Raw genomic sequence first — 144179 nt, 5'->3', positions numbered from 1 at the left:
ATTTTACAATTTTTTTCAAAATTTATTTTTTTAATAATTTTTTATTCTAAAAATATATTTTTAATTTTAAAATTATATATTTAATAAAATTAATGATTTTAGTATCATTGTGTAGATCATCCACAGATCTACAACATATATTAAAATCATACAAAAAAATAAAATTTTGACATATTTCCTCTTATTTTTCCATTTTTTATGGATTTTAAAAAATAAGAAGGGAAGAAAAGAAAGGGAGCTAGGAAAGAAAATGTATCTCTAATCCACGTTGTTCCTTCATTTTCTTGTCATTCTTGGAGTAGGAGAGCGAGGGATCTAGTCGGAGAAATGAAGAATACTCTGCCTCCCTCTCTTATTAAATACATCGAATCGAGCGATTTGGTCCGAAACATTGGGTTAATCGATCCAACATGTAGCTGTTAATCAATGTGACCAATCTACAACTATTGGATTGATCTCAAGCACTCTTGACCTAATCCTAATCAACTCTTGATTAGGTTGGATCAACCGCTTATCTCGATTGAGCCCGACCATGTACTAATCGATTATCCAAAAGTAATCCAATTACTAGACATAATTGAACTACCCAAGCCCAAACCTTCATGTTTTACGCTTAAGATTAAGATCTTAAATTCTCAATTTCATATTGTAATTCATAATTTTAGATCTTTAATTCATAATTTCAGATCTTTAATTAAGTGCGTTATGGACATGAGGTAGTTTAGATGTCGAAACTACTTTCTGATCGAAACTAACAACCTATGTGTCTCATACATAAGCATAAAATCTGATCTAAACATGATAAATATATCACAAATATTCATCAAAGATTAGATCTAATAACATACATCTCATGTATGTTCAAATCTACATCTCATGTAATATTTTGATCTAATAAACATGCATTTCATGCAAAATCAAATTTAACAACACACATCTCATGCATGTTAAAACATATTATGTATCTTATACATAATAAATTTCAGATTTTTAACATGCATCTCATGCATCATAAAGCAAATTATTTTCACGGTTCTTCTTCTTGATTCATACAGGCACCCCTTCCACCATAGTCCTCTATGGCAGGACGGCCTTTACAATGAATTTCGAAGAGTACTAGGCTACTAATAATTACACATCTCATGTATAAACTAAATCTAATACATCACATATATTTAAATTAGATCTAATCTAATTATTAAATCTGATTTTCAGATTTTAAAAAATGCATGTGAATGATGACATGTTGGCTCTGGTACCACTTGAAGGATGTCGCACATCCAGAAACATACATGCAAAAATCAGAACGTGCAGATTTCTACCGTTTAAAAATCATGAACATGGCGGAATAAAATTTTGATCTAGATTAAACACTTTAATCTATCTAACATGCATGAAGTAGATCTAATCTACGGCTAACAGGATCGATCACATGCAATTTTTATGATGCTGAAATTAAAAATAGATTTAATTGAAATCAAAAGTCTGGAGATCCGATCTCCATACATTTGCGCGGGTCAATGATCTCTGCTGCTGATGATCATGGTAATCTGATGAGGCCTCATCGAGCCGTACACGCATTTGGCCTCTACGGATATCCATATGAAGCCTTCGATCTGATCAGAGGCCTGTGTCTTCACCAAGGTCCTAACTCTCTTATAGAAGACGCCTCTTGATGGTTGATGCTGATTTTTTCCATCATTTTCTCTCAAACCCTCTCAGAAATGATGGAGAACAAGAGGAGGAATAAAAGGAAGGAGAAGCAGAACGAAAAGACTCTCTTTCTTTTTCTTCTCCAAAGCCCATGCCACATAATAGGAATAAACCCTAGATGAAAACCCCCAAAGTTCTAATGAGGAGGAGACGCTCTCCTCTATTTTTCATGCCCCAAGAAAAGTGTGACACCCCTTTAATAATTCCTCATGCCCCATAATAAATTTTTTCATTATAAAAACATCTTCATTTGATGCACAAAATTAGATTTCCTTTTATGGTTTGGTGTCAAGGAAGTTGGATGGGATCAAACTCTTTCTTGATAAGGAAACAAGTTCAAATAAAAAATCAAACCTTCCTTATCTATATCCAATCCATGAGGGGCATTGAGAAGAGGGGGCATATCTACTTTTTGGCATGAAGAAATCTCACACAAAACTTTAAGGCGCATGAAGAAGTGCGCATGGGTATGGGGCGGCGCAAGGGATTAGAGAGAGAGTCCTAATGCAATGGGACTCTCATATATTGCTTCAAATGAACTAAAACCAAATCTGATTTGGTTGCACCCAAAGAGAAGAGGAACCTAATCAAATTAGGAATCCAATCTGCTCAATAAGATCCAAATCCAATTAGAAATTAATTGAACCCAAGTCCTGATCAAATCAGGTTTTGTTCTCCCTTGCAATTGGGTTATCTCATAACTCAATTAGGCTTATCTAATCAAACTCAAATCAATCTAAATTGAATCCAATTCAATTAGACTTAATTTTAGTCCCATTGCTCAATCAAATTGAGCCAATTAGCAATCTAATTGCTAATTAATCCTCCTACAACTCACTAACTCTTAGCAAATCACTTTACTGCAACTCTTAGATTGCTAGATTAATCATCAATCATATTGACGATTAGGCCCAATAGCGATTCATAATCGCTAATCAATCATCTGACCAAACAAAGACCTCTTTTGTATGTGACCCCATAGATTCTATTTTGTCTGGTAGTGATATATACTGTGATCTCCATCACAATATCATTGAAACTCTTTTTGATGAATTGTAATGATTCCAACTCTATCCATCAAGGGTCATCGATCATCAAGATGACTCTCGATGAGTCTCACAGTCCATCAGTGACATCTAACAGTATGTAGTGGCAACCCAGTAGAATGGAATATTGAACCTTTAGCTGCAGTTATCATATGATTTGGTTCTTCTATCGTGAGTCCCAATAAGACAAAGATCATGGATAACTCGTCAAATCCCATCATCTGTCATATGTAAGATTTATTCGACTTAAGTTCATGGATAACTCATCAAATTCTATCGTCTGTCATATGTAAGATTTATTCGACTTGAGTTCATATGTGAAACCTCATGGAAATTTTTTTCATCGTTCACTCTATCTAGGCCTAAGTCTTCTGAACTCAGTCTCATAAATCATATAAGACTACTCCTTATCTATCAAGATCGATAGATCTCTATAGGTGCGCACGCTACTATAGTGAACCTACAGCAGCCAACATCCACTATAAGAATTCATATGGCTAGAGATCATGTTTATGTGTAGTCAAACTACAGTAACCTCACTGTGAGTAGTCGAAGCACCACAGGTCTGAGAACTACTCACACCACTGCAGCATCGAGTATGTCACTGACGAGTGGATAGACATTGATGTGACTATTCTTGTTGGTCACACTCGATACCATTGTTCTCAAACAATCACCTGCACTCTCGCTCTAGTGTCCCCACACTGTAGACTCGGAACTCATCTATCCAGAGAAAACGATCCGTGCACCAATCTAACCGGATCAATCACCATCTTCGTGATGATCCATCGATCGGGAGCATTTAGGAATCAATCACCAATGATACATGTCCTAATTTTTCTACTCTTGAGAATGTGTCATCATCCCATTAATTCCTTTGATGATTCATGGACACATGACTCAATATGAATGAAAATTAACTCGATTTATTTTATTCAATTACAAAATTATAACACTAGAAAAGTTACATGTGTTGGCCAACTTGGCTTCTAGGGCATACCTCTAACATTCCTCCCCTTGTGCCTCTCTGTGACTGAGTTTCCTATGCTTGGGAGGATGGATGTCTTATTGCTGACCGGTCTCATCTAAACATTTCTCGCTCAAACATCTATGAGGATGTCTCAGACATCGAGTCATGTGATGAATGACCCCTCAAGCTGTGGCTGATCAGCTGGAACCTTATGTGGAATATTTCTTTCTACCCATTATCCTGGATCCACCCTGATCTCTCTAGCTACCACACTAGCTGGTCGTGGAGGGGATCTAGGCTCATCAAGCTCTGGCACATGCTGCTGCCCTACAAGTCATCCGATCATCGGATCGTCATCTTCATCATCATAATCACCTAATGTCGGATCTGCATACTTTAGGTGCACCTCTTCCTGAATATATTTTAGCCTCAACCTCAAATTATAATGAACATATACAAGATCGTGAGGCACTTCTGTATCAAATAGTTTTTCTGTTTGCTGTGGATAAGGGCGAAAGTCGATCAATTGTGCTCACCGCCACTGTAGGAGACCGTTTAGAAAAGATACAGATCGTTATAGCTTTCAAATTATCTACGGATAGTCCAAAATGAATCCATCATTCAACTGCAAAAATATTATGCAAAATTACATATCAGATTTTATGATATCTCTAGACATGTAACATCAACAAAATATTCTCATTATTGATATGTAATTTATCTGGATTCATCTTTTTTTTTGCTTACGACAGTCGATGCAACTCCAAAGCTATCCGTCTTTTAAGTTGTTTCATCTGTGAAAAATATATTTCTTAAATTAACAAATATGTTATTGATTACAGATCGAATTCAGCTAAATGCTCACACATTAGGTAACCTAACATACCTCTTGTAGGCACATAGATGCGGTTTTCGGATCGGGTACCATCTTATATATCACATTATGGAGAGCAGTGAGAAGCTCGCTATCCATATCTATCCCAGATGTGGTATACTAGAACCTCGGATTCAAATAGTAAGCTACAGATAAATCCACAAATAATTAAGTACACTTACCCAAGTACAAAAGCTGAAAAATTTTTAGTGAAATTTTTCATTCGTGCTTACCGGCTAGATGCAAATCCCTCCCCATCTGGTAGTCCTAGCGGTGCTCAATGATATTGATGTATTCTTAGACATATTTTGGATCTATATCACTGATCTGTTTCTTTGCTCTCTCCATTATATGATATAAAAAGCTCATCTAAGGGTATCTCTCTCTATTCATGGCATGAAGCACCTCATATAATGGCTTGATAACCTTCACTATCTTATCAGTCTGTTACCAGAATAACTGACTTGTCACCAAATTCTCTATTTGACTTCTATCAGTGCCAGCCCTCGCATATCTGCTCTCCTGGCACTCAGCACTGACAAACATCTGATGTAAGGCTGCTTTCTTCTCTAGAAGGCTATCGAGTTCTATATAGTTCGTAGCAAATCTGATAACATCCGATCTCAAGATCTCTCCCCAATATATGTCCGCATCAATGATAGGACCCATGTATGATTGTAGATGAATCTAGTAATAGTTTGGGCCATGTCTACTGTCTGCTGCACTCTACGAAGCTTCGTAACATCTATTAACATGAGATCAATATAATGTACAGCATATGGGGTTCAATAAATATGCAGTCGTCGCTCCATCAGTAACTCTCCGATGGCCTTATATTGCGGTCTATTATCTGTGATGACCTGCACGACATTTTGCTCTCCTACTGAGTCAATCACCTCCTCCATCAGTCCAAGGATGTATGCGGCATCATGCACCTTATTTGAAGCATCAATTGATTTGTGAAAAAATATTTTTCTATCACAATATATCAAGAAATTGATGATGCTCCATCTGGTAGGATCGATCCAACAATCACACATCACCATCAGTCCATATATGGGCCACTTATTCTTGTAAGAAGCAATCCATCTCAGTAGGTCCTCGTTGCTGTTAAGAAGCTGACCATAGATATCCTTAGGTGGTTGGGGATCCACACTCAGGCCGGCAATCTATATAACTGAAATGGCAGATCGATAGTAAGTATTGTCTGCTGCATGCACTAGAATGTAGCTAAAATGAAATCACGATCTAATAGCTTGCCACATATCCTTCTTCTTATCCTTCTTCAATATGTTGTCAATCCTCTGCTGCTTTAAATCCTTGCTGAAAAAAGTCTATGGATCCAAATCATGAATGGTGGCTCCTGCTGGCATGTCTCTAGAAAATCTCCTCCTAATGTCAAAAGCCCTCAACACAGATGAAATACCATACCTACCTCTACTATTGATTTCTCTGACTAAGGTGGTTCTCCTGAACTCTGATTCCCCCTAGTAGTTGCAGAATCGAACTCTGATTCATAGCATGATGGTCAAATTGCTCCATATCTGACTATCTCCTCCAATCGATACTGGTCATCAGACTCGTCTGAATGACAGCCTCAATTTGTACCTCCTCATCATTTAGAGTGGAAGCCTCCTCTAACTCTCTAAAGTGATAGGAAGGTGATTCTGCGGCTCAACGATCCATCTTTGTCCTTTTCTACTTTATCCTTTTCTTTGATGCTTTAAAATCAGTAAAGTGCTTCTTCATCAATTGATGTACCTTCTGTGGATATTTTCGACATATGGACACATCATCGTAACCACCAACCAAATGCTGCTTCAATCTAGTCACCCCTTCCCTTTTAAACTCTGTGTTACACCATTTGCATCTCCAATGGTGCCGAGTCGAGAGCATCTCGTCATGCATTCCGCCAATATCACGTTTTGTATCTTTTTTCTTACTCATCTCTACAAGATTAACAAAGCACAATAATTTAATAATATGATTTTACAATTATTTTTTGAAATTTATTTTTTGAAATTTTTTGAAAATATATTTAAAATTGTTAAAAAAATTAATTAACAAAAATTAATGGTTTTCACATCATCGTGTAGATCTTCTAAAGATCTACAATATATAATCAAATCATACCCAAATCAAAAATTTTGGCATAATTTCTTCTTAATTTTGTACTTGTTACCGTTTTTCAGTCAAACAATTAAAAAAAATTAAGCAAGAGAATGGTAGATTACCTTACTCTCTGTCGATCTTTGTCACCTCAATAGGATTGTGACAAAATTTCTTGCGTCCATGGGCTCCGCAAATTTTTTTTCCTCTCTTTTGTTTCCACGATGAACTGAGCCTTTGGCTCGAAAGCCAGAGGTCTCAGGAGGCAGGAAGGGGAAGCTAAAGCTTCCCTCCCAACATAATGGCCCCACCCCCACACCACCCCCCCACATGCCATGATCAGTACGGCTCAGAATCAAGCCGTACCATCTTGAACCACCCAGTTCGGGCATTTTAGGCAGGAATCGAGCAGTTCCTGCAGCGTACTGGACCGAACCGATCGGTTCGGTCCGGCACCCCTTATTTTTTGAAAAAAAAGCCCGAATCGGACCGGCTAACTGCCGGTCCAGCTCGATTCACCTCGTACCGGCTGGTTTGGGCCGATATGGCAAACCCTGGAGATAATATATATTAACTTTCAAACCAGAGTGCTTTCGGTCTCTCCTTTTGAGAGAGAACCCCTTAAAGTGTCCCCTCGATCCATCTGCCTTGATATCTCTATTGCTTCTTGATCTTCTTGGATTATTAAGTTTGAGCCTTGTAAATGGAGGATCGGAGGATTCAAGGGATAATTATGCTAGATCTAAGGGTTTTGGGGAAGAATTATAGCTAGGTTTTGGAGGAGACAAAAGAAAGGAGGAATGGTTCCATTTTGATAAGGTCCTCTCTCTTTTCTTCATTTCTCTTACGATTTTTTAGGGCTAAGGCTAGAAAATGGAGGGTATAAGAAAAGGAATGGCCGAAGGTCCCAAAATTTCCCATTGAGAGGTATTTATAGATGATGATGGTTTAGGGTTCTGAAGAATTCCACTTGTTGCTTAATATCAGATGATGATTGGGTTCAAGTTTATTTATGACCTTAGCAATTAGTGTATTTTGAGCTGCTGGAAGATGTCTGGAAAGCCTGGATTGAGTTGATATTTTATACATAGGAAGTACTGCATAGGAGGACATATGGTCAAAATTTCGGCCTATTTGGGTTTTGTTTAACTAGGAGTTAGATCTCATCAAGTAGCAGTCAATAAGGCAATCTTAAGTCCAAATTGACAGATTTAACACATAAACCAAGGAAATCTAATCAAGGTTGCATGGTGAATCCTACAAGGTATTGGTGTGTATTGACTAGGGTTTGACTTATGTTGGAATGAAAATCCAAAGTCTTAAACTAATATTCTATGATTTTTTTGAAAGGGACATATCAAGGGGATGGCAGTTGTTTGCACTGATTGCTTAATTCAAGTTTGAAACAAGTCATGAAAATTTGTAAGAACTAGGACCAAGGTAGGCTGAATTAGTTCCAGGACTCATACCAATCAGCTATTGGTGGAGTATGGTACTTGTATGACCAAGCATGCCAATTCCAAATTTGATCATGAGGATAGATAGCTAAAATTGTGTCATTAAGGATAGGCTTTTCAAACTAGATTAGGTTATGGGTCAAAAGGGCCATATCTAATCATGAGTGTTGACCCATGGATGGATTTGGGTCAAAGGGTTTTTACCTGATGTCAAATCAAGTCTATTATGGTCAAGTTTGCTTGTTTTTATCCCAACTTGGTCCAACTCAAACTTGATTAATTACCACCCCTATATGAAGGGTATGTTCATTGTGGTCATTTCACTATTGCATTCACCTTATGTAGAAAAGTGTCTTGATTTATCTACTTCTCTTTGGTTATTAAATGTGTTTTTCTATATATTTAAGGTATTATTTGATTAGTTATCAAAAATCAAGCTTTAAAAAAAATGCATCACCTATCTTAGCGAACAATGTCTAATTATCTGATAAAACTCCTAAATTTTGTTGGAAAAATAATTTTTCAAATATTTTTCATAAATATATAATGTTAAATTTAATTTCAAAAATAAGTGTGGGACAAGTCAACCGACCTCCGACTCCGACTCTACATCGGTCGTGTGAATACATTATGCCGACTTACAATCGGTTGACCGACCTACAATCAGCTACTATCAACAACGACTAACTATTTGATTAACTCTCGATCGAAGACCATCAGCATATCAGAGTTACCGACTAATGCTCATTCAGGTCTACTACCGACTTATCAGTATTACCGACATATAGTCAGCCTATCTGCTCAACATACTCTAACCATTATGAACGGTTATCGACTACGTGTCATGGCCATTAGTGGGAATAAACAGCCCACTAACTCCATAATTATGGTTCGATAATTTAGAATCATAAAAAGTGGGACCACGTGCTCGACGGTTACATCAGAATCATTTATAAAACAGAGATAAACGAGCAACACGGATAAGGCAATTCTGGGCTAAGACTCTGCCACTCTAAATACTTTATCTGTTGTTCACCAACCTCCTCTCTGACTTAAGCATCGAAGGGTCCCCACCGGACAACTCCGATCTGTGAGGACTATCTTGCAAGTGCTCTTCACCGGCGACAGACGACAGAGGATTGACCGCAACAGATTGGCGCATCAAGTAGGGGCATACTACAATCAACCATGTCGAAAATCAGAGTCCAACATTCGACAGGATCAACGAGGCAGTCTTCCCGTCGGGAAGATGTTCCTCCCCCACCTCCAGTGGCAGAGCCCAGTTCCTCATATCCTGTGGTCATCACGAATGTCCAGATTGCTGCACTCATGCAGCAAATGAAAGTTTTGACGGAGGCGGTTCAAAGTCTCCAGCAGTAGCAAATCCAGCAGCAACAGCAGCCGTCAGTAGGGTAATCGGTGGCTCAGTCGATGCCATCTAGACAGCCGCCATCCTCCACGATGCTCACCCTCCTCATCTCCAGAGCGACCGTCTCGACACTCCCATTGAGACAGACAACCGTATTCTTGACACTCTCACCGTGCCGCTCACCATTTACGGCGTTCTCCCTCTCCTTCCCATCTGCACAGTATCAAGAAGGGAAAACGACCACGGACGCCTTCTGCTTCTCCTTCTTCAAGCTCTTCAGGGGGTTCTACCTCTGGAGTTTTTCAGCGGCAGCTTAACGACTATGAACGCAAATTCAGATAAATTGATCATCAGCTTGCCCGACTTCAGGTGGAAGGTCGGAAGTCCTCCAATGACTATGACTTCCACACCGTCCAGCCTCTCTCTCAGCGCATCCTGAATAAGCCGATTCTCTCTCGATTCAAGATGCCACAGATGGAGCCATACGACGGCTCTACCGACCCGATCAACCATCTGGAGACCTATAAGGCTTTCATGATGATCCAGGAGGCAACCGATGTCCTCTTATGCATTGGCTTTCCGACAACTCTTCAGAAGGCTGCTCGAGCTTGGTATTTCGGACATCAGTCAGAGAGCATTAACTTTTTCGAGCAGCTCGAACATTCTTTCGTGGCCCACTTCAGCACTAGTCGAAGGCTGCCACGAACATCTAACAGTCTCTTCTCAATCAAGTAAGGTGAGACAGAGACATTAAGAGATTTTGTAGCTCGCTTTAATGCGGCCACACTTGAGGTCAGGGACTTCAATGAAGACATGACTATATCGGCCATGAAAAGGGGTCTAAGGGGATCTAGATTTACCTACTCTCTAGATAAAACTCTCCTCTGGACCTATGCTGAACTTCTAGAGCACGTGTCCAAATACATTCACGCGGATAAAACTACTTCTAACCGACGCTAGACAGATGGAAAAGGTCAGAAGAAGAAACAAAAGAAAAGTGAAGCTCCGGTCAAATCAAGTCGGTCAATTACCAATAAAAGCGCTTCACCTCGATGACGGAGTCCGAAGCCAAGCGGCTATGGCTGGTATGACTCCTACACTCCTCTCTCTGCTTCCCATGCGCAGATCCTGATGGAGATCGAAGGAGAGGAGTATCTACGACATCCTCCATCGATGAAAGCGCCATCGAGGAGCCGTGACAAGAAGCACTGTCGGTTCCATCATGATCACGATCACGACACCGAACAGTGCATCTAGCTCAGGGATGAGATAGAGGCCCTGATTCGACGAGACTATCTCAAAAAATTTCGACGAGATCGCCCGACTCAACCTCCCACCGACCAACAACCTCAGCCGTAAACTAAGAAAAAACTCAACAATCAACCAACGGCGGGAGTAATCAATATGATCTTCGGACGATCGAAGAACTGGGGGGCAACTTCCTTCATATGTACAGTGTTCAAAATGAAACAAGGAATTTCAGAATCACAAGATTTCGACCAACTACAAAGTGATGTTAGACTGACAAATGGACGGTCAATTACTATCGACTATATTTTGATTTTCTACTGAAAAAACTGACACATTGATTATATTTTGATTTTCCACTATAAAAACTGACACATCGACTATATTTCGATTTTCCACTATAAAAACCGACACATCGACTATATTTCGATTTTTCACTGTAACAATCGATGCATCGACTATATTTCATTTTTTCACTTTAAAAACCGACTGTACAAGTATATATCGATTTTCACTATAAAAGCCGATATACCGACTGTATTTCGATACCGACTATATCTCGGCTTTTCATTATAAAAGCCGGCTCTAGTCGAATGACTATTATGCTGACTTAGTTTTAACTAAGCGGAACATCATGCCAATACGACTCAGGTCGGATTGGAATTATACCGACCTGACTACAGTCGATCGAAGGATATTCGGCTTGCCATCGATTATCAAATAATTAGACGTACTGACCTGACTACGGTCGGTCGAAGGGTATTCGGCTTATTACCATTTATCCTGATACCTAAAAGGTAAAGTATGTCTATAAATATTCGACTAACAGATGAATTCTACAAGTACTACTGAACATTCGGCTTGTCGATCGATATTCGATAGTTAAATAGTAATTCTACGACGCTGCAAACACATGAAAAAGAGAGTTGGTACTTAGAAAAAAAAATTTTCATTCATTCATTGAAAAGAAGATTACAAAATTAGATCGAAGTTTGATTACAAAAGCTTCTGATTACAAAAAGAAGACAAAAAGCACTACACTGATCACCAGTCGTCGCCCCCATCTCCTTGCTTCGGTGCAGCATCGGCGACTGGAACGTCTTCTGGTGCAGTCGGTGCACCATCTTCAGCAGTTGGTGCAATGTCTTCAATCGGTGCAGCTTCTTCTTTGGCAGCTCCATCTTCCGAGACAAAAGGGATGATGCTGCTCAAGTCCAAATCCGGATACAGCTTTCTGACCGTATCTCGACCATCCTTATACCCGATGCAATAAGAAGCGAACCCGCCTTTGAGAATCTCTTCTTTAAACTCCTCAGAGTTCTTGAAGTTCTCGATGGCTTGGTTCAAAGCTTCCCTTGCTGACTCTGCTTTCTCTCTCGCCAACTCTTCATCAGCTCTTGTGGAAGCCGACTCATCATCAGCCAGTGCCAACCTTTCCAAGGTGGCCCGATGTCTTCCATGTTCGGCTTCGAGTTCGTCGATGCAGCCATCCCTTTCTCATCGAAGTCGGTGGATGGAGTGCTTCTTGCTTTTGATCTGTGACTCAAGAGACAAGATGTTCTGGCAAGCCGACTAAAGTTCGGCTCTGGAAGATTGAAGATCGATGATCAGACGGGAGACTTCCTCCTGAAGCTCCGCCTCCCACTCGATCGCCATCTGGAGTTGTTCAAGGGCAGCCATTTTCTCAGCATTGGCGGCCGCCACCTTGTCCATCCAGATCCGATGGAACTCTGCAACCTTCCGATAGCCGACCTCTAGGTCGTGCATATCGTGCGCCCACTGAAAGCAGAAGACGAACCAAGTCAAATCAGATCAAAAAATAAAAAACATGCTGAAGAACTTACCCCAAATATCATCGGGTAAAAAGAGGAAAACATCTCGACAACGGTCTGGTTCTTCCTGTTCTCTTGATCAGCTGGGAGAAGAGCAACTTGGATGAGCTGCTTGGCCAAGGCCGACTCACCCTCAGAAACTCTAATGTTGAACAGAATCGAGTGGCCTGCCGACGATCCGTCATCTGCCGAAGTTGCCGGCACCTTCCCCCAGTCTCCTGCCGACAATCCCATGCTTGAGAATGCGGGAAAGTCGGAGCTCGACTGCGGTCGAGCAGGTTTCGCTGGGGGAACAACCGGCACAGTCATAGATTGTTCCGGCTCGGCCGCGACTTCCGCCATGGTTCAAACTTCAGCTGGTGGAGCTGTCGACGGTACTACTGCAGCTCCGTCTTTTTCCGCCGTCCCAGTTTCAACGGATGGTGCCTCTGGGAGCATTGTCGGGGCCGACAACGCCAAAACCGACTCGGGAACCAACTCCGACGATATGTCGGATTCCCTTACCGATGCAAATGGAGGAATTCTCCGACCCTTCTTGGATGGTCGGGAGGGTCCAGCTTCAGATGCTGCCTTCTTCTTGGCAGCGTGCCAATGAATATCAACAGATGATACTCGTACCCTCAGCTGCATAGCTACAATCAGAACAAGGAAGTCAGTACAGTTCAGAAACAAACAAATAAAAAAAATGAAAGTGATCAACTATGCTATACCTAAGGAGGTGACCGAACTAAGACCGGCATCGTAGAGAGCTTATTTGATCGATCATCAGCTCTCTCTACGGTGGAACTGCCATGTCCTTCAGTCGGTGAAAATCTTCTCGATCATCGACCTCCACCCAACTATTCTCGTTGGGGCCGATCCTTAGATCACCCCAGCGTGAAGGAAAGCCCCAGGGAAAAGGAGAAGAAACAAAAAAGAATTAGTTCTTCCATCCATGAATGGATGATGGAAGATCGGTGATGAAGAAAAGGCTTTTTCTCGAGTTAAAAAACCACCAACCCTTGGCCTTAGGATGGGGACGAAAAATGAAAGCTTAGAAAAGAGAAAGACGAGGTTCGATCGGTATGAGCCGGCACAGCAAAGCAAAACTAATTATCAGCTGGATCGAGTTCGGTGCAAGCTGAGCAGGGCAAAGATCGTAGTAGTCAAGCAAATTCCGGACGAACTCCGGAATAAAAAATCGAAGACCGGTCCGAAGGTCTTCGACATAGAAGGCAACCTAACCCGAAGGAGGGGAGTTCACCCGACCATCAGAGCTAGGAGCGAAGAGCTGATACTGCTCCAGGATATGATATTGCTCCCAGAGCCGTTCAACATTCGGTCCGGATAGGGAAGAAGCTTCTACTTCCAGATCCGACGGAGATTCGTCAGATGGGTTCTCTGACCGACTATCTCGAGAAGAAGAAGCCCTAGCCATAAAGAAGAAAAACAAGAGAGAACTTTAAAACGAAGACCCAAAGGGAGAAAAGCTAAGAAGAAAGACGAAAACACTTGACTTGAAAGCTGAAAAAGGGGCAGAGAAGAGACCCTGGAGCTCTCTGGTACTTGGGCGATCTTCTGGCAGAACTTTCGCAGCAAAAGATGGCAACAAGAATGCAAAGTAAAAGTTTGGCTGAAAGTGACCCTATATATATAGGATCCATCAACGGTCCAGATGAAATCGGCCAAATCTGAATCTCATCAGATGATGACGCGTGGCAACATCCGGACCAACCATTGGTCGGACGGTTCGACGCACCTACTCCTGATCGTGCCACCTTACCATTATCCGCATGAATAGCTCTGACCCAATAATGTTCGGATACGTGGCTAAGATTTACTAGTCAGAATCATATCGTTCAGTGTTGAATTATCTTTCTAAAATGATGTTTGGTGTCGAATTGTCTCGTCGAAATGACAGCCCAATAATGATTTCGCAGCTACCAAAATGACAAAACAGCCAGAGAACTCTCGTACTCCAAAAAATCATAAAGATCGGCAACTAAGTCGGAGCTCGAGGCAACACGTGACGACTCCCTTCGTCTAACGTGACAGACCACATGATAATATACACATCGAACCACCTTGGACTTGGGAGTGGGGGGCAACTGTTGGGACAAGTCAACCGACCCTCGACTCCGACTCTACATCGGCCGTGTGAACACATTACGCCGACTCACAATCGGTTGACCGACTTACAGTCGGCTACTATCAACTAGTGACTAACTACTTGGTTAACTTCCGACTGAAGACCATCAGCATATCAGAGTTATCGATCGATGCTTATTTGGATCTACTACCAACTTATCAATATTACCAACATATAGTCGGCCTATCTGCTCAACACACTCTAACCATTATGAATGGTTATCGACTACGTGTCACGGTCATTAGTGGGAATAAACAGCCTACTAACTCCACAATTATGGTCCGATAATTTAGTGCCATGAAAAGCGGGACCACATGCTCGACGGTTACATCAGAATCATCTATAAAAGAGAGGTAAACAAGCAGCACGAATAAGACAATTTTGGGCTAAGACTCTGCCATTCTAAACATTTTATCTACTGTTCACCAACCCCCTCTCTGATTTAAGCATCGGAGGGTCCCCATCGGATACAACTCCAGTCTGTGAGGACTGTGTCTTGCAAGTGCTTTTCACCGGCGACAAGCGACGGGGGATTGGCCGCAACAATAAGAGTAACATTAGGATGGCTACATCGACATATTGAATAAAAGGATCAACATGAATGTTGGTGTTTTTCAATGATAATTTTAAATGTATGGCAATGTGAATCCAAGAATGACCAAATCTCTCCCAATTAGTATGTGGTTTTATAGCGCATGCATATTAATAGTGCAAATATTCTACCATACTTTTCTGCAAGAACATGATATATTTAATATTTTTAAATTTATTTTTATAGAAACTAAACTTAAAAAGTACATAGACCGAATCCAAAATTATATTACCTTAGGGTTGTAGATGAGCCCCTATTGAACAACATATATGAAAATTAAGATGATAGAAATTACTTACAAGATTATATTTGGATTAAGCTAAAGTGTTGTTTTGATGTTCGACCTAGAATTGCCATTTTCTTCAATTTTAATCTTAGATTGCTATCTTAGGTCATGAATTTCATGTCCTTTCATACAACATGAAATCAATCGAAAACATAATTTCTAGTCATTTGTTTAGACTTTCCCCTTAATTAAGGTTTGGAATTTTGCACAAATTTAAAAAATAGTTTAAGGACGATATGGCCTAGCTAGAAACAAGTTTCTAGCCTTCGAAACTCAATTATCCAGCAATAGAAGCTCTAGATCCATGAATGAAGCTTGAAGAAATTCCCCATTGCCTTTCTGCTCTCATAGCTTAAAATGGTGGTAAGTAAAAAAAAAATGATCTATTTAAGGAGTCCGACTTTATATGGAACAATAATAAGTGGTTAAAGCTCTATCCACCTAATTGAGTGCAATCTGAGTAGTTTGAGCCTGTTGGCCAAAACCCCATAGCATATGGAGCTCGATGTATCAACTCCTAGCCAATATGGGTGGCCCTAAATTCTTGGGTGGGCCATTGTTTATCTGATCTAGCCCTACCAATTTACTAGTCATGACATGACTCAATTATCAAAAATAAAAGAAATCTAGAAAATAATGTTAGCCATGATATCTTCTTCAACATTAAGCTATGTAATTCGCATCTTACTCTTCTATGTTAAAATCACATTAAATGCTCATCCAAAGTTGTGAATATTTTGATATAGTTCTGATGATGTTTGTCAAATTTGAATGTCAATTTACTTTACGGCCTTTTCTTATTGTAAGAAGATTCTTCTTGGCAGGTATGTTTTGAAGTTGGAGAAGGCTGATGTATATCGATTGCCATACCTAGCAAGCAGTGGACCTGGATTTGGTTTGTTTTCTTGTCTGTATTATTTTTTTTAACACCATAAGCATGTCAAATTATTACACAGCTGCTAACATTTGTGAGTGTTCTAGTCGCCCTATCATAATCAAGTAAATCTCATAATGGAAAAGGATATAAGGGGCATTTATCTTCACTGGTTTCCAGCCAGGTCCCCTCTGCCTCCCTTCCCCATCTCCTCACGGTATTCTCTGGACAAGGAGAACCTCCACTGCTTTCTCTGCTTCTCCAATCCCCAGCGGAAGCTCAATGTCTTCCAGCCTCTCAATGCTTGCTAGCATCTGATGAGGTACTTGCTAGAGATGTTCAAGAAGAGGTGCCCTCCGAGCAGGTGTAAGTGGTGGTGCTGTACAAGACAATGCTATGGGTGGTGCTGAAGATTTTTGAGGACTACAATGTGGTGCAGGTGGTAGTTGAGAGGCTCAGGGTGTGAGTTCGAGAGCAAGACATGTCCATAGACCTAGGATTCTAGGAGGAGCTCTAGGAGTTGATGAAGGGGAGGAGAGGTCGGGGATGGGCCATGCCGAGGCTGTTCGTGATGGAGAGGGACATTATCAGGAAGGAGATGGTGCTCAGAATCCCCGAGAAAGGAGGGCTGATGGGTTTACTGAGGGCACCTTGCAGCAACAATGGCAATGTGTGGGAGGGGTGCAGTAGGGTGAGGAGGAGGAGGCGGAGGGTGGCGGCAAGGAGGAGGAAGAGATGGGAGAGCGATCGTCAATGAGCGGAGGCAGTAGAGGGGAGGATGGTGGGGGAAGGGGTAGGGTAGGAATAGGAGGGCATTGAGGAAGAGGGCAGCAAGGTGGTGGACAGGGGAGAGACTATTGGTGAGCGGATGCAACAGAGGCGGGTGAAGAGGAGGTAGGCAAGGAAGAAGAGGAGGTTAGAGGGAGGGGTGGAGGCAGTGGAGAGGAGCTCGTCTCTTCTCTTCTCTTATCTTTTCACTCTTCTCTTCCTCTCTCATGTCTTATAGCTACAATCACCACTGCTATAATAGCTTTAGAAGGGCTCTTTTTTCAGGATTTGCTATAGTGCTTCTTAAAAAATTTGCAAGATAATCTTTTAAATTTCTAGTTGCCATTTATTGTAAAATGAACTGTCTTGATTTCTCTCATGGCAACTAGTTATAGGTGGTGGAAAGCCCAAGATAATTGATAACTTGCCCTGTAATTTTAGCAACATTTAGGGGTCATAATTGCTACTCGCTCCTCCTAACTAGAAATCTTGCAAAGATTTTAAGAAGCACTATAGCAGGTAAGGAAAAAAAAAACAAAGAGCCCTTCTAAAACTATTATTGGCGGTGGTGATTACAGCCATAACACACGAGAGAGGGAGAGAAGAGTGAGAAGATAAGAGGAGAACAAGAGAGATGATAGAGAAGAGAGAGAAGGAAAGAGAAAACTAAATCCTTTCTTCAAGTGTTACAATATCAGTTCCAGATCTTGTCTCGGCATGTGACATGGGCTCAAGATTTGGCGTATGGTCTCACATCTTTTTGCTTGGTACCATTTTTGATCTCTATGCATTTTTCCTTGTGATTGTCCTTAGTGATTTTTGTGTGCGGATGATATCATGTTCGAGTTGTGTCCTTAGTGATTTTGATGGTCTCAAGTTAGGGCATAGCAGCATGAGTGGTGAATATGTAACCCTCTGTTGTTCAATGGATTGTTCTTGTTGCCCTGGGTCTTTCTCTAGGATTCATGTTTGTTCTTCTTTGCTGCCCATGGTTGTTCCTGTTGCCCCATGGATTGTTCTTGTCAACCCCCTTAGGTTTAAAATTTGTGTGCCTTTTTTTTTGCTTACTTTTATCGATTGTCCGTTGCAGTTTGGCATTCTCATTGATACACATACAGAAGAAATTTAATATAGCAGTTTGCACAAGTTTCGGTCCAATTTTGCATATGTCCAGAATGTGTATGAATCTTTGGTTTTGTTGAGGACTGTTCTGCTGCAACTTTGTGATTTCCATTTTCCAACATAGACAAGTGTTTCAGGACCTCACACAAAATGCATGTAGGAGAAAGTACTAAAAGGATCATGGGATAATGGAGGTACTTCCAGATTTGGTAAATTAAGATAAAGAATCTAGATGAGAAGATTAATTATCTAAGCCCTTGAAATAGCGAAAGTGGTATCTAGCATTGTTCTTCAACCTCTTCCAATTGCCCCTCCTACATGAGCAAGCAATAACCACAAAGAAAATATTCATGTGTCAAATAGGTCCTTACAAGGATCGCTAACTTGGAACCAGATCCCGTGCCGGTCGACTAGCAGAATGAGTCAGTATGGTCTCGTATCAAACCGTATCGGGCCCAAACTGGGCCCGAACCAACACAGAAATGGATGATGAATTGGGGAGGAAAAGAGAGAAAAGAAAAGAGGGGGGAGGGGAGGAGGAAAGGAAGGCCAGCAGAGATACCTACGGTTGCTATTGGAGGGCCGTGGAGGCCTCCAAGGCCTCCCGAGCTCCACAGTCCTCTGCAAGAGAAAATGAGAAGAGAGAGACAAATAGATAGAGGGGAAGGGAGGAGAGAGGAGGGTCGTAGGGATGTTTTGGGCCTTTTGATGGCCTCCTTGTCGCCTTCCCCTCCCTCCTCTCCCCTCCCTTCCACTCTCTCTCTTCACATCTCGTAGAGGATCGTCGAGATCCAGAGGCTCGACGGCCCTCCGACGGCCTCAGCGGGCCACAGCTGGCCTTCCCCTCTGTCCCTCCCCTCCTCTCTCTCTGTCCCTCTCTTTCCTTCTCTCTCGCTCCATTTTCGTTGGCATTCCGAATCAAACATCCGAACAACATTGATTAGCCTATTGTCATGGACCATAGTCCAAAAGCTTGAGCTATTGTGAGGAAGACCAGCCTGGGCTAATAAACCCATGTATACCACTTTTTATAGTCAATGTGGGACTATAACAATCTCCCCTGGAATCTTGGTATGTCCTTGTCATGGTTGGCTCCTACTCGAGAGGGGGGCTCACCTATGGCTCAAGTGCTATTCAACCCTAGTATACCATATTAAGGGGCCAACATGACAAATAAAAGTTGTGATGGACAATGGGTCTGGCTTTGATGCCACTTGTCATGGATTTATGGTCCAAAAGCTTAAGTTGTTGGAAGGAGGACCAGCCTAGGCTAATAAACCTATGTCTATTTATTAGTCAATATGGGACTATGGAGTTATGTACCATTTTCATCGTAGTGCAGAACATTATATAATTTTCTTTCAGCTTCAGTCTTGTGCATAAAGAAGTCATATGCTTGCTTCACCCTTGATCATCCAAATTCACATATGCACTTCATAAAACATTTGAGTACAGCATCATTTTGACTCCTTAATTTATATTTGTTTGGACTAAGTAGATTGGTTCAACTATTTCCACTTTCTAAGGGACTTTATTCATCAATTGAAGGACATATCTATGACTTAAATGATCTATTCAACTTGATGTAGACTATGTGCAATTCTTATTTTTGCATAATTTAGTGTTGATCGACATGCAATATCCATTCAACATTGCAACAAATTGTACATATCCTAACACTGTAAAATGGCTATATATCCAAACCAATGGAACTCATATGGTAACCTGAATCAAATTTCTCCCATAGAGATTTAAATCATGCTAAACTAGTATAGAAAAGGATCCTGAGTTCCTGACTTTGTTGGACTCTTAGAAGTCAAAGGGACAATCTTCCTTAAGTTGGGATTGCCATGATTATATGTATAATAAGAGTTGAATGTCCTCTAAAGTTCAAAGTAAATTGACCTGTGTTGGTCATAGCAAAACATAAGTTTATCTAGATAATGTCTTATACCAAATAAACCTGAAACAATTTCATGAGAAATGCATAATAGCACCTGATCCATACTTAAAAAAAAAAAAAAAAAAAAACTATATCCAAAATCTTTGGTAGTGGCCTCAGGCATTTGCACATGCACTATAACTAGTAATAAATAATGATCTTATTATTTTAAGGGCATATATAGCATTCAGTTTGACTATGTCTTGCTGGTACACCATTTAGAAACACAAACTAACTTATGAAGTATGATATCTTGACTTCAAATTGAAAAGCACGGAATTTTTTTGATGCTAGGATGGTATATCCACCCATTCTGCCATATACCCAACCCACCCCCACCTACACTGGAGCTTAGGCGCCTAGGAAGATCGAGCCACTGCTAGCTGAACAAGGGATTTATATATGTATGGGCACTTATATATGTATGGGCACAAAGTGAGGGCCCATGCCCTATGGAATTGAACCCCTTCCTCTTGCCAATTGTACTATACAAAGTACAAACCATAATACAATGTGGTGACATTATCCATTCATGATTTTTTCTAATACACCATAGGCATTCTGAGATATATCAGGAATACCTTAAGAACTCATTTGGTTCATAGGAAGAATTTCCCTTCATTGGAATGTTTTTCCTGGGAAGCTGATGCTTGGGTATATGATGCTTGGGAAAGTGGTTCTCGCATGTTTTGTTGACCATGGAAAAATGGCACATTTCAGAGTGGCTTATGTTTGGTTAAGCATTTATTTTTTTAGAAAAGTTATATAAAATACCTTTTATACCTTTAATAAAGGGAATGACCTTACCCCATTCTATCTAAAAGCTTAAGGGCACTTTTGAAAAGTAATTATCCCAAGTCCTAGCTAGTGGGAACTAGACTTTTCCATGTCCTACATGGGTGTTTCTTTTCTACAAAGTGTGGGAATCTTATTCCCAAGGGAAAGCTACTTTCCCATTTCTCTCCTTTAAAAACTCCAACCAAACATGAGGCATTTCTCCATTTTCGCATTGACCACACTCCCCCCTTCTCTTCATGTGAACCAAACAAGCCCTAAAAAAAATCAAGGTTACTTCCATTTTTAGTATTGTGACATGTAGATATGTTATGGGCATGTATGTAACAAACATCTTAAGTCATATTAACTAAACAATGTTGATATTGATAATAATGGTCCTAATATTTCACTTTCTAAGAAGTTTGACTCGTTGATATACCAAATGAAATGATCAACTTCCAGAACTTACTCCATCGATCGATCAACCCCTATTGAGCTATACAAGACAGTGCTACACATTTGCTATAATATGGGTTGGTACATGCTGTGATGCTAATTTGAGCTAATGCTAGTTAGAGCTAGAAATGGTCTGGGCCACACCTCTACCGAGCCCAGCCCAAAATATTTTTCAGGCTTCGAATCGGGCTTAGGCTCAAATTTTTGGGAAACCCTCGACCTGAATCCAAGCCTGGGCCCGACCCAAACCATTTAGGCTAGCCCAAATTTGTGGAGTCGATTGCGATTCATCGAATGATGAATGGCTTTCTATAATTCATAATTCTAATCATTTTGACATGCCTTGAATCGCATCCAACTATTATGCCTTCAAAAGTTTCTATAGAAGCTTGAAAGCACCAATATTCAATAATTGTGAGACCAAAGATTTAAGAAAAGATGATGAAGGGCTTGAGACTTGTCCGGGCCTGAATTCAGGCTCAATTTCCAAATTTTTGTTCAGGCTCAGGCTCGAGCAGGGCCCAAGTCAGGCTAATGATATATCCAAGCCGGGCCCAAAAAATAAATAGGCTCTATATTTAAGCCCAAATCTGCTGTAAAATCTTTCAGGCTTAGCCCATAGTCTGACCCAAAGTCAGCCTGGCTCGATGGACCTTGGGCCAGCCCGAGCCCATTTCCAGCCCTAGTGCTAGTGTGCCCCCTCTAGCATGCCATGAAACATCTGGTATCATATGTATCATAAACTAACTTGTTTACGTAATGGTGATTCATACACCTAGCATTGTGACATGCTCAGAATATGAGCTCTTTTATGGTTTATACATGTGGTTTTGTTTCTGCATGAGATAAATGCATTTGCACCAACATTAGCTCAAGTTTCATTAGAAGTATGATAGCTTGTCTTTTGTCATTAGGTTGATTAGTCAAGTTGTTAACTATACAATCTATACTCGTTTAAAGTTAAAACTTGCAGATATTATAATAATCAAGATCCCTGACTGTATTTCGTATTCATATTCTAAATCCTTCCCATGGAGGCAAAAAAAACATACTAGCAGAAAATTTCTCAACTTCCATAGTTATCCACTATTTTGTTGTTCTAACTTAATTATGGTCTTCTTGATGCCTTTAGCATTGCTCGAAGCAGCAAGGAAAGCAAAATTTAAAGATATACTAGGTCGAATAGCAGCTGGATTTTCATCTTCAAGGTCAACTTCAGTAGCTTACTGTCCTTGTTTAGTCTGGATTATTATAGCTGAAATTCAGTATGATATCTAAAATGTTTACAGTTACAAATGGTATAATTTATATTCTATTTGTTCAGTGCTTGCTATGCCTTAAAATGCTTAAACCAATACATGTGACAAGCATATTGTTTGTTGTTGAGCATACTTTTTTTTTTCAGAAATTATTGTTGAGTATAAATGTTAAATAGCCAATTTTATACATGTTTTCTATATTGTCATTTTACATATCACATGGTCTATTTTTTCTATATAACTGACTTGTCTATATCAATTTTGACTTCTCCTCTTTGAGATCTTGACCTTGTTGAACTCGCCTTGGGATCATTGTGTTCTTGATTTTTGGAGTGAAAATTTGACTCACCCTCTTTCAGCTCTTGACCTTATCGAACTTGCCTTGAGAACCTCGGATTCTTTTAATTGTTTCCTTTTTAATTTCTTAAAATTTGTTGGGATTTCATTTCTGTCAGTCTTTCATTGACTGCTGGCTCATGTAGAACTATGCCAAGCTCTAGATAGTCGGCATAAGATTCAAAACCTTGATTTGGCTTTAATAAAATCATTTAGTTCAATTAGAAAGTAGTGCAGAAATGTTAATCTATTGAAAACATATTTATTATGCATTTACATGGATTATGAAATTGCGAACAACAGTTGGGATAAACCAATATTGCTTGCATGGGGAGTAGCAGATAAGTATTTGCCTCTGTCTGAAGCTGAAGAGTTTCAGAAGGGAAACCCTGGTGTTGTCAAACTTAAGCCAATAGAAGGAGCTGGTCATATGCCACAAGAGGACTGGTAACCACAGTTCATCACTATTCTATTTGAACATCTTAGGATATAATACATACACAATATGATTCTTTTTAAATTTATTCAGCTTAGTATTTGATTTCTTTTCTTACATGGTCAACAAATAATGTGGATCAGGCCAGAGAAGACAGTTGAAGCTCTAAGAACATTTTTCTAGACGAAATGTTAAAGCACTTAAACTCTGATTTTGTGGCTATCTGGTAAAGTTTTAAACTCAGAAGCATATTTGCAGTTACAAAAACTTTAGTTTACCATGTTGTTATGAAAGAACTTTTTGATAAATCATTGCATTAGTTTGGGCTCCTGTTTTTTCTTATAATTCAAAAATAAGCAGCACCGTATACCTTAAGAAGTTTCACCTTGGAAGGGATTTCTGCAAGGAAGAAATTATGGACGTATTGCAACTGGTTTCCAGATGCCTTGGACTTGTCACAAGCCACGCAGAAAACGAGGGGTCAAACCTAAGTTATCCCCTTCTGATTTCATTTTAAGTATAAATTGTCATCTCCTTGTGATTTCATTGTAAGCAGAAATTATAGCATCCATCAGTTCCATGAAATGATAAGGTGAATACAATTCTAGCATGATAATTAGTGGTGGTGATATTGCTAAAGATGGTTTTGTTTTTTATGGAGCCAAAAACTTTATATTGACTAGCATGCCCTTGTTGTCATGGAGCAATATCCAATATTAGTCTATGATTTATTGTCCTGGAAATTAAAAACAAAAAAAAAAAGAAAATTGGCTTGGGCAATTTCACCACCCCATAGAGGTCATTCTGCTAACCTTTTATGGATATAATATATATATACATACATACATACATATATATATATATATATACACACACACACACACATACACATACATACATATATATATATATATATATATATATATATATACACACACATACATATATATATATATGTGTGTGTGTGTGTGTGTGTGCATAGAGAGAGAGAGAGAGAGATTTGGCTACAGTCGAGCGTAATTAAGGTCTGAATCAAGATTTTAAATACCAATACCAGATTTTATGCCGATTGCCGGTCGGTACGGTACAGTACCGACCCACACCGACAATAAAAAATAAAAAAAAAATCCCATCCAACAGTAAAAAAATCGTACCGCATCATACCATGCGGTTCGGTCCGGTTCAGACCATTTTTCGAAAAATCGATATGAACCGAACCGGTTCTCCACTGGTACGGTACGAGGTGTACCGGCTGGTCCAGGCCGATATGGAATACCATAGTCTGGATGCAGTCGCCTATCCCACCACTGGATCGGTTGACGTCTTAAAATACCAACTGCCATTAACAACTCTTCCACAAGCAGCTGCAGTGAGAGCAAAAAAAAAAAAAAAAAAGCATTAATGGGATGAGAAATGCCTCTCCCTTAGGACATGCCCATGCCCAGAGTTGACACCACCTTGATGCTGCCCACTCTCTCTCTCCTTCCTCTATATTCTTTAGTTCTTGCTCCTTTCTCTAGTTTTCTCTTCTTTTTTCCCCTGCTAGGCTGCTACCACCTCCCTTTCTTCCTTCTTCCACTAGTTCACCTCCCTCTTCTCCTTCCGATGCTCTGTCTTCCTATCTCTCCACTGGATTAATGAGTGTTCCGTTACATTCTATGTAATAAAGAGAGGGCCTGTGCTTCAAAAGACTAACTAAATTGCTTTTAAAATGACCATGAAAGGATTGTAGCTTGGTGGTTGTTTGCACTACTTGGCAAAGCCCTTCAAGATCCCAATCATGTGAGGGATGGGAGAATGCATCTGCTATGGAAAACTGCATAAGCAAACCAAATTATAGTGCCTAAAGCTTGATAAAGAGAAGTAGCATCATTGAGGAGTTAGAAGTATGGAAAAACAAATTGAATATGTCCTGTCACATGCCAGTGCTTGGATAAATGTGTTTGATTGCTTTTCATGGTCCAAGTAATAAACAGTTATCCAACAGTAATAAACATTAACATATCCATGATCAACATTTAGCCTAAAACGATAAACACCTAGTTTGCTGGACTAAACACTAAACTGTAGCTTTTAGGAGAAGAAACATGGACAAAAAAAACTTTCCTAAGAGAAAATAATGTTGTACTAGCAGATTGGAGTAGATTAATTACTATGTGTTTAGCAGCATGTTCCATTTATTCATGATTGATGGATCATTTTCTACATGTTAGCTTTTATAGAGGGAACTTTTCTGCCAAAGTCTCTTATCTGTGTGAATGTGACATTTTTGTTGCTACAGTCTGGTCTTATGGATGGACTGCAGTACAGACAATAGAAATTTTATAATTGAGCTAGCAAGTTTAACTTTACAAACTAAAAAAATTGACCGCATTTAGTGGTAGTGGTTCAGAGTTCACTTAATGTAGTTGAATATAAGTTCCTTTTTTATGGGTTGAATTATGTTGCAATTTGTTATTTGTTTTCATCAGTACTAATTAGATGGAATTACCCTGTAAATGGAAACAAAAAGTGTGCATGATGGTAACATGATAACCATCTTCAGCATGCCAAGCAATATTATAGATAGAGGAAGCAATGTGACTAGTGTATTGCTCGACAAAACTCTTACATCTGGTGATCAGATAGATAGGCCAAGTATTGTGTTATCGAACTTCGCCAAATCTTCAAATTTCATTGTTACACATTTGTGCAGGTTGATGATTTGGATTACCATGTCATTGAGAACTCTTCCAATGAGTAATATGATGATGAGGTTGCCGGATAACCAAAGTACTAGATCAAACTCTTTTAATAATTATATGATGAAATGCGTGTAATTTTGTTGGATGTTATCTACATCAATAATCGACACTCTGTAATTCTAAATTTTGTTGTAATTCTATCTTTTGAGAAAGGGCCAAGTCTTGGGTAGTCAATGCACGGTATTTTTTTTGTTAAGTTGTGAATTCTTTTGTTTGTAACTAAAACTGGAATAAACATTCTGATTTTTAGATAATGTCTTCTCAGTTTTTTACCATAAAGGTAATGTGATAGTACAGTATATAGCTGTAGTTTGACTTCATGATTATCCCTCCTGGGAAAGCACTTAGCATGCAGCGGTGCAAATCAACATTTATCCTACAGAAAAAAAAAAAATACTAACATGTCCAGAGTTAAACTGAAAAGTTAAGGAGAAAGTTTGAATGGAATTAATACTTACTACTCGCAAATAAATACTAACTAGCTGAGAGTAAACACTAACGGTCCAAGGGATAAGCAAAAAATTCGAGAATTCCTCTCGACCTTCCTGCCTACTAAATGACAGATACTTATCTTACAGCAACAAACACTAACACGTTCTTTATAAATATTTAGGGGGTGTTTGATTTACGATCGGAATGGCTTGAAATTAGAATCAAAATGGCCGAATCCGTCGATGTGCTTGGTTCTGGAATTGAAATCGAATTTAGAATGAAAATTTGAATTCATAGAAGAGAGTAGGGATTGAGTTCTATATAGATTGGATCATTCTCATTCTATCTCGAAATCGGAATGAGACTCCTTCCAATCAAATAGTTAGAACGGGAGTCATCTATTCCCATTTCGATTTCAAACCCCCACTCCTCTCAATCAAGCATCCTCTTAATCCGAAATGATAAACATCTAATCTATAATAGTATGCACTAATGCTGCAGAAATAAATAGTAAAAATTGGGTAAGTGATGGTCAAATCAAAGCTGATTTGGAGTAAACAGCAAAGAAAATGATAGAAAGAAAGTTCAGAAGAACAAACACCAACTGTGCAGAAAAAAGTACTAACAACTGAGATAACTACAGCATTCTAAGATCCCTCTCTGCGTTCCTACCTTCCGAAGAACTTCCTTCAGGATTCTTCTTATTGGGTGGTAAATTTGGACGTACCACTGTGGCACCAACCGCTAGTCAAAGAATAAGAGAAGAAAAGCCACTAATCAGTTTTATATTAGTTAGTAGATCAATAAATTATATAGGGATTTCTTACAAAATTTTATTTCCAATATTTCAAAAGATAACTCCTCCATGATTACGTAGTGACGTTATAGATTCACAAATTTACATCTTATTGTAATGAATAAAAAATAATGATCAAATTTTATTTTTTTTATTTTTATCTTATAACTAGAATGATTTTACATCCATTATATGAAAGCACAAAATTTGGTTTAATATACTTAATGAATCAGGGAGCAACTTATCATTTAATCTTATTTTCTATACTTCATACAGTGATCGTAAATTGTTCTACAGTTGCTTTATTAAAGTGTAAAATTTTACCTACACAGCTAGTGGACCAAAGTGACCCGTTTTCAAATTTATATATTGACGATGCGTGTGATTCTACAATCACTATGGAAAAAATATTTCAAACTAAGGTCTTAAGTGCCAACCTCTCTGACTAGCATGGGACGTGCCTTCGGATACAACATGGATACGGTACAAGGACTCAATATACACCCTGAGAATGTACCATAGATCAATAGATAGACCATGCATCTACATGGGGGCGTATTGTAGTGCACCAAACCGCATTACAAAATACCAATATGAAATTAAATACCACGACTTCGATAAAGCATTTCTTTTAATATTATCTAATATAATGTAACCTTTTGAAGAATACTTCTACAGTGAAGCTTTCGCGTATGGACATGTGCGCTGACACGATTGCCCATGATGAGCCACATGAACCGTGGACACCGCCCTGGAACATGAGATCATCGCGTGGTTAAACACGGACTTCTTCCCTTCAGTAATACTGACCATGGTTCCTCAACCAGTAGAACCTGTCGTGCTCGTTGGAAAATTTTCAAGGGGCAGCACTAGACAAAAGGAGCACAGAGAGGCCATACACAGGCAGGAACTGGGAATCCTACAGCTGGATATAATCCACTAGTTGTGCTTTACACCAGCTACGGATACTCAAAAGAAGAGGGAAAAGTGAATAGAAGTATCATCATCAGCGTGTCGGGACAGCAGTTTTCCATACAAATCTCTGAAAAGTTGAAGTTATACACCCGCTTAGCCTTACAGGGCATAAATTATTATCTACATAAAAGATTCTTACAAAGTGAATCTTGTGCGATCAGATCTCTGAGAAACTGGACCTAGTAAACCTCTCAGGACAACCTCTTAACCAACCAAACTCGATGTTTGCAGCTCTTATCAGTAATTTGGGAGATTATCACATCATGTCAAAAGAAAAAGAGAAAAAAGATGACGAGGAATCGCCTGAGAGAACATGAATGACTACATCCGAAGAGTCGTCACCTTCGTGACCATACAAGATCAAAAATTGCACGTGGTTAGCAGTAAGAAAATTTGATCCAAACCAGATTCTAGACAGGAACTGAGTGCAGCATTTTGGCTTATAAGAACATGTCCAGAAAAATGGAAGCCATCCCCGGATATGGAAGCCAGTGTCTGTGAAAAAAAAAAAACACATCATATGGTGTTATTTAGTCTGCCGACCTCCAAGCCGATTAGACAATTGAATATAAATCTAAGTACAAGATGCTATTAGTCAAAAGCAATTAATTAAATAAACCAATAAAAGGTCACAGAAAAATCATAAGATGCGAGCTGAAGTGCTGAGGTGAATAATGTGATATTAACAGACAACGTGCTCAATAAAAGATAACAATTGATTATTATGATGCAAAAATGTCATAACCTAGGAACTAGCATATGACTTGATAATCATCAATATCTTTTTAGTTGAGAAACTCAATAAAAATCAGATCCTGAAAATGATAGATATTAGCTTCTTGAGATAACTGTATCATCCGACATGGTTTGTGTGATTAGCAGTCATAAGTTAAACGTCAACATCAAGTAAAACTAAGGAACCAAGGATACATGATTGCTTCAACAACGGTAACGGTAATCGAGAAACTACTAATGTATAGGAAGGTGCATAAATTCAAAAGACAGCCAATGATCTGGCAAGTTCCATCGCAACACGCAATACCTAAGGTAAGTTCTCTTTGCATCTCTCACACACGGCTTCCATGGGCTGATTCCTTTTGGGCCATCATCATTTGTTGAAACTGCAGGCGCTTGCTATTCCTAATATCAACAATACTGCGTGGCATAGGCTCCAGATGTCCATGTTCCCTAACCAGGTTAAAAAACTCCTGCTTGGTGAGACTTTTCTTATCGACTAGCCGATTGACCACAGAATCCATAAGGACCCGATTACGTCGCAGAATCTGAAAAATATGAATTACAATTGCACATTTTAGGCCATCGAATTAGTCATTTTCCAAAAGAAATTAGATGTTTAACAATTAGAGGTACCTCTTTTGCTCGTTCATAGCAGTCGTTTAGAACATGCAATGCCTCCAGATCAATTTCCTGATGACATAGATATCATCATACACAATAAGCTGAGAGGAATAATTGCTGCATAAAACAAAAGATCATGAAACATACATTGATACGATCTGCAACCCAGAAGTCAGATAGCCCATAATATTTTTCAGAAAGACCACCAAGAACAAAACTCCGCGCAGCTGACCTAGCATTATCTGCTGTTTCTGCCCAAATCGTACTCAGCTGTTACATATCATAAAATTTCCAGTTGTTCATTAGCCCCCAGATAATTAGAACAATAAACCATAAAACACCAGAAGATTAAACCTTTAAAGGCATTGTCTGCTAAGCCATAATAAGCAGGAGACAATTTTGTTAGGTGAACAGAAGCATGCCCAAAACAATGATGGGGGACCACTGTTATTCAAAATTCAGAAAAGCAAGGTCATGATTGTATGAGGCTAAAGATGTGTGGACATCTTTGCAACTAGGAGTTTTTTATCTTGTGGGCAAGTGGAAACATGAAATGGACAATATATGAAGAGAGAAATAGACAAGCTACACTAGTTTCTCATTTCTTGGCTTACATAAACATCATTTGCCTTGAGCGGGACCTATGGTCAGAGTTGCTCGTTTTTTTGTTGTCAGAAAGATAAAGATTCATTCTGCCCAGCAAACCATTGTCCCATGGAACTCTAGTTACAGATATTATATCAAAAATCACCTTCATATTAGAAGTGCTTTCTCAAAGTAGCTTTTCTCACAACTATTGTGTGTACTATCATAAACCAGCTGTGGTTATGCATTCTAATAAGCTTCCATAATAAATGATCGAGTTTCTGACATACATAAGTACTTTCGTGGAAGTGAAACCTTTTCATCTCACACATTTCCTTCTTACAAGATCAAATTAAAGCAACACAAATCATACAACCGGCTTCCCTAAGGACCATTATAAGAACCTAAAAATCCCAAGAAAAGTTCTAACAGAAATTATATCAGACCAAGCAAAAGAGAAGGAAATTTGGTTTGAGACAAATATTACAGCTGTCTACAAGCATCCAATCACTGATCCGATTAATGCTATGTAATCTGGTACCTTAGGACCCAACAAAAACAAAAAACAAGGAAAAAAAAAATCAAGAGTAAACAGAAATTTATACATGGATATAAACAACAAAATACATACACAATATGTGGATCAAAAATCATGCATGTTTGTTTGTCCTCAAAAGAGAAAGTGAAGATGAAAATGCCAGCATAAGATTGAAGACAAACAATTGAACAATTGACATGAGCTCAAGAATCCATGTATTTAGAGAAAAGAATGCTGTTGCAAAAGAGTGGCTAATTGTGCAGTAGTAGTAAGTCTAGTTCTTCTTAGAACTGATCTCCACTGCCAGGCATGCATGTCATTTTAGATGTGGACATCTCACGGACAAACGGTTTTGGCGACCAGTCCTTGGTCTTCATGTTCAATAAAAAATCAATAATAGTCACAAGTCATAACAAACTTTCCCAATTATTGGCAACCATTTGCTCAAACCTCAGAGCATGCTCACAAAAAAAAAAAAAAAAAAAAAAAGGGGGGGGGGGGGTAGTATGCAGAAGTACATATTTATGGTATCATAAAAGATCATGACCACCACGATTTACAATAACCAATGAGGCCTCTTTCAACATTCTCTGTTTGCATGCACGAGCAAGGTTCCTAATTCTTTTTTTTTTTTTTGATACAAGCAGGTGATCACACGACTCTAGTATGAGTGCACCCCATAAGGTCAGAAAGCAAAAAATCCTATAGGACCCGAGGGCACCCAGTATATGTTTCAGTACCCATACCTGTACCTAACTGTTACAGTGTCTGTACAGTCTGATTCTTGGTATCCATAATTCGTATGGAGGGCATCCAGAGTATTGGTTTGCTACTGGTACAAGTTGATATGCCTGGTATGGATATGGCCCAGTACTGCAAACCATGTGCATGTGTCCTTCAGAATACATCCTTATTAAAAGCCATATCATAGGTCAAGTATCTTCAAATCCTTTCTTATAAATTGCAAGACATCCAAATCTGCTCCCTTTTTGGCTGTCATGTCACAAACCAAGATCCATCCCTAGCCCCTATCACTGCTAAAACTCATATCTTTGTTGAATGTCATAGAATTTGAACCATTTCACCATTTTATCCTCAAGGAGTGCATTTCTTGTACTTTTTACAATGTACAGATAAATAACACCAACAACAACTGTACAAACAACAAGCATAAAAGGTCTCACATTGTTGCCGGGTTCTCAGTAGAGAAGAGAAGGGTTCAAACATAAAAACTAATAGAAAGAAAGTAAGAAACCCCAATATTTTATATGTTTCATACCTGATTTTCACCATACCAAATTTCATCAGCAGCACGAGGTGCTATTTGAACAGTGACGTGATCAAGAAGGGACTGCCGGCTGTAAAAATCAAAAGAAAGTCTAACAATCAGAACTTTCTTCAAAAATAATACTATCTAGAGGACACTAACAAGGAGAAGAGCCACCATTATGAATCCTAAATTTGAAGTTACATATCACTACTGGAGAATTGAAGTTAATGCAAAGTGCTTAATTTGGGAAAAATCATAAAATACCTAAGCATTCCTTCTTTAAATTTCATGTGATCCATCTTCACTCGCACATAGCCTAGTTCTCTGCCAGCTCGAGGTGCAATGGTAACCTGGTAGAAGCCAACAAGATACTAGCATACATCAAAACTATTTATGTGCTGACTTATAAACAAGAATCTCGAGAGAAGAAAAATTTTAGTTGACCAAATGATTATACACAAATTCATGAAGACAAAGGAAACGATCGAGCAACTTGTCTTCAAGACAGGTCAAAGGGCAAGCCTTAAATCCTTTTATAGCAAGTAATATTGTCGCTCCAATTGTTATCTGTTGTTCTTTTGAAAATCGCTGAATAAATATTTCTACTCTACAGATGGTGAAAATGTAATAGCAGCAAAATGATATGCCATTTTCTATTCATAAGCCTGAAAGATCTTTAATGATCAAGGAAAAATCTCATTGCATGAGAATGGATGATCCTAGCACAGCAAGAAGAAAATTAATTTGCATGAAAAAAAACTGAGCAAGGAATAAATTAAAATATCAGGCAGATAAATATTATATTATTCAAATCAGGAAAATTCATAGCCCTAAAGAAAAATTGTGATGAATTAATGTAAGCAGAATACGGATTGTGTTTAAAGAAAATTAAGCAAGAAATAGAGACTTTAGGCATTACAAACTCAATATTTTTAATATCAGGAAAGTTCACAGCCACAACAGCCATAGCTGCTTCATTAATAGCCAGTCGTTTCCACATCTCTGGACTCCTATCCTTTTTATCAAGCATTCCTCTTTCTTCTATCTGTGCAGCTTGTAACAAGTCATCAGTTGTTATCTGCACTAATGCAAATAATTCTCATTAGATTGATGCCTAGCAATTACAGTAAAAACTTGAACTCTACAAACATGGGAACACAAAATCGATGCCAAGATATTGCCATTGAATTACATAATGGATATAACATGCAGATTACATCAGTCCATCCCTCGACAAAATAAAGACCAGAGAACAGTCAGCACACCAGCAAGGTATCTAAGCAAGTGAAACTCTCGAAGTATTGCACCCAAGAACCCATTACATGCATGCACACTGTACACCTCCCTCCCCTCCTCCATTTAAGATACACTTACAGAATAGTAATGAAATCTATGTACATATAATATATATGTATGCTGACCCCAGATAGTTGGATAAAACTTGATGGTTATGTTTATGGTATATATACAAGAATTCAAACACTATACTAGTTATACCAATTACCAATACTTCTGAAAAAGCGGATCATAAAGCAAGAGCTATATGTTACATAAGAGTCAGGATCTTCACAAGCTCTTCTAAGAAAATCATGAGAAACGTGTGGAATATGCTTTAGTGTGTCTATTAACACAGGCATGTGATTGGATGTGTATGCATGCATATACCATGCACTAGAACACCAGTAGAATAATATGACTCAATATAACAAATGGTGGTAAAGGGTAATCTGAGATTTATCTAGAAGTAGGCCTTCTGTGATCGTTGTGCCCCCACTGCAACTTCAAAACAAAATGCTTAATGATGATGTTGTATAAATTAAATGCTTGAAAAGAAAAGAGGAACCTAAGACACAGGAAGAACACTGCATGTATGGATTCCATGTGAGATTAACCTAGGATGATTAGGATTAGAAATAAGTTCATAATCAGACATGGAATTTGCGACTAAACAAGTAAAAAAGTTATATAGGCCTCTGTATACAAATACAAAATAAAGATCCAAGAGATCCCTATGAAAAAGGGACCCGATTTGTGTTATAGAATGTAGAAAAAGAAGAAAAAATTGTCCCCATATAGTGGCTATAAGGCTTGTTACTCATGCTGATTTGAAATGACTAAATTGAAAGTAAACTTCAAATGCCAGTGCCTATCATTTTCTGGCGTACACTCCAATCTTGCTACCTACAGAAGAGGTTCATATAAGATGCTGGCTATATGGTTATGATTGTCTGGTCAAATGTTTTATATATATTTGCAAAATCACAGAATAATAAAGCGGATCAGAATAGGATGAAGATAGCAAAAATTTTAAATTTCTGTTACTATATACATTTTTTTTTACCATATTTGATCACATTGAAATTAGACATGCACATCTGAATCTCAGTCAGAAAGCAGGCATAATTGCATGAATAAAAGAAGGATATGCTGTTTATTCATATGACAAGAATCAGAACTCAGCAAAGAAATTCCGAAGTACTGCCAGAAGTTAACAAGAGGTGGCATACCTCAGACCTTCCATCACGCATCATATTAATTGCAGCAAGCTCAACTATGTTGGCCAATTCAGCACCAACCATCCCCTCAGTCATACTAGCTACAGCCACATAATCAACATCATCAGCCATTGGTTTCTTACGAGCATGGACCTGTGGATAGCAACTGGAAAGGATCATCACAAATGTTCACAAACCATCTGGCTATATCAAGTATTAGAAGGAAAGCTAAATGACAGATCTTCTTTCTGGTGTGTACTTGTGTGGTTAATATAACTCAACCTTTTTAACATGCAATGGACACTTTCAAGTACAGAAATTCTTCATGTGAACTTCAAAAAATTTGGCTAGAAGGATATGTAAAAAGATGTCTGCTAGATGCCAAACCCAAGCTTTATGCAATGCGAGTAATTGAACAAACTTTAAAGCATTATGTCTGAGGATGGGACATTTGAGAGTGGTTCGCTGTACCACCCCATAACGGATGATACATGGCGTGCCGTACCATACCGGTATGCCATACCAAAGTTCGCCGTCTCAGTACCGACAGCCGTTTCAGCTGGCCGGTGGTACAGTTCCATATCATACCAAGGAGGGGGTAGGGCCGCCGGATGGCCTCTGGCTGGCCGCCGTGGCCACCGGACGGTGTAATCCACGCGCGCGGCACCGCGAGCGTGAAACAGGGGCAACGCCCCTGTTTCATGATTTTTTTAGAAAAATTGAAACTTAAGTAAAGCCAGCAAATAATTTGTCAGCTTCATTGATTTTAATTTTTTAAAAAAATCTTTTAAACAGTGAAGCCAACAAATGATTTGCCGGCTTCACTGTTGATCTTCATTTTTAAAGAAGGAGGTCGCATGAATAGGGACGACAACCCTTGTTCCACGACCGCGATGCCGCCTGCGTCACTTTCGCCACCCCCCTCCCCCGTTTCGGTGAAGTCCGCATCCGCGACCACAACACCGCCCGCTCCCATCTCCGGTGATCCCCCCTCTCTCTCTTTCTCGCTCGTTTCAAAGCCCTATAGGGTGAACCGACAAGCCACAGACGCTTCCGCATCCCTCCAACAGCTGCAGCGGGCCATCGCCGGCCTCCAACAGCTCCCGCCTCCCTCCCTCTCCTCCTCTCTCTCTCTCTTTCTCACCTTCTCTCTCTTTCCCTCCCTCCTTAGCCGGTATATCGTTTGAACCGGCCGAACCATGCCAGTCCGACTTGGTACAGGGTGTACCAATCGATTCGACATAGTACAGCATTCCATGTGCCATACCATCCCATACCGCACACCAATACTATAGTGGGATTTTATCGGTATGGGGTCTAGTATATAGAGACGGCGAACCTTGTTTGAGACAGGAGACAAGACATATGTAAAAGTTTTGTCCAGTGGTCTTTTCATTTTTTGGCTACAATGAAACCATAATTGGCTATAACCAGTGTAATTGATTCAATGCTCAATTCACCTAAGAGGTAAAACCTTTAAGAGAAAAAGGCCATCAGAAAAATAGAAATGCAACTATGGGTTACTAAAGTTATGGAAGATGGCAAGGATCTGCCCTAAGCCTTACCTAGGGCATCCCTCCAAAGAAGAACTGCATTAACATAATAAACCAATGGAGGAGCAATACCTTCAGAATCTCAACACGACCAATGAGGCTAGGTTTTGGGATGTAAATTTTCCTATCAAACCGCCCAGGTCTCACAAGTGCCGGATCAAGAATGTCTGGTCTATTGGTTGCAGCAATGGTGATTACATCACCTCTTCCTTCAAACCCATCCAAGCACACAAGGAGCTTCAGCAAATCCGAGGGCACACGAATGTTAATATAGTTAGATACTTTCAAGAACAATAAGTATCATGAAATAGTTCATATCTAATTCATATTGATTTTCTTACCTGATTGAGAGTAGCATCTCGTTCTTGTCCACCAGAACCTTTAATTAGACCACGTTCTCTGCCAACAGCATCCAGTTCATCAATGAACACGACGGAAGGAGCCTAGCGTATGACAAGAGTTAATATTCACATAATCTTCTGAATATCAATCTATGAATAAAACGAACATTATGGCTCCACAAATTAATCTGATTGAAAAGGAAATGAATAGCATATTACATGCAAACAGCTCTTTTATTGTTAAAAAAAACCTACTCTACTTGCATAGCTTAAGCAAATTGTTACCATTGAGCTCTTGCTCAGATGGTTATCACCCTTGCCACTTAGGCAAGGGCCTGGGGGTTCAATTCCAGTTGGAGGTCAAGGATGGAGTGGCTATAGGGCAGAAAGGTGGGAATCAGCCTGATCTTTTTTACAAAAAAGTAGTAATAATCAAATTGTTAAATATGAAGATGAAGACAGCAGTAAAGCTTTTAAAATAGAATTATTCATATAACCTCAAGTAGATTATTAATGTACAAAAAAAGGAAAATAAGAATTTCTAAAAAAAACTTGTAAGAAACAAATTAAAAAAGACAGAAAACAGGAGAAACTTGACAGATCTCACATTCTCTTTTGCTTCTTGATAGAGTGCACGGACACGAGATGCTCCAACACCCACATATATTTCTACAAATTGTGATGCAGAAATTGAGAAAAAGTTCACACCAGCCTCACCAGCAACAGCCTTTGCCAATAACGTCTTACCCACTCCAGGAGGCCCACACAGTAGTATGCCACCTGAACAGCAATCATTTAGTGCCAGGTAAATTAACACAATAAGTTGCACAACAAAGGTTCAATAAATACAACTAAAGCATATGAAAACAAAACAGAAGCCTTAAGGATACTTGAGGCAGAATAGAACTAATTAATCATGCTTAGTGAACAACCGAACAAACTCTACACTAGCAACTGCCAACTGGGCATATGCAATGCATGTTTGCGGGAAAAAAGAAGAGAGAACAAGCAATAGAATCCAATTGGTTTAGGAGTTGAAACAAAGAATCTATTTGGGAGTCGAATGAAGAAAGATAAACAGTCCAATATATTTGGGAGTTTCATGACAGAAGTTTGATTCGATTGGAAAAGGAGAGAAAGCACATGTGGTAGTAAACAGCAGCAAGAAAGTTAGTGGGCTAATTAACATATTTTTAAGCTTAAATAGAAGGAATATTCTTGGTATAATGACAGACTGAATCAAGAGAGAATGTTCCATGTTTTCAAGACTACCATATATATATATATATATATATATATATATATATATATATAGTATAGATTAGTAAAACTTCTCTTCAAATAAGGTTTTAAATCCTGTGGGATAAGGCTGTCCCAATTTTCCGATGGAACGGGATGTGCCGCCGCCTCACTCAATCCTAACACTTGAGATAGAAGATGTTCCAAGTCGTCCCAATCGGAATGCTTAGATGCTAGCGGGATAGTCCTATCCCGACATATGGAATGGTACCCCGTCCCGATATCCCGCAAGACATCCCACTGAGACCTGAATCCTTGTCTTCAAGCATTTGACTCTATGGAATTACATGTTGGTAGAACATAGCAAATAGAGTAGCTCTGGAATGTGGTGGTGCAAGTACCATGCACCATCAAACACTAATTACCCCTCTTCTATGCACTTCTCGTTGTTTACCAATATAATGCAAGTTATTATCTAAAAACGAAAGGAGACACCAAGGTCTACCCAAAATCAATGTGGCATAAGAGATACTCGATGAGATTGCAACTATCCATCAAATATACATGCTACCTGAGTCTACCACATGAACCAGACATGATGGGATCACAATTATCGTATAAATACTTTTTGAGACTGCACATGTAGCCTTTTAATTGGTTGATCAGATTAGATCCATCCATCAAATACCCTTTCATGTTGAATCAATCACATGAAAATTCCAAATACATCACATTAATAAAAAACATAATTAGAACTGATGCATTTCATCAGTTTACATACGGGACCGTTGCCATCAATCTAATATTGTCTCTTTAAATCATTCGCATGCATCTAACATGTCAAGGACTACATAAAAAAGAATTGTAGCTCGAAGAAAAGTATCTTGTTTGCGGACAAGAGCCTAATTTTGAGAAGGAGAGGTATGAAAAGAAAATAAAGTTGACTTGAAAATATTATGGACTTACATGTAAGCAGATTGCCGATATGAGAACTGGACTCAGGAACATATTTATAAGCGAGAAGCAGAAAATGATAGAGCAATCCTCATAGCAGAAACGGGAAATAGTCCAGTATGAAAATGCACCAAAATTTTTGTGAGCCTATAAGAAACCAATAGGAAACTAGTTTATTACAGTGCCCCCCTGGACCAGTCTCTGACTCTATCCCTAAACAGCAATTGGCAAATTGACTTTTTACTTTGAAATCCATTCTCTTGCTTGAAATATGTATGTCTATGAATGGGTGTTTATACAAGCCCAACAAAAATAGAAACCTTTGCTTGACTCTTCTTTGTTTCCTCTTTTTCATATAGAATTTGGTCATCGAATGGTTACCTCTAGCAATGATGGGCTCACATAAGCATCTCCCTCCCTCCTTCCCTCCTATATAATGGAAGCCAAATGAAGTCAACCGAGCAAAGATACTAAAGTCAGGTCATCGGCTTCACACTCCATTCCACTCACAAACTAAAGCAATTCTCTAAGCATGTTTCCCAAACTCCAAGTTGACAAGGAAATTTTTTTCACCATACTTATGCTTGAAACTCACATGTATCTAAGTTCACAGGACAATGAAGGGAAGGATATGAGCCTAATCTGGAAAGATCTTACCAAAGATCAACTAGATGAGAAGCTGTGACAAATAATGCCTGATACATAATTAATTGTAAGTTCAACCTAAAACCAAAATCATTTGACCACCTAGTCTGGTAAATCCAGCTCAAACTGATGCATATGGAACTGTATATTCAACTGCAAGCAATGATGCGAACTCAAATACCCATATTCATACAACATATATGAAACTATCTAATAGGACTCTCCCACAAACCAAGTAGGTTTCCATAAATTCCCCAATCTCATAACGACCTATGTTTGATTTGCATCATCAAAAAAGGAGATGAAAGCCAGAAAAAATAACCTTATGGGAACTTTCCAAGACATGATGCAACAAAAGAAAGTAATGTACAAAGAAAGAGATGGTAATCTAAGCTACCTTCACAATGAAGCTGTGAGACTTAATTACATCAACTGTGTCTACGTCTGAACTGGGAAAATGTGGAAGATGACAAATCCACCAGGAAAACAATTATAGGTTTTTACAAAGGAATTTCTGCAATGGAAAAGGAAGTACTCCAAACTTTTGGATTTTGTTCAATAATGCCTTAAGGAAGACCACTTATAACTGTTGATTAAAGTCTATGAAGTTGAGCCTTAGTAGTCCAATCCTTCTACTAAGGATACACAACCCACTGTGGAGTCTTGTTGGAATCTTGCTTTTGCACCTGCTCTCATTTTAAGAGTAACGAAGCATTGAAATGACATTTTCATCTCAAGAATGATAATTTTCTAAGTAGTTCTGTTGAGTTTATACATATGTCAACCTAAGACTTCTCTGTGAAACAAACCAAGATACTGAGGGGTGTCCCAGTCTCCAGAAGCATCAAATCAGGGAAAAATGTGTTTGCTTTACAGTCAAGAATAGATAAGAGGCTCATCAATTCTTCTGAACCTATTAAAGATTAGATATTTAGCCCATTTATTAAAGCATATCTCTCTTCAGCCCCAAGTGGTCCTTAGCATAGTCAAAAGAAACTCAATAGTCTTAAGTCTTGTTAACAGCCAGGTGCATGGACCAATTATTTAGGAAGGATTAATTCAATCAATTCTCTAGCAGTCCCACTCACTAGGATAGTGCAGTATGATCTCTTTTTGGAGCCCAATCCAGTTTGCTGAATTTATAGAAGCTTAAAAGAGAGCGGTCAGGGAATTGTAAGGTGACAACAAAAGTTGGCTTATAAACAAAGAAGAAGAATTCAAGCATATTAGGAGCCAATAACTGATCCACACATATGTAAGCGCAAGTTGAAATATTGTTCTCCTGGTTCAACACAACTTATAGCTAAAGTCAACAACATAAAGTACCATGTTCACAAGTTACTGTTCTAAAGAAAAAGCATGACAAACACATCAAGCTTCATGAATAGGCAATAACTAGTGACAATAGAGTTAAAATCTAGCATATCATGTACATCATATTTATCAAACATCTCGGAGCAGATCATGGAAAAAATATGTTAGCATTGCTGAGATTTTTTTGGGGGGTGGGGGGGGGGGTAGTAGAGAGGCAAATATAACAAAAATCACAACTCCAACAATCAAAAAGCATTTATTTGCTAATTTATTCTTTTTTTTAAACATAGTTTTATTACTCATAGCTACCAAGAAGGTACCATGGTAAAATAAATCCTTTAAGAATATATATCATCAAGTCAGATGACTGCAAAATCCTAACCTGGTATTTTCACTCCTCGCCTCCGGTACATTTCTCCCAGTGTGAAAAACTTAACTATCTCCTCAAGCTCAAGCCGTATGTTCCCAAGACCAGCAACATCACTGAACTTCACATCTACACCCCTTTCCATGTATTGAGGCAGCCGCTTGCTATTTGCACGCCGTACTCGAGCACCGGATTGCATAAACTTCTTTGCCATCTTAAGGTAAGGATTCTGCTCTCCTTTCTCCTCACTCTCATCCTCACCACTACCCTCAAGTCCCACCAATTCCCTTTCCAACTCCCTCATCTTCTTACGCTCCTCTGCCTCGGCCTTCTCAATCTTTAGCCTGTCCTCATAATCTTTCTGCTGCTTCCTGTAGCTAAGCACGACCGTCCTATAAAAGATATAGAACATCAAAGCCCCAATAGCAGTGGCGACATTCTTGTCCCTCGCTATGTCAGCCCACACAAGCGCCATTTGCCTGTAGTTCTTTCTCGCCTGCCGAAGGGATTCCTCGTGCTTGGCCTTCCTCACCTCCAATCTCCTCCTCCTCTCATCAGCCTTCTTCTGAGCCCTGAGAGCCTTCTCCATCTCCTCCCTCTCCTGCCTCACCATCGCCAGCTCCGTCTTCCTCCTCTCCGCCAGCTCCTTCCGGGCCTTCTCAAGCTCTAAAACCCGCTTCGACTTCGGCTTCGGTTTCAAGAATGACATTGGAAACTTCGCCAACCACCCCAAGTAAGGACTAGGAACCTCTGGCTTCCTAATCGGCGGAGTATGCGCATTAATACAAACAGAATTCAACTGCAACCTATCCCACGACTCCCAAAACTTATCATCTCTCTCAATGGTTGGAAGCACCGTCCTCAAAACCCTAGAATCTTCAAGAATGACTAATACCGGATCTGTCCGCTGCTTCAAATTGACAGAAGGCAATTTTACGATGTGCTTGAGCTTCCCCTCTTCCTTCAGATTTAAGATTTCGGTGTACGGGATCCGGTCGCCGACGGTCGGAAGGCCCCGAGACCAAGACTTGAGCTCCTCGGGGGAGAGAGCCTCTGTACTTTTCTTCGCCGGTCGCTTCTTCTCCGCCACCTTAGCTTGCGCCGGGGATTGTGGGAGCGAAGAGGAGATCACGGTTAGGGTTACGGACAGCTGGAGCAATCCAATGCGAGATTTCTTGGTTTCTTTGTCATCGGATTCTTCAGGACCGATCAAGTGGCAAGCAATCAAAGATTTGGGGGAATTTGATCTTTTCTTGGAGCAAAAACGGATTCTTGGTGGGGTTGGGCGAACAGAAAGTTGAGAGAAAAATAGAGAACTCGAAGAAGCGAGCTCCATGGGAGCGGATAGAAGGAGAGGAGGTGGAGGGGGTGGGGAAGCAGGGGTTAGCGCACGTCTGGGGGCGGGGATTGGAGCGGCGAAGGGGTGGGATGGAGCTCTGCTTCAGGGTTCGCCATGGGAGTCGCGAAGGAGGAGTGGATGTGCTCTTGGGAGAGAGATGGATTAGGGTCTAAGAAGTGATGCTCCGAGAGTGAACGGGACGATATATGGGACAGAGCTCTCCCTACGACGGGGGAGAGGGAGGCAGGGACGGGTCGACAAAAGCGATAGATAAAAGCTTATACCAAAATGGCTTGCTCTATCCGTAACATATAAATTCATATGATAAATCAGACCGTTGCACTTAGCTCTACGACCATCATAGTAACCGTCCAAAATGAAGGATATTTCAAATCTCCAAAGATTTTAACTCTCGATTATTTATTAGAGTCACAGACTATTTGACAAGCAAATAGGATACATACGCGAACTTAAAAACACGAGCGCTTTACCTAAATAATTTAAAAAAAAAATTATTTATCAAAATAATCTAATTTTTAATTTATTTATCAAAATAATACAAACTATATAAAATATCATTCAAAATGACATTTTATGATGGCCACGTTACCATCCTTTTCCATCTTTTTTTTCATGTGGACAATGAAAAAAAAAATCACCATTTCAAATGACAAGTTTAATTATTAATTTAAAAAAATAAAAACTATAATTTTTATTTTTTTATTTTTTTATTTTTTATGATATTTTTTATTTTTTTAATTTTTTTAAGATATTTTTTTGAGATATTCTTTTAAAAAAATTAATTTGAAATGAGAAAAATAATTTGAAATAATATTTTTTATTTGAATTAAAATTAAAATTTTTATTTTTTTTAAATTTAAAAATATAATTCTTATTTTTTCTCATTTCTTTCTCATTTTTTCTTTTTTATGATATTTTTTATTTTTTTATTTTTTTAAGATTTTTTGAGATATTTTTTACAAAAATTAATTTTAAATGAGAAAAATAATTTGAAATGATATTTTTTTTATTTTAATTAAAATTAAAATTTTTATTTTTTAAATTTAAAATTATAATTTTTATTTTTTTCATATTTTTTTCTTTTTTTATGGTATTTTTTTAAAAAAATTAATTTGAAAAGGGGATTGTAATTTAAAATGATGATTTTTATTTGAATTAAAATTAAAATTTTTATTTTTTTAAATTTAGAATTATAATTTTTATTTTTTTCAATTCTTTTTTATGATATTTTTTATGTTTTTTTACATCAATTTTTTTTAGATATTTTTTTAAAAAGATAATTTGGAATGGGGATACTAATTTGAAATGATAATTTTTATTTGAATTAAAATTATAATTTTTATTTATTTAAAAATTTAAAATTATAATTCTATTTTTTTATTTTTTTTTGAGAATTAATAATTAAACTCACCACTTGAAATGGCATTTTTGAAAATGCCATTTCAAATGGCGTTTTAAAAAATACCATTTGAAATAGCAATTTTTTTTTCATCGTCCACGTGGAAAAAGGATGGAAAAGAGTGGTGACGTGGCCATCATAAAATATCATTTTAAATGGTATTTTATATGGTTTGCATCATTTTGATAAATAAATTAAACATTAGATTATTTTTATAAATAATTTTTTTTTAAATTATTTAGGTAAAGCACTCTTAAAAACACTGTAACTCCTCGTACGATGGGCCTTCTTGCCGAACACGAGGTGTTTTGTATTTATTATCGGGTCAAACGGTCAAACATCAAGTCGGCTCGTGAATTTACAAAAATTTACGATCATTTTTAACCACTAAACGAAGATCTGGATGAAGCGACGATTCAGAAGCAGTTGGAGATCTCGAAATTGATCGAAATCTTAATCTATCTGAATATTCCTATCACCAATTGATATATCCGGAGGGTCAACTGTAGATCTTTGGAGCAATGATTCAAAATCGACTCAAAGGTTGACAAGCCAACATCCTCTCCATGATGGACAGAACGACTCTTGTGAGATCGATGCTCAGCTCCATCCCGATGTATCTCTTGGCCAACATGATCATTCCGAGTTTCTATCTCAAAAGGCTGAAGCAGCGGCTTAGGAATTTCCTATGGGACTCGGGGAATGATGGGCAGGGTTCCACCTATTGTCCTGAAGGTAGTTTACCAACCTGTGAGCGATGGTTGTCAGAGAATTCAGTCTCTATTATTTCAAGAGGGAGGCTATGATTTTCAGAAATGTTGCCAGATTTCTTATCCAGTCAGACTATTTCTGAAACAGGGTAATGAAGGCCCGGTATAGGGGGTGGAGCCCCCAAATTAAGGCCTCCCCGTGGTTGCTTTCCACTGGAAGGAAATTTGTGCTCACGGGCCTGCTGTTTTGGTTCGATCAGATGGCTGATTAGGTACGAAACTTTGGTAGTTATGAGCCAAGATGCTTGGATCTCCAGTCTTTCATTATCTTGGTGGCCAACCTATATTAGCAGTAAGGTAGATAATCATCTGTATGTCTGCGACCTACTCAATGCCGATAGTAGGGGCTGGAGAGTGCAGGAGATCACCAGATTATTTGGCGGTTCACTTGCTGATTGGATCCTCACCACTCCAATTTTGGTTCATTGTAGCCATGATTTGAGGGTGTGGGGCCGATCTTGCAGCTATAAGATTCTCTTGAGGGATCTATCTGAGATGTGTAAGCCGACGATGGATAGGATGATTGAGACTGCTTGGATTAGGAGAGTACCAACCCATTCCAGAGTGAGACTCTTTTTCTAGAAGCTTGCATGGGACCGACTTTGTTGAAGGGAAAAAAATAGTTTTCCTCCAGAATGTTCAGGTTGCATCTAAAAATTTTTTCTAATGTTTTACTTGTTTAAAGATCAAATCCTTACCTGAATCATAGTGGAACCAGGGATCAAATCTCAAATTATCTGATATAAACCTTCGCGGAGGCCTGGATATGCAGATCCTCTACTTCGCATGCACGTCAAATGCCGTAAAAAAGCAGGATGAACTCCAATCTAATTGGCTTCGCAACTCAATCAATCGAGGGATGAGATGTGATGATGTGACACCTCACACCAGTAGGTAAGATGCCCAAGAAGGATCCACGCCTAAGGAGAGGAGGCGGCAACAAAGGGAGAGATGTAGAAGATGAAGGACCTCTCTCTTCACACGCCTGTCTCTCTCTCTTTTTCTCTTCTCTCAATTTGATTTGTTTGATATTCTATTCTCTTCTTTCATCCATAGGTAGAGACCCTTTCTATTTATAAATGATTCTCATGACCCAATGAGAAGATGACTCTTTATTCAAATCTGATTTGAATTGATCCAATATTCATGAAAGAAGGACTCTTACATGAGATATAATTGCCATCACTTATGACATCCACTTTGCACCCACTCCCACACCCACTTGGGATGCCCCAAATAAGCACCAAACTAATTTTTGGTCATGCTTCATGAGTGAGTATTCTCAGTGCAAGTAGGAATATTCATATCTCATCCAAAACAGATCCGATTCGAGTCCGATTCGAAGCTGGTTCGAAATAATTTTGAAAGGCTATCAATCCTAAACTCTTTAGGACTTTTGTACCAAATCTAACTTAAATTTTTGATCTATTTAAGTCTAATTAATTCAGATCTAATCTAAAATTAATTAGTACTTAAATCTAATCTTTCATATATTCCATGGATCATAAATAGAAATTGTTCATCTCCAAAATTGAACCTGAACCTCATGTGTAGTGCTAGCTAGACATAGCCAACTCTTCAATTCTATTTGACCTATAACTCAATTGTCAATCAAGTTAGCTTATATGTTTAATCAAGTCAAGTACTTCCAGATTAGACATATAAATATAGATCAATTTCTTTCTACTTTGTCTGACTTATGTGCGTGACTCCATTGGTTCAAACACTAAGTCGGTAGCACAGGAACTAATTCCTACACTAATCGAGATACCATCTAGCAATGGTTTTCGATGTTCAGATAGATCGAATTATCGCAAAAAAATATTTCAGACCCATACTTATGGTTACCGTATAATTCATATTTTTGATCCTGGATGCTCTAGGATGGTCTCAAGTTAACTGTCAATCGAGATTGCTTCATCCACATTGTATTTTAACCTTTCAAATCCATCTCATGGATTATCCTGGTCAAGACTTTACTAAATTGAAATACAGTGATACATCAACTCCAATAATTTGGAGGGGTCAATCCCATCTTAATCCACACACAGACTTCGTAAGTACTTGACTGTACCCGGTAGCCTTCCGTCACTGCATTAAAAATTCAGGTAGTTCGACACCAAAGCACAGTGAGTTGCTTGCAAGTCACTATGGTGATCTCAGATCTGAAGGATATTTATATCCATGTATTTCACAAGCAGCTTTTGACAGCAGAATGCTCAGCAGGTGCATTACTTGTTCAGTGATGATGTACCCTTATATCTCACCTGTATGCCATACCAGTGTCACCACACTCCTTGGTTAAGAGGACAATCAATCTATATGGCACACAACGACCTTCACTCGATTAACGTCATCGTCCTGTAATGACGTATTATTTGATCGCGAACTTGTTTAAGAACTATACGATAAATTCTCTCTTTATCGTACACTAGCATAATTCTAAGGACTTCATCACAGTACAAGAGTTCAAGAAAGATGTCACTTTATAATGAAAAATATCAGAATAACTATTATTCAATAATCAATAATTTATATACAAGGATGAACTCAATCGTCACACGATTGATTTTAGGACACAATTCCCAATAACTTCCACTTGGACTAAAGTCAATCGGGGCAGTATCTTATATCCATCTTCCATTTGAAGTCATCGAACTCTTTGATCCCGAGAGCTTTAGTGAAGGCGTCGGCTAGGTTCTTCTTTCCATCGATCTTCTGAAGCTCGACGTCACCTCGGTTCACAATCTCTTGCATTAGGTGATAGCGACGTAGAACATGTTTAGTACGATAGTGCGACTTAGGCTCTTTTACCTGAGCTATGGCACTGGAGCTATCATAATACAGCAGGATAGGACCATCAACGGAAGGTACAACTTCCAGTTCGATAATGAATTTTCGCAACCACACCTCCTCCTTTGCAGCATCCGATGCAGCAATGTATTCCGCTTCGCATACAGAATCGGCCACAGTATGTTGCTTGAAACTTTTCCAGCAAACAGCTCCTCCATTCAAGATAAATACGTAGCCCGACATGCTTCTGATGTCTTCACAATCTGATTGAAAATTGAAATCAATATATCTCACAAGTTTCATATCAGAGTCTCCATAGATAAGCCATTTGTCTTCAGTATTTTTCAAATACTTAAGAATTGCTTTTTCAATCTTCCAATGCTTCTCATCCAGATCTGACCGGTACCTACTCACTACCCCTAATGAATAGGTCACATCCGACCTCGTACATGTCATAGCGTACATGATAGATCCTACTACCGAAGCATATGATATTCTACTCATGTGCTCTCTCTCCTCAAAAGTTATCAGACAATCCTTCTTGAAAAGAGTAATTTCATGGCCTATCGGAAGATAGCCTTTCTTGAAATTATCCATATTGAACCGCTCCAACAAGGTATCAATGTACATGGATTGGGACAATCCAAGCAACCTTCTAGATCTATCTCTATAGATCATCATCCCTAAGATGTAGAATGCTTCTCCCAAGTCCTTCATGGAGAACTGTGATGATAACCATAGCTTCACACTCTGCAAAGCCAGAATGTCATTTTCTAGTAACAGTATGTCATCCACATACAGCACAAGAAAAATGATCACAAAATCGAAAGTCCATTTGTAGATGCAATGCTCTTCTCTGTTCCTAATAAAGTCATACATTTTGATTACTTTATCAAAATGCATGTTCCAACTCCTCGATGCCTGCTTAAGTCCATAAATTGACCTTTTCAGCTTGCACATTTTCGAATCGTTTGTAGATGTGAACCCTTCAGGTTATATCATATACACCTCTTCTTCCAGCTTTTCATTAAAAAAAATGATTTTGACATCCATATGTCAAATCTCATAATTTAAGTGTGCAGCGACAGCAAGCATAATCCGGATAGACTTGAGCATTGCCACAGGAGAGAACGTCTCATCATAGTCAATATTATAACGCTGACGATAATCCTTAGGAACTAGACGAACCTTATAGGTCTCTACCTTCCCGTCCACTCTTTTTTTTCTTTTGAAAATTCATTTACACCCTATAGGTTTTATCCCTTTGGGCGGATCAACTAGTGTCCAAACACTATTGATCTCCATGGACTCCATCTTGGACTTCATGGTCTCAAGCCATTTTTGGAAGTTGAACCTTTGCATGGCCTCCATATAGGTGATCGGATCCTCATCGTTCTCATCAAGTTTAATAGGATCACCGTCCCAGATCAGAAAATCGTAGTATCTATCCAGCTGATGCGATACTCTATCGGATCTCCTTAATGGTGCCTCTACTGGCTTTGGATTTGATTCACTAACCAAACTCAATTCTATATGTGTCGGTCCTTCCACCTCATGAACTTCATCAAGTTCAATTTTACAGGTATTAGCTCCTTCACTAAGAAATTCTTTTTCCAAAAAGACTGTCCGACTGCTGACAAACACCTTTTATTCTGTAGTGAGGTAGAAGTAGTATCATTTAGTTTTCTTTAGGTACCCTACGAACAAGCATCTATCAGACTTCGGTCCAAGCATATCTGTCTTTAAATGCTTGACATAAGAAGGACACCCCCAGACCTTAAGATGTGAGAGCACCGGCTTACATCCAGTCCATATCTCATATGGAGTTTTATCAACAGATTTGCTGGGCACCTTATTCAAAATATAGTAGGCAGTCTCTAGAGCATATCTCCAAAAGGATATTGACAGACTGAAAAAAATCCATCATGGATCGGATCATGTCTAACAAGGTTCGATTCCTTCTCTCGAACACACCATTATGTTATGGTGTTCCAAGAGGGATCCATTATGAGAGAATCTCATTCTCTTCCATATATATCAAAAACTCACTGGTGAGGTATTCACCTCCTCGGTCTAACCGAAGGATCTTAATACTCTTTTCAGTTTGTTTCTCTACTTCAGTACAGAATCGTTTGAACATTTCAAATGATTCTGACTTATGCTTCATAAGATAGACATACCCATACCTCAATAGGTCGTCTATAAACGTAATAAAGTAGTAGTATCCTCCTTTGGTACTTATGTTCATAGACCCACATACATCAGTATGTATTAAATCTAGGACATTATTGGCTCTTTCATCTTTTTCTTTAAAATGTGACTTAGTCATCTTACCAAGGAGACAAAATTCATAGATAGGCAATGATTCACAATCATCAATCTCAAGGACATATTCCTTGATCAACTTGTCAATCCTATTCTTGTTCACATGACCAAGCCTACTATGCCAAAGATAGGATTCGCTGATATTATCCATTTTGGAACGTTTACTAGTTGTGTACATTACACTAACAGACCGTGATATCATGTATATGTCATATTTTAATTGTCCATGCATAATTATAGTATCATTCATAATGATATCACAAAAATCATCCTTTATTATAAATATGTAACCAAGTTTGACCAAAAAGCCTACAGAGATGACATTCATCATAAAAGAGGGACAATAATGATAATCATCTAATATGACACTACTGGATTCGAAGACAAGCTGCAAAATTTTCAAGGCCAGAACTGGAACAAGGCTTCCATCTCCAACATTAAGGAACCGCTCATCCTCTCAAAATTTTCTACTTACCTGCAGTCCCTGCAACGAATTGCATATATTAATAGAATTTTCGGTATTCAATACCCAGGTAGTAGTATCACAAACAGAGAAATTATAAGGTGTTATCATATAAATACCTTGTGAAGCAACCACTTGCCTCTTTCTCTTGTTCTTAGGCCTGTTTGGGTCAAGGGTGGCTATATAAGCAGGATAATTTCTTTTTCAATGATCCAACTTCTTACAGAAGAAGTACTCTGCCTAGCTCTTATCAACTTTTGACGGTTTGCTCTGCTTGGGATCAATGGCACAGAATTTTTGCATCTTTTTTTCTTTCCTCTCCTGGAGAATCGATGCCCTGCAGATGAACCTCCCACTGAATTCACTGGCTCTTTTTGGAGCTGGTGATCCTTCTCAAAAGTCTACAGTAACTCTAGCAAATCATGGTAGTTTACTACAGGCTTCGTCATTCTATAATGATTGAGAAAGGATAGGTAGGATTTTAGTAGTGAATTGAGGATAGCATTCTTACCTAACTGTTTATGCAACGGAAAGCCAAATTTGCTAAGGTGTTCAATCTGCTCAATCATGTATAATAAATGATTGGTGACTGAAGCTCCCTCTCGCATATGGGCATTGAATACTGTGCAGGAGGTTTTATGTCTCTCCGCATTCTCAGGGGTGTCGAAGGATTCAATCAACATTTGAATCATCTTCTCAGGCTGTGCATCTTCGAACTTACGACTAAGTTTATCGTTCATAACTGCCCTCATCATACAACGTATAGTCGTGCGATCATTGAGCCACTTTATGTAAGTGTCTCTCGCAGCTCGAGGAGGCTGCAGGTTCTTCAAGTGCCTGATCCATAAAGACATACAAAATCTTCTCGTGCTCCAACACGATCTTCAACTTTCGATACCAGCTATCGAAGTTAGATCCGGTGAGCTTGTCGCTGTCCAACAGCGAACGGAGGGATAGTGTGTTGGCTATAACTGAAAGGAGAAAATATTAGCCTATTAGTATATGAATTATTTTTTAACTCTGAAGATATGGACTTTAGTCTAAAGATTCTTCTACTATTTTTTACGAATTGGTAGCCTCTACCTCCAACTTGAAGAATTACATTAATTTTTTAGGGATACAAGAATCCACACGGACTACATTCAGGCCCGAGCATGGCTCGATCAATCTTAGTACATCCATGGGTAGGTTCATAACTAATTATTTCTTCAAACAACTTCTAGCATTGGATTTTGCCCCAGACATCCCTTCAGCAGGCGTGTGGCGCCTCCACTGAAAATCCTGGTTAGGTCCAACCATTAACATGACACATCAAGTACATCCAACAAATGGATGTCCAGGCCCGAGTGTGGCTCGACCAACCTGAGCATTAATTTGAAGGCATATCATGATGATCATATGATGAATGATAATTTCAATCGTAATAGACACCAGGCGTGTGGTGCCTCCCATGCCTATTTGAAATATTGAACTCATTATCACATACCTTAATGAGAGGCAATGATCAAGCTATCTCATAACTTTATCACTTTATGGACCTAATAATTTAGAGGATTTGATTTTATTGATTTGAGAATAAGAGAAGAAGTCGACATGCAAGCTGCAAATTCTTCCACTGACTTCACCAAGTCATGTAAAGGATTAAACACAAGCTGGTCTAAAGACACCTAAATCAGTCACATTGATTCACCTTAATAGCATGGGTCTGCACGAATCAACTAGTGACCTAATCAAAATATAATCTACCATGTTGGCTAGGTAAGTGAGATCAGCGGGAGGGATCTATCTTTAACTCATCGTAGACGCATCTAAGTGAATAACTTCCAATTAAAAATCACTTGATCGAATCTGTCAAACTTACTTTAAACACCAACTGGTATATCAATTTGGTATATCAAAAAATTCGGGCTCAACCACGGAGCCATGATCATGATCCATTTATTAGGGTCAAATACATGGACTTGATCAAACTTCAACTATTGAGATTGATTTAAAAAAATACTGATCTAATCTAATTCAATACTTGATTAGATTTAATTAATTTCTCTACTTGATCCATATGTGTTCCTAACCCTAAGTCTAATCGATTAAAAGATCTGATTTATGCTAACCCTTTGCTCATCATATTATGTGGTGTCTTAATGATCTTCAATTCTCAATTTTAGATCATTCAAACTTAATTCAAAATTAAGTGTGTGAAACGTGTGTTTCAGTTTGTAAAACTATTCTACAAGGATTTCAAGTGAAGCATACCATATGTCTCAACATATGAAAATAAATTTTTATAATATATTTAATAATTAAACATACATAAGTATGATCTAAACTTCATTCATACATCTCATGTATCATGACAACTTTTAGATCAATATCAATTACATCATATGTAACATGTAATTTCAATCTAAAATAATTTTATATCTAAATTTTATCCTATTATAATGAATTATAAATTACTTTAGATCTAATCTAAATATATTTATAATCAAAATAATAGATAAAAATCTGTTCATTTTTTTTCTTCATGAAACTGGATTACAACAACACCCCTATATGCCATAAGAGAACCCATCGAATAGGCAAAAGAGAGATTAATCTCTTCAATCTCTTATGATTGGACAGTCTGATGATCTCATCAATCCGAGTACTAGGCTATTAAGATTTAAAATCTAATTTCATATATAATTACATCAATATACAATTATTGACAAAACTATTTTATGTCATGAGCATATCCTTGATCTCATCAATTATGTTCTTCATCTAATCTAATTAAATTTGATGTATCATATACATCATATCAAATCTAAAATTTATCTTATACTGATTATAAAATATCAATTTTAGATTTGATATCAAATAAAAAAATAATTTAATATAAATATGAATGCATAAGAAATTAATTTCTGATAAAATTTATTTTCATGCAGTGCTGAATTATGATAGGATTCAGATCTAAATATCCATCGAAATGGATCCAATTTAAATCTGAAATAATCCTCACTTCATAAAAAAATAATAAAATTAAAATTTTATTAAAATAAATTTAAAATAAATTTTTAATTTATATTATTTTTTATTAAAAATTCAGTAACAGCAGAAGTCTGTTATAATAGATTTATAATAACCTCAATCAATCATTGATTAGGCACCTCTAATCCAATCAAAATCAGATAAAAAATTTTATATAAATATATTTAAATGAGATTTAATATCACATAAAAAATTTTAATTATATCTCATATAAATAATCATAAAAAATTTTATTTTGTATGTATATATTTCAGGCCTGCTCTGATACCAGTTGAAGGGAAGGAAACAGTTTTCCTCCAGAATGCCCAGGTTGCATCTAAAATTTTTTTCTAATGTTCTACTTATTTAAGGATCAAATCTTTACCTGAATCATAGTGGAACCAGAGATCAAATCTCAAATTATCTGATATAAACCTTCGCGGAGGCGTGGATATGCAGATCTTCTACTTCGCATGCACGTCAGATGCCGCAAAAAAATAGGATGAACTCCAATCCAATTAGCTTCACAACTCAATCAATCGAAGGATGAGATGTGATGATGTGTCACCTCACACCAGTAGATAGGATGCCCAAGAAGGATCCACTCCCAAGGAGAGGAGGCGGCAACAAAGGGAGAGATATAGAAGATGAAGGACCTCTCTCTTCACACGCCTGTCTCTCTCTCTTTTTCTCTTCTCTCAATTTGATTTGTTTGCTATTTTATTTTTTTCTTTCATCCATAGATAGAGATCCTCTCTATTTATAGATGATTCTCATGACCCAATGAGAAGATGACTCTTTATTCAAATCTAATTTGAATTGATCCAATACTCATGAAAGAAGGACTCCTACATGAAATATAATTGCCATCACTTATGACATCCACTTTGCACCTACTCCTACACCCACTTGGGATGCCCCAAATAAGCACCAAACTAATTTTTGGTCATGCTTCATGAGTGAGTATTCTCAGTGCAAGTAGGAATACTCATATCTCATCCAAAACAGATCCAATTCGAGTCCGATTCGAAGCTGGTTCGACATAATTTCGAAAGACTGTCAATCCTAAATTCTTTAAGATTTTTGTACCAAGTCTAACTTGGATTTTTGATCTATTTAAGTCTAATTAATTCAGATCTAATCTAAAATTAATTAGTACTTAAATCTAATCTTTCATATGTTCTATGGATCATAGATAGAAATTGTCTATCCCCGAGATTGAACCTGAACCTCATGTGTAGTGCTAGCTAGACATAACCAACTCTTCTATCCCGTTTGACCTATAACTCAATTGTCAATCAAGTTAGCTTATATGTTCAATCAAGTCAAGTACTTCTAGATTAGACATATAAACATAGGTCAATTTCTTTCTACTTTGTCTGACTTGTGTGCATGACTCCATAGGTTCAAACACTAAGCCGGTAGCACAGGAACTAATTTCTATACTAATCGAGATACCATCTAGCAATAATTTTCGATGTCCAAATAGGTTGAATTATTACAAAGGAATATTTCAGACCCATACTCCTAGTTACCGCATAATTCATCCTTTTGATCCTGGATGCTCTAGGATGGTCTTAGGTTAACTGTCAATCGAGATTGCTTCATTCATATTATATTTCAACCTTTCAAATCTATCTCATAGATTATCCTGACTAAGATTTTACTAAATTGAAATACAGTGATACATCAACTCCAATAATTCAGAGGGATCAATCCCATCTTGATCCACATACAGACTTCGTAAGTACTTGACTGTACCCAATAGCCTTCCGTCACTGCATTAAAAATTTAGATAGTTCGGCACCAAAGCACAGTGAGTTGCTTGCAAGTCACTATGGTGATCTCAGGTCTGAAGGATATTTATGCCCATGTATTTTGCGAGCAGCTCTTGACGATAGAACGCTCAGTAGGTGAGTCAATTGTTCAGTGAGGATGTACCCTTATATCTCACCTGTATGCCATATCAGTGTCATCACACTCCTTGGTTAAAAGGACAACCAACTCACATGGCACACAATGACCTTCACTCGATTAACGTCATCATCTCGTAATGATATATTATTTGGTCACGAACTTATTTAAAAACTATATGATAAATCCTCTCTTTATCGTATATTAGCATAGTTTTAGGAACTTCATCACAGTACAAGAGTTCAAGGAAGATGTCACTTTGTGATGAAAAATATCAGAATAACTATTATTCAATAATCAATAATTCATATACAAGGATGAACTTAATCGTCATGCGATTGATTTTAGGACACAATTTTCAACACTTCCTTCGCGCACGCTTCTCAGAGATAGGGATATGGAGTTGCCAGTTTCATGCTCAATCAACGGACTGGAGGATGGTCGATAAAGCATGCCATCCTGCACCATCTGAGGGTCAGGTTAATTTGAAGGAGGGCAGACGGCCAGTCTTGGGAGACAACTGGAGGCCATTGGCTAGTGTCTTTCTCGAGTGCGATCCATCGGAGCACAGCTGACAGTATGACCTCCACTTGGGGGGTAGGATGGTTTACATTGCCCACCAAATTTGGCTTTAATGAAATAGTCCGATCTTTAAGGGCGAGGTGGTTCCTGCAATTGGATATTGGAGAGAGTTATTTGCTTAGCTATGGAGTACGATCATTTTGATGTTGCTAGCCCGTCCCTTGATGGCCCCATTTACTGGGCCTCCCTTGCTACTCCTGTAGTGATCCACAGAGTCATTTTCATTTCTTGGGAGCCCCCTCTTTCGAAATTTGTCAAGGTAAACTTTGATGACAGTGTCAAAGATGAGAGGGCTAGTGCAGGGTTTGTCATCCGAATCCGGATGCCAGGCTGCTGGCTGCTAGGAGCTCCTATCTCTTTGAGCCTTCAGTTTCGGCAACTGAGCTTCATGCCGCCTGGATGGATATTATCTTTGTTAGACAGAAGTTGCGAGTAGAGAAGATTTTTATTGAGAATGACTCCACTACCGTCTTTAGATAAATTCATGATAGCCAGCTAGAAGTTCATCCACTCATCTCTGGCAACTGGACAGCTCTTCGCCTCCCAGTTATAGTGATAGTGCGACATATCTATCAGGAGGTGAATGGCATGGCAGATTGGGTTGCATCATTTATTGCGAAGCACTTCAAAGATTAGGTTTAGCGACAAGAAAAGAGTATCCTGCTAGTCCTATAAAATTTTTGATATTCTAATTTTTTGAAATGCTCTCATATTAGAATGGTGTGATCATCCGCATGTATTAAAAAAATATCGTACCAATATTTAAGAAGTTTCACATTTGCAATAAAGTAAAGGATAAAAACTTACATCCATGATTGATATGAATGGAGAACCAAGACACTCTTTAAGCATCTCCTGTACCTTTCTTTTCATCGGTTTATCCTTCACACTTGAAAGCATTATAAAGACTTGAACAAGTAGTCGACCAAAATGAGGATCCCAAATTCCATGAATAATAGATTTTTTTAATTTATATAAATTTATAAAATTCTTTCATCAGGCCTTAATTAATGAATCGACAAAATTTCTCCAACTGAATCAAACTAAATTCAAGTATTGCAGACATTCCCTTATTTCCATTCCACAGCATTTCAATTTTAAGTTCATGTTCATCAAAAAAAATTCCATTATTAACTCACCAATTATCAAAATATAAGGATAGTTCGAGCACTAGCGGTGATGGAATATATATTCTATTTACTAAATCACATGAAAATTCAATCAATTCAAAATATGTAATGTATTTCATATGGATGAACATAAATGAGATGGATGAAAGAATAGCATTTTCAAATTTGTAATAAGTACAAAAGGAAATGAATCGATATAACATTCTTACAAAAATTCTATCATTTATAATTGCGTAGTCTTTTATAGAATATCAAAATTGATCCAATTTCTATATATTATTATGATATTAGGATCACATTAGGTATCAAAAAAATAAATGGATTCAAAATTAAATATGCTCTTTATGAATGAAGTAAAAATAGAATAATCAAGAGCTATATAGAATTTTTTTTTAAAAAAAATTAATATTCAGAAATGAATTCACAGAATTTTTTGGTGGCAGCATTATAGATAGAATACATTGAATTGCATAATATTAATTGGAGTAAAATTTATTAAAAATATGCTAATATATCTATCCGGATATTACATCTTATAGCATAATTTTACTTATGGCAATAGAAGTTAGATCGCACTATCATATTCTTATTTTTATTCAAAAATTAATGAAAACTTTAAGTAAAATAATTCTCAATAGGGATATATACAAAAGATAAAGATCCAATTCAGTATTTATGTAACAATTTCTATTATGAGGTTTATAGATGCACATATGTTATTGTTATAATTGAAATTAAAAATGATTGATTATTGAAAGTAATTAATGTAGATTAGTCATAAATCAATTTGATTTTGTTATACCATTAAGGCAACACTTTGAGATACAAATTTAAGAACCATTGAGTAATTCAAAATAAAAAATAGTCAACGATTCCAGTCCACCCTGATTTTTTGGTCTACACTAGACATCTATTTTTTTGCTTTCCAATGGGAGAAGAAGATAAGTTTTTAAGTAGTATGTCTTTTGAGTTGCAATCAATTGAAGGGAATAAACTAACGGGATCCAATAAAAATTAGGCATTAATTTTTGAAAGGAGATAAGTAAAATAGAATTCAATATTTCAAAAAATAATAATAGAATATGAATGGATAAAACTGTTATCCATTTTGAATCATATTTGGTAGTATGGTCAGGTGGTAAGATGTGGAATGCAAATCCTGTATCCTTAGTTCATATACGAGCATCCCTTTTGGGAACAATCCAAGCCATGAAAATCTTTTGGCGATATTTTGATTTCTGATCCAATCTAACTTTTGAGTTAAGTTCAATAATGTACTTATATTATAGAATAGGTCATTGTTTGACATAATTATTAGATCCTTTATTGCAGAGAGAGAGAGAGATCCACATTGTAATTCATCCTATGAGCTAGGGCTGAAATCGAGCCTAGATTGGGCTAACTTCGAATTGGACTATGGGTTAGGCCCAAAAAATTTTAGATCAGATTTAAGACTTAAATATTGAGCTTATATATAAGAGAGTCTTTGTGCACCGAGTGTGGTGCAATAAAATTGATGTGGAGTGCACCACCCAATGACATTAGAGCACATAACTATCGCTTTCCAACATGCATTTAATACCCATAGTTCTGCTTTTTAGTTTAAAATTTTGAATGACAAAAATACCCATTATATTCTGAAGAATTATGATATTCTGTGGCCATATTATGACATCTTACAGTCAAATTATAACTTTCTATACATAGGAAGTCATAATTTTTTTTCAAAAATTATAAAAAGAGAATGACATTTTTGTTATTAAAAATTTATAAAATTTTTAAATAATTAAAATACTTCTCCCTTCCTTATGGCATTCTATGGCCAAATTATGAACAGAAATCATAATTTAACTATAGGATGTCATAATATGGCCACCGAATGTCATAATATGGCCACAGGATGCAATAATTTTTTCAGAAGAGGAGGAATATTTTTGTCATTCAAAATTTTAGATAAAAAAGTAAAACTGCAAGTATTAAATGCGCATTAAAAAGCAGTGGCTACATGGCCCAATCAAGTGGGATAGTGCATTTTTTCTATACCGTATGCAGTGTACAAAGAATTACTATATATATATTTTGGATCGGACTTAGATACATCATTAGTCAAGCTTGGGGTCGAGCTTGGATGAGGCCCAAAATATATTCTGAACTCAAGCTCAAACTCAGCTCAAAATAGAGCCTGAACTTAAATACTTATTTATGAATTGCTTAGAAAATAGGAATATTATTTTCAATTGTATTATCTATTTGCTTTTCTGATAAACATATTTCTGATCATCAGATGGTTCCTAATGTGAAGCTGTTTTCATCTAGAAAACATGAAGCTATAGTATGAAAGATGGAAAGATTAAGCTTCAATCAGATTTGAGCCAACTCAATTTTTAGCCCAAATGGAAAATCATTCCAGACTGACCCAATTAGGTTTGGGATGGAAAGACTAAGACTCCATTTAGCTAAGCTTTTGGGGGGCCAGGAAGTACTTTTTAGCTCTCCAGAAACACTTTAGATAGTTAGAGTAATATTTGGTAAAAAAGTATAAAAACTATTCTAGTTTTATCAAAAAGCTAAAAATGTCTATTTGGGAGAAACTTTATTTTGTAGCTTTTTTTCAAAAAAACTTTCTAGGTTACATCGAGATGCTATTTTAATTTTATGAAATTATATTTTGTGACCAAAATACTCATGGAACAATCTCATAATTGCATTTATATCCTTATAAAGTATAACGCATGAAATAAGTTTCAGAAACACTAATGCACAAAATGAACTCCAATCATCAAGATATTTTTTCTACACAAAAGGAATCGTAATCGGTCTCAGCTCCTATTTTCATGCAATCAAGGTATTCAATTGAACTGTATAAAATTATATATGTAATATAGATTTTATCTTGTATCATTTATATTTTGAGTTTGAGAAAACCTGCATCTTGCATTTTTATTGCTACCAAAATCAAGAATGTAAAATAATTTGATGATATTAATAGTTAATGCATATTGTAGAATTTATTATAGATATGGTGGCATTAAATATATACTTGATTTATAAATATTCACTGATATTATTTGATGGTGTATAAGAAAAGCAAGAATAAGGAAAGCATTGGATCGAAAAGAGTCCTAAAATATCATTTTTTACAAATATGATTGCATGTATCTATATTATATCATAAATATTGTAAGAACCCAACCTGTTGATTTTCTTTTTGCATGAATTTTAAAGCAAATAATAAAATCAAAAAAAAATTGTTTGAAATATCACGTGATCAGTGCGTGAGGCAAGGGAGGCAGACTCCCGATAGAGTCTACTTCCTTCTCTATTTTCCACCTGGAGGAGTCTAGGGCTTGTTAAACTCCAATGAAAACCTTTAGACTCGGCCTATGAAAGGTCCCCAAGCCCTTCCCTTAAGCATCGCCTCTCCAGGTTTGATTTTCTACTGGCGAAACTCATAGTTCTCTTAATTTTTCGTGGAGTGCGGTTAGAGAACCATCGTGGATTCATCATCAAAGTCATACTTTCAATGTAGACAGACTTAGGTGATGGACTTAAGCCTTTGATTTTCTCTCTTTTCTACTTCAATGGCCGTCATTCCACTCGGATTTGAGCTGGTGAGTTGCCAGACTCATCTTTGAAATAGGAATGCTCTGTTTCGATCCATTTCTTGTGTTTACCACCATCGACCACTAATTTTTGATTAGACTTTGCTACCTTCCAGAATCCCTTGAGATTGTACATTGGAGTATGGCCGTCGATTTGAGGCTCGACCATGATCTTGGCTATTGATTATGGCCTGTTTCTTTTTTTTGATCTTCTGCTCATTTTCTCTACTTTGGCCAAGCCCACTGCCACCATCGCCATTGCTATCAGGGCCGTTGCCTCTTCACCGTCGAATGCCATTGCAGGTCGCTAGTCTCGGCCATCCATTGTCTTAATGGTTGAGGGAGAAAGGGGAAAGTCCCCTGCTTGAGCAAGAAGATGAGGAAGAGAGAGATTTGTTATTTACTCTTTCTTCTCTTTCCTCTCTCTCTCATTTCTCTTTATCTTTCTTTCTCTCTCTTCTGTCTCCTCTCTCTATCTTCTCTCTCTCCACTTTTTCTCTGTATAAATTTCTCTCTACTTTCTCTCTCTATAATCTTCTTTCTCTTCATGGAGTTCTCTCTCTAAAAATTCTATAGACCAGCGGAAGGTCTAGATGTCTAAGTAAACCTAGATTAATTGGTTGAAATATAGTGAGTTTTGGATTGGTACTATAGACGACCATCTAACTTGTTGATCTTTATCCGGACTTTTGTTGGCTATTCTGGGACTCACCATCAATAATCCCTAACTTGTTGTCCTTATCCTGATTGGACCATCTGTTTATTGGTCTGAAAATTTTGATTACACCATTCTAGTTGATTAGGGTCGCTAGTTGCCATTACCTAGCTCAACTCATCTTCCTTGTATCAAACTTATTCCATGATAAACATTAATGGAGATGTGATTGATTTAATGAGAAAATATTGGACAAAAATATTATATTATTATATTATAATAATATTATATTATATTATATTATAGTTATATTATAATATGCAATATATTTATATAACAACACATATTATATTATATTATATTATGTAATATCTTTTATGATTATTTTATCATATTAAAAATATTTTTATAGTTTAGTTATTAAATATATATTTAAATTTTATAATATTTTAAAAATATAGTTATTAAATAGTAAATAATTTTTTATAAAATTTTTATTATTTTTAAAAACTTCAAAAACCAACAGCAATTTCAAATAGGATTTATGTTTGGCTTAAACTCCGGAGGAAAAAAAAAAAAAAAAAGAAAAAAAGGGCGGGGGGCGCTGAGCTGATTAGCTCGGACCCGCCCGGCCTGTTTTCAGCCCTATAATGAGCTGACAACGTGGAAGGATCCTTCTAGAAGCTGGTACTTTGAGGCCTTCCACTCTGGCAATTTGGTTGGCCCCATCATTTCCAGAAAAAGTGGCCATGTCTTAACTAATGTGCGATGGCCGGCTAGCCCTTCTTTTGCCTTTCTGGTCCTCCTTTCTCCAGCCCAGCCATGAGGACGCCCCCCTCCATTTCCTCTCCCCTTCTGCCACTCCCATCCCCTTCTCTCCTTTCCCTCCCTCTCTTCTTCCATTGAGACATAAGAGAAATATAAGAAGCGAATAGGGCGAGGACCAACGCTCGGAAGGCGAGAGAGAAGGAGCGATGACGATCCTGTACGCTGTGGTGGCCCGGGACTCGGTGGTGCTGGCGGAGTTCAGCGCGACGCCGACGAACGCCAGCGCGATCGCCCGCCAGGTCCTCGAGAAGATCCCCGGCACCAATGACAGCAACGTCTCCTACTCCCAGGATCGGTATGTCTTCCATGTCAAGCGCACCGATGGGATCACCGTGCTCTGCATGGCCGACGACACTGCCGGAAGTGAGTATTCCTTCTCTCTTCCTCTCCTGCCTCTTCGATTCGTTTATTTATTTGATTCTTGAAATGGATTGGATTGGAAGTCGGCGCCTTTCTGGTGGGCGGTCAATTTTATGTGACAGATCCCATCGTTTGTGTTCTCATTTAATTGAAATTTGAGGATTTGGCGTTTCCATTGGTTGGATTTGGCTATGGTTGCAAGAAAGTCGATAACTTGGGGCAGGATTTTATGACTCTTGGGATATCTCAGTTGATGAAGAAGATTTCTTGAAAACCTAGAAAAACATGTATAGTTGCTATGATCTATTGATTATCCTAATCAAGATTAGTGATGTTGTCTTCTGAATCTTGGTTCCTATTCCAATTTTGGGCTGCTCAGCGTTCATGATCTGAAATTGATAAAGTATGAGATTGAGTTGCATTGGAATTTTTTAATAGAAAATTCTTTGTAATTTAGGTGTAAATGATACCAAGGTACCTAAAAAATCTGTTATAATTTTTTTTTCTGTTATTATAATTATTAAGATCATTTAGAGCTTGTTGCTGCCTATGAAATTCTAGTAGCAAGCTTTGCTTCTTCCCGACAACATAGACCTTCTTTACATATTCTACTTTGCTTGTTGTCATTAATCGGTGTATTATGCTTTGCCACATCCTTCAAAGAGAGTTGTCTTCTTCCATCCGGCCGCATCAGGTCTATCCTTGTTTTTGTCACGCAATATAGTGGAATTAATTAAAATAACTAAAAGTCAGAATCTATATTGTATATATTAAAACGGAGGCATCAACCTCCGTCCACCATGTGTTTAATATTTCCTAGCCACCATCTGCCACGTGTCCACGAGGTAGTGTTAACTATGGGGAGGACTACGTCATGGTTCCCAGTTCGCGTAGAGGCTCTACTTCATTCTCATCAGGCGTCTGGCGGCGAAAGAGATGGAGGAAGACCACAGGGATGTGTTGAGGTTGGGGAAGGCAGGGAGGAGAAGAGTCTCCTAGTGGCTGGTGCCTGCCCAACTGGCGGCGATGTGGTGGGGGCAATGGCAACGCTAGCGGAGATGCTTTGGTTGTTCTCATTAGGCGTCTAGTGGTGAAGGAGACGGGCCTAACCATTGGGATGTGGTAGAAGGTAGTGGCGACATTGGCAAAGACGCTCCGATCATTCTTATTAGGCATTTGGTGGTGCAGGAGACAGAGGAGGACTGTGGGGATGCGTCGGCTAAGGAAGGCGGGGATGAGAAGGGTCTTTCGATGGTTGGGCCCCGCCCAGCTGCCGACGACGTGGTGGGAGGTGATGGCGACATTGGTGGAGATGCTCCAATCATTCTCATCAGACATTTGGCGACGAAGGAGACGGGCCCCAGCTACTGGGATGTGGCGGGAGGTGGTGGCAACACTACCAAAGATGCTCCGGTCATTCTTATCAGGCGTCTGGCGACAAAGGAGATGGAGGAGGACCGTGGGGATGTGTCAAGACTGGGGAAGGCTAGGCAACAACGGCGCTACATTGCCTCGCTACGGGAGCGAGAGGAGTTTTTCGACGATGGCAAGAGAAAGAGATAGAGAAAGAGAGAGGAGGAAAAGCGGATGGGAGGATGAGCTTTGGAGAACGGGAAAGGTCCCTCTTCTTTAACAAATAAAATAAAAAATAAAGAAAGAAAGTAGAGGCTACTTATAGTTCAAAAATAAAAATAATTAAAAAATATTAAAATAAAGCGATTATTGTGGGATTTTGTGCAAGTTATGGTAGTGTGACTTGGTCCCTTGAGGTTTTGAGATCTCTCAAATCTCTTTGAGCCTCGCATCCCATGCATCGTATGGGATTATAATCTAGTTTAAATTTATTAACCAATCCAAAGGATACCCAAATTTAAAACTCTAACATCAAATAAATCTCCACTAAAAATTTAAATAACAATAATAAATCTAAGTTCAATGATGTTGATAGTGCCAAATCTCATCTCTAAACTCTCTTCCAAGTAATGCTCGTGTTCGTAATTAAATATTTGAATATGAAAATAACAAAAAAAATAATAAGCTCGATAGTCTAGTAAGTAATGAATATTTCAACTAAATATTTCAGATATTATTATAAGATATAATATTCAAAAAAATTATCACGAATAAACATAAGAATACATTCCATACTAAATTATAGTAATTAAATACTTTCGAATATTTATATGCATAACAAATAACTCAACAGTCTTAACTACGATCATACTTATACCTTGTGGCAGGATCAGAGCTCAATAATCAGAGTATCGATGCATAACCTCTATTCATAGGATCTACTAAATACCAATATATAACCTCCATTGATAGGATCCACTGACTACTAATGTACAACCTCCAATGATAAGATCTATTGAACACCAATGCATAATCTTTATTGGTAGGATCCACTAAACACCAATGCATAACCTTAATTAGCAAGATCCACTGAATATAGTTAGACTGAGAGTTCAAATTCGATGTATAAACGAAAATACCTTTGCAAGATAACACATATCATAATTCCAATCAACATATGCATATTCCATAAAAATAAATAAATTATAAATTTTCTAAAAATCTCAATATTTGTAAGTCACTTTATGTTCAAATATAATTTTCTAAATCACACATAAATCACAAACTAATTATTTACTTTTAAAATAAATTATGAAATATCTTGAAAAGATGGTTCATTACTTATTTTTTGCAGAACATTGAACGGACAAATCAATTAATATTAAGGGATCCTTCAGAACCTATTATTCAACATTATATTCTTGTATTAATTTTAATTCACGACCAATCAAAAACAAAATCCCAAACTAAAATCCACATAGGATCGAACCGAAAATTGGGTGCACCTTACAGATTAAATTCTCTAAGGTGAGATCAGGCTAGGATCAAACTAATCATGGAAGATAGATCTCTAGTTTCACCAATCCCAAGAAAGAAGAGAGACAATAGGCATGATAGAGAGAGGAAAACATTGAAGAGAGAAATAACCTAGAAAGAAAATTCATAGAGAGAGAAAATAGAAGGAAACAGTAGAGAGAGAAAGACTAGAGAGGAAAGAGAGAGGATGGAGAGAAGAAAGAAATCTTTCTTTTCTTTCTTTTTTTTCCTTTCTTTTCTTTTCTTTTCTTTTCCTTTCTCTCTTTTTTCTTCTTTCTTCTTCCTTTCTTCTTTAGCAGAATAGGGGATCTTTTGATCCCCTTATTTCTTGAAGCAAGAGGGGTCCCTCAATCGATGGCGCCCATGGTTGGAAGAGCAGACCATGGCAGCACGACCAGGGGATTCCAGTCTGGTGATCGACGGGGAGGACAGCACCAAAAAAGATCAATAGAATCATGAAAAATAAGAGAATTTCAAAGGCTAGATTTTCCAAGGAAATCCAGCGATGCCGGCCAAAATCGATGGTCTATGGGCTAAGAATGGTAGAGAGAAAGATTAGAAAGGTATCCAAGGATTATTTTCCTTGTTTCTAGCAAGGTTTGGCCCTAATTTTCGGTGACTACAATGACGGTAGGGAAAACAAATCGAAAGGGAATTAGGGTTTGGCGACGTTCGGTGGTGAACAATCGAGAACTAGCGTGAATAGGGAAACACGGGATGGATATAAATAGGCTTAAAATCAGGGTTTTAGAAGGGCTTTTTGCATCAAATCCCTCTCAAACTCAACTTCTTCCGTCGAAGAGGAAGATGAGTCCCGATCGGACACATACCTTTGCCACCGTATTTTCTAGCACGTGCATTGCATGTGCTGGCTTTTTTTTTCTTTTATATATATATATTTACTTTGGGCTGGTAAAAATTTTGGGTATTACAGTTTTCCTTCTTTCTTTGACTTGATAATAATACCCTTTCCTAGTCAATGTAATCACTGCCTGAAATTGCATCCTTATACTATTTTTAGGATTTATTTACTAGTGCACATGTAAAGAGAGAAGAAGATGTATTTAATGAAGCTAAAGCTGCTTGAAAGAAGTGAAAAAGTTGCATTTGGATTGTGTGGCGTGAACATTTACCTTTAAGGTAGTACAACCTTAAATTTTGGGTGATTAAGAGATTCAAGAGAAATTATAGAAAATAAAATAAAATTGTGGAAATAACAAGATTGAGATAGGCACGTTGCAAAATTTAGAAAAACAGAGTGAAAAACATGTATATCATAGGTGTACAACTTCCACTCATCATGATAAAATGATGGTGAATCTTGCTGAGATGTTGTAGGCATGTGTAGTTAAAATCTGAGTTGGCTTTCATAGTGGGAGACGTTCAAATTCATGCAGAAGGGTCTACAAGGTAAAGTAGAAGATGTAAGCTAACATGATGGAAGTTTTGACAAAGGATTTGGAGAACTTTTTAGTAGCACTGAAGGCAACCTTTAATAAGAATGGTTGGTGAATAAGTGTTCATAAAGATACTAAAGGTTGTATCACCATCCATAAGTTTCATACAAAATTCTTATATCTTAAGTACTCACTGTAATCGTACTCGGAGCAGCAACGGGGCAAGCCGAGTCCAGTCAGGTGTGTCCCTTGTACCTTCATATATATGCTTGGTGTGACCTAGACTGACCAATCTGCATGCGAATTGTTTTTGACCTATACCCAAGTGGGTAGGTTCTCTCTGGTCAAACAACATCCTTTTCGCAAAACAGACCAAATAAAAATTATTGGCACAAAAAGTTTAGTTTAAGAGCAACTATTTCCAATGTTCCTAGACAATTGGAAGTTGCAACTATGGCTTTATGTAGAAAAAGTATAGTCTAGTAGGCTATGAATTTATGCCGAGAATCTTATCAATCTATTCTCTTCATTCCCCATTTTAGAGAGATATAAGCACCTAATTCACTTCCTTTACGGTAGGAGGAGCAATAGAAGCATGACCACCCTTTGTACACACACATATGTATGAATTTATGCTGAGAATCTCATTAATCTATTCTCCTTATTCCCCAGTTTAGAGAGACATAAGCACCTACATTCACTTCCTTTATGGTAGGAGGAGCCATAGAAGCATGACCACCCTTTGTATACACACACACACACATTTACATATGTATGTGTATATATATATATATATATGTATTTATGTATGTCATTACTTTGTCCAAGAATTTAAGTCTCGGTAGGATATTCCATAGGATACTAGGATAGGGTTTCATCCCATGTATTAGGACAGGACCATCCCGCCATTGTCCTAGCATCCCAATCGGGATGTCTTGGGACATCTCCTCCCCCAGGTGTTGGGATGAGGTGGGATGGCGGCGCATCCTATTTTGTGGGCAAACTGGGACAGCTTTGTCCCACGGAATATAAAATCTTGACTCTGCCATGCGCTATTACCATCTGTTGGAATTATTTCTTGTTCACAATCCTTAGTCACTTGTTGATGGTAAGCCATGTTGGAGCTCACAAGCACCGAAAGAGTAAAGAGTTTTCTAAGAGCTGCATTTGCTGAACAGTGAACATTACTTAAAGAGAAGAACAGAAAGGAACATAAAGCTAGGATTTTGGGTGATGAAAAGCAAATGCAACACCCACCAGCCATCCGAGGTCCATTCCCTAAGAAAGCCCTCTCTTGGCTTCCAACACCAATAAAGCTCTCCTGCAAGGGTAAGGAAACTCAAACCACAGGTGCACTGAACACCCAAGGGGACAACTCCTTACCTTGAGGGATATTCTGGACCGAAGTGTGCCTAGGATGATCTAATAGTAACATTCATGCCATCAGAACTATCAGGCTAACCCACCATTAGAACCAGGCACCTGACAGTTACTACATGGTTAAGTAACTTAAACTATCAATATCCACCACTATCCATTTATTCATGAATCTGAAAAAAGGCTATTTGGCTATTGCTCACTTATTCACCCCTTTTTGTTGGGATGGTAAAACTGTTGTTTCCTTGAAAGGGCATTTGTTAACGGATTAAGTGGGTGATATGAAGAAAAACAAATCTCTCCCAGGCATAAGTACAAAAGGGGTAAAGAGAGGGATGAAAGGATAGGGTATGTAGAGTTAGAAGGAGGATGGTTGAAGTTATTTCAGATCCCTCCAGAAATAACTTCAACCAGGTTAGTTGGGTGAAGTCCTGTTGCTAGCTAATTTTGACCACCCAAAAAGTGATGGTGTTTGTATGGATAACTAAATAACCATGGCGTAATCATGGGTTATCTAGAATCCAAACACAGCCTTGGTATTAACACTCTCATCATTATCATGGTCATCTTAATCAGACCTGCGTTTTCCTCGCTGCACAACAATATGGTCCATGCAATAAAGATCTGTATCTTATGATTTTGTCTTTAGATTTTTGCGGCTTAAGATGATTGTTGGCACTTCAAGCTGCATCTCCAGTTCCTCCCTTTGTCTCACATATTTCATAATTATTCAAGCTCTTCATATTCATGCTTGCTTTGCTTTCAGAACTTTTGCTCAATTACCTGTGTCAGAAACTATTTTTTGCTGGTTTTCCTTTTTAGTGGATAAATAAGAATAATTTCTACAAGGTTCTAGCTACTTGTCTTATCCTTTCTGCCAATTGATAGCGGCTAAATTTTTCTGTTCATCTGCATTATTTTGAGTTGATTGATGATAATGTAACTTAATATGACACAACTTACACTTCAAAAAAAATTATGCAGCAAAATTTCTTTGCATATAGAAAGATTTGCATATCAGTATTAGACTTTAGTGCCTGCATTTTAGTGGTTCTTGGATTTAGTGGTTCTCAGACTTCTTTTATGATGGTAGTTTGAAATGACTATCCTAATCAACTTCGCCACCAATGTATACTGACCCATAATGGCTGTATGGTATACCATACCATTTTGGAACCAAACCGAGACTCCATATGGGGCGTTCCAGCCTTGGTGTATAAAACTGACTTTTGTGCCAGGTATACCAATATTGTACCAGCATGGTACTAGTATGGACCCCGAGACTGAGATGGCGAATTTTTGCTCTTAGTTATCATGGCCGTAAATGTGGGTTAAAAATATTATAATCATTGATTTGTGCAGGAAAGATGTGAGCCAGGATAAAAAGGTTAACTTTATGCTATATGTGTGTGTGTGTAGAGAGAGAGACAGAGAGAGATAACTGAGTCTTAAGTTTTCATAGTATATTAGTTTTCTTTATGGAGAGAGGCATGCATGTGCAATAGTTAACACCAGCCACCTACTGATGTCCTTCCAGTTGAGCAAAGTATCCCTTTTGTTCAGAAAGATACCTTTTAGACTGTCCAAGAGAGGTAATATGAAACAAACACAAGGCGCTTTTCAGCTAACACATGAAATCTTGTCTCTAGTATAGATAGTGCATTAAGCTATCTTTAACAAGTTATGTAAGTTTAAATTTCATTCAAGGAAATGAAAGAGTATAGTGATGGAGTTGTTGCCCATGCACTGCAATGAGAAATGCAACCATATATAGCCAAGTTTTTTTTTTAATGAAAAAAATTGCAATATAAATTATTATTGTCACCCTGTTTCAGAAATTTTCGAGTATGAGTTGCAGAAATGTCATGAATTTTTGAGGTGTGAGTAGCTCTTTGCTCATAAAGGTCATCAAAGGATTGTGTGTAACATGTCAAGGTGATGCCACCCTAGCAATGGCATGTTAAGCAATTGTACTGTGCCAGTGCCTGAGCAGGCACTAGCACTTCTGCTTGCCTAGCACTGGGGTGCAGCTGTACCATGCCAATGCTGAGTGCTAGTAGGGGCGATGGCAGTTTGTACAGTGTCACAGGGACCGTGCAGACTCAGAATGTGGTGATCCTAATGATTTTTAAAAATTAGGAGAAAACAAAAGTTCCTTCCTGTTGATGGCTCTAGTGGCTATTGTTTAATTCTTTCATTTAGTTTTCATTTGGAACGTTGCTGACCGAAGACTCGTAGCAATTTATTTTGCATTCATTTATTTGTGCTTCTATGTACTCATTTTTCTAATTAATATTTGCTGTGAGATTATACTCACACACACACACTCCTTATTTTGTTCTTTTTTAGACATTTTAAATTTGAGAACTTCGGTGAACTTCCTTCAGGTAATTATGGTTTTTATTCCACCGGTTCCTTCCATAAATCACTTTTAATAATATGCTTGAGACCACTATGATTACCCTTAATAGAATGTGCATGCAGTATACCAGGCACATTAGACTTTAGAAGATTCCTTTATGTCATTATCTTTCAAAGTTGCTACTTCTCTAGGATGACAAATAGAAAGTGCTGTATTTTAAGTTTATCATGTAAACAGTGAGTTTTTCTCTTCAGAAGTCCACGGCATTAATATTGTAAAGTTCTGTATCTCACTTGTGTCAATAATGCTAAGGTGATCATATGTATGCTCTTATGCTTTTCATATACACGTCATTTACATATTGATTTGGAGAAGAAAAAAGTTAGCATTCTGCAATGGAATTTCATATCTTAAGTTCCTGTTCACAGACCTTTTATGTTCTAATCTTTTTTTGTCAAGACAGACAAAATTTTAAATTCATTGAATTACTTGTGCAGGAAGAATTCCTTTTGCATTTCTTGAGGATATTCATGGAAGATTTGTGAAGACATATAGTCGGGCTTGTCACACAGCTCTTGCTTATGCAATGAATGATGAATTTTCAAGGATCTTGAGTCAACAGATGGACTATTATTCAAATGACCCTAATGCAGATAGGATAAACCGCATCAAAGGTGAAATGAGTCAGGTAGAATGCAAATGCTTTGGCATTTTAATCATTATTATTACTAATAAACAGGCATGTGCATTGCATGTAGAAGAAAAAAAATTAATTTGCTTAAATATCTCTATTTTTAAGGAAAATGTATGTTAAATATATTATTTTTGGGATTTGGAAGATATAAAAAATGCCTCATATTTAAACTTAACAAAATTGAAGCAAAAAATCAGATCAGTGATATATCCTGAATTGAACCAACGAATTAATACCATAACAAAATGATTTGCATGATCCTTTAAATAACTTTACTAAATAAAGAATTAAAGGAAGTTTTTAAATGTCAAAAATATAAATGTTTAAACAAAAGGAAATAAATAAATATATACATGAAATTGTACATCGAATAGGGAAAAGTAAACAAAAGGAATTGCACAAACTTATTCGTGCCTAGGACAATGTTTCTTTAGAATTTTCCACTTCTTCTAGGTCTCTGCAAAAGGATTTTCATCCTTTAGAGAAATGTAAAAAGTAAAATAGAAATATCTAGATATGATATGTTTAATTAAGTTCAAGGAAAAGATACTTAATAGGTTTGGTTGTGTCGCTCGATCTATTGTTTCTGTTAGTATAGACTTTTTTATACCGTTTGCTGCAAAAACAAAATAACATGTAAATCAGTAGGGTAAGAAAAAATAAATAACAAATTGTCTGAAGAGGATGAAAGACGACTATAGTGGAGAAGTGTTGATAGAAAGGGAAACTCTTGTCAGAGATAGAGATGGAAAAGCCATGTGTGGGGCATTTTGGTATTGGAACAAATAGAGAGAGAGAGAGAGAGATAGAGAGGGTGGGGGGTGTAGGATATTAGTTAGAGAGGCAGAAAAAGGCCAGATAAGATTAATACTTGGGTTTTAAGAGAATAAGGAGGCAACTGGCATACTTAGAGAGGGGGACATTGGGGAAGTTTTGAATAGAAAAAATGAGGACGATGCAAAGAGATTGGAGATCCAAAATGCCGTTACTTATGAATTTTATTCATAAGATTTTATTTCCAAAACTATCCATATCGTTGTCATATAATATAGGTTTAAATATCTTGCTATTATTCAATCTAAGGGTAAATTGGATAGAACTAGGGACCCCTCTCACTCTTTCTAATTTTAGTATAATTTGTCTTTTTATGTTTGTGACAAGAGATATGCATGAGCTGAAATGTGTTGTCTAAGCTGGTAGATGTCTTGGTTCGGTCATTGCTTAAAAAAATCATTATATGTGTCAGAAACATTAATTTAATGCACTAAATGTGCACAAACCTGTAAGTACATATATACACATGCAATCATGCATGCGTACAAACAGACAGACAACACGCGTGCATGCGCGCACGCATACAGAGAGAGAGAGAGATGTCCATCAAGATTAATAGTGTGGAATCAGTGGCCAAAAAAGTTGATTCATGGCATTGCTCTGTCAAAAACCTGTCTTTATGTTTTTCCCTTTTGGTTGTTTGAAGCTTCAGTTGTAAAGTTGTTTAGGATTTTAGCATTCTACAATAGATCAGGTAATATCTATGCATATGAAAGCGAATTGAAAGAAAGATCAGATTGGGTAGTTGATATCAATTTGTAGCCTTTGTGTGATGGTAGGACAGCACTTGATGTCACAAGGTACATAGTGGTAAAGAATAGAAATGTTGCAACATTTTTTCTTTCTTTCTTTTTTTTTTTTTTTTCTCTGAATAGAGTGTTGCAATATGTTCATGCATATTTTGCAATAATGTTATCCATACATATGTTGCAATATTTTCATCTGAAAAACTATTACACTTTATAATGCCATTATTAGAAGGGACTATGCCCCACTGGCTCGATTCTGTGTGATAGCTGTCTGTTAGCATAGAATTTGTTATGCACTAGAATCCTAGATGTCAGCCCTACTCTATAGTCTATATTTTCGATTGTTGACCTGGCCAACTATGCCGAGTGTTAATGGCTGTGGACACAAAATTTCTGTGGTGCTAAAGAGCTCAAATTTATAAAAACTGGGGACTTCAGGTGTGCAAAATATCTAAATATCTACTCCAAGTTTGGTTTCCCTTTTTTCCAAATTTCTTTGCAAGCCCAAGAAAAGTGAATGTTAGTAACTATTTTGCACACAAATGGAAAATAAGGAAGATGATACACAAATGGTAAGTACAGGAGTAGTAGCGGCAGCTTTTCTATTTAAAGGAATCTAGTGTCATTTTTTGTATCATGGACATCATGACATCTTAGCATTAAGGATCTTTTTTTTAGTGTCTCACCAATCAGAAATTTTAGAAATTTTCTGAAGTTTTACCAAGTGTCTGCAATTTCTGTAGGTGAGCTTAACACGTAGTCTTTCATTTGACTACCATATCACATTTAGTCCTTTTCATCATTAGCATTCATAGTTAGGCCTGATTTTTACACACTTTGTACCCGCCTTGGTGCATATTTATGCACAGGCCAGGGATTCAATATACAATGGCCATCGAAAACAAGGACTGGAAGTAGAAATTTTCATTCAACAGGGGTTAGACATAAAATGCCAGTTAATCCAGGAGCAGACGTCAATTTCCCATTTCCATGTAATTTTATGTAGTATAGTTTGTTTACAACCTTTGTTCTGTAGTGCGACCTGCAATAAACCCTCATGTGATACTTTCCTAGTCTGTTAGGACTAAGACGCTCAAATACAGACTCTAAAACCAATGTTTCTACCATGAATACATAGGATAATAAAAGAATACTGCTCAAATGATGGGAACCCACCAATGAAGTGTTCTACCCTTCCAAACAGGTTTTACAGTGTAGGTGCCTTTTGAACAAGCTTTACCTGTTAGATGTAATCTGTACACAGAAACAAAGAATTAAGAAAAGCAAAGATGAACAGTATCATCACAAGAAAGTTGCTGAATTGGCTTATCCACATTCAAAAGCTCAGAGCCTCAGAGGCTTCATCTTCCTGTTCTCTTAGTTCCTCATGAAAACCAAGGGTTTTACATCAGTTTAGAACTGTGTGTTTAGACTGATGTTCTCCCTGTTTCACGAGCATTTTGGATGGGGCATTTCTTCCATCTGTTTGTTTTTTTAAGCCATATTCTATTATTCAACTTTTTCTGATGTAAAATCTGAGCATCATATCTCAATACTTTGCATATTGTACGCATTTGACAACTTAGATGGCTTTTGTTGAAAATTCTCATTTTTGATGACCATCCCAGGTGCGCAATGTCATGATAGAGAATATCGACAAAGTACTTGAAAGAGGAGATCGGTTGGAATTGCTGGTTGATAAAACTACGAATATGCAAGGAAACACAATTCGCTTCCGAAAACAATCTCGCCGTTTCAGGAACACTGTGTGGTGGCGGAATGTTAAGCTCACGTATGCAGTTTCTCAACCTACATTATTAATTCGGACCTCTATAGTTTTGATGCACTTAATATACTGTACATTTCTTTAGTTTTTTTTCTTTACGTGGAAAGAGATATGATAGTTTTGATGATCAAAAGTAGAGATGTCATGTATGTAAGAGAGTCAGCATCTTGACAGAAAAGGGGAATTGCTCATGATACTTTTTCTAACTAGTGTAAGGAAACTAGAAGCATAGACGTGAATTTGAGGATCAAAATATTATTTTTTGCATAAATACGACTTGGACCAGCATGATACATGTATTGTAGAATATTATGAGCACAGTCAGTGTTGATTGACAATATAAGATTCAGAAAACCATGTAAAGATGTTCAAATGGGTTTTGGTGGTGGTTTGTTGGGGGGGTGGGGGGGGTTGGGGTGTGTTGTGTGTTGTTGTGGTGGGGTGTTGTGGAGGTTGCAGGGGGAGTAGGCTTTTCTTCAACTGCTGGCTAGTCGGAAGCCAATATTTTGAACAATCATGTGATCTGGAACCAAAAAAATCCGTAACCATACTAAAAATCAAGTATTCCTACTCTTCTACCAATTTATCAATACAAATTAAAATGAATCTAATGTCACATTAATTGATGTAAACAATCCTTATTTACAATTGACGTCTTCTGTAGCCTTGCTTGAGCAAATACATTTCTATGGAAACATAAAATATCTTATAATAGTCTGCTGTAATAATTTCAAAGGACCCCAGTTAGATTGCTGATAAAGAATGTTGATACAAAGGCTCATGAACGACAAATTTTGTCTTTTGCTCCTATGTTCTTGTTTTCTTTGTTTCAGTCCTATTACATTTATTAATGTTGTAACCAACAGCAATTGGTGGTTCTGCTTCCTTGCTTTTATTAAATTTGTGGTTGTTATCCACAAAATCTTACTTCTTTGATCGTTTACATTTTTCATCATGCTCGTTTGTGCCTTTTCGAAGCACTTATTGTTTCTTTTTTATGCTCTTTCTGAAATCTTAGTTTTTGGCTTGGAGTAAGAGTACATACTAATTTGATAATATATATCTTGCAGGTTTGCATTGATTCTCCTCCTTTTAGTCATAATTTATGTTGTACTTGCATTTGTGTGCCATGGTATCACTCTGCCATCTTGTATCCGGTGATGATGGGTATTGGTAGTTATTATGTTTCGTCTGTGTTTGGCTGCCATTTATTTCCTATTGTGAATAAGCTTACACATTATTGGTCTTGGGCCTCTGGGCTCTTTGACTGTGTTAGGAGTGTCAATTACATGTTTATTGTGCCTCTGATGTGGAGACTTGTGATCAAGATGTAATCTTGTAGTATAAAATCTCATATCTAATTTTATAGCATTGTTGGATAAAAGGAACTCTTGTTGAAGCATTTCCTGCATGCCTTAGATCATCAAAGTGCAAGAATATGAGAATTCAGATGCTGAAATGCGAAGGCAACTCAGATGATTGACTGCAGGGGAAATAATCAGAGCAGTTCTATTATATTTCCAGTACTTGCTGGTATTCTAGCCAGAGATCAGGAATGAGTTTGATTTAGCTCAGCATAGAGCCGAAACAAGAACTTCCACTGTGAGTGTGACGCAATTTATGATAGATTTTGAGAAGTAAAGTTGTTGGCAGGTCCATGTCAAAGTTATCGTATACCACAAGTTGGAAACATGGCAAAACTAGACTTGCCAGCCAAGGCCAGTTTATTTTCCTCACCTATAATTAGCATTTAATCATCCTTACATCAGGTAGGGACATTACATGCTTCTTGAGGCCACGTTTCCTGCTCGTCAACTGAAAGACATGAAATAATATAGATTCCAAAAATGTTACACAAACATCGGTGGAAAAGAACTAATCATTCCTGCATCATGTAAATTCTATATCTGGAGAAGAAAAAAATATCTACTGTGTTCACAACAATCTTAAGAAGTCTGGTCATTTTTGGCTCTTGAACGAAAGGTTGAAACAGTGCATGTGCATGACTGCAGCAGATGGAACAGGACAACAGGCTAAAGATGAAACAACTACAGGAAAGAGAACTGGCATGTAGCCACCCTGACCCTACATAACCCAATCATCCTCTTATCAGTGCCTGTCAAGGACACTCCATTATCACAAAAGCACAAATCCAGGACACTTCATTTCCCTCCTCTTTTCTCCAACCTTGAGTTACCCTTTTACCCAACTAAGGGAGATGGGATTCACCACACTTGACTGCACCTTATTAAGGGCCATACAACCAGGCCACGCATGTAGCCGTTGAAGGAAATCCATGGCTAGCAAGGCAATTGCAGCCCTCTGCCTCCTCCTCTTCTCCAACCTATGCAGTGCTTCCATCCCATGGCCTGTGGAACCAAAGCCCAGCATCTACCACAATTTCCCCCGGAAGACGCCTCCGGCAAACCCGTTTTGCCCGCGAGACACCGTCAAGCTCGGCGTCTGCTGGGGTTTGCTTGGAAAAACAGAAAGGTTGGTCATAGGTCAGCCACTTGGGAGCAAGTGTTGTGCTCTTGTTGAAGGCCTTACTGATGTTGAAGCTGCTGCTTGCCTCTGCACTATAATTAAGGAGAACTTGCTGGGTGTCAATATTAAGTGGTCTGTGGCTTTCAGCTTGTTGGTTAGCCCCTGTAAGAAGGAGATCCCAGATGGTTTCAAGTGTGTTTAGGGAGTAATGATTTGGACCACCAATCTCTCAGTCCTTACATTGCTCCTTTTTTATCATCTCGACTGTGACTAGATTGCTTTTCATATGCTAAGCTTAATGTTGTCTCTGTAATAGTTGTCATCACTGGTTTTGCCAGCCTAAGGATTAAAGTCCAAGAAAATTCACTTGGTTCAGTCGTTATTTTATGTTTCAGACAAATCAGGTATTGTTATCTGTGTCTAGATGCTCACTGTTATTGCATGCATTGCCTTCTCATGCAGTTGCGCAGAGAGAGAGAGAGAGAGAGAGAGAGATTAATTCACCTCAAAAACACCTTCTTTGATCATCTTTCGAAGTTGTATACCCAGAAAACAAGGACAGTGATTGAGACATGTCTTTTGGCGAGCCAAAATATTTCTCTTGGGGATAAAATAAAGTTGATTAATTGAAATCATGAACTTAAAAATATAGATGAAACTGGTGGGGTTTTCCCCTCCCTTTTCCTCGGAAAAGAATAGTAATAAAACTATTAAGGAAATTGATATCCCTATCAAGCTTTTTCGAGTGACAGAGGAATCTAGGCTTCTGATACCAGGCGACAAATGTTATGTTGATTGAGCCATTAGCGGTTGATAGTTCAAACTTATGTACATTAATCAACACCTACTGAGTAAAGCATGCATGGTCAATATTATAGTAATGGTGGAGAATCCTGCTACAATTGTGGCATATATAGTATTTAGGACCCTCAAGTGTGTGTTTATTCGTCCAAGCTGTTAATTTTCCTCCCATATCCTTGTCATTTTCTTAGACACACTCAGAATTGGGTCTTCAATAAAACTGGTTAATCTTAATCTTGGTGCAGGGAGAGCATTTGATAAGACCGAACATCCCGTTTAGCCCCATTCCGATATTTAATGAAACTACGTAGACGAGAAAGTTCCATGGTTCATAGGATGTCAAGATGGCCCAAGCATCCATCATGTTTTTCCATGTAGGAATTGAATTGCTTTCCACAAAGTAACTGTTTGTTGGGGTGGGGATATTGAATTAGTTTCTTAGTGAATATGAAATGCAGATTCTTTATTTAAACCTAGTTGGTATTCTATTGGAGAATATAATGGACTGAATTTGAGTAATCAATCAACATTTAAATCCATATTTTCCAAGGAAAACAAGATCAACCAACACTCAATAAACTCTCCACGAACATTCCATATGTTTCCTCTCACGAATCACTACTTAGGACATGTTTGGCTCATGACCAGAATCAGAATCGAAATAGATTGGAATGAAAATTAAAATAGTCATATCTTTTAACGTATTTGATTCGTGATGGAAATCAGAACCGCCGTTGGCATGAAATTTGAATATTATATGAGAGTGGGAATGGAATTTTGGGAGATTGGAATGTTTCTGGTCTTCACTGAAATTAAAATAAAATATACTCTAACTGCCTTTATACATAATATACACATGCATGCATATATACATACATACATGCATACATTATATATATATATATGCATGCACATACATCATATTCGTGTGTAGTAAGAGAGAGAGAGCTGGTCCATTAACTGCTTATAGTTATCATCCCAAAATCTCTTCTAAAAAATATCTTCTTTTAGGAAAAAGCAGCCGCCGAAGCGCCTAAGGGATTTTTCATTGAGGCAATAAAAAAAGAGGAGGATGCAACTAAACACTCTCCAATCAAGCTCACATAACTATAACACAGAAGCCGGTCATTCCTTATCTACCTTGCAATCCATGTTTCTAACATCCAGTTTCGCTTTACAAAGAAGACGTCCATCTCCTGTTGTTTGTCATTCATAATGAATTTTTATTTCGAAACATAGTTTTTTTTTTTTTTTTGGCCAAATAAGCTACATGTTTCTGAATCCCTTTCAAGCCTGGTAGGAGGGCCGTCGATTCAGATAACTTAAAGTAGTTATAATGTTCAGTCCTAAAGTTTACAATTGAAAACATCCTATGATATAGCCCTTTTCTGAATCATATGATATCACAGTTCAAAAGAGCCATTCTCTGAAAGACATCTGATTAAAAGAATGATGTTCTCATCGCAGTTTAAATTCCCTCTGGCTTCTTTATAGTCAGCACTTGCATGGTAGTATCTTCGTGCATGGCCGTTATGTTCATCTTTTTCTCATCCTCACTTTTCTTTCAGATCATTCAACTGTAGTTGGTTTCAAGATAAATCACTAAGAAAACAAAAGAAAGCTACATGAGCTGTTTATTTATTGGGACACAGAAATACACCATAAAAGAAGATTGGAGAAGGGAAAAGTTCCATTCCAATAATTAAAGACATCATCATGAACAATTGAAGACACCACCATGAACAATTGAACAAAAACAATACAAAATATACAACGAAGAAAAACAAAAGAAGAGATCGTTGGCTCGGACATCCTCTCATGTCTCATCACCCATCCACCAGTTTGAACCCCTTTTGGTTCTCATTAAGATGACTCCAGGCGGCTGCAGGTGCAAAAAATATACAGTGATCAGTTTCTAGTCTAATCTTAAGCATTACATTTACCAAGCACTAGACTGAAAACTACTTGCTGCAGTGTCGAGGTCAGGAAAATTCTCAGACCTCAAAAACTTCAGTTCCATGGAAAAAAGACAGTAATGTCCTTTCTATCTCAAAAATTCATTGGAAGGACATATCTAACTCAAAGAGAGTAATGTCCTGAAACTGATCCATAAATGGAAGCCTTGAGGCTTTTTTTTTTTTTTTTTGTTTAAGCTCCAAAATTAGCTGTTCTTCTTGTCAAAGTATATATTAAGGCTAGGAAAAAGCTTAGAATTAGATCTTAAAAGCTGTAGTACGTGGTCTGGGACTTAACTGTGTTTAATATTTTGGGCAAGTGTAACCTGCAGGAGGGGCGGAGTTTCCGCAGGTGACAAGGAGTTCGAGTGCGATAGGAAGGTAGATGTTCATGTCCAGCAGCTTAGCTTTTATTGTGGTGCACAGACATGCTGCAGCTTGAACTCCTGGAAGGCCTCCAAGCTGTGAGCAGCACTCCACTGCAGAGTCACCAATGTGCACCGTTGAGCCAAGAATGTCTGCACACGCACCGAACTTCAGCGCATCGATCGGGCAGGTCGTCGCTGCAGGTGGCGGCGGCACACAGCCTGGCTTGTTGGCCGGCGGTGGCGTACCGACGGTCGGGGGCGCCATACCGATGATCGGGGGGATGAGCGGAGGGAGAGTTATAGGCGGTTTGCCAATGATCGGAGGGAGAGTTATAGGTGGTTTGCCGATGATCGGAGGGAGAGTTATAGGTGGTTTGCCGATGATCGGAGGAATGGTGATGGGTCCTTTGGGAGTCTCGGGAGTTTTGGGAGTAGGGGGAGTAGGGCAATTGCGACATGCCAATGCTATGGGGGTGGAAGAGATGAACAGCATGAGAAGGAGAAGAGCTGAGAGCTTGGAGGAGTCCATGGCCATGATAACACTAGCTAGTATTGTTTAACTAGTAGTAGTGAATTGAAGGTGCTTAAGCTGTGGAAGGTATGGGATGCTTTATAGAGTGAAGTGTGGGTGGAGGAGAGGGGAGCCCTAGGTAGGACAGGTCATGTGGAGATGCAGCTCCTGCCAGTCTTGCTGGTTGGCTCTTTCCCCTACCTCTGAAGCCATGCCCGTCGCCTTGTACCACAAAAAACTATGCTCATCACCTCTCTTTTCTGTTGTCTTTGTCCTACAGCCATACTACGCTAGCTGTTTTTGGCTCCATGACAGCTTTTCCTCCCAAGTCTTGAGCTATCTTGATTGCTACGTGAATACAAACTATGGTCCATTACAAAAAGGAAAGATTAACGTTTGTAAATCATGACTCGGATATATTCTTACACTACTTAAAGCATATGGTGACGTTTCACGATGTTTTAAGTATGCATCTACGGATTTTTTTTTTTTTTAATGTTTCCAAAAGTTATTAGCTATGCATGAAATAATCAATAAAGGAATGATTTCTTAACAAAACTATATATAGAACTTTGGTCTGCATATGTTTTAAGACGTAGGAGACAAGTGTCATAATTCTTCGACTTAAATGACCCACCATACATGAAAACTAAAAAAATATATGTATGATGGAAGTGTGAGTACGTGCTTCCATTTTTCATCACAACAGCATGACCTTTCAACATTTTTTTTTTTTATAACGGAAGACCTCTTTGAGTTTGCTAATATACATGTTATATTAGTTTGGTGCACTTACAAAGACCCTACGCCAAGGGTTATTAGGCTAAACATGTCATCACATTTTATATATATGGAGTCATTTATATATGCATAGCACGATGCTGGGAAACTTAACACCACGTCCTGTGGTTGAAAAGGGAATGGTGAGGATCAATATTATGGGATTCTATGACACAAATCTTTCTATTCCCACGGGTGTACTTATAATACGTGTTTCGTTTAGTTTATCCGATTTACGAAAAAAAAGGGAACCTGTGTAACTTTGAATCCGGTAGACAAAGCTGTATGAGATATCTCCACTTCAGGGAAGTAAATCTCTTTATTCCTTCGATGATACTTGGAGATACAACCTTGTGAAAATATTTAAGTACTCACATGGTTGAAACTTTTCCCTTGGCTTTTTTTGGTTGTTTGGAAGTCAACTCTTCCAATCTTAATGTTCTTGTCTTCTTAGCTGATTTGAGAGGAGTGAGAGCAGCCTATCAATCTAATCCGTTAGGCTATTGTTGGAACGACGCCGAGAAGAGTCCAAACATGCCATTCTTTTCTCCACGCCAAATCCTTTGAAGCAAAAGAAGAATTTCATGAATTTGTGGTCAGTGTGGTAAATATCAACTTGATTAGCTTTATAGAAATTTGCACTATATATACTGCAGCCATGTCAACTTATAATGTCCATGTGGTATAAATATACTTAATTACATTCATGGGAGGATAGAATTATACTTTTATTAATATTGTACTGCAGGCTGATAAATTTCTTATAACGTTGGAAGTGTTTGATATTAAACTCTAACCATAGCCAGTTGAAAAGTATATAAATTTTTTTTTTTCTTGGTGGCTGTATAGAGATAGGAAACAACATTTCTAATTCAACTTGAACTGGAGAGGATCCAGACTTGGAAGGAAAAGGTCCAGATTTTGTCAAGTTCACAGATGAATTAGAGAGGTCAAGTCTCTCAATCAGCATGGTCTATGTATTGCACAATTAATGCCAATGGTTGAGAGAGCCTAACACAAAAAATAGGACAGTAGGATGGATGATCCATGGAGCTCTTTCAAAGCTCATTAATTATAGCATAAGAAGCAGTAATATAACTCATGTCAGTATTCTTCTAATCTTTTGGGGAGGATATGTATATATATGACTTCGTATTAGAATTGAAAATTAGGTATTTCTTGCAACTGTCTGCAGTTTTTTTCTTTTGTTCCCTCCTGAGCAATATAATGGTAATGCACCATCACCATGGTTTGAAATTGTATCCCTCACAAGAGCAAACTCTTAAGAGGGGTGCAAACCAGCTGAGATTGGTTCATTGGCTTCCACCGAAGGACTTTGCTAAATTTTGAACAGCAAATATCATGTTAATTTTCTGAGCATAAGAGGAAACTTATTTGTTAAATTTTTATAATTAGCATATGCCACATTCAAAGAAATAGTTGTTCTTTTTAAGAAAACAAAATACCATAACGCTAACCAAAAGGAATCTCCATGTAATCTGGGATTTTTTTTTTTTCTTTTTTTGCTTCGACCAAATGATCTAGCTTATAACTCATGATTTGATCAAAAATTAGATATAATTATGGAGTGCAAACAAATGATCTTATATATCACTTGTCATAATAGTGTGTTAGATTTCAATATTCTTGCCTCTTGTAAGCTTGTTTTTAATTGAGCACATGTACATTTTTCATTACCTACCTTATTTTTGCCAAGTTTTATATGTTTTTTAAAATTTCTTCCGAATGTTATACCTTTAGCTGATTTGTTCCAAACGCCAAACCTGTGATTATCCGAACCACTGGTGTATTTTGCATGCAATGGAAGCATAAATGGAGAGAGGACTCGTAATCACAAGTGTGTGTGTGTGTGTGTTTGAAAGAGAGAGAGCGCTAACGATAAACGAGTCCAGCTGGGAATCCACGTGCCGTTGCTCTAAATCGTAGGAATGGTCACTTCAAAACCGGGGGAAGTTTGGAGAGTTGGGGAACCATTCCAGCCCGTGAGCTACTTTTGTTCTTATTTTACGTCCTCAGCTTGGATTCACATGAATCCCTGATCTCGCCGTGATGTGATGGGAAATGAGCACCTCTCTCCTCCTTTACTGGTGAGTGTTGACCAATTTCAGATACATTAAAAGAACAATTAATTTATCAAGGTTCCAAGCATTATGTTAGCAATTATTTTATCCTGATTCTTGTGAAATTTATATAAGATGGTTTCGTGGAGAGCACCAACAAGCTTGGGTTAGAGTGACGAAGAATTTATACAAGTGACTTGGCCTGAATCCTGCTTTCATCCAATTTCGGCCACGGCTTTGTCCCGTCCTAGTTTTCTAAATCAAAAAATAAGAGTGGAAGATGACATCTATAAGCTATATGTCGTACTTAAAATGGGATACGTGCTAGCCTTTATAATGACATGCAATCGTGTGACATTTTGACGGAGTTCACTTACCCCTTATATTGCATAGGATACCTAAAGAAACAGTTGGGAAGTACACATCAAGAATTATCTTGACACGTAAGAGTATTATTATTACTCATTTTTTGTGGATGCAAGAGGGGTAGGACCAAGATACTTGGCCTATCCCTTGTATCTTGGCGTATCGATCTATTTCAAGTACTATGGGTGAGCCTTTCTTCTATTATTGCTCGGCTTATGATACCACCGCATGACCGTTACATCATTGGCTTGTGAACTTCCTTGAGGATGTGATTAAATCATTATTTTTCTCCAAGAAAAAAAAAAATTTTATAGAAGGTGAAGCCAATAAAAACTAGTTTACTGGTAATTATTTAGTTATGTTGTGGCCAATCGTCCGATCGCCGGGGTCGGCACCTGCAAGAAAAGTTCTCACTGACCGGAGATGCCTTCGGCGGGGACCCTCCGACGGTCAAGTCAAAGAGGAGACTAGACAACAGTGAAACTCAACGAGAGGAAGAGAGAACTAGAGAGCTCAAGAGCTTAGAGGCGCTTACCCACGCTTGAGAAAGCTTACCAAGACTGTTGCCTTACCCCGTTTTATAGTAGAAAGCGGTATGGTCCCGCCATTAATAGTGCAGACAACTAAAGAGTTGTCAAATCACCGGGAGCTGTCAAATCAACGTGGGTTGTCAGGTCATTAATCCATGTCCTTAGCAGGACAACACCCCACGGCGGTCGTACGGCATGTCCTTGGCAGGAGAACAGCCCATAACGGTTGTACGGCATTTGGACGGGCTGGCCGACTGTATGTCGGTATTCGGGTGGTGACTCAGAGACACCGTCGGCTGATCTGGTGCCTTGTGGAAGTCGGACGTCGGCTGCCACCTCCGACAGTGAGTCGGTGATGTAAATTCGGCCGCTCGGCCGGTCGGGAACAATAGGGGTTTGTTCGGCCGGCATACCTTCGGTCGAATATTATCGACAGTCATTGTCGGAGTCGTCCATCGAAGTCGTTGTGGGAGTCGTCTGTCTGTCCGGTGAGTAAAGTTGGGCGTCGGTCGGACTAGTTCGAGGATAAGTCGGCGTACAGGGGTCAGTCAGTATATCCCAACAGTCAGCGTACGGGGGTCAGTCGGATCGGCGTACGGAGGTCCGAGGATAAGTCGGCGTACGAGGATAAGTCGGCGATCGAGCCGTAGATTCGGCGATCGACGATCGAGCCATGTTGGTCGAGGCCCTTTGCCTTCAGAGGCCGAGGCCGTCGGTTCGACGATCGACGATCGAGCCGTAGATTCGACGATCGACGATCAAGCCGTCGGTTCGGCGATCGACGATCGAGCTGTAGATTCGGTGATCGGCGATCGAGTCGTAGACTCGACGTAGATTCGGCGATCGAGCCGTTGGCTCGGCGATTGAGCCATTGGTTCGGCGATCGGGCCGTATTGGTCGAGGCCTTTTGCCTTCAGAGGCCGAGACCGTCATAGATATTCCGCTCCTTCGATCTCCATCAGGATCTGCGCACGAGGAGCGAAGAGAGAGATGTAGGATTCATACCTGCGATGCGTCGGTCTCAGACTCCGTCGTCGGGGCGAGACCCGTCTATCGGTGGGGGCCTGCTGGGTTCAGCAGGAGCCCGATTTTTCTTCCACTTCTCCTTCTGGCCCGTGCCCTCGGTCAGGCACCGGTCAGAAGCTGCTTCGTCCGCGCGCATGTATTTATACGCACGCTCCAGCAATTCGGCATACGTCCGGGGGAGGGTTTTGTCCAAGGAATATGTGAATCGAGACTCCCTTAGCCCCCTCTTCATGGCCGAGATAGCCATGTCTTCGTTGAGGTTCCGGACCTCAAGTGCGGCCGCGTTGAATCGGGCCACAAAGTGTCGGAGTGTCTCATTTTCTCCCTGCTTGAGGGAGAAAAAACTGTCCGAGGTTCGTGGCGGCTTCCGACTGGTGCTGAAGCGGGCCACGAAAGAATGCTCGAGCTGCCCGAAGGAGTGGATACATTCTGAGCGAAGGCCGGAGTACCAGGCCCTGGCAGCTTTACGAAGCGCGGTGGGGAAGCCGATGCAGAGGAGGGCATCGGTTGCCCTTTGAATTGTCATGAGAGCCTTGTAGCTCTCCAGATGGTCAACTGGGTCGGTGGAGCTGTCGTAAGGCTCAACGTGAGGCATCTTGAACCGACTAGGGATTGGTTCGTCGAGGACAAATCAGGAGAGAGGTTGGGTGGTCCGGAAGTCAACGTCGTTCGAAGACTTCTGACCATCCGTCTGGAGTTGGGCAAGGCGACGGTCGATTTTTTCGAACTTACGTTCGTAGTCATCCAACCGTCGGTGTTGTGAAACCCCAGGGGTCGAACCTCCCAACGAACTTGAGAGTGAGGCGGACGGTGTCCGCGGCCGCTTCTCCTTCCTCGCCCGCTCCAGCTGGGAAGGAGAAGGACGCCGAGACTGGTGGGTGTCGTGCTGTGGCCGCCTCGCCCCTTCTCGATGGGAGTGCTGAGACGGCCGCTCTTGAGGAGGAGACGGAAGTTGACGCGGATGTCGACGGCTGCTTCTGGACGGCATAGGATGCACCGTCGGTTGTTCCGTCGGCAGTTGCGGCAACTGAGTCGGTTGCTGTTGGAGATTTTTGACCGCGTCCGTCAGAACGGTCATTTGCCGCATGATTGCCGTGATCTGCACCTCCGTGGTCACCACTGGGTGCGGAGAGCTGGGTTCTGCTATGGAGGGCAAAGGAGGGGCCTCTTCCTGACGGGAAGAGTACCTCACCGATCCGGTAGCTCTCGATCGCTGAGCCCTGGTTTTCGTCATCTCGAGAGGTTTTTCAAACTCTATGGAGCTCGCTGTCTTACCTCTGTCGAGCCCCTTTCTGGTGCGCCAAATCTGTTGCGGCCAATCCCCCCGTCGTCCGATCGTCGAGGTCGTGCACCTGCAAGAAAAGTCCTCACTGACCGGAGATGTCTCCGACGGAGATCCTCCGACGGTCAAGTCAGAGAGGAGACTAGGCAACAGTGGAACTCAGCGAGAGGGAGAGAGCTAGAGTTTGAGAGCTCAAGAGCTTAAAGGCGCTTACCCATACTTGAGAAAGCTTACCAAGACTGTTGCCTTATCCCGTTTTATAGTAGAAAGCGATATGGTCCTGCCATTAATGGTGCAGACAACTGAGAAGTTGTCAAATCGTCAGGGACTGTCAAATCGGCGTGGGTTGTCAGGTCATTAACTCATGTCCTTAGCAGGACAACGCCCACCGGTGTTCGTACGGCATGTCATTGGCAGGAGAATAGTCCATAGCGGTTGTACGGCATTTGAACGGGCTGGCCGACTGTATATCGGTATTCGGCTGTCGGATCGTCGGGTGGTGACTCGGAGATACCATCGGCTAATCTGGTACCTTGTGGAAGTCGGACATCGGCTGCCAACCCCGACAGTGAGTCGGTAATGTGGATTCGGCCGTTCAACCGGTCGGAAACAGTAGGGATCTGTTCAATCGGTATATCTTCGGTCGGATATTGTCAGCAGCCATTGTCGGAGTCGTCCATCGGAGTCGTTGTTGGAGTCGTCTGTCATCTGATGGGTAGAGTTGGACATCGATCGGATCGATCTGAGGATAAATCGACGTACGGGATCAGTCGGTATATCCCAACAAGTTACATTCTTCCAAGAGCTGATCCTTGATCTTAATATGGTTGAAGCGCTACCAAGGAACTAGCTGTGTGAATTGCTACAGCTAAGAGAGAGAAACATTGATATGTCTTTTAGCACTTACTGTCACTCGTAGAATCTTTTAGTGGGGACTTTTTGGAAAATATAAATGTTCCCATCCTCTGCCCATATACTGATGAAATGTGATCTGTTTTGAGGACCAGAGACACTTTAATTGAGTATTCTCCTTTCTGAGATTGCCAAGAAAAAAACGCCAAACTAATTCTGAGATTGCCAAGAATAAAACGCCAAACTAATTCTGAAATTGCCAATAATGAAACGCCAAACTAATTCAACCTATTTTGCTGCATATTTTTACGGCTCCAAAACTACGGACAAAACAGCGCATGCATTCCCTCCTTCTTGTCCCCCAGTGGTCCCAACCACCAGGGGTCTGCCCGCGGATCTCTGCTCTAAATATTTTCAACTAATGACATTCCTCATGCTGGGTATTGGATTCATGTAATATAATGCTGCATCATCAAGTCAGAAAAAAAAAAAAGTATTAAGTTGAAGCGTTTAGTTCTCTTGAAATGATGAAGAATCTCTGAAACATGACTTCAAAGCATCATCTAAGATCAACTTGATTTATTATGAAAGTAGGTTTGAAGTTGCTATACCTAGAATATCCCTCTCGATGTTCCTGCAATAGAATATCCTAACAAAAGTAAACAGCCTACTCTTTCCTAACATGAAGGTCCAAACCAGCAGGAGAGACAACTTGTTTCAGGTTAAGACAAACAGAGCTGCAGCTCAGTTGACACAGTAATCTTCCACCAGGAGATTGTCTTCAAACCTAGGCAGGTGTTTTCCCAGATAGTTGATATGAATAATTTTTCTATTGAATCTATTTAAAAATAAATGTTGAAGAAACTTGAAATATAGATTGCCAGTGATGATGTTTTTAGCTAAAAACCATTAAGTGATTACCTTCTTCCCACCACAATGACTTTAAGCATGTCATCGTAACATTTATTTCTGTAATAAATCCAGAAAATAGGCAGACAGTCATGGTCAGAGAGCAAGATATATAAAGATATCCAGTTTACCCCAAGACTTTTTAACCGTGATAACAATGTGCCATATTCATATTACACCCTCAGGGAATAGATTGACCGCAAGATTTTAGCTATACAGCATGTCAACTCATAAAGACGTTATACGCTTAGGGAGACTGTAGATGAAAAAACAAGACGTTGCAGCTTCTAATGTTGCTGATGAACAGTGATCATCGCTAAGCCATGGAATTCAGCCAATGAATCTATTCTCTTTAAAATAAGAGCAAAAGAACATAAGAACAGCACACAATATTCTTCTAAAATTAGCAAATATCCAAAATACTGGGATGAAGAATCGTCTTTCATTTGCCATGAACATAGCATTCAGATCAGCAAGCTCCATGGCTGCAATACAAGTATGATAACCTTAACAAAAGCATCAGAACAAGATGTCAGTGGCCATAACGAAATTCCTGTAACCACAAAAATGAAATCAGGGAGTGTTGCAAGTAAGAAGAAATATTCTGCATTTTCTTTCCTGAATTAATGAATTTTCCAAAGCTTTTCCAGAGGAACTCATCTCTCTTTGCTTGAATCTAAACAACATCTCAAACTAAAAAGGCGGATGCCTGCATATTAAAACAATGTGCAGTGCCACCAATACCTAAAATAATGGAAAACACTTATTCTATGATCAACTGTACGTATGGTACAAATAGCTCCAATATTCTCCTCTTGATAAAATTTCCTTAGGGTTGGAACATCATTGGTACAATCAACATGTACTGCTAAGTTTTACACCACCAGGTAAGAATCTAACATGTCTTGACTGTTTCAATTTGACACGAGCATCCTGTATTCTCCCTAGTAGGATATCAACATAAATGGCTGCAAGAGTAGCTGTCGGATTGTTAGGCAGTAGAGACACAGCTTCCCGCAGAAACTGGCTAGCCTGCTCATGATCCCCTTGAATTATAGACATAGTGGCAAGATTTACATAAAGAGCTCCACGAGCCTCTTCAGGCTTCAGGAACACCATACCTTGGGGCTCTTCTGAACAAGTTTTTGCATTCAAACGACCATTTACCTCCTCACCATCCCCACCTTTCTCTATCCTCCATTTGTCTCTGTCTTCATCACTGTACGGCAACTGAACTTCATTCTTATCTGAAATATAGATCGATAAATGTCCAGCAGCTTCTTTAGGTCGGTTCAGATGGCAAAGTGCTTCAGCAGCATAAACATGACTTAGAAAATTGTAAATCCTAGAGCAGTCTGGCAACTGCTGAAGTGCTTGTGCAGCAGCTAATGCTTTCAAAGGATTTTCAAGGCTCAACTCCACATAAGCTAAGTCTCCAAGAACAGCCTGCTTTATCAAGTTGTTTACTTTCTTGCATGTGTCCTCATATGCAGAGACAGAACTCTGCAAGGTTGAGTTCGAGCTCATACCTCCTTTAACTTCCTTAGAATCATCATTTGCACCAGCAGGTGTAGAAGCTGATGTTGCATTAGAGGTCTTTGAATCTCCAGCCAATGAATTCTTGTTGCTCAAGTTCTTGCCACCTAAGGAGATTGTCTGGTTGCTATCATCTTCCTTTTCAGAGTTAGCACTGGCTTTTGTCAATTCAAAATTGTTTAATAAATGCAGAGCTTTAAGAAGACACTGTCGGGCAAATGGAAGTGACAGCCTGCACGGACCATCAGGACTGATCACACCATCTCCTGAACCATCTAAACACCTATATTTCAGGTTTTTATCATCAATGACTAGTTGTCTCCATCTGCCTATACCAACAACATGAACTTTAACTTCCTCACCACCCGATGATGAAGCACTGCTAGGTTGCAAAAGCCCCTTCTCTAAAGCTGAAAGGCAACATTCAGCAAGCCGGAGCCACAGAAGGGGTCTGTTGAAAAAAATTGACCTTGCTTTATTGAAACAATGAGCTGCAGCCAATGGTTTTCCACAAGCCAGATACTGCAGCCCACAGTTGTATATAATAACAAGAGACTTATCCTGTGAAAAGGTAGAAAGCTTCAGAGGCTTCTCAGAATGAAGTAACATACTGCTTTTCAGTGCCCTAGAAAAGGACAGAGTTGAAATGTTGTGTTTTCCAAATTGGTGATATATACACCCAAGATTGTTGAACATACTAAGAGCTCCTGCTTCTGTCCTGTTACCTGATGTCATCAAGAGTTTTATCGCTTTTCGATGGTTACCACGAGCATATTCTAACTGAGCCTTCAAAAGGAGTGCTGTGGATGAATCTCTGCATCGCGCAACATTCATAGCAAGCTTAACTTCACGCTTTGCAGCCTTCAGGTTCCTAGTAAGAAGCAGTAGCCGCACCTTGTAAAGATGCAAATTTAGTTTCAGATCAATGGCGGTAGCAGCTTGATCAACTGATGAATTTGAACAATCACTTGAGGCAGGCCTACCAAAATTTTGACTTCCAGTATCCAGTGTTGAAAACAAGGTTTCATATTCCAGCGCGTCATCTGATAAAGTTCTTGTCAAAGCATTATCAGGAACGTTTGTACCACCACTTGAATCTGAACCAGAGGCATCTGGCACAGTTGTATTGCTTGTTGCAGAAACTTTCAATCCTTGGTTAGAATGATGTTGAGCAATGCTTCCGTTATCAACTTGGTTTATCATGTGCCCAGCACCAAAAGATTTTTCAAGATACTGAATTACATCCTAAAACCAGTAGAATAGGTTATTAGGACAAAATTAAGCTCACAAACAATTGAAAAAGAAAGCATCAAAATCACAGAACAGTTAAAACAATCCCAGAAGACCAGCATACTGGAGATCAAAAACCATGATAGCATTAAAATCAATATCAGGCCCAACTAATGTTTGACATGAAAAAAATATTAATTTAGAGGGAAAAAAAATCTTGCCAAGCAAAATATTTGATAAGGGGACATGAACGAAAATAATGCCAGACTAAGATGTGTAAAGAATACCAAGGGCTAAGTTCCATGATGCAGAATAACCGACCAGAACACAAGCAGATTATGTTGATCAAACTACTGTGACAAGAAAACCTTGATTAGGGGCAGCATTATGTGCACAGATATGTCTATCTTTAAAAAATTAAACTGATAAGTCAACAAAGAAAAAAAAAATCTAAAACACTAAAATGATAAAAAAAACCATTTTGTTAGATTGGACAAAATTTACCAACTGATCTTCATGCTATCCATAATGGCTCATCTCTATTAAACAAGAATAACTTCTCTCTTTCACTTATGCCCTCTAAGAATGCAAACATGAAATATATATAGATTCAACTCCCACAATTTTTGTCTTATTTCTTCTTATCCAAGAACATTGCATGAAACTGTTTACACAGTCCCATCCAGACCTTTCCCCCACAATGTCATATCTGTTTAAAGACCTGACATCAACTCAGAGACCCTTCAAAGTGACCCAATTTCTCATTCCAGCCGATAATCAAATTAGTAGTTCTCTAGCTAATCCTACTCATTATAAGATTCCTAAAGATTCTAAAATTTCCTCTTAATCATGATACGTACCATCTGTGATGATGTTGAAGCAGAAAGATTGATATGATAGAATACAGTAGCAGGTGGTAAAAAGAAACCAGGAAAGCACCCTCTCAGTGTGTCAGAAACCAGCCATGGTTTAGTTGAGGTATGAGGGTCGGACTAGATCAGACTGACTTAGCTGGGCGCAATCCTTGAACTATGCTATCACAGTTAGACTGGTCCTAGATCTGCCTCAGCAAGTCTAAATCAGGTCAGGCTGAACCCAGGTCCAGAAGACGGAATACTGGGTTGGGTTACTCAGGGTTGACCTGGCCCTAACCTGACCCATATGCATCCCAATTTGGGGTGCAAATGAGCCAAGCTGCACGAGCTCGACTCAGGCCCGACTCTCCTCGACAATTATCGAGCCCAAGTAGCAGAATACTCCAATCGAAGGCTTGCAAGCTTAGTCAAGTACATATATTTCTAATGATGTAATATTTATTTATAATATATAGATTACATTAATTTAATACTTTAAAATATAATATTATGTTATATTTGGTTTTAACTATGTTTTTAAATTATGTCCAAGGCTCGAATTTGAGCTCAAACTCGAGCTCAAAATGGCTCGATTGATATTCGAGTCAATCCCAAGTATTGCTCTCTTTTTTTTTTTATCGAGTAGAGTTCGTGCTTGAGTATCAAGACTTAATCAATCTCGAGTCAAGTTTCAAGCTCAAGTATTTTAAATTGGGACAAACTCAAGCCTCAAATCACTCAATTTGGCTCGGGCTCGATTGCACCCCTAATTCCTATGCCTAAGGCATGCAACTTAAGGCATTTGAAATAAAAGCTGATTTTAGCATAGCCCGTTGTGGTCACAGTTGGCAACATGTGGAAAGAGACAATCTAAAACTTCAAATAAAGCAAAGATATGCCTTGTATCATATTGATGGATGGAACTTGAAAACCTCCCAAACAAAGTTCGCCATCTTGATACCAAACCTGATATCAATACCATCCTATTACAATATACAATATGTAACGGCGATGCATACTGAATGTCGGTATGGTACAAGACTACATACCAATTCAGTATCTGTATGATACGGTACCGACCAATACAGCAAACCTCGCTCACAAGGTTCTGCCTTTGACATAAACCGCATTCTAGCAAGTGTATTCAGTGTCTACTAGTGAGGAGGGGAAATACACCAACAACTAAATAAGGGAGGGTAGGAGGAAAAGGGCAGTAGACACTTCTCTAGTTCTCTACTGCTGGCTTAAACTCAACTTTTACCAATATGAAGTGCATGGTGGATAATGTGATACAAAAATCCATATCATCAATCCTGACCTCACATCTAGATGACAAAAACTGTGTTAAAATGTTAGGTTTCTTACGATATGCATTGAGTTCTCATCATATGGACATTTCTGATAGGTTCATTTGATGGTTTGGTCAAATTGTGTTCAAGATGTAAAGGTCAATGTTTTAAGCCTCAATATCGGGCCCCATATCAACACACATTACATTGTTGGAATTAACTAGCACATAGTACCATACATTGGTCTGGCAGTGCAATAAGCCCGGTAATGGTATCCTATCAAGTAGCAAAAATACACCCCACATTGCACATTACAGTTTTTGGTACTTAAAATGCTGGTAAAATCATTATCAATGGTGTGAATGCTAAATTTATGTCTATTCACGCTATGAGTATCATGAGTTTAATCATAATATTCAAATTGTCGAATTTGTAGTGGCTTTGTGCATTGATAATAAACCTTGAATATATCAATTTTTTGAGCAATTTTTATGTTATAATATTATAAGTAACTATAGGATCATAGGTTTTGGGCACTTGGAGGCTTCAGGCTCATCATTCAACTAGTAGGGTTGAAGCTCAACTATCTACATGTGTATGCATAAATATAAAGATAGAGAAAGGAAAAAGACAACCAACTATTTTTTGATTTATCTACCTGCTACAGGTTATACTACTAGACCAACAATAAATCATTGTTTTCATCATTCCAAATTATTTATGGTTGTCCATGTCCCAGCATGCATTTGTAGAGAAAGACATAAAAATTTAACGGCAGGAGGATCAAAGTCAAAATCCTATCAATCAAAAATACAGAAGCCAATTCAAGAATTCACACCTTGTTATCTAACATCTGAATTGCATAATGGTTGAGAAATCAATTTTTTTATAGGTGTCTAACAATGCATTAAGTGGTTATAAAATAAAAGATACTAATAAACCCAAGAGGTCATAAGGCATGGACTATGTATATCAATCATCTAGAGTATTATCATGTCAAAAACATCTTAAACCTTACATACCAACATGCAGAGGGTTTGGATATGAATATATATAAGCAAAATCAGATCACTATGTATTGCCAGTAAAAGTTTTCATTTTGTAAATACATGTAGCATAAGTAAAATACATCACAGACTTGATTCTTCTTTTATTCTTCGGCATTTCAAATGATGGATGTGATGATTAACCAAGTTGATTTTCACTGTGCTATGGAAGTTCAGTTGCCCATTTCTTTCTTTTCCTAAAGGTTTCTGCCAAATCATCAATAGCGAAACTCAGGATGAAAATCATGAAAACAAATGATGTAAATAGTTATTGGAACAGACAGAACTAGAAGCCAAAAATCACTACAAAAGAATAGAGGTGCAAGTGCTTAGTGAAGGCACTGAAGTAAGATAGGTTAATTGTCTCGTAATAGAATGCCAAATTACACAAACCAATATTTATTCCTCGATCAATAATACATTCCACATACATATTGATATATAATTTTGCTTAATCAACTTACGACTTCTTGGAATTTACAACTTTGTGCAAACATCGTTAAGTTAGAGGGTGAGGCTTCGTGCAATGATAAGGATGCTCCATTGTGACCTAGAGGTCACAGGTTCCAAACACAGAAACAACCACTCCATATGCAGATGTAAGGCTATATTCATCTGACCCTCCCCTGACCATGCAACAGCAGGAAATTCATGCAGAGCCCTTTTTTTCAAAGCACTATCTAGTCATTTCTCAATAAAGCAACAGCATCTAAATTCAAGGTGAATAAAACTCATTTACTCACACCAACTTAGTTTTCTACGAAAATATAAAAGAACTCAAAAGAAGTGCCTTTAAGATTGCTAGTCCTCTTTACACAACATGAAATATCTATCTTTTTAATAGCCGCAAATGGCATATTATGGGAAAACATGATCATTTTTCGCTAAATGCAACAAAATGCCAGCTTCCAAGATTTATTAGAGAGAGCATCTATTTTAGCCTTGGAACCAAAGTTTGATAATTGTTATTAAAACCGGTCTTCTTATCCACCATAAACATTTTATCTTTGTTTTTGTGGCAAGGAATAAAATAAAATAAATTAAAAAAAATTCAATTGGACAAAAATGAAAGGAAGAGAAAATTGTGATTTCTCCTTGTTGGTTGATTGAGGAAAAAGCAACTGAGAGCTTTTTTGTTTTCGTTAGCTAGATTTTCTTCATTTAAAACTTAAACTAGTTTAGGAGTAATTCTGGAATTTTATTGTATGTTTTATTGCAATTTTCAGACTTTTTGAACTATATATGGTAGGTTTAAGAACCGAGTTTCATAATGTCTAGAAGTCTCTTTGTTATATACATAGGATGTTCAGGAAGGCCTACCAAGACATTAGGATCTAGATACCGAGAGTTTTAGGTGCCTTCACACATGGAGTTCCATAGAGTTCCATGGATGTCAACATGCTGTGGCTTATTTCCATTTTAACTCCTTTATCTCTTCCATCATAAAGTCTTATTGTCATTCTTTTGGTTCTTAACCAAAACCCTTACATGTGCCCTTAGAAAAGGTGTTATTTCATTTTTATAATGTGCACCCCTAACGTTACAAGGACCTAGAAGAGACATAGATATGATTCTGAGGTATTTAGTAGTACAACATTATCGAAATATCATCTTCTATTTTGATTATGGTTTCCTCTAAATGTTTCTCTTTCTCAATGTCATCTTTATCAACAAAACATAAGATTTCTCTCTTGGAATTATCTTAACCTTATTGCTATCCATCACTTTAGCCTTTTCTGTTGCTTTCTTTAATTAAGAATCCAACATAAGCCAATCAACCCTGATCCAATAAACTACAGAAAACTGTGATTTCAACCAACTCTTCCTAAGACCTTCATATCTTCAAACCTGAAGCCACACCTACATCTTATATCAATTGTACGCCAGGGTTCCATCATCTATACTTCAAGATAAGCGATTTCAAATTCTTAATGAACATACCAGAAAGCTAAATTTTGTTCTTTGCAGTCATTAACCCAATCAAACCCTTCAAAATTCTTGTCCAATTACCATATCCCATCAATTTGATTTCAAAAGCCTCTTATCTTTGATTGCACTGTTTGGCCATAAATTAAAAGTTCTATATTTAAAATGAAAAATTGCAAATGAAATCATGAGTATGTCAAGAAAAACAATAAACATCCAAGCCCATTTTCATATAGGGGTGGCAAAATATAACTCGATCCGCCAACCCGACCAGTATTCGATCCACCATAAACAGATTTGGATTTGGACAAAACAGGTTCGGATCGTAAACAGGTCGACCCATTTGACCTGTTTATTATTTGGGTCGGATTCGGATTTTATATGTCTAACCTGCTTGACCCGTTTAACCCATATAAGTTTTGGATTGATTATGAATTGGGCCATTGGGTAATAGGCTAATGGGCCCCTCCTATGCAGGCCTGCGGCATAGAGCGCGCTTGTTTTTTCCAAATTCACCCACCCGTGTGTAGGCAATTGGACCACATTCGCGTGACATCCCATAGTCGATAACATGCCATGCTACCCCTTGATTTTGTGCCCGAGCAACCGAGCCCCAGTTCCCATCCCGCAGCCCCGCTAAGGCTTTTTTTCTCTTCCCCTCGGCCCTCCCCTTTCCTTCTTCTTCGCGCCACCGGAGGCGAAGACCACGAAGGCCAAGACTGGAGGCGAAGGAGTTGGAGGCGGCTGAGAGATCCCGATAGGGCAAAGGACCGAAGACAACTAAGGGCACGATCGATTAGAGTTGGAGACTAGAGTCTGGAGACGGCGAGAGCACTGTCAGGCCGAGAGCGGGGCGACGCAGGCAAGGCAGAGCCGCAGAGGGTGGTCGGGTCCAGATCGTCGGGCGGAGGGGCAGTCGGGCCGAGAGCATAAGATGAAGAGGCGGTTCGGCCAAGACCGCAGCGATGTAGGCAAGGGTAGAGGGGGGTCGGCCAGAGGGGCGCTCAGCGACGCCGACGAAGATGGAGGGGCGGGTCGCGGTCGGGCCGAGAGCGTGGCGAGCAGTAGAGATCAGAGATAGATGTGAGAAGCAAATTTTTATTTATTTTTATTTTTTTAAACGGATCACAAACGGATTTTTTTTAACTGGGTTATAAATATAAACAAGTTAAACAGATCGGGTCGGGTAACCTGTTTATTAAATGGATCAGGTTCAGATTTCAATATCTGATCTATTTAATAAATAGGTTAGGTTCAGGTTTAGACATTTTTGACCCGACCTACATTTGACTTGATCCGTTTATGACCCAACCCGATTGTCACCCCGGTTTTCATATCATAAATAAGCATCAAGGACAAATGGTTTTTCAAGCAATATTGATATGATATCAGATTATGGCTTTAACTTATGACTCGTCCTTAACATGTCCACAAATCGAGCTTTAGGCGATACAACATAGAAAATGCTTTGAACTCATGCACTGTTTGTTGATGGTGCTTCCTGCTATATCAGTGAAATAGTCTTATTTCAGAGCCAATAAAGTTAGCAAATTAAATTATTATCTTTAACAAAAATATAAGTTCTTTACCATTCCCTTGTTTATGATATACTTACAAACATTACATACTAATGGATTTAGTAAGATGCATATTGGCAATAAAGAGACTCCTTATGCCCTGAGATGGTGAATTAGCTTTTTTCTTTAAAAAATTTTCTTAACGATCAGTCGGTCTACTACCCTTACATCATGGATTCACCTCATTTGCAATGTGAACTGCTATTAGAGAAACAATCTAGTTCAACAATAATGTAGAGCACAAAGATGATAAGACCAGTAAATCCACATTAAGTTCAAAGACCAAATCCCAGGTAGCAATCTCTATGGGACTTCCGACAATGGAGGTGCGAACCTGTAAAGCTAGTCCATGCATTTTTCCATAAAATGTCTCTGGTGTTGAATAACAACCAGATAGCATGTAACCTATTTTATGAGCAGCAAACTGAGAAATGGCACATGCAGAACGCACATGTGTACATAAACTTGTAAGTATCTGGAGGTAATAAATGCAGATGCTAGGACAGTAGCGATGTAAGGAATTTCTCCTTTGATACTTTATATATAATCTGTAATAACTGTAAGAAAAGTTAAGCAAATATGATGCATTCAAGTTTGAAGCATATTTCTATATCAATTATGGAGCTCCTCATCATAGAATTCCTAACAAATACTAGGCAGGAAAATTAAGCAGTGGCATCTCCAGTGTATGAACTTACTGCAGCTTTTGATGCATCTTGGCAAGCTAATGCAACATCCAATAAGAGAAGGCATACATGAAGAGCTGTTGCCTGCACAGGAGCAAATACCATATCAGGAAAACAAGGAAGCAGATACACCTAATAATTAAAATAAAAATTGTTTAAGCAGCTAAAACCTCATTAATAGGTTCTATATTTTGATATAATGGTTCTAGAACTGATAACGCGAGTGCATATTCATGAAGATGGTAGAGAATGACTGCCTGGAGAGCATCAAAGTGAAGTAATAGCGTCAGTATCAAACCACTTTTAATTTTCCTTTAAACATGACTCAAGCAAAAATTATCAGGAAAATGATAAATATACAGAAACATACGATGTTCAGCGTTACAACAGAAGTGTCATATTCATCTGGATAACTAATGTTGCCGGTATTTGGGGCAGAAACTTGTAGTAGCATAGTATTATTCACTTTAGATCCTGAGGCTGTATTGCTATCGATATTGCTTCCAACTTCCATCCGCTCTACAGAAGCATGAGCAAGGTCTTCACTTCTCTTCTATGTGATTGTTAATAAATTGGTCCAAAGGTGCGTATTTGCAATTCAAATAGAAAGGATTATTAGTATCATTTCAAACTTCCAGGAAAAAATGTCCCAGGCAAAAGGACTGTAGCAAAATTAATGTGAACAGATCATTGAGATTGCATAGTTGTGCTTTTCTAAAGTAGAGATCAAATGACAAAATGAAAAATATAAAGGATATGTAACAGGTAACCTGAATGGTCAAGATTATGCAATATAGGATACACATTACACATATATAATAAAGGTTATGCCCCAACTAGTGCAATTCTCATATAACAAATACACAGAGACATCTCAAACTTAATATTCTAACTCAGATAAACAATCAGAAAGAATAGCAGATGACAGCAATAAATGTGTATAGAAATTAACTTGCAATTTCTCTTAAATTTATGAATAACACTTAAACATGGAGCAAGCATAGAATACTTTGCCAATGTTATCTTAGGAGTAAGTGGCAAATGAACCATTGAAACATAATGAGCCATTTGACATGTACTCCAAATCCAGCAAATTAGCAGTTATTAATATTTTACAGTAAGGAAGGTTTAAAGTCAAGATCGCAGTGCCAGTAATGACTCGAGACCAAGTCATATGATACCGACTCTTGAGAGGCGCCCTGGTACATACCAAAACTTTTCACTTTATTTTAACTTTTTAGTATTAATTAGGGTTTTTTTATGTTCATTCAAGTGATAAACGAGGGTTATGTGAGGTTTTGATGTTTTTCCTTTGCTTTAAAGTTCTCTTATTTTTATTATGTTTTTTCCTTGCTTTCCCTGTCTATCGCCCTTTACCTTTCCTCTAAACTCACATTTGAATGACAACAACACTGGAAAAAAAAAAGGACCAGGTGCATTTCTTCACATCCCGATTGGTAACAGGCCATACTGACTGGTGACGGTCTCCATCATGCTTGGTGCCAGTTGGTACCAATTGGAACAGCCCCATTACAGGGGGGACTGGGGACCAGGGCACATCCTAGGAACCAGTCTCCAGCCTCATCTAGGATGCCCAATACAGACTGGAGCAACCAAGACTCAAATTCTTAGAACAAAGTATACATTCTTCCAAAAGATCTACAATAATAGCATGAGAATTCTATATAATAACAAGGACCTCAACAACAATAATTAGCATTGGTGCTGCATAATAGTCATAGTTAAGCATTCAGTCTGCCAATAAAATGGTCATAAAAAAACACACTACAATAAAGATAAATATTGTATTGCCCAACCAACAAGCAGAATTTTGAATTACTTGTGCATCTAGTTTTACCTTAACCTTGTTGAGCACATCAAGCAGCTTCGCTGGATCAGAACAACCATCATGGAAGTATTCTGCAACAGCAATGTTATGAAGAACCTGAAAATTTCATATTCACAAGTCAAATCATAGATAACTAAAAGCTTTTAAGCCCCCAATCATGTACAAAGATGACTTCCACAAGGATTAGTCTAAAAGGAATTCACTTGACCCCAGGAAAGATGACGAACAATTCACAATGTTGCACATCAGATACAAGTACGAAGAATTTTTAAAGCTCTAATTTCAGATTCTATGCTGCTAAACAAGATCCGCATTATTTATACAGGAAAATAATACCAGCACACTAATGCACATAACATATGCTCATAGGATGTGATTTAAGTGAACAACATGCCACAGAATCATAATGCAATGAATGCATATCAAGCCAAAAGCAATCCTAATTCTAATTGATGTCTTCACTGATTATTGAAATTCAAATGATAGGGAAAAAAATGACAACAGGCTGCATAGGCCTTCTTTCATCACCAAACAAATCCCGCCTCACTCACCAGATATCTACTTCAACATGCACCCTATATATCTTCAAGTCCAAATGGTAAATGGCATGAGCAGACAACTCACAGAAAGGAGGTCTAACTCAAATCATCAACCTGGTGCACAAGAGACAGATTCAAGTTTTTAAATTTCAAAGGAATGGCAGGGTGTCCCACTATCTCAAGTGTCAAGATAGGACACCATCCTGAGTGTCGAGACAGGATAATTAGAAACATACCAGGACAAGATGGGACATTCACAATCTCAAGTATCTGGACACGAGGCATCCCATTCCAGAGAAAAACCAGGCCCAATCACATGATACTTAAAATCTTGAACAGATTCAACAAAATACCTTTTTATTCTTTCAAAAGATAACCACAATCAAAATAGTAATGCATGCCAAACTTATGCTCATAGAATAATTAGATAGTGAATATATGTCAAAGTAAAATCAATGTTACTTCTAATTGATGTCTCCACTATCCATTGAAATTCCAATGATCAAAGAAAAAATGTTGGTAACCCATTGCAATGGTAAATAGACGTCCTTTGACACCATCCAACCCCACGCTGGTCACCATATATTCAACATACACTATGCATCTTCAAGCTTAAATGGTAAAGAGCACAATAGATACCAAATAAGCAGCTCATAAAAGGACTTCAAATTATCAAAGGAATTCTAAGGATGTATTTCCTACATAGCATGACCTTACTGAACCAAATTGTGGTGAGAAATGGGCAAGGTTGGTGAGGGCCTCATGGTCGAAATGAAAAGGAACCAATGTGCTCAAATCAGACACAATTAGATTGGATAAAGTAATAACACAAAAGAAAACTGATTTATGAAATGGAAGAAATAGTTGACGAATATAATTCTAAGAAAGTCAACATTATATGCTAAGGATCAAAACTGCATGAAAGACCTAAGCTGATTATTGGAGGTATTGATGAAAAAGAGCAGAAAAACATAGGCATACTGGATAAAGGTTTGAAAAAGGGGTACAATTAAAAGTTAATAGACATTAATTATAATAAACACAAAACTGATACTAGAGAGGAGATGATCAAAATTATTTGCAAGTATGCATGCGAAAAAAAAAGGATGGATTATATACCAAAGAAAAGGTTTGCTTAATATAGATGAAAGACAAGATGTTATTAATGAAAGGGTACTTAGATGGGGAGTTTAAAGCAGTCTGTACTAGACATAAATAGAAAGTATAGAATGATCATTGTGATGAATTACAAATCTACAGTCCAACTTCGGGTTTCCATGATCTAGTGTTGAAGACCAATTCAAAATGAAACAATTATATCGTACCCAAAAAATCCAGGGGAGCGGGATGGATGCAAACGATAACTACTTGGGTGAAGTAAAGCAACTATGCCATTGCATTAAATATAAAAGTTGTCATATAATGCATCCTTAATCTCTAATCTTGATTGTTTTTTACCTAGATTTCTTCTTTTATTAGAAAGTTTCTCGAGATATTTCAGATACAGAAGTGAAAGAACTTACATCTTCGACCAAGATAATTTTTTAGTTCTGTTTCCTACTTTACTCTGTCAGGTTTAGTATTTTTAGGAAATTTTCTTTCGTACACAACATTATAGAAAAAATAAATACTGAGAAACAACTCATTCCCCTAAATTCAATCACAGAGGCCTGCAAACAATCGCCAAATACTAAAGCATATGATTGCTGATAAATTGACAGGTTCATCCAAACAAAGGTGAATGAACAACCGACCAACTATTCCAGTCATATAAAGCAAGAGCAATGTACGTGGAAACCATGAGCACGAACTTATAAAGGAAATGGAGATCAACAAAATCAAATTTCGGATAAAAATTCATCAATATAAGTCAAAAAACACTCGACTACAGAATTAATCAGACGGCTGAGATGCAAACAACCAGACGAAGATCCAAACTGATCAACTGTGAAAGAAATAACAGAAACAAGAACTATTCAAATAAGTCGTCAAAGAGAGACGAGACCCGGGGGAAAAAAAATCGAAATATAGGAGACACCTTCGGATCATCGCCTTTCTTCTGCAAGAGTTGGTTCAAGACATCGATACACTCGGAAAAGCGCCGGCTCTGGAACAGGACGGCGGCCTCCTTGGCCAGCACCTCCGCGTCAGAGAGCGGTCCCTCCTCGTTCGCAAGCCCATCCTTGCCTCCCGCTGCCGGCGAGACCGACGGCTCCCGCGCGTCCATTCTCCCAGATCGAGCAGCTCCGACCGGATCCGGAGGCCAGAGCAGCGGCAGTGGTGGAGGGAAGGGAAGGAGACCACACCAAGCGTTCGCTCCCACGCTAGCGATTGGAAAGAGGGAGTCAGGTTCGAAGCGGGGGAGGATTAGGACGGAGAAGGAGCGAGGGTTTCTCGAAACATGGTAGGGTTTAGGGGGAGAGATGGTTAGTTCGGGAGGAGTTTAGGGTTTGAGACCGCCGTGAAGGGCCCCGAGGTATGTGGTTTGGATGAGAGAGAGGGGGGGGGGGGGGGAGAAGAAGGAGATTTGTTTTGATCTCTTGATGTTGAGAGGGAGACGAGCAGCGGATAAATGGAAGAAAAATAAAAAAGCAGCTTTGATATGGGAAACCTTTTTGAACGAAGTGTGCATAGTCCCGGGGCACGTGCAATGCACGTGTGTGAAAAGAATTAAGAGTAGTTTTACGTACAAGTAGCTCATGTAAAAGAATTTGTTTTAAAGATTACAGGGAAATATTAATAATTTCTTGGATGTAACTTTAAACTTCAAGAGCTGACAATAAAATAGATGCAAACATTGATTTATTGGACATCATAGTTAGATCCCTCAGAAGAGGTAATTCTTTTCTCCTAGCTAGCATGTGCATGAATTAGTTGAATAAATAGAGATATTTAAATTTTACCCTCAAGCAGAAAAAAAGGAGCTATAAATTATATTGGATATGAATTTGAAATCTGATTGTCTTTATTTCAAATTTTTTATATCTATTTTTTTATTCTCAAGATATATTTTAATTATTATCAATTTAATCCATTAACTAAGCATAAAGTTTCTTGAATTATTGAATCTTTCAAACAAATTTGATGACAAAATAGATGAGGAAACTGATTTAAGAAAATACTTTGTTGGGCATCATAGTTAGATCCGTCGAAAAAAAAAAAAATCCCTTCTAAGTAGAATTTCTAAAAACTGGTTGAATAAATAGAGTTATTTTGAATTATGATTCTACAAACGAAAAAGACAATATAAGCTGTGTACTGGATATGAATTTGAAATTAAATTATTATTATACTGAGTTTGTTTTTATGTAGTATTTTGTTTATATTTTAAGACATTTTGTGATATGTTTCAATTATTGTTAGTGTAATCCATCAAAGGAGCATATAGTTTTTTGAGTTATTGAATTTTTCAAAACTTTCATCCAATTTACACCATTTATTTACGCACTTGGGCTCATGGTCTTTGAAGTTCAAAGAGTCAAAGAATGTGTCAAAAATCATTATCTAAAGAGTTGATTGAGACTATTTAAGAGAGTGTTTGATTCATAATCGAAATCAAAATGAGAATCAAAATGGTCAAATCTTTCGAAACATTTGGTTCATAACTGAAATCAGAATCAGAATGAAAATTTTGAATTCATAGATGAGAGTGGGGATTGAGTTCTATATAGATTGAGCTATTTCCATTTCATTCTGGAATCGAAATCGAAATGGGACTCCTTTCAATCAAATAGTTTGAATGAAAATCATCCATTCCGATTCTGATTCTAAATCTCCACTTTCTTCAATTAAACACCCTCTAAAAATAGCTGGAGGATTATAATTTATAAATGAATGGATAAATAGATGTAATTACCGGCGAGTCATATTTAAAACTCAATGTAAAACCTTATCCTTTTCGAGTTTCTGACCATTCGCCAGTGGCATACCAGGTAAAATCTTTCCACGCCACCAGATCACTTAAAATCCCTTTTTCTAGTCAAAAAGTGAGGGAAACAAATTGTTGCTATGCTCAGTGGGACCATTACGAAATGTCGCCGAAGAAAAAGGTTGTAGTTTAAACCTCTAAAATGGGACAACCAAAGAATGTTATCATTGGTAATTAACTTGTTGAAAACCAACAAGTCCCTTAGGTCGAATAATTGGAGTCTTACTCACCATTGCAGCAACATGATGCCATTGGTGGTGAAACCTAACATGAAATATCTCAACAAAGTAAAATTGGCCATACTGAAGTCCAATTTCCAATGCCAGGGTCATTCTAATGGGTGGTCAACCAAATGTGACACCATGGCATAGCTTCAGTATTATCTAGATGAAAGTCAGAAAGACCTGATAGAAGCATTAACAAGTCAGAGTGCAACGGTTGAGAGGCCATTGTTAAGTCAGCAAGAGAATTCTTCGTCGATGGTCTCTAAGCAAATTGACAAGTTGATTGCTATCATGAACGATTAAAATCAGTCTCCAAAAATGTCACGTAATGCATTTCCAAATATATAGAATTTGGAAAATGGCTCATCAGTAGTATGAAGATCACCAGCACAAGATCTGTGTGGTATGGAAGTGTGAGAATTTTATAGCAGCTTGATTTATAGAGATTAATGTCTCGTGACAAAGAAAAGACTAAATATTATGTAGGGGAATCATTCGGAACAAAGCTAATTAGGCCATCAGTTTCACCTCAAATAATTACTTCGGCCAGTTATAGGCTAAATGTGATTGCACGTGATGTCGCTAGAGTTAAGGGTGAGCAAAAATAGAATCTGAACCAATCAAACCGATAAAATGAAAGCAAACCGCAGATTTGGTTTGGTTTAAAATTTTATTCGATTTGATTTAATTGATTTTTGATATATAAAAAATAGATTTAGATTGGTTCAGATTTATCAGTAAATAAAACTATTTTCAAATCGTACCAAACCGGCTTTAATAAAATATAATCATTTTAATTAGAATATTATTTATATTGAAGTATTAATGTATTAGAAAATAATTTTAGATTTATGATGTTGTTTATCAATTTGATTTTATATTGATTAGTCTTAAATCCTAAGTGACTTACTTAGTGGATTGTTTTTTTTTTTTGTTGTAATGTGTTGGGGATCTTTATTTTAATTCTTAATGATGGTGTTTGTTTAAGAATTTTATTTTGTTGAGTGACAATATCTTATGTCAATTTAAATTATTTTATTTAATAAATTTTTTTGATAATACTTTTATGTAAAAAGAAAATAAATCTTTATGAATCAAAAAAAAAATCGATAAATCAAATCAAAGCAGATTATTTAAATTATGTTGATTTAGTTTGATTTCAATTTTCTATTGATTCAATTTGATTTTTAAAAATATCAAATTATTTAAAATTGATTCAACTTAGATTTGAATATAAAATCGGTCCAAATCAGAGAGTGTTGCCAATAGGAGCTTCAACTGGTTGCAAGCCGAATACATCCATCGGGGACGGCAATGGCCAAGGGGAAAATCGTATAAGGCCCATGGCCAAGTGGTGGTGATTGCTAGGGGCAACCAACTTCAGGAGGATGTGAAGTAAATAATGCCGGGATCAAAAATTCGCACCGTTCCAATGTGAGATTCCAAGGAGTATTCATATTTTTATTCTGTTAACCGGAGGTGGGACTAACATATGTGAGACAAATCTTTATGCAATGCATTGGAACCACTTGTATCAGCCTCAAATAAGGGCTCCATGGCAAGCGTAGTACATCAAAATCAAGATGAGCGGGTTCAGCCGATGCCAAATCTTGCTCATTTAGCATGTCCTTTATAAATTATTTATATTGATATAGAATTATTTTGAACTATCATGATTGTTTTCTTCTTTTTGCATCTAAGCATAGGTATGATATTTTCATCTTTTTTTTTTTTTTTTGAGTCTATAAACCATTTGATCCCTCCCTCTTTATTTTATTTCTTTATTTAACTAGATTATACTAAAATTGATGCATTAACATAGAGCATTGAATAGTTCAAAAATGCATGTAAAGCTTCAATTTAGCATTTCACTACTTGATCTAGATGACAAATAGATGCACCGCATATCAATAAATTGATCGATTGATATCTAACATAACCAAAGGTCAACGAAGATGATGACCACTAAACCATATGGTTTATCTATATATGATTCAATAAGCCAAAACCATTTTCAACGCAAGAAAACAATTCGAGATAAGAACTTCTTGATCCAAGTAACTTAAACTAAAATAAAATAAAGTCACATGATTTCTCCCAAGTCAGTATTTCTTTCTATGTCTACATTTTTGCCATGACATATCTTAGCAGTATTTGGAGCAACATAACATGTACCTATGTGACACGTATGGAGGAAAATATCAGCCAATATGGTGAAGGATTAAGCTAGAAATAATGTTACACACGGGCACCATGCCAATTTAGGGCTCCTCGACTCCCCTTTAAAATTTTCTTTAGTGCTACCTACCCCACCGTGTCCTTGATTATGGGTATCTCGTTTTGTGGTAGGGCATTAAGATTCTTCAATATATTTCTTCCACTAATAGAACACTAGATAAATTGGGAATAAATACATGTTATTTATCAGCTCAAACGCATCATATTTGCGGCTAGAGAGGAGTAACCACTTTGAACAATTGCCATTAATTATTTGATTTTACGAATTGCCATCTTGTCCTTTTGATATATAGCACGTCATCTCAACAGGGGAGAATTAGAATTTCTCATGTGTATTAGGAGAGTAATAGTTTGGTGCACTTAGGACTGGAACTGGGTTCAGACTAGGCCAACTTTAGGTTGAACTTTGGGCTCGACTTGAAATAATTCAGATCGAGCTTAGGCCTAAATATAGAATCTATTTATTTTTCCATCCGAGCTCGGGCATACTTTTGGCCTCGCTTGGGCCCAAGCTCGAGCCCAAATTTCAACCTAATCAGTAGCCAGTATGTTCGGCCCGAGCCCAGTTCTCTACTCAAATTGATTTAGACCGAATATCTGACCTGAGTTAGCCCGAGCCTAATCAATTAGCATTAGCTAATTGGTTTAATCAATTAGCCCTAATCAAGTTAAGCCTTGACCCAGTGACCTTGCTGTTTCGTGTTCCCGACCTTCTTCTTCCAATGTTCGTGACGATTTCTAAGACTCCAACTCCTCTAGCTTGAAGTGCCCTAGCCCTGGCCCTGGTCTGTGTCCATCCACCATATGATCTTTCATCTTCCCCCATTGCCAATACCGGTCTTCTGTCTTCCCCCATCAATCATCGCTGACTCCGGTCATTCGTCTTTCCCAATCGGCCATCACCAATGCCAGTCTTCCATCTTCGCCCATTGCCATCATTGTTCACTAGTCTTCCATCAATACCCCTAATAGGTACGGCTCCTACTGACTCTCCCTTCTTCAGGATCTTCAATCTTTGTATTCTTTAATCCCTATTTTCCTTTCCTCTTGATATTAGAGTTTTGAAGTTGGCCATTGGTGTTCCTCTAGTCTTCACCCCTAATAGGTTGGCTGGCGGTGTCACCATCATCATTAATCTCGGTCGCTATTCACCTAATCAATCAACTGTTGTAGGTACCTCCAAATAACTGGAATGCCTTTGTTGGAAAGAATATTACTAATTGGGCCCTCAATGTTACTATTGGTTGTTACATCATTCCACCAACACTACTAATTATCCTATAGAAGTGTGAAATTCTTATTGCCCTGGATGCTTTCATGCACTAAATTGGGATGCATGAGCATGTCCTTATTATCCTAATGTGCATTTTCTTTAGATAGTTTGTTGAAGAAGCTTGGTTTGACCTATTAGTTTGTTCATTTTTTTTGTCATTTAAATCTGTTTTTGAGTGGTTTAGTTTCTAGTTCATGCTTTACTGCTATCTATTTTACCAAGAAAAATATATGCTTGCATGTACCACTTTCAAATAAAAGAAAGAAATACTAATTTATTCTTCGATGTTTACAAAATATTGTTTATGGTGATTAGTTTCAAGGTCACAGATCATAATATGAGCTGCAACATATGTTGGAAGTTTAATAATTACCTTATCCCACAAAATCATATTTACCTAGGACCACTTAAATAAAAACAATATTTGTCACATACCTGTTGTGCACGTCCTAATATTAGGGTCTTGATGTGGCCTACATGTGATCTAATCATTAAAGACAATTCAAGATAATTAAGATGATAATAAATAATTAAAATTCTTTTGAGATAGAGACAGTCCTGATCAAAATAAGGACTTCATTGTGGTTATGATTTCTTGATGGACAGAAATTTATATTAATCTAAAAGAGTCCCTGATCTAACCTATAAATATAACCTGTGACTCTCTATCGGTAATAAGCATCGAGATCCTCTAGGCATAGGCTAAAAGAATTTTTTTTTTGTGCTATTTTGTAGGATTGGAGCAAAATAGATTTCTCTTGCAGATCCATCTTCCGATATTCTAACAATGTTCTTCATCTCTGATTTATTTTTGGACTTGAACAATAATGGCCGGAGATATGTTATTTCCACGTCAAGATTAAATTTTTTACATTCAGTGGTATCAAAGCCAACTTCTATGCTATTTTGTTCAGTCTACTGATCTTATTGCTGTATAAAAAATTTGTATATGTCATATTTATATTTATTTTTTGATATATTAAAGATTATTTGATTATTATTTTTGAAAAAGATGAAGAAGAAAATACATCTAAGAGATGGGACTGACAGTGAATTCCGAAGCTGCAACGGAGTCATCAAAATCTGGATCTGTCTCTGGATCCCATAAAGATTTATAATTTTTTGTTCTATGATTTATTTTAGGACTGAAATTGTTCTATAAATAAATAAATAAAGCTTTGAAGGAAAAAGAAGGCCGTGCCCTTCTCTTCTCTTCATCAAGATGGCCGGTCAGACCTCTGGTCCGTGTCCAGTGGCCACGCTTGGCCGGCGAACTTCTCCTTCAAGCCACCACTCGGGTTACCCATTTTTCGATGATCACCTACCGTAAAGAATAGCTAGATGGAGGTTGAAGATGGGTCCGCTGAATCTCAAAAATCCAATGATTTTTCCTCCCAATCACTGGCAATCTGGTATAAAGAGGTGGCCGACCTTATAGAGAGTCCGACCATCTGCCGATTGGGTCTTTCAGTGGCCACCGGCATGGGATTTTAAGGGAGAAAAATGCCGGCCTACGCCCCTTATTTCCCCAACTCTCGTCAATCTTTCTTTCGATTGCCAGCTCACCGACAGTCAGACGACGGTCTTAGGCCGGCCGTCGATGGTATAGGTTAGCATGTGATAGGTCAGTGGAGTTTGTGGAAGCTCTTCATCGTCGGCCATGGAGTTTAGGACTTTGATCAGGGAAGAGAAATGGAAAGACGGAGGAAGGAGATTTGGGCTAATGGGTTCGAGTTTTTGGGGTCCCAATCTGAAACATGAAATCCAACATGGAGCCATTTACAAAATAGGGGATTTTGCATTTAAGCCCTTATAAAGTCTATATTCGATAAAAGGACCTTTTAATTGATTGAAGCAAATATGTTTAGAAAATTTTGTAATTTAATCCCTGATAAAGTAGCTAATTACATAAAGGTCCTAAAAAATTGCATTATGATCCCAATTATAGCATTTATTACATAAAGACTCCTTGAATTATTACTTAGTCCATGTAATAAACTTTATTGCATAAAGATTTTGTTAAATTGAATTTTGCAATGTATATTGGTCACATAAAAGTGTTTGGATTATTATTTATTTGCTGAAAATTTTATGACCATGATAAAGATGAAAATCATAATAAATTTTTATATGGTTATTTAGGTTATTCAATGCCATCTTAATGTTAGTAGATTTATTATGTTCAGGAGTAGCTACTGCATTCTAGATATAGTAAAAATCATATAAAATACTGGATTTATTGTGTTCAGGAGTAGCCACAGCATCTTGGATATTGTAAAAATCACGTAAAGACTGTAAATTAAAATTTAGTAGCATGCGAATAAAAATTATAATTAAGTCAGAGAGATAATTAACTTTATCCATAGGGAGTGATTATTTCTGTGATTTAATTGGAATAAGATGGTAATTTAGATATTAAAGATAAAATTTTTCTAGACCCATAGGTATAAAAATTTATTATCTTTGATATCTATGATATTGATTTTATTAATAAAATATTTGTAAATTCTATGTATGATGCACCTTTGTCCACAGGAACGTTAGAATTTGCTACTGAAATTAATATTGATTATTTCATATTACAGTTTATACTTCATAGCACTAAAGTTTACTATATTTGTTGATTATTGTAGCTAATCCTACTACATATATTAATGATGCTGCTTTTATTTCAATGTTAAGTGATGATAATTTTTCTGACAAGAAAGATAGTATCCTTTACACTCTTGGATATAAGGACCTTGACCTGGTGCTTCGTGTGGATGAACCACCTATTCCCACGGATTCAAGTATGCCACAATAGACTTTAGCATACGAAAAATGAGAGTGATCTAATCACTTGAGTTTGATGCTCATCAAGTCTCGAATGCCTAAAGGAATTAAAGAGAATCCCTCAATATAATAAGGTCAAGGATTTTATAAAGGCCATTAAAGAACAATTTGAAAGTTCTGATAAGGCGTTGGCCAGTATCCTAATAAAGAGATTTTTAAGCTGATGAGTACTAAAAATATATCAATAAAAATATTAATTTATACAATAAATTATATTTATTTTTTAAAAATTAATATTTTTATTTATCTTTTGTAGAAAATATGATCGTCAATAAAAAAAACTTGATTTGTAGGTTAAAAAAAAAAAATTTGAAGCAAATCGGACTTAAAATGGATCCAAAATGAAGACTCAAATTCAGGCCCAAATTAGGCTAAAAATTAACTCAAAAATCAAATCAAATTGGTCCAAATTAATTCAAACCGATCGCTCAGTGCATGATGGACCGATCGGTCGGTCCACAAGTCAAGGGTCTCGATCCACAGAAATTCGCTCGATCCATGGTCACGGTCCATGGGGCGGCCTAGCTCCTGTGCACTGATCGATGGCTGAGAGGTCGTGGAACACCTGATTGGATGGTCCAGAATGTGCTATCCCATATCAATCGATGGTGGCCCACTTTCAATGTGCGATCCAACAGTTGGTAGTAATTTTCAAGGGCAATCCAATGGCTATGTTTGTTTTTAATAGGCAGAACTTAAACAGAAGGATTTTTGATGCCATTCGATGGTCCAAAACCATCCATAGACATGATCCGATGGCTGATGTTGATTCTGACCTGATTAAGATCTGATGCGATGATTTTTTGGACTAATCTGGAGCATTGATGCAAGATCCGATGGTCAGAAAGCTGTGACATGGGTTGGACACAATTTTGACATGATTTGGAGCTCTATTTTCTACCAAGATTCAGAAAAAAAATCCATCTATAAAAGGGAAGTTCGAAAATAGTAGAGAAAAATAGAAAAATAGTAGAGAAAAATTAAAAAAAATAGAAAAAAATAGAAGAGGTATAAAAATCTAAAGAGAAGAAAGAGAGAAGTTCAATTTGCTCTATGGAGTATGAAGAAAAAAAGAGAGATCATCAACCATCTTTTCAACAAAGTTGTGTCGATCAACTTCAGATTTTTGTTATAATTTTATTTTATTATTATTTTTAAATTTTTTATAATTAAATTTTAATTTTAATTAATATAAAATTTATTTTATTATATTTTTAAATTTTTATTTTTTATTTTTATTATAAGTAGAAGCTAAGATCTAAATAGTAGATCTTGGTACCAAGTTTATTGTTCTGCACTATTTAATTCTTATCTTCAATTTATAATTTTATTTTTAAAATCTTTCTTTTTTTTATAAAAATTAAAGTTATCAAATCAAAGCACTGCCTTCTCTATGAATTCGATCTAACTCGTTACTTTCTATATATTTTTAATATTTTTTAAAAAATTAAAATTAATTTGATAATCACGATATTCTAATGACAACATCACGAGCTATTAATTTTAACATTTGATTTTTTTAATTTCTTTTATAAATATAGCTTACTAATTTTTTTTATTCTTTTTTGTAAAAAAAATATAAAAAAATCAAAAAAGAGATAGAAAGCTTTCAATTTTACTTGGTGAGATCAATCCTAACCCTAGATTTCTTTTTTTTTTAGCATTACTTGTTTTCTTTTCAAATTAACTTAAAAAAAACTCACTTAAATCTAATAAAAATTTTATGATAAGAGTAGTAACCCTAATTGCTTAGAGAATGCATCATTTAAATTTATTTTTTTTATTTTTTTCTTTTGATGATCGTTGGAGACAAGATAAGCTTTCAAATTTGATTAGTTTCATACATCTAATTTAGTTGCATAGAATCTCTTATTTGAAATTGATTGTGTATATTCATCTCAAATCAACTTAAGGGCAATACCCATTAACAAAATAAGATGAAAATTTTATCATCCTTTTTTAGCCCAAAAATAACCAACCAGTATTCTATATTAACCCAAGCCTAATTAAAATTCAGTAGACATTGATCCTTATGATCAATTGAGTTCAGTTCGAATATTGTGGTGAAGTTAAGTGCAAAATAAGTTTGAACTCACCCTGAAACTGATGTCTAAGATAAGAGGTTAACAAGGCTAAGTCTAAGTGGGCTCATGGTTATTTAATTGGTTCTATTAGCTTATCTGACCAATTCAACTTGTGTCTAAGGCAAGTAATGGGGGGACTCCCACGACCCCACCTCTTATCTGGCTAGTTGAAGGATGTGAGAATAGATCCAATTTACTTCTAGGCAGAGCCACTCTACATCGAACTGTTAGGTCTAAGAAATTCGTAGGTGTCTAGATTTAATTATTTGTTAATTTGCTTGCAATTGAAATAGAAAATATATATAAAAAAATTTGAACCACACACATTAGGATTTACACTGATACATGAATGGTAGGAGATCTCTTTCTGACCTAGTTGAACTTAATCCTAAAATTGAACTGCTGATCCATATTAAATCTGATAATCAAATGATTGAATCACCTAGGCAGATGAAGAAGTATTTTATTTCTTCCACCTATAATCTATCGATTTGTATCCACTTACCTGATATTCCTGCAAGCCATTATGAGATTAAATCGACCACAATCCAGATGCTCCCATCTTTCTATAGAAACACCAATGAAGATCCTTATAAGTATCTAGATGAGTTCTTAGAAATCTATTCCACGATAAAGATCCAAGATATTTCTGATGATGCACTTAAACTGACCCTATTCTCCTTCTCACTTAAGGACAAAGCCAAGTACTGGCTTAGCACAATAAGGAGACCAATCCGAATTGGGGTTGAATTGCAGTATGAATTTTTTAAGAAATTCTATCTCATAGGTTGAACCAATACCATGAGGTGAGCCATCACTGGATTTGCTCAGCTTCCAAAGAAACAAATTCATGAATCATGGGAGAGACTTAAGAAATTTCTTAGAAAATACCTGCACCATGATCTACCTAAGTGGCAAATTGTTCAAGCTTTCTATAAGGATTTAGGAGACCAATATAAATAGATGGTAGATGCATCTTAGGAAGGTGCATTCATGAGTAAGAGTGACGATGAAGCCTATATCTTGTTTGAAAGCTTGAGTGAAAACTCGATTAACTATGCTTCATTATCTTCATATGAAGGATCGATTCCTCATCAAAAGTGGACAGAAATCTTTGAGATCAAACATTCAAATTCTAATTTTAAGACTGACTTGAACTTTATAAATAAAGTCGATCTTTTTGCCCAAAAGTTAGATCAGTCCCTAGTCCTAGGACAACAATCTCCTACACAATATACATCACCTTTCAATTATCAGGAGATTTATTCTATCTATGCTAGTCCAGCCCATTATATGAGTGAATATCCCACAGCTGCACAGTTTTTATCTTTCATCCAAAAATAAATTCAAGCTACCCAAGATTACTTCAAGCCTATTAATGGCCCATTCTCAAACATATATAACTAAGATTAGAGGAACCATCCTAATTTTTCTTGGAGATCCCAACAGACTCAGGCTCAGACCCAAATACCATCTATAGATAACTTTCAAAATAGACCTCATATCAAAACTATGCCTATAATAGAGGTCAGCCTAATCAGCCTATCTAGCTATCTTATTACAATCAGCCTTCATACCCACCTCCTCAACAGACCCCTCTAGTCTATGATAGGTTTAGCTAACTTCAACAAATAATTATAACCCAACAGCAATCTATTGCCATGCTAAAGGCTAGAAGCACAAATAGATCAGTTAGCTGAGTCTACCATGAGGAGAGAACTAGATCAATTATCGAGCCAACCAATACTGTATTTTAAAAATAATCCATCCACCCACCAACCATCTAGACCTAGTCACCAATCTAATGTCCCACCTAAGAATCTCCAATTTTAGAATGCTAAAGTAATTTCGAGCTTAGAAGTGGTAGGATTCTTAAGAACCCATATCAAGATCAGGTGAGTGAGGCGAGTACTGATGCTAGCTAAAATGTAGACTTAAAAAAAGAGGCTATTACCGAGACTAACCACATAGAAGAATCTGAGCTTGAAATTGGTATTGATGCTGGTTTCAATTTGAGTGAGAAAGATAAAGAAAAGAAGAGAACGAATGAGTTATCTGAGACATATAAATTAAGAGTCTTATTTTCTTCAACCCTAGAAGTCGGTTCTTCCTCTCCAGCATCATCACCTCCTCTAGAACTAAAGTCGTCCTTGGTCACACCTGAGTACGTATGTTTAGAATCAAGTGACATCCTTTCAGTATCTATTGTATCAAACTTAACTCCTAATCCAAAAACTCAATTCATGAGTACTTTAAAAGAATAAATAGAAAAAATTCTCAACAAACAAGGGTCTGTGAATGGGTTTGTAAATTATCTTATTAACATTGAACAGATGAAAATGACTAAGAATGGGGTCGTGAACTACTTTCTGGAGATTAACAATAAAATACTAAAATTTATCAATAAAAGGATTATAGGCAATCTTCCTGAGATTGGCAATCCAAAACTATTGAAATTTGTCAATCTAATTTTTAATATAGGATAGGTAAGAGTCGATTAGTCTAGCTGAAGATGATAAACTTAATATTTTTTGGAAGATAACTCAGCTTCTACTTTTTAATATCTTTTGCATTCTATTTAGGTTAATAGAGTCTTGTTTAGTATTTTTTATAAAGATTTGAAGATAATATTGGCTAAATTGGAGAGAGAATCAATTTTGAAAAGATATCTGGATCAGATGATATCTCTTCTTTTCTTTCTTTTTGTCTGCATCTTTTTATTTTTCTTACTCCATTGAGGATAATATCGATTAAGTAGGGAGAGAATAATAATTTTTTTTTTAAGTCTTCGAGTAAGCTGGTATTTAACATTTAAGCATCGATTACACTTAAGAATTGAGTTAAACTAAGTAATTTTTTTTAAAAGTAAACTAATACATAAATCAAAGAGTTTGTGAGATATCGAGGGATCAAGTATTAAGAAAAATCAATAAAGAGTTAAGTTTAGAACTTAAATAATTTTTTTTGAGTATTTTTAAATTTTTCTACTAGCATCAAAGAAAAGTTCACTTCCTACAGACTTGTATAGGGTAACTATATGTTTCTTCATATATATATATATATATAAAGAATTTTTTTTTTTAAGTATTTTATATTGAATAATCAGGTCTTTTTGCCTAAGAAGCATTGAGTTTCGCATCAAAAAGTATGAAGAACAAAGAAGCTTTATTATAAAGCTAGTTTTAACTCATAGTCTATTTGATTTGAGCAAGTAAGTTTGAGGGATATTTTATACCTAGTGTCCTAAAGCTATCTGGTTCAGAAGTCTTTGGCTAAAAACTCACTATATGGGTCAGACAGAAAGCTTAAGGAGTTAAAATATTCAATAACGGTATAAATATTAAAAAAAATTTAAAAAAAATTAATAAATGAAGGACGGAAGTAACAATATACTTGTCTATATGAAGATTAATGATTTAGAGATAAAGGTAGGGGCAATTTAGAAAAAATTCAAAAAAAATTTAATATTTTTCACTTACCCTTCATATTGATTAATACTAATACTCTAATGACATATCTCACTTACACTTTATTGAATATCAGTGGTGCTCTTTTTTTGTCTGATAAAATTCGAAACTCTAAGTTAAAAGGTATTTAACTCTAAATCCTTTCTTTACTTGAGGACGAGCAAAGTTCAAATTGGAGAGTGTGATGAGTACTGAAAAAATATTAATAAAAATATTAATTTATATTTATTTTTTAAAAATTAATATTTTTATTTATTTTTTGTAGAAAATATTATCGTTAATAAAAAGAGCCCAATTTATAGGTTAAAATGAAGAAAATTTGAAGCACATCAGATTTAAAATGGATCCAAAATGAAGACTCAAATTTAGGCTCAAATTAGGCTAAAAATTAACCCAAAAATCAAATCAAACCAGCCCAAATTAATTCAAATCAACTGCTCGGTGCACGATGGACCAACCGATCGGTCCACAGGTCAAGGGTTGCGGTCCAAAGAAATTTGCCCGGTCCACAGTCGCAGTCCATGGGGCGGCTTGGCTCCTATGCACTGATCGATGGTTGAGAGACCGTGGAACACCCGATCGGATGGTCCAGAATGTGCTATCCCATATCAATCGATAGTGGCCCACTTTCAGTGTGCAATCCAACGACTGGTAGCAATTTTTAAGGGCGATCCAATGGTTGTGGTTGTTTTCGATCGGCAAAACTTAAATAAAAAGATTTTTTAGCGCCATTCGACGATCTGAAACCATCCACAAATGTGATCTAATGGTTGATGTTGATTTTGGCTAATTAAGACCTGATGCGATGATTTTTTGGACTGATCTGGAGCGTTGATGTGAGATCCGATGGTCAGAAAGCTGTGACGCAGCTTGGACACAATTTTGACATGATTTGTGACTCCATTTTTCACTAAAATTTTAAAAAAAATCCATCTATAAAAGGAGAGTCTGAGAATAGTAGAAAAATAGTACAAAAAAAATTAGAAAAAAAAAGAAGAGGTATAAGGATCCAAAGAGAATGAGAGAATTACAGTTTGCTCCATGGAGTACGAAAAAAGAAAGAGAAATTATCAACCATCTTTTTTACGAGGCTGCATCGATCAACTTCAGATTTTTGTTATAATTTTATTTTATTATTTTTTTCAAATTTTTTATAATTAAATTTTAATTTTAATTAATATAAAATTAATTTTATTATACTTTTAAATTTCTGCTCTTTACTTTTATTGTAAGTAGAAGCTAAGATCTAAATAGTAGATCTTAGTACTAAGTTTATTTTTTTGTACGTTTAATTTCTGTCTTCAGTTTACAATTTTATTTTTAAAATCTTTTTTTTTATAAAAATCAAAATTATCAAATCAAAATACTGTCTTCTCTGTGGATTCGATCTGACTCGCTACTTTCTATATATTTTTAATATTTTTTTAAAAAAATAAAAATTAATTTGATAATCATGATGTCCTAATAACAACATCGTGAGCTATCACAAGCATGAGGTTTGACAGTACTAAAGGTGTACGTTATCATATTATGAAGATGAGAGATATAGTTGCTCAACTCAAGTCTTTGAAAGTTAAGATTTCTGATACTTTTCTAGTCTATTTTATTTTGAATTCTCTGTCTACAGAATATGGTCTTTTCAAAATTTTCTATAACAACATAAAAAAAAAACCTATAATTAACTTTTGATCATGTGTGTTCAAGATGAAAAAAGATTAAAATAGAAAAAGTAAAAAATAAAGCATGAAAGTGCTAACCTAGCTTCTCATGGTAAAGAAAGAAAGAAAAAAAGTGTTCCTAAAAAGAAGAATACCGCAATGCCAATAAAGCACCATGGCAATAAAGTTGCATGCTTCTTTTACAAGAAAAAGGAACACATAAAGAAAGACTGCATAAAGTATAAAAAATAGTTTGAAAAGAAAGGTACTTTTATATCTCTAGTATGTCATGAATTCTTTTCTATTGATGTTTTGGTGGATTGATTCTAGTACTATAATTCACATTGCCAATGCCATGCAGGGCTTTCTCAATCTAAGGGACCTGAAGGAAATGAATAAAGTATCTATTCAGGCAATCAAATAAGTTCATATGTCGAAGCTGTGGGAACCTTTAGATTAATTTTAAATTTTGATTTTATTTTAGATCTTGAAAAATACTTTTGATGTTCCTAGTTTCTTTAAAAAATTTAGTTTCTATTTTCAAATTAACAGATATTGGTTTTGATTTTTATTTTAAAAATTCTGTAGTTAAACTATTTTGGAATAAAAGTGTTATTGGTACTAGTTTTTTTATGGATGGTTTGTATAAATTAGATTTGAATCTAAGTTTTGAATATAATCATTCATCTATACATGGTGGTAATATTGGCATAAAGAGGAACATTATTAAAGAGAACTCTTCAAGTTTATGGTACAAAAGATTAGCCCATATCTCTTTATAGAGAATAAAGAGATTTATAAATGATGGTATTTTAAAAGATGTTAATTTTACTAACATTGGTACTTGTTTGGATTGCATAAAGAAAAAGCAAACTAACAAGTCCTCTAAAGGTGCCAGAAAGAGTTCTAATATTTTGAAGATCATACACACTGATATCTGTGGATCATTTTCTACTTTCTATTTTAATGGTCAGAGATATTTTATCTCATTTATGGATGACTATACTAGATATATGTATCTCTATCTTCTCTTTTGAAAAAAAAAATGAGGCACTAGATGCCTTTAAGGTTTATAAAGTAGAAGTAGAAGAACAATTAGATAAGAAAATAAAGATTGTAAGATCTAACCAAGGTGGAGAGTACTATGCAAGGTATACTGAAAGGGGTCAGTCCATGGGCCTATTTGGTAAGTTCTTTGAAAAAGAGGGTATTATTACCTAATACACAATACTTAAAATACCATAACAAAATGGTATAATAGAAAGAAGAAACTGTATACTGATGGATATGGTAACACTACAAGAAATAAAATAATTAGCTACGCAAAAAAGGCATAGCTAAATATCTAAAAGCATCGTAAAAGATAACTACCGACGTAAAATGCATTGGCAAATAAGCATCGACAAAAGAGGGATCATTGATTTCATTTATCGATGCTTAAATTTTTTCATCAACAAATATTATGTTTTGTCGATGCTTAAAGTAAGTCTCATTGGTTCCATTTACCTATGCTTACAGAAAGCATCGGTAAAAATTTTTTAGCGACGCAAAATTAGCGTCAGAAATAGTCAATTTACCTACGCTTAAAAGGCATTGGCAAATATATATTTAGCAATGCAAATATTGTGTCGAAAAAGTTTTAGTTTGCCTATGCTTATTTTGCATCACTAATTTTCTTTTTTAGCGACACAAGATAAGCATAAGTAAATAGATTTAGCGACGCTACTTAGCGTCGATAGAGGTTACATAATGTTGCTAATGATGACACGTCCGACATCCCGGTATGCCCTATGGCGATGCTACAGTTAATTTACTAACGCTAATTAGTATCGCTAAATATATTTACCTACGCTTATCTTACATCGCTAATTATCCTTTTAAACAAAAAAGATTGATTACTTTCATGCCAATTTTTTATAATTTTTCTTGTAAACTTGTAGGAAAATAAACATATATAATATATACAATATATACACTATCTTCTTCATTCACACATATACCAGAATCAAATTCATTTTACTTTAATAATGACACAATCTATATATATATATATATAGCAAAATATTATGTTTATTTTTACAACCACACATATAGTAAAATAAGTATATATATAACTGTATAAAATGTCATATAAATATATACATCCATACAAAATAAACTCCACATGCCAAGCCATATCACAGATCTGTAAAGATTAAAAAATTAAGTTAGCAAACTAATTATTTATTAAATGATAAAAATATATAGATTAAAAATAATATAAAATAATATCGATCACAGGAGGACATCCATCATCATTATTAATAGAGTCATCATCATAGGTATCAGCAAGGACGTCGGGAGTCGGTGGGGGAGGCATTGAGCTTCACCCCAAATACTGTAATCTGAGACCTAAGCTCAATATTATCATGCTATAGGGATGCTATGTCCTCCTGAAATCTATGATATTTTTTCTCAGCTCGATGCATCTCCTCCTCATATCTCCTCTTTGCCTTACGCAGTCGAGCATCCACCTCACACAGACGAGCATCACAAGAAACATATGATGCTCTAGAGGAGCTGGGGGCCGCAACCGCATATCTCAACCCACAACCGCATATCTCAACCCTATAATATAATTAGATCTCCTACCAAATACCTCATCATAGACATCATCATCTATGGATGGGGTGGAGCCCTCAGCGATGGACTGGGATCGTATATGCATCATCCGCTCCTAATTAAGAAAAAAAAAATATAATCAAAAACCTAAACTTCATAATAAAATTAAAATATAGAACTTAATTAGTTAATACTTACATGTCTCTCCCTAGTCCTAGGAAGCCACTCTCCTATCTCTCGATGATGGGTCTTCTGGTAGACTTCAATCCATCCCGACAGCTATCCTGTCTCGATGTCCCTCTAAAATTTATGAATGTAAGTACACATACACACATATATTCTAATAAATTATTAAAGATGTATGTATATGCATTTACCAGCTCATATTAATGATGCGCAAATGATTTCGATCTGCCATAATGTATCACCATGAGCCTCGATTGGTTTTCTATATTCTTTTCACAAAAGGCCTAATACACAAATGCTTTCAAGATATAAGTGAACATATTACAATGCCTCATCAATTCAATAATTCATATTTTTATTATATATAATAGTTATATTCGATATGCAGGGTCCTCATACTTATTGCATAGGAGTTTCCAGTCAGAGCGTGAAATATTCTTGTGGGGTGTCTCACATGCCGCCGCCACCCCATGTGCATTGAAGACCTCCTTCCAGTGGCTATAGAGCTTATATCTGAACCCCTTAAGCAACCTCTCCATATGCCTAAAGATAGCCTCCTGCACACGTTGGGTATCAATCTCCTTGTCAAAGTCGCGCTGCACAAATAACATACAACATATGAGATTTAAAAAAATAAAAGTTAAATAATTATCAAATTAAATATAAAATAAATAAAAAAATTATATTTAAAAAATATAACATAATTTATATTTAGTTACCTATAAATGGTCGAGGAGGATCTGCTTTTGTGGCTTCATTACTCTCCGCCAGTCGAATATAGTCAAGGGAGCATTCGCTCGGACAATAATATCAACCTCATATATGTATGGATCCCTGATATGGCACTGAAGTGGTAGATCATATTCTGATGGGATGACAACCCTCATCCTCTCCTCGGGATGTGCCCTCCTCCACTCCTCCAACTACTTATTTCTAATGGCTCCATGAGTCCGCCTAATGACAATATCAGCTGCAGCAAAATACAAGCTTAAAATTAGTTATTTACACATCATAAAAATTTAAAATAAATTAAATATAAAAAATCATAATATATAAAATCAATCTATCATGGCAGGAGATGATGTGCCTACCTCAGTGGATAGCTATCGAGATGAAGAGATACCAACATCTCCGTATGGGTCCCTCTTGTCGGATGGTCCTCCTGGTGGCATAACTTAAAATTAGTTATTTATATATGATAAAAAATTAAAATAAATTAAATATAAAAAATTATAATATGTAAAATTAACCTGTCATGGCAGGAGATGATGTGCCTGCCTCAAGATGATGTGACCGCCATTGAGATGGAGATGTACCGACATCTCCATATGGGCCCCCCTGCATGACCGACCTTATGGTGGCATGCTTCAGTCTCACGGAACAGCTATCAGCTATTAACAATAATAAGATTAAAGTTTTTCTAAAATATCCAAAAATGGAGCATCCAAGAGTCGATCTCGATCGAAATTGATTCTTGAACGAGAATCTATAACTAAATGCAATTTAACTACCATCTCTATATATATATTCAGGGATGGATTATTCAAAAAGATATGCAAGGAAGAATAAAGAATGAGTTCATTTTAGAACTATTAGAGCATGAAGTAACTATAAAATTTGCCACATCAGTTACTATAAGGCAAACTATCAGTCAGCATGCAAGATGTCCATAAGAAATTCAACACATGAAAAAAGATGACAGTACTGAAAAAGCCACATGAAAAGAACAAAAAGATAATAAAAGAGTGTCAAACAGAGGAAAAATCAGAGGCTCCGCTTTGCCTAGTTTCATACATTGAGGAAGGTCTAACAGGCAGCACTTGGTTGCTTGCAAAAATAGCAAGCCATCCAAATTTGTGGCATCAGTTAGAGTTAGGCAAAATAGTAGTCAGTATGCAAGATGTGCATGGCTACTTCAACTAGGGTTGCTCATTTGATTTTAATCGACTCAATCTAAAAATCAAATAATAGAAAAATAAAAATCAAAAATCAAACAGAAATCGAACCAAAAAATTTTGGTTCGTTTTTTGATTTTTTATAATTTTTATTTTTAATTATAAATAAAATTAATAATAAATAAAATATAACATATTAAAAACCACATCATCTCTAATAACAAGCAATCAAGCATCACAACAAATTATAATAATAGATCAGCCCTAACTATATTTGGTTTGATTTCGGTTTGATTTTTTGATTCGATTCGGATCGATTTTTAATCTGAAACTGAATCATGAATAGCTCTAACTTCAACAGATATCGATTGGCATATATAGATGTAGGTGCTCTCGTAGATGCAAGCATATAATTTCAGCACTTGAAATATCTTCATGGAGATACCAAGGCAAATCATCACAGCCTCTAACCGCAGAAAAGAAAAGGAAGCAGCAAAAATGAATGCATAAATGAATGAATAAAGCAGCAGAAACAGCAGAAGGAAGCAGCACAAGGCTTCCCTCTCTGGCTCATGAACACCCACCCTATGTCACGAAGCACACCCCACCCCCCCTCCTCCCTCTCTGGCTCAACACCCCCCTACGACCATGTTTCCCATGGCTAAACCCCCTCCCTCCCTCCCTGCCCCTCCCCCCACCGACGCTGCTTGCGATGGCATTCCCTATGGATGAAACCCCGAACCGCCTCCCCACCCCTCTCTGGCTCAACACCCCACTACGATGGTGTTCCCCATGGTCGAACCCCCGAACCCCCTCCTCGCCCCTCTCTGGCAATCTATGTGGGAAAAGGTCTTACCTTTAAACCGAGGGGGAGGAAGGGAGAGATGTAGTAGAGGATCGATGCTGGTGGTGGGGATGGCATGGCGATGGGGATCGGCAATGGCGGCAGGGTGAAGTCGAACAGAGCGAGGGAGGCACGGCGACGGGGATCGACAGCGGTGGTCAGGTGAAGAAGAGCAGAGTGGGAGCGGCTGGCACGCGGTAGTGACTATAGCAGCAGTGGCAGCAGTGGAAATCGACGACGAGAGAGGGAGAGAGGGAGTGAGAGAGCCGAGGGAGAGGGAGGGAGAGAGCCGAGGGAGAGGGAGGGAGAGAGGGTTCGGCGGGAGTGGGTTCGGTAGAAGAAATAGAGGGAGATGATTCGGCGGGAGACAAAAATGCATGGAGGAGAAAAGGGGTTTGGTGGGGAAATGGATTTCGGCAGTGCTGATATAGCATTGATATATTTTTTTTCAAAATATTTGCCACTGCAAAAATTGCATAGGTAAATATAATAATTACTATGCAATTATTGATCGTCGGCAAATGACTTTTTTTTCTATGCAAATTTTGCATAGATAAATGATTTTTCTTATTATTTTTTTCAAACTATTTATCAACATTAATTTTGTGTAGGCAAACATGATAGTTACCTATGCAATACTTGAGCGTCGGCAATAAGAGGTAGAATATAATTTTTTTCTATTTTTCTTTGAATACGATATAATTTTAAAGTTTAAAATTCATCTTCATCATTCATTATCTAAATAATTATTGTTAGAGTATCGTTACAAAAAATTATCTTGATCTGATAGCCCTAGCTATGTCGATCGATAAAATTTGATTTTGACGGTCACGAATGATCGCATAATGATCTAATAGATAAAGACCACCGATGAGTCTGAAAATTTATAATGATGATCTCAGTGGTATTTATAACATGCTATCAAAATTTTACTTCGATCAGACATCATTATCATGATCAATTTAGTGCGGGATGATTTGGATCGTTAAATGAAAATGAGTGATCAAAAGACCAAATGGCATCCGATTATAAGATAATTTTTTAGATAAATGATCTTTACTACTACTTTGATTATCTGTATGGTAATGATTGTAAAATCTAAGTCGTGTGTGTATGAACCATCCACGTTCAGTAGATCTTATAAAAGCACATGTATAATTACTTATGGACTCTAAGAATGAGTATCAAGAGATATATAATTTTGGATCGTTCATATATATGCAGTTTGAATTTTATAATCACTATCACACAAATGATCAAAGTAGTAGCAAAGTTCATTTATCTAAAAAATCATCTTATAATTAGACGTCGTTTGACTTTTTGATCACTCATTTTTTATTTAATGGTCCAAATCATCCCATGCTAAATTGATCATGATAATGATATCCAATTGAAGTAAATTTTGATAGTGTACTATAAATATCATTGAGATCATCATTATAAATTTTTGGATCTATCGGTGTCTCTATCTATCAAATCATCATGCGGTCATTTGTAGCCATCGAAATCGAATTTTATTGATTGACATAGCTAGGACTATCGGATTGAGGCAATCTTTTATGACGATACTCTAATGATAATTATTTAGATAATGAATGGTGAAGATGAACTTTAAATTTTAAAATTATATCAATAAATTATTTAGATAACAGTAAATTTTTAATGAAAAAAATTAATTAAAAAAAAAATCTTTGTCGATGCAAAAGTTGCATAAGTGATAATGTTAATTGCCTACACTTACATTTTGCATAGGTAATTAGCCTTATTGCTGATGCTAAATTAGCATCGATAAATAATTTTACTTTTTTATTAATTTTTTTAATTTTTTAAAATATTTATCGATGCTAAATTAGCATAGGCAATAAGGCTAATTGCCTACCCTACGATATTGCATAGGCAAATAGGCTTATTGTCTACGTAAATTTAGTATTAGTAAATGATCTTCCTTTTTATTAATTTTTTTTTTTTGATGAAATATTTGCTGATGCTAAATTAGCATAGGCAATTAAGCTTATTGCCTACGTAAAATCTAAGTGTCGGCAATTAAGCTTATTGCCTTTGCTAACTTAGCATCGACAATTATTTTTATTTTATTATTATTTTTTTAATTTTATAAAATATTTATTGATGCTAAGTTAGCATAGGCAATGAGGTTAATTGCCTATACTTTGATTTTGCATAGGCAATAAGCTTATTGCCTACGTAAATTTAACATCGATAAATGATATCTTTTTTTATTAATTTTTTATTTTGGCAAACCATTTGTCGATACTAAATTTACATAGGCAATAAGCCTATTTATCTATGCAAAATATAAGCATAGGTAATTAACCTCATTGCCTACGCTAACTTAGTGTCGGCAACTGATTTTATTTTTTATTAATTTTTTTTTTTTCATAAAATATTTATCGATGTGAAATTAGCATAGACAATGAGGCTAATTACCTATCTTATACTTTACGTAGGCAATAAGCTTAATTACCTACACAAATTTAGTATCGACAATTTATTAATTTTTTTATTTTGAAAAATTATTTACTGATGCTAAATTTTTATAGGTAATTAAGCTTATTACCTATGTAAAACTAAATTATAGGCAAATAATTTTTTTTATTTTTTTTAGTTTCATAAAATATTTGTCAATGCTAAATTAGTGTAGATAATGAGGCTAATTACCTACGCTTCAATTTTACGTAGGCAAATAGGCTTATTGCCTACATAAATTTAGCATCGACAAATGATCTCTTTTTTATTAATTTTTTATTTTGACAAACTATTTATCGACGATACTCTTGCATAGGCAATTAACTTCATTACCTACGCTAACTTAGCATTGACAATTAATTTTATATTTTATTAATTTTTTTTATTTTGATAAAATATTTATCGATGCTAAATTAGTATAGGCAATGGAGTTAATTACCTACGCTTACATTTTGCATAGTTAAATAGGCTTATTGCCTATGTAAATTTAGCATTGGTAAATGATCTCCTTTTTTATTAATTTTTTTATTTTAGCAAATCATTTGCTGACACTAAGCTAGCATAGGCAATAAGCGTATTTGCCTACGGTTAGATTTTACGTAGATAATTAAATTATTGCCTACACTAAGTTAGCATTGATAAATAGTTTGCAAGAATAAAAAATTAATGAAAAAGTTACCTATGCAAGATAGAAGCATAGGCAATGAGATTAATTATCTATATAAGATATGAGCGTAAATAATTAGTCTTATTGCCTACGCAAGTTTTACATCCGCAAATATTTTTGCAAAAATAAAAAATTAATAAAAAAATTATTTGCCGATGCTACATTTGCATAGGTAATAAGCCTAATTGCTTACTCTTCTGTCTTGTATAGATAATTAACCTCATTGCCTATGCTAATTTAGCATCGATAAATTTTTTATAAAAATAAAAAATTAGTAAAAAAAATATTTATTGATGCAGGATTAGCGTAGGCAATGAGATTAGCTACCTACGAAAAATGAAAGCATAGACAATTAGGCTTATTGCCTTCGCAAATTTATCATCGATAAATGGTTTGAAAAAATAAAAAATTAAGACCTCCCATTATCAATGCTTTATTTTAAATGCCGACACTATGTTAGATCGATAATTATAATTTGCAATGTTATCTCTTAAGCATAGCTAATTATTCTCTTTTTGTTGATGTTTATCCATTTGCATAGCTAATTATTTTCTTTACCTACACAAAATTTTGTGTAGATAAATATTGCATCGGCAAAATCTCTATTTCTTATAGTGTAAGGAGTACGATTAGTAACTTTAAGTTTTCATTATTTCTTTGGAGTGAAGCATTAAAGATTGCAGTGTACGTCTTAAACAGGGTTCCATCGAAATCTGTACTTAAAACTTCTTTTGAGTTGTAGAAAGGATGGAAACTAAATTTAAGTCACTTACATATATGAGGATGTCTAGCTGAGGTTAGGATTTATAATTCATACTTAAAGAAATTGTATTCCAGAATAATTAGTGGCTATTTTATTGGCTATATGATAAACTCTAAAGGATATAGATTTTATTGTCCCAACCATGTACCCAAAATAGTTGAATCTAGGACTGTTAAGTTTTTTGAGGATTATAAACTTAGTGAGAGTGGTTTTCCTTATATGGATGAATTTGAAAAAATAAGAGATTAAATTAATTAATCTACAAAAGATATGAAATTGATTATTATTCAAGCAGATCTATAAGATCATGAATAACCAATTCAAGAACAACGACTCCATGAAAAACAAGTTCATATTGAGCCTACTATTGAGAATACTCAAAATACAGATGTAGTGGGATTAAAAAGATCCACAAAAGAAAGAATGTCTGCAATTCCTAGTGATTACATTGTCTACTTACAGGAATTCAACTTTGATATTGGGCCTGATAATGATCCTAAGTCATTTTCACAAGCCATGAGTGAAAATAAATCCACATACTGATATGATGCCATGAAAGATAAGATAGAATCTATGACTAAAAATCAAGTCTGGGATCTCATTGAATTACCTAAAGATGCTTCAGCCATTGGCTATAAATAGGTCTATAAGATTGAAAGAGACTCCTTAGATAATATTGAACAATATAAGGCCAAACTTATAGCTAAGAATTTCACTCAAAAGGAAGGCATTGATTATCATGGAACCTTCTCTCCAGTTTTAAAGAAAGATTCATTGAGGATAATCATGGCTTTAGTAGCTCATTTTGATTTAGAGTTACAACAAATAGATGTGAAAATAGTATTTCTGAATAAAAATTTGAATGAGACAGTGTACATAACTCAGTCTGAAGGTTCTATATAGATAAAGATAGTCACCTTGTCTACAAGTTAAAGAAGTCCATATAGAGACTTAAATAGGCCTCTTGCCAATGGTATATGAAATTTCATAATGTTATTAGCTCTTTTAATTAGCTTTACAAAGAACATCGTGGATCAATGTATATATCTTAAGGTTAGTGGGAGTAAATACATATATCTGATTCTATATGCAGATGATATATTACTTGCAAGTAGTGATTTGGGTTTGCTAAAGGTGACCAAACTATTTTTTTCTCAAAACCTTGAGATGAAGGATATGAGTGAAGTCTCTTATGTCATCGATATAAAGATTTACAGAAATAGATCACAAAAGATTTTAGATTTGTCTCAAAAGGCTTATATCAAAAAGATTTTGGAAAGATTTAAAATGTTATATTATACTCCTACAGTTGCACCCATTATGAAAGGTGACAAATTCAGTCAGAACGAATGTCCACAAAATAAACTGAAAAAAGAGCAGCTGAAGAATATCCCATATGCATTTACAGTGGGAAGCTTGATGTATACATAGGTCTGTACAAGATCTGATATTGGATATGCAGTAGAAATTTTTGGTAGATACTAAAGCAATCTTGATCTTGATCATTGGAAAGCTACAAAGAAAGTTATACGGTATCTACAAGGAATTAAGCATTATATACTTACCTATAGACACACTGATCACTTAGAGGTGGTTGATTATTCAGATTCAAATTTTGGTGGATATGTGGATACAAGAAAATCTACTTTAGGATATATGTTTCTTCTTGCTGGTGGTGCTATATCTTGGAGAAGTAATAAGCAATCTATAGTTGCTTCATCTACTATGGAGGTAGAGTTTGTTGCATTTTATGAAGCTACTTCATAAGCAATATGGATGAGGAATCTCATTTTTGATTTAAAAGTTATCGATTCTCTTGCAAGATCAATAAAGATTTATTGTGATAACTCCATTGCAGTTTTTTTTTTTAAGAATGATAAAAATAAAAATCATAGTAAGTACATCGATATAAAGTATCTTACTATTAAAGATCACATCAAGAAGCATGAAGTTGATATCCAGCTTATCAGTGCTGAATTAATGATTGCAGATCCCATGACTAAAGGATTATCAGCCAAACAATTTAAAAATCATGTGGATCATATGAAAATCATTAGTTCAATTGTTGTTTGATTTGCTTTTTCTATAAATATTTATGACATTCCTAGAAATAAAGGATACAATTTTTGGTTATGCACATAAAGTTCATGTCATAAAGTTGGACTCTAAATAACTAATAGAAAGTTATTCATAAAAAAAAGTATAAAGTACTTAAATAAGAGATTTTATACATCGTGATGCATGAAAGGAAATATTCAATTTATAGAATATAATCGCCCTGATTCATGTATTAAAATTTCTTATTTAAATGAGAGTTTTGACTTGAGTTGATTTATGGCCATATTATAGTTTTGTTTATCACCTATTCAATATCTTAATTGTAACATATGGGTTAAGTGAGAGAATATTGTGCTCGTCCCAATATTAGAAACTTGATGTGGTCCACATGTGACCTAATTATTAAAGACAATTCAAGATAATTTAGATGATAATAACTAATTAAAACTCTTTTGAGATAAAGATGAACTCTGATCAAAATAAGGACTCCACTATGGTTATGATTTCTTAATGGACAGAAAATTATGTTAATCTAAAAAAATCTCTGGTCTAGTCTATAAATATAGCCTGTAACTTTTCATCGGTAATAGGTATCGAGATCCATTAGGCATAGATTGGAAGAACTCTTTTGCAATACTCTTTTGTAGGATTGGAGTAGAGTAGATTCATCTTGCAGATCCATCTTCCAGTATTTTCGTAACGTTCTTTATCCCTGATCTATTTTTGGACTTGAACAACAATGATTGGAGGTATGTTAATTCTGCATCAAGATTAAATTTCCTATAGGATCATTATATTTTGCATCTTCATCATCTCATTCCATATATCAAGTCAAAAAAATAATGAAATAGCTAACAAATATCTGTTGTGATCAGAGTATCTCTTTACCTTCTTTTCATCCTTTCCAATGATAATTTGTCATTATCACTCAATAAAATGAACAATCTGGTAAGAACTTCTTCTAAATATTTCAAAGGGATGCACAATAGTCTACTCTCCAATGTAGGCAAAATAGGCCTCAGATCTGGAAGCAAAGCATAAGCTATTCCCAAGCATTTTATGGCCAATGTGATCTAGAGGTGCTGATTGAAAGTTGGAGGATATGATGAAAATTGCGTGTTATATGCATAGGCAATAACAACCTTTGCATGATGTTTTTTAAATTTTTTGGAATCATTATTCACGATTTAACTTGTGCCATTATATAATAAGCAGCAGCTTACACTATTGTTTAGAGATGAGTTACACATATTAATGGTTGAATATCATTACGCATGTTCATAGTTTAGAGATGAATAACTCCCTTTATAGAAGAAAAATTTATAATTAAATTGAAAAGAGAAAAAATGATGGGTTAGACTCTATTTGCACAGTGTTAATGTTCTCCTCTACTTTCCTAGTTCCTATAGAAAATTAGTTGAGTCCTCATATGAAGTTCCATTTCAAATCTGTTTCAAAGTCAATAGGGATTAATATATTAATTTCATGATTTTTGATTGCTAAAACTTGGTTTTATTGGTGCCTATTTCAATCTGTGCATTTTATATGTTGATTCATGACTATATTTTATAAGAAAAAAAATGCAAGGATAAAAGAAATTTGATTCTAGGTTTATATTTATCACATATATTAAAATTGGCCATTTGTAGTTGTTAAGGAATTGTTTAATTATAAAGAAATTGGTTTAAGAGAGCAAGGTCCCAACAAGCTTGTACCATCAAGATTGATTGATCATCATCTAGTACTTTTAAATTTATTAGATATGATTTTCTCATATATTTAATATTTATTTGCTTTCCTATCAAGATCCGTTCCCTTTGACTTATGCCGTATTCTATGATGTTTAGCATGATGTATTGCATATTTTTCTAAAATTTCATACTTTTATTGTTTGCTGCTTGATTTTCATTCTAAAAGTTAGTATTTTCATTTTTAGATGTGGGGTAATATATATTTTACAAGTATTGATTTTTTTTAGTAATTTATGTTCTCATTTGGATAGATTGTTTTATTAATATCTTATTCTAAAATGGATGAAAATGAGACTGTTGAATATATAAGGGATGAGGATGACAAAGATGAAGATACTACTGAAGCTATTAAAAGTGACAAAGATTCTAAAACAATATCTTCGATATAGAATTACTTTATTGAGAAAAAAAAATTTGATGGATTAATAGCTATATACAAATATTATAAAAAGATATTGAGTAAATGTACTAAAAAAGAAATAAGTCATCTAAAATGATATCTTGAAAATATTTATAAGAAATATCAAAAGAATTTGGTTAATCAAATATTTATAGCAGCAAGTTCAAAAGATCTAATGAAGTCTTTTAAATTCAACCAAAAAAAGAGTAAAAAAGTTTTTACAAAATTTATTATATATGTCAAGCTTCTATTTCATACTATTGAGCATCTTTTATTCTAGATTTTATAAGATCTATTCAACCATTATTTAATATTATTGGTTATAAGATAGTAAGAAGTGATTGTATGGCTTTATACTAAACAAAAAAAAAAAATTGCATGATGCATTTAAAAAATTAAGTTCTCAAATTAATTTTACTAAGATATTTAGACATCAAATCAAAAAATTGATTATATTTCTCTTACGGGATATTATATTGATTTCAAATTTATTTTACATAAGAAGATAATTGGTTTCATGAAACTAACATACCTTCATGCAAGTTTTGTAATTGAAGATGTGATTGGAAAGTGTCTTCTTTCAATGAAATCTGAATTTTAAAATATGTGCTATAATTAAAAGGATTCAAGATCATTTTTGTTATGCAACATTATTTAATGGGGAGTATAGTCATATTAGATATTGCGCATACATATTAAATATTATGTTTTAGGATAGGATGAAAATAATTCATGAAGCCATTGAATACATAAGAGAGATTATTAGATAGGCGTCTATATCTCCATCTCGAATGCAAGAATTTAATAAAATTGTGCAACATATGAAACTTTCTACTAAAAAAGGGCTCATTTTGGATATTGTTACAAGATGAAATTTTGCTTATGAAATGTTGACTGATGTAAATACATATAAAGATATTTTTATTAGATATACAATTGAGCATTCATATATATATATATATATATATATATATATATATATATATATATATATATATATATATATATATATATATATATATATATATTTCAACAATGATAAATAGAAACAAGTTGATATGATTCTTAAATTCTTAGAAGGCTTTCTAGATGCCACTAAAGTATTTTCTGGTTACAAGTATCCCATATCTAATTTTTATATAAAAGAAGTTTAGAAAATTAGGGCTTTATTGATATATGGGTGTGTTGATACTAATGATACATTGAAGCAATTGATAAATAAAATACAAAAGAAGTTCAATAAATATTGATCTCAATGCAATATTTTATTAGTTGTTGCTTCTAGTTTGGATCTCAGATCAAAGTTGATATTTATAAAGTTTTGTTATCAAATGATATTTGATGTGGAAGAGAGCAAGAAGAATATTGATGATATTCATGCTTGTCTTTATAAATTTTATAATGAGTATGTAGATACAACAAGAGTATAACCTTCTATAGGTTCAAGTGAGCTAACATCTGATTTTGATGGACAAAATAATAAGAGTTTAGTTTCTTTTTTTAACTTTAGTAAAATAAAACGTGACATAGATTTTGTTCAATTTAGAAATTAAAGTTCTTCGAGAAAGCCAAAGAGATGAGAGCTAAATAGTTTTTTAGATGATGATGCACTTTCTAATTTGAGGGATAAATAGTTTGATATATTAGCATGGTAGAAGAGCAATACAGTAATCTATCCTATATTATTGAGAATGGCTAGAGTTATTCTTGCTATTCCAATCTCTACTATTTTATCAGAATCGATATTCAGTACTAGTGGTAAAGTTAAAGATCAGTATCAGAGTTCATTAAGCTCATCTACTATTGAGGCTTTAGTTTATATCTAAGATTGGCTTCGTGAAGAATATGATGAAGGTATATAAATATTTAAAATTTATACTATATTTTTTATTTGCTTATAGTACTTATATTCAAAAATTTATGATTGATGTGTGTTAATAGTTTCAAGTAGTTTGAATTTTTTAAAATTGAATACGGATGATAGCACCCCACAGCGGCTAAGTAGTAAAATTGGGATATAGATATAATATTCTATAACCATCTTTACAATTTTTTTAATCCATATCAAGTTACAAAATTTCATATTTAAATTTCTTCATCTTCTATTCTAAATGCAGGTTTTTATGATAATGGATGAATGAAGATAAAGGAAAACTAATTTGCTAGAATTGAAAAATATTTTCTTTAGCTATTGGATCATATTTTGTTTTAATTAACCTTTGGTTGGATTTATTGGACCATTTTGAAAGTTCTTTATATTTTTCATTTTATTACTTCTCTCCTAGATTGGCCTCTTATTTCTACTGGGTCTCTATTTGTCTGCTAACAGCTGTGGAATTCAGCTGTGCTTTGTACGGTTTATATAGCTTTCTAATCCACTAACTTGGTTCTTGTTATTTTGCTGCTCAATATTGTACTTAGGTATTAGATGGATTTCTACTGCAATAATTTCTCTTATATTATTTTGTTCTATATTATGCCATCTATTTGTCGTTATTTTATAGCATATCTACATATCTAATGATCAACTGGGCTCATAGAGACATTTTGTATATGGTCATCGATGATCGGAGTTTTTATGTTTCGACTGATTTCATTAGTTTTAGACATAAACTAGCATTTTCTATGTACTATATTTAATTCTTCAATCCATGATCTTCTATTTTCTTTTTTGATGCACAATATATAGTCTCTAGATTGTAGACTTAAAATTGAATTCAATTATTTTCTTTTTTGTTTTCTGAGCTCTGATGGAATAGATAAAGTTTATAGATAGTTTGCCAAGCCTTATGTGTTATGCGGATGATCACAGGACGTGAGATAAGAAATGCACCAGCAATGCACCAAAGAGGGATGACTGAGAGGATCCCTCCTTGTAGATGGCGACTAAGGTTTTGGTGTGTAAACTGAGGGAAGGAGAGAGAGATTGAGGGAGAAAGGCTATTGTATTAGTTCCTCATAATATGTTATCATACATGATTTATATATCCTAGGGTTTCCACACAAACCCTAATAAACCCCTGCTGAAAAACTCTCCAGACTAATCCAAATGCACTCACCCAAATTCATGAATATCCATGGTCTGATCATGTACTCACCCTTTGAGTTAGGCCTCTTAAGACCCATCAAATCAGACCTTAAGACTCTAGGATCAAAACCAATCCTAGGCTCAAACAGAAATCCCACACTGTTCTGTTCCACGACTCGAGCTGGCTCAGTCAGACCCTGAGTCGGCTTGACTGTCGTGCCAGTAGCATGCCATGAAATACTGCTCTCTGTTTGGCCTTTGAGCCAGCTCTCTCAGGAATCCGAGCCAGCTCGAGCTGATCTGAGTCGAGTCCTTCAAGATCCAAGCCAACTCCACTGATGGCAAAATCCTTTTGCTTGATTTCTCGCTCCACCTTGCATCCCAAGTATCCGAAGCTCCAACCAAGCTTCTCGAAGTTCTCACCAGTACGAACCTCGAGCCCGTAGAAGCTGTTCTCCATCTCCACTCTAGGACCACTCCCGTCTTAGCGAATTTGGAGTCTATCACTCTGACTCCACTTGTGGTGACCTCCAAGGCTATAAGGGCACCACAGAATCCCAACAAACTCCATCTTGGTGCCCTCAAAGCCTTGGCGATCATCGCTCTTCACCAAATTTGATTCTCTACACAACCTGACCAATGAGGAGTGAAACCAACTGTGCAGAACTTCTCACCACCGCAGTATATCTCAGTCCTAAAGCTATTCGAGAGACCGCCACCACCTTCCTTATGACTGAAAACCTCATCCTATGTCCGAGCACTCCTCTATTGGTCCTTTCATCAATGGCTATACCCACCACTGATCCAACAGCTACATCCACTGCTGCCATCATGACTCCACCTGTCACGACACCCAGCGACTCCACCTATCACTGCTCCAGCAAATCTAACCACCGCTGCTCCACCTGCGACTCCAACAGTTGCAGCTCCACTGATGCAGCCTATGGCTGCCTGTCGCTGCTCTAGTAGCTTAGATCACCACTGTTCCTGTGGCTGTGACCACTATTGCTCCTACGACATACTCCACCGCAGCATCGAAAACTCTTGGAGTGACTGCAGCTCCACTCCCATGCCTCTGACTCTCCTATGGCCCAAGCTGGTGGAAGCCTCCTCATAGGTCCCCAAGTTCTCCATCATTGCTGTAGCATCAAACTCCGATGCATACACCTCTAGTCTATCTCCTGGTGCCCACTCATTGTTGTCCGAGCGTCTGGAAAACTCCACCTTCCTCTTTACCTCTTCGCCTAGAGCCTATGCCATGATTATGATCTTCCTCATCATCTATGAAGGAACCTCTCTCCGATGCTCATCCTTCTCCATGTGGGGACACACAAATCCTCTGTGCTCCACCTCCTTGTGATCCGACGACCTCACAATTGGCAGATCCAATAAGCAAACCATCAATAGTCCAATTTGCACTGACTGGATCTCCGACTGATCCTCCATGATTGAAGCAATCACCGTGACCTCTTTGGATACAACAGATCCCTCCAACTAGTACAAACAACTCCTCAGCCTCCTCCCTCTTATCACAATCCTATCACCCTTGGAGACATTCAGAACCCCCGAATTACTTTTGAAAGTGCAACCTTTTTTCTGCAAGTGTCCAAGTGATACTATGCTCCTCTTGAGATCTGAGACATGATGCATATCTGTCAATATCTGCACCCTCCTGTCAAACATCCTCAGCCTGATGGAACCTACTCCTGCAACACCATAAGAGCTCCCATCTCCAAGTATCACTCACTGCCCCTCACCCACCTATGCGTAAGAAGTAAACCATGCTTGGTGAGATGTACAGTGATAGGAGCTAGCTGAATCCAGTACCCAATGATCTGCCTCCCCTCTGTGTCTCGTCGATAATATTAGTAAATTATCTGATACATCACTTTCAGCCATTGCACTGGATGACTCCAACTTGAAACTTTCTCCTTTTTCCTTCCTCTGTGGTAATCTCTCCTCAGGTGCCCTAACTTTCTGCACCTGTAGCATCGTACCTCCCTATTATCCTTTGGAGATTTCTGCCTCTCCACTGTCTGGCATCTATCCTTTCCCCTCATAGGCCTCTCACCGGCCACCATGGCATCTAGAAAAATCCCCATACTACTTCTCACCATCCGCTCCCTCTGCTCATTTGTCCGAAAGACGGACACTATCTCCTTATAGACCAGTGTCTCCTTCCTGTATAACAGAGTCATCACCAATAGATCAAAGCTCCTGGGTAGCGAGCACAGCAACAACAGGAATATATCCTCCTCCTTTAGAGCCACACCCAAATTGAGTAAATCAAGCCTCAACTGGTCAAACCGCTGAGCATTCCATAGTATATCTCTACCTTCTTCCATCCGAAGGCTATAGAGCTGTTTCATCAGCATGAGTTTGTTGTACATATTCCTCCTCATAAACAGGGTGTGCAATCTTGACCATAATCCCTTGGACGCCTTCTCTTCCAGTATATTATACAATACCAAATCAGCCAAGCACCATCAAATCAACGAACAAGCCCTCTTCTCTAGAGAACTCCAAGCTCGATCTGTCATCCCCTCTAGCTTTTCCTCCAAAGTCAGATCCAGCTCCTGCTGAACCAATAGATCTTCCACTCTAGTTCTCTACATCGAGAAGTTTTTCTTTCCATCAAACTTTTCAAAATCGATCTTCATTTCACTGCTCATGATGTCTCAAACCACAATCACAATCATCGTAGATCTGATTGAAGAAAAAATACTTCGACAGAAAATCTGATGAAGAACCTCACTAATCTCTTCAACAACTCCTGGCATCTTCTTCATTCTCCACGCTACCTTCTAGCCTAGATACTAATTGTTGTGCAGACGACCACAGGACGTGGGACAAGAAATGCACTAGCAATGCACCAAAGAGGGATGGCTGCAAGGATCCCTCCTTGTAGATGGCAACTAGGGTTTTGGCATGCAAACTGATAGAAGGAGAAAGAGATTGAGGAAGAAAAGCTATTGTATTAGTTCCTCACAATATGTTATCATATATGGTTTATATACTCTAGGATTTCCATACAAATCCTAATAAATCCCAGCTGAAAAACTCTCCAGACTAACCCAAATATACTCATCCAAACTTATGAGCACCCATGGTCTGATCATGTACTCACCCCTTGAGTTAGCTCCCTTAAGACCCATCAAACCAGAACTTAAGATCCTAGGATCAAAACTAATCCCAAGCCCAAATAGAAATCCTGCATTATTCTGTTCCATGACTCGAGCCAGCTCGATCAGACCCTGAGTCGACTCGATTATCGTGCCAGCAGTGTGCCATAAAATACTGCTCTCTATTTGGCCTTCGAGCCGGCTCTCTCAGGGGTTCGAGCCGGCTCGAGTTGATCCGAGTCGATTCCTTCAGGATCAGAGCAACTCCACTGATGGCAAAATCCCTTTGCTTGATTCCTTGCTTCACTTTGCATCCCAAGTATCCGAAGCTCCAACCTAGCTCTTCGAAGTTCTCACCAGCACGAACCTCGAGCCCATGGAAGCTATGTTCCGCCTTCACCATAGGACTACTTTTGTCCCAGTGAACCTAGAGTCTATCACCCTGACTCCACTTGTGGTCACCTCTAAGGCTATAAAGACACCATAGAATCCCAACAATCTCCACCTTGGTGTGCTCAAAGCCTTGACGATTATGACTCTTCACCGAGTCCAATCCTTTGCACGACCTGACCAATGAGGAGTGAAACCAACTGTGCAGACCTCCTCACTACTGCAGTATATCTTAGCTCTGAAGCTATCCAGGAGACCACTACTGCCTTCCTTATGGTTGAAAACCATGTCCTACATCTAGGCACCTCTCTGTTGGTCCTTTCATCAATGGCTATACTCACCACTGATCCAGCAGCTACATCCACTGCTGCCACTGTGACTCCACCTATCACGACACCTAGCGACTCCACCTATTGCTGCTGTAGTGGATCTAACCACCGCTACTCCACCTGTGACTCCAACAACCACAGTTCCAGCGATGCAGTCTGTGGTTGCCCGTCGTTGCCCCAGTGGCTCCGATCACCATTGCCCCAGTGGTTGTGATCATCGTTGCTCCTGCGACATGCTCCACCGCAGCATCGAAAACTCCTGGAGTGACTGCAGCTCCACTCTCCTGCCTTCGACCGTCCTATGGCCCAGACTGGTGGAAGCCTCCTCATAGGTCTTCGGGTCCTCCATCGTTGTTGTAGCATCAAACTTTGATGCATATATTTCTAGGCCATCTCCTGGTGCCCGCTCACTACTGTCCGAATGTCTGAGAAACTCTACCTCCCTCTGCACCTCTCCACTTAGAGCTCGTGCCATGGTCATGGCCTTCCTTATCACCTGTGAAAGAACCTCTCTTCAGTGCTCCTCCTTCTCTATGTGTGGGCACACAAATCCTCCGTGCTCCACCTCCTTATGATATGACGATCCCACAACTGGCAGATCCAATAAGTAAACCATCAACTATCCAATCTGCACCGGCTAGACCTCTGACTGATCTTCCATGACTGAAGCAATCACCTCGATCTCTAGGCCTTTTTTTCAGTCTCTATATCATGTACAGCTTTACTATTTCTTAATAATATGGTAATATCCTTCTTTACCAAAAAAAATTGTTCACTGTGTTTTTCCATGCAAAAATGTTCAAATAAGACTGTAACAATAGCAGGCACAGTGGATGCATAAATAACAAGACGTAGAGGTGGATTTGGGCCGGACTCGGGCTTGGGCCCGACCAATTACAAATGATCTGGGCCAGTCCGAATCCATTCGGGCTAGGCTCGAGCTTGGGTCTGGCCAATTGCAAATGATTTGGACCGGTCTGATTGGGTTCAGACTAGGTTCGAACCAGGCTCAGGCCTTAAATTTTAAAATATTTTCGAGCCTAAGCCCGAAGCCTGAAAAAAATATTTTGGGCTGAGTCCTGGTAGGGGTGTGGCCCGGCTTGTTTCCAGCCCAGCCTGTTTCCAGTCCTATATATTTGGAGTCACTTTGCAATGGTCTTATTTAGGATGTTAGGATTTTACCAATGATTTAGTTTACATGTCTTGTATTTATGGATTAGGTTATTATTACTGCAGGACTTCGATCCAAAGAGGAGTAGCTAGCATCGACGCATGTCCGAGGTGTAGCTCGATGGTCGGTGGAGATCCGAGGACGTTAGGATGCTCTTAGGTCTGGCGAGAAAAGTTCAATCATTAGAGATTTTGTGATAAAGGACCCTTCAATACTTAAGTTAGTCAGAGCTTTGAAAATATTGAGGAAGAATTAGTAGGAGAGTACTTTTCTAGTTTCAAAAAAAATTTACCAAAGGATCCTCTATGTTTTCATTTTATAGAGAGAGAAGAATACATTATCTTGTTTACTGATAATTGTTATGGAGAATCATGGTCCATAATGTTATCGTGGGTAGTGGGTGTTTAGTAGCATTAATCCATACGCCATATTTCATCATTACCCCATCAGGAGTTTTGTTATAATCATCCAGAATTTATGGAAGGTGGCGCTGGCCCATGCTGTAACAATTTTAGCATTTTTAGGATCTTAAGAGTTGGCGACCGAGATCCAATAATGAGGTTGGTATTAATCCGATAACATTGTCAGGTGCTGGTCAAGGATGATGTTCAAAGATAATGATGTAGGATGAAGGCCGAGAGAGTGCTTTATCTAAATAATTAAAAAAAAAATATTTATAAAAATAATCTAATTTTTAACTTATTTATCAAAGTGATATAAATCTTATAAAATGCCATTCAAAATGACGTTTTATGATATCCACGTCACCACCCCTTTTCCATCCATTTTTCACATGGACGACGAAAAAAAAAAAAATCATCATTTCAAATGGTGTTTTTGAAATGGTATTTTTGAAAATGCCATTTGAAATGGTGTTTTCAAAAACACCATTTCAAGTGGCGAGTTTAATTATTAATTCTCTAAAAAAAGAAAAAAATAGAAAAAAATAGAAATTATAATTTTAAATTTTTTAAAAAATAAAAATTATAATTTTGATTCAAATAAAAATCATCATTTCAACTTAGTATCCCCATTTCAAATCAACAAGCTCCCAAGTGTGGTTTGATATGATTGAATCCATTTCATCTCTAACAACATCTTTCCAAAAAGCCACATCTCTAGAAGCCATCGCTTCTTTATAAGTTTTAAGATCATCTTCCACTTGAAGAATAATTAGGATTGTCCTTACAAATTTATCTCTATTACCTTCAACAACGTAAAAGAAAATACATTGAGAGTCAATCTCATCCGATCCAAGAGTTTTAGCTCTTCGAACTCTAGTACTTCTTCTTTGTTCACTGGGTTGCTCATAAACCTCTTGTGAACTACGTTGCTCCTCAACTTTTTGAGATGTCTTTTTTGGTGTTAATTCACTAGATGAGGATTGAACTCTTTTTCTTGAGGTTCAAGGATGTTCAAAGAACTCCACATCTCTGGATTTCATAATGATATTTGACTCTAAATTTAGAAGTCTATAATCTTTGCTTTTTGAGGCATAACCTACAAATGCACACTTGATCCCTTTAGGACCCAACTTGGTCCTTTTTAGATTATTATTCTTGCAATATGCAAGACACCCCTACACTTTAAAATACCCTATGTTGGGCTTCCTTCCTTTTCATAATTCATATGGAGAGATTTTATTTTTCTTCATTGGTATACTATTTAGTATGTGATAAGTAGCAAGAAGTGCTTCACCCCACAAATTAAATGATAATTCAGCATGCAACAATAAAGCATTAATCATTTCTAAATAAGTTCTATTTCTTCTTTCAGCTAAGCCATTTTGTTCAAGTGTATGAGGGCCTGAACATTCATAAATAATATCATTTTCTTCATAAAAAATATTAAATTCTTCAAAAAAGTATTCTCCTCCTCTGTCACTTCTCAAAATTTAAATCTTCTTTCCTAATTGATTCTCAACTTCAGCCTTATAATTCTTAAACACATTAAAAATCTCATTTTTGTATTTTAACAAATACACATAAGTGTGTTTTGAACTATCGTCAATAAATGTTATGAAATATCTATTACCCCCTCTAGTTAACATGCCATTGAATTCACATATATCCGAATGAATTAAATCTAACAAATTAGTATTTCTTTCAACACCCTTAAATGGTTTCTTAGTCATCTTGGATTTAACACACAATTCATATTTTTTAAACTCATTTATATCATAAGAAATCAAACAACCTTTTACCATTCTTTTCATAGTACTTAGACCAACATGTGCTAATCTACAATGCCATAAAGAAATAGAATCAAGCATATAAACAGAAGTATTACTCTTATTATTAATAGAATTGTTAGTTACAATAGATAACTTGACCATCCCATCACTAGAATAGCCTTTTTCAACAAATACATCATTTTGGGACAAGATTAATTTTTTCGATTTAAATATAGATTTAATACCCGATTTGCCCAAAAGATCCCCACTAACAAGATTTCGATTCATGTCAGGAATATGAAGTACATTGGTGAGAGTCATCTTCTTGCCCGAAGTAAAAACGAGTTCAACATTGCCCTTGCCAAGTACCTTGGATCTTCCTTCATTTTTCATTTGAATCTCTTGCCCATTATTGACTTCTTTGTAAGTCTTGAAGAGGGACTTATCATAGCAAACATGAACAGTGACACATGTGTCATACCACCAACCAAAAACTTTGCCTTGAATGATATTGATCTCATTCACAGTAGTGATGATCTCATCATTTCTCTCTAAGAAATTAACCTCTGGTTTTTAGGTTTTCTTAAACCTACAGTCCCTCGCATAATGGCCAAGTTTTTCATACACAAAGCAGCCTCCTTTCTTAGGCTTCTTGAATTTCTCTTGACTCTTTTTGGGACCAAGTAAAATTTTTTTGCTTTGTTTTTCTTTGTTAGATTTGTTTGAGGGCTTGCTCACGGTGTTGGCCTTATTATTGGCATCATAAGAACTTCCATTCTTTTCTCTCACCCTCGATTTCTCTTCAATGCGAAGGTATTTCTGAATTTGTTCCAAAGAAAATTTTTTGGAATCATGAAGAATTTTCTTCCTGTACCCTTTCCAAGATGATGTCAATTTTGCTATAATTGCACCAACTTGAAAAGATTCAGGAAGTTCAATCTCTGCAATCCTTAATTGGTTTACTATAACCTGTAATTTATGTACTTGTGCCAAGATAGGCATGTCATCATTAAACTTATAGTCAAAATATTTACAGATCAGAAACTTTTTAGTACTTTCCTTCTCGGCTTTGTATTTGAATTCTAAAGCTTTCCAAATTCTAATTGCAGAGGATTCACTGATATAGAGATTGTAGAGACGATCTAAAAGAGCATTGAGAATGTGGCCTCTACATATGATTTCATCTTCCTCTCTTTTATTTCTTTATGCCTTGAGATCATCCGAATCATCATCTTTTGGTGCAAGAATCAGAGAAAGATTTTGATCGAGTACATAAAAAATCTTCAAAGCAGAAAGCATACATATCAATTTATTCTTCCATCTAGTGAAGTTTGTGCCATCAAAATGATCAAGACGGATGAAGTCTTGATTCATCATCTTAATTGTTGCAGCCTCCATGATGCAAATATCGCTTTTAGATTGTTAAAGATGTATAGAAGAACACAACAATGCAAGCTTGAAATACGTCAAAGAATGCTTTCTTAAAAGCGATATTTGCTCTCTGTCCTCTTAAGATTGCTATGGGATTAATGCAAATAGCTTTAGTAGATATGACAAGCCTTAAGAATTTCTGCACTAAGTAGATAGTGAAGAAATTCTATTAGGAAAGCAAGAAAACACTTGATCTTTTAAGGATGAAGTTTGGACAAGA

At 37.0% G+C, this 144179-nt stretch overlaps 6 protein-coding genes and 1 long non-coding RNA gene across 18 annotated transcripts in view; 3 read left to right on the top strand and 4 right to left on the bottom strand.

Moving 5' to 3' along the window:
- LOC105033569 (uncharacterized) overlaps positions 1 to 26617 on the top strand; it is a 148989-nt gene extending 122372 nt beyond the window's left edge. For 4 of the 10 annotated variants that reach the window (XM_073251125.1, XM_073251115.1, XM_073251120.1 and 1 more), the window contains 5 exons: positions 16449 to 16519; positions 22696 to 22771; positions 23462 to 23605; positions 23738 to 23820; positions 26290 to 26512. In XM_073251125.1, coding sequence (XP_073107226.1) covers positions 16449 to 16519; positions 22696 to 22771; positions 23462 to 23605; positions 23738 to 23777 — 331 coding nt within the window. In that variant the 3' untranslated portion in view covers positions 23778 to 23820; positions 26290 to 26512. Of the gene's footprint in view, positions 1 to 16448; positions 16520 to 16678; positions 18034 to 22695; positions 22772 to 23461; positions 23606 to 23737; positions 23821 to 23954; positions 24234 to 26289 lie in introns of those variants that run through there. The other 6 variants (XM_073251114.1, XM_073251110.1, XR_012138337.1 and 3 more) reach the window with 6 other exon arrangements.
- Positions 26618 to 28681: 2064 nt separating this feature from the next.
- LOC105033568 (probable inactive ATP-dependent zinc metalloprotease FTSHI 2, chloroplastic) lies at positions 28682 to 42737 on the bottom strand. Its single transcript, XM_010908427.4, has 12 exons — positions 41217 to 42737; positions 37290 to 37462; positions 36683 to 36784; positions 36414 to 36578; positions 34801 to 34941; positions 33213 to 33371; positions 32558 to 32643; positions 32303 to 32381; positions 30048 to 30170; positions 29913 to 29969; positions 29584 to 29824; positions 28682 to 29036 (listed from the first exon to the last, which is right to left on the bottom strand). Exons 1-11 carry the CDS (start codon positions 42535 to 42537, stop codon positions 29609 to 29611), a joined length of 2622 nt encoding a protein of 873 aa, XP_010906729.1. The 5' UTR covers positions 42538 to 42737; the 3' UTR covers positions 28682 to 29036; positions 29584 to 29608.
- Positions 42738 to 62026: 19289 nt separating this feature from the next.
- LOC105033567 (vesicle-associated membrane protein 711) lies at positions 62027 to 75866 on the top strand. Its single transcript, XM_010908426.2, has 4 exons — positions 62027 to 62397; positions 70917 to 71107; positions 74325 to 74488; positions 75553 to 75866. The coding sequence occupies exons 1-4, from the start codon at positions 62181 to 62183 to the stop codon at positions 75641 to 75643; spliced, it is 663 nt and encodes a 220-aa protein (XP_010906728.1). The 5' UTR covers positions 62027 to 62180; the 3' UTR covers positions 75644 to 75866.
- Positions 75867 to 76778: 912 nt separating this feature from the next.
- LOC105033566 (14 kDa proline-rich protein DC2.15) lies at positions 76779 to 77171 on the top strand. Its single transcript, XM_010908425.4, has one exon. The coding sequence runs from the start codon at positions 76779 to 76781 to the stop codon at positions 77169 to 77171; it is 393 nt and encodes a 130-aa protein (XP_010906727.1).
- A 2206-nt stretch (positions 77172 to 79377) lies between these two features.
- Positions 79378 to 80783, bottom strand: LOC105033565 (uncharacterized). The gene is made up of 2 exons (XM_010908424.4): positions 80024 to 80783; positions 79378 to 79652 (listed from the first exon to the last, which is right to left on the bottom strand). The coding sequence occupies exon 1, from the start codon at positions 80626 to 80628 to the stop codon at positions 80029 to 80031; it is 600 nt and encodes a 199-aa protein (XP_010906726.1). The 5' UTR covers positions 80629 to 80783; the 3' UTR covers positions 79378 to 79652; positions 80024 to 80028.
- Positions 80784 to 89020: 8237 nt separating this feature from the next.
- On the bottom strand, positions 89021 to 103485 carry LOC105033564 (uncharacterized). 3 transcript variants are annotated; one of them, XM_010908423.4, is made up of 6 exons: positions 103001 to 103485; positions 100433 to 100519; positions 98945 to 99127; positions 98745 to 98831; positions 98587 to 98658; positions 89021 to 91211 (listed from the first exon to the last, which is right to left on the bottom strand). In XM_010908423.4, the coding sequence occupies exons 1-6, from the start codon at positions 103187 to 103189 to the stop codon at positions 89286 to 89288; spliced, it is 2544 nt and encodes an 847-aa protein (XP_010906725.1). In that variant the 5' UTR covers positions 103190 to 103485; the 3' UTR covers positions 89021 to 89285. The 3 variants fall into 3 exon arrangements, with proteins under 3 accessions (XP_010906725.1, XP_073107198.1, XP_073107193.1); XM_073251097.1 differs by lacking the exon at positions 103001 to 103485 and adding an exon at positions 100975 to 101147; XM_073251092.1 differs by lacking the exons at positions 98745 to 98831; positions 98945 to 99127.
- Positions 103486 to 121687: 18202 nt separating this feature from the next.
- Positions 121688 to 124571, bottom strand: LOC105033563 (uncharacterized). The gene is made up of 5 exons (XR_012138948.1): positions 124205 to 124571; positions 122732 to 122844; positions 122545 to 122615; positions 122173 to 122423; positions 121688 to 122049 (listed from the first exon to the last, which is right to left on the bottom strand). It is a non-coding gene; the product is annotated as an uncharacterized lncRNA (long non-coding RNA).
- Positions 124572 to 144179: the final 19608 nt, after the last annotated feature.

Source organism: Elaeis guineensis, chromosome 1 (assembly GCF_000442705.2).
Source record: "Elaeis guineensis isolate ETL-2024a chromosome 1, EG11, whole genome shotgun sequence".
NCBI lineage: Eukaryota > Viridiplantae > Streptophyta > Magnoliopsida > Arecales > Arecaceae > Elaeis > Elaeis guineensis.
The sequence above is the reverse complement of the archived record's forward strand: the minus strand, read 5'-3'. Positions and strand labels throughout refer to the sequence as shown.

What these genes read in the sequence shown, in the direction of transcription:
- LOC105033566 (XM_010908425.4), top strand. Translation starts at nt 76,779, where the DNA reads ATGGCTAGCAAGGCAATTGCAGCCCTCTGCCTCCTCCTCTTCTCCAAC.
- LOC105033565 (XM_010908424.4), bottom strand. Translation starts at nt 80,628, where the DNA reads ATGGCCATGGACTCCTCCAAGCTCTCAGCTCTTCTCCTTCTCATGCTG.
- LOC105033564 (XM_010908423.4), bottom strand. Translation starts at nt 103,189, where the DNA reads ATGGACGCGCGGGAGCCGTCGGTCTCGCCGGCAGCGGGAGGCAAGGAT. An exon ending in ATGTGCTCAACAAGGTTAAG is followed by an intron (nt 99,128 to 100,432) that starts GTAAAACTAGAT and finishes ACAATCACATAG; the next exon opens with AAGAGAAGTGAAGACCTTGC. An exon ending in CTGTTGTAACGCTGAACATC is followed by an intron (nt 98,832 to 98,944) that starts GTATGTTTCTGT and finishes GATGCTCTCCAG; the next exon opens with GCAGTCATTCTCTACCATCT.
- LOC105033567 (XM_010908426.2), top strand. Translation starts at nt 62,181, where the DNA reads ATGACGATCCTGTACGCTGTGGTGGCCCGGGACTCGGTGGTGCTGGCG. An exon ending in GGCCGACGACACTGCCGGAA is followed by an intron (nt 62,398 to 70,916) that starts GTGAGTATTCCT and finishes TTACTTGTGCAG; the next exon opens with GAAGAATTCCTTTTGCATTT. An exon ending in TGGCGGAATGTTAAGCTCAC is followed by an intron (nt 74,489 to 75,552) that starts GTATGCAGTTTC and finishes TATATCTTGCAG; the next exon opens with GTTTGCATTGATTCTCCTCC.
- LOC105033568 (XM_010908427.4), bottom strand. Translation starts at nt 42,537, where the DNA reads ATGGAGCTCGCTTCTTCGAGTTCTCTATTTTTCTCTCAACTTTCTGTT. An exon ending in GAGATGCTACTCTCAATCAG is followed by an intron (nt 36,579 to 36,682) that starts GTAAGAAAATCA and finishes GATTTGCTGAAG; the next exon opens with CTCCTTGTGTGCTTGGATGG. An exon ending in GTCGTGTTGAGATTCTGAAG is followed by an intron (nt 34,942 to 36,413) that starts GTATTGCTCCTC and finishes TGCTATCCACAG; the next exon opens with GTCCATGCTCGTAAGAAACC.